General features: G+C 38.1%; 6 protein-coding genes and 1 long non-coding RNA gene across 64 annotated transcripts; 3 read left to right on the top strand and 4 right to left on the bottom strand.

Moving 5' to 3' along the window:
• The first annotated feature begins 1,244 nt into the window (after positions 1–1,244).
• On the top strand, positions 1,245–8,143 carry LOC123769933 (four-domain proteases inhibitor). The gene is made up of 5 exons (XM_045761395.2): positions 1,245–3,865; positions 4,778–4,881; positions 6,229–6,393; positions 6,540–6,683; positions 7,426–8,143. The coding sequence occupies exons 2-5, from the start codon at positions 4,794–4,796 to the stop codon at positions 7,428–7,430; spliced, it is 402 nt and encodes a 133-aa protein (XP_045617351.1). The 5' UTR covers positions 1,245–3,865; positions 4,778–4,793; the 3' UTR covers positions 7,431–8,143.
• A 1,844-nt stretch (positions 8,144–9,987) lies between these two features.
• On the top strand, positions 9,988–14,028 carry LOC123769935 (four-domain proteases inhibitor). The gene is made up of 5 exons (XM_045761398.2): positions 9,988–10,130; positions 12,155–12,240; positions 12,616–12,759; positions 12,871–13,014; positions 13,550–14,028. Exons 2-5 carry the CDS (start codon positions 12,171–12,173, stop codon positions 13,552–13,554), a joined length of 363 nt encoding a protein of 120 aa, XP_045617354.1. The 5' UTR covers positions 9,988–10,130; positions 12,155–12,170; the 3' UTR covers positions 13,555–14,028.
• Positions 14,029–14,174: 146 nt separating this feature from the next.
• LOC123769932 (uncharacterized) lies at positions 14,175–18,845 on the bottom strand. The gene is made up of 5 exons (XM_045761394.2): positions 18,670–18,845; positions 18,168–18,250; positions 16,011–16,137; positions 15,499–15,657; positions 14,175–14,376 (listed from the first exon to the last, which is right to left on the bottom strand). Exons 1-5 carry the CDS (start codon positions 18,673–18,675, stop codon positions 14,269–14,271), a joined length of 483 nt encoding a protein of 160 aa, XP_045617350.2. The 5' UTR covers positions 18,676–18,845; the 3' UTR covers positions 14,175–14,268.
• A 1,852-nt stretch (positions 18,846–20,697) lies between these two features.
• On the bottom strand, positions 20,698–39,677 carry LOC123769926 (serine protease inhibitor dipetalogastin). 50 transcript variants are annotated; one of them, XM_045761371.2, is made up of 13 exons: positions 38,909–39,677; positions 35,205–35,297; positions 33,334–33,471; positions 31,588–31,740; positions 30,085–30,231; positions 29,715–29,858; positions 28,856–28,999; positions 28,549–28,707; positions 27,300–27,449; positions 26,594–26,752; positions 23,582–23,746; positions 21,393–21,560; positions 20,698–21,194 (listed from the first exon to the last, which is right to left on the bottom strand). In XM_045761371.2, the coding sequence occupies exons 1-13, from the start codon at positions 39,018–39,020 to the stop codon at positions 21,187–21,189; spliced, it is 1,740 nt and encodes a 579-aa protein (XP_045617327.2). In that variant the 5' UTR covers positions 39,021–39,677; the 3' UTR covers positions 20,698–21,186. The 50 variants fall into 50 exon arrangements, with proteins under 50 accessions (XP_045617327.2, XP_045617328.2, XP_045617325.2 ...); XM_045761372.2 differs by having other exon boundaries at positions 28,549–28,710; positions 33,334–33,468; positions 38,909–39,348; XM_045761369.2 differs by having other exon boundaries at positions 28,549–28,710; positions 38,909–39,345.
• Positions 39,678–49,459: 9,782 nt separating this feature from the next.
• On the bottom strand, positions 49,460–82,126 carry LOC123769929 (cytochrome b5 reductase 4). 7 transcript variants are annotated; one of them, XM_069301094.1, is made up of 14 exons: positions 77,410–77,447; positions 67,435–67,696; positions 64,990–65,055; positions 62,869–63,039; positions 62,410–62,510; positions 61,210–61,342; positions 60,190–60,416; positions 58,775–58,987; positions 57,453–57,591; positions 56,762–56,850; positions 54,840–55,042; positions 53,492–53,588; positions 52,915–53,072; positions 49,460–52,396 (listed from the first exon to the last, which is right to left on the bottom strand). In XM_069301094.1, exons 2-14 carry the CDS (start codon positions 67,508–67,510, stop codon positions 52,342–52,344), a joined length of 1,728 nt encoding a protein of 575 aa, XP_069157195.1. In that variant the 5' UTR covers positions 67,511–67,696; positions 77,410–77,447; the 3' UTR covers positions 49,460–52,341. The 7 variants fall into 7 exon arrangements, with proteins under 7 accessions (XP_069157195.1, XP_069157193.1, XP_069157197.1 ...); XM_069301092.1 differs by having other exon boundaries at positions 67,435–68,115; positions 77,410–77,440; XM_069301096.1 differs by having other exon boundaries at positions 77,374–77,432.
• A 3,077-nt stretch (positions 82,127–85,203) lies between these two features.
• LOC123769934 (uncharacterized) lies at positions 85,204–88,765 on the top strand. Its single transcript, XR_011222079.1, has 2 exons — positions 85,204–85,875; positions 87,949–88,765. It is a non-coding gene; the product is annotated as an uncharacterized lncRNA (long non-coding RNA).
• A 14,234-nt stretch (positions 88,766–102,999) lies between these two features.
• On the bottom strand, positions 103,000–113,378 carry LOC123769924 (uncharacterized). Of its 3 annotated transcripts, none has more exons than XM_045761359.2 (4): positions 113,227–113,378; positions 109,717–110,464; positions 108,055–108,130; positions 103,000–106,521 (listed from the first exon to the last, which is right to left on the bottom strand). In XM_045761359.2, exons 1-4 carry the CDS (start codon positions 113,242–113,244, stop codon positions 103,191–103,193), a joined length of 4,173 nt encoding a protein of 1,390 aa, XP_045617315.2. In that variant the 5' UTR covers positions 113,245–113,378; the 3' UTR covers positions 103,000–103,190. The 3 variants fall into 3 exon arrangements, with proteins under 3 accessions (XP_045617315.2, XP_045617316.2, XP_069157192.1); XM_045761360.2 differs by having other exon boundaries at positions 103,000–106,518; XM_069301091.1 differs by lacking the exon at positions 113,227–113,378 and adding an exon at positions 112,114–112,902.
• Positions 113,379–114,257: the final 879 nt, after the last annotated feature.

Below are 114,257 nucleotides of genomic sequence, written 5' to 3'. Positions count from 1 at the left end.
CATGAAAGAAGTTTAAGAATGTATATAAATGAACAGAGTATCAAGTGATATATATACACCGAGAAATGTTCCCCCATTTCTCGGTATAAATACACTTGAAGTCAGAGTTTACTCTGAGTTCAGGACTAAAAATGTATTATCTAGTTGATCAGTAAACTATTGGGCCCTTAATAACCTTCCAATGGTTAATAGGCTTTAAGCCCAACATCAAACCCATCACGAAAAGTTGTCTGCTTCCCGACTGTCCCTCGCGGTTCTTTATCCTTCAATAGAATCCTTGGTGGATCAGATACCTTTGATATCGCTCGCCTTATGCGCTTTTGTTTTTATCTTATTTGGAATCCTTAGTGATATTTAGCGCCTTTTGAATACCTTCGATGGTGTTAAATAGCCTCCCCGGCTTGGTGCCTTCTTTTGATATTTACTTACTTTCTTACTTAAGAAAAGTTAAGTGAGATTGTGAAAACCTTAACCGGAAATTGTACTCGAGTCACTCTAGTGTCAAATCAATCAAATCAAATCAAAAGCTTTATTCTTAAATGTAAATCAAAAGGTTTATTCATAAATGGTTGTGCATTTATAATTGGGAAAGATTTTGTGACTGTTTACCAATCAGCTTGACGTCAGTTGTTGGTAAAACAATGGAAATTTTGTGCAATATTTAGTTTCCTTCCAGATCAGGGGTTCTTAACCTCATAACGATTTCAGAACCTCCCAATGGATTATTCAATGTGCACATGCACCAACACTACTTAAGGACACTTGCGTGGCATGAAAGAAGTCCCTCAGACTGACCTGTATCAAAGTGCCATAATGAAACTTGCATACAATTAACATCACACCCGGCTGCCTTTATTTAAATACCTCAGTCACCCATTAAATAATTTTATTTTAATTTCTTATTAGATTCGATAAAGTATTTAAAGACTGAAAATACTAATACTAATAATTAGAATAATTATAGCAACAAACCTGAGCATTAAAGTCTTGTGAATATTTATCAAAAAATTTAATATTTGAACTTTTTGTTTTTATTAATTTAAAAATATTTGACATGAAGTTGGCAGTAATTACTAACTAGACTCAGAGTATAATTATAATTTTAACTTTCTTATTTGAAAGACTAAATATTTGTAATCCGTAATATGGGATAATATAATGCCATAAGTTAAATTTAATGCTGACTTTTTTAAACATGGAAAATAAAACTTAAATTTTTAGTTAAATTTAAATTTTCAGAGCATCGAACCACCGACCACAAACGCGATAGCCAGCAACTCAAGCCACCACAATACTGAACACCCACTATAAAGAAGGATCTCAAATATACGCAACTGGTATCCAATTGAGACGTTAGACCTTCCCAGGGTTATTGGTTAGCAATCTGGGGGCGTGGATCACCTAACCCCAATGGATTAATCAATAGTTTCTCATTCTTCCTACGGATTACCCAGTTTGTCGCCGTGTTCTCTATGGATTATCTAATGTGTACTAACACCCAATTCGCGAGAATGTCGAAATCATCACTACTAGTCCTATTATTTTTTTACCTTTTGCTTTAAAATTGCACTGTATCTATTGCTACCCAATCTGAACATCTTTATCATTGTGATCATTGCTGTCTTCTTATATGTGCTTTCAATCTGCTGTATGGTGTCTATTAATCTTGTTTAAATTACCAATGAAGCTTTCAGTGTAATCAATCAGAGCTTTAATATACCAATGTGCTTTAATATACTTACTAATCTCTCTCATCTCTTTTTTTTCTTGTAATGTATTTGTTATCATTTTATTAATTCTGATAGAATTTACCTACTTAAAATTATCTGTTAGATTAAGGACCTGCCCGAAACGCTGCGCGTACTAGTGGTTTAACAAGAGTGTAAATACTGTACTATGCTATGTATTCTCACAAACCCAATGTACCTTCTTGTATATAAATAAATTAGGCATCAGTATGACTTCACAAGATATCAATAGCTTTGTTTTATTTTATATATGAATAACTGAAAGAAAATCATATGGATTTTATCATATTTATTAAAAAAAAGGCAAATCACAAATGCAAGTGATGGGATTTTTTTGTGCACTCAAAACATTGGAAATCGAGTTACATTTACTGTCAGTGATAGTTAATTTTAATCTAACAACTATTTAAAAATTGCTCGAAGATCGAATATCCATGCCCGGGGTATGAATCCCTGATCAAGTCGAAGATAATTAACATATTTTTAGAGATATTGTTCCTATTCAACAAATGTTATTGATTTAGTTGAATACATTCTATTTAATATAGATGACGAGAGCAAGATAACATACATAGATTTATCAGAAACGATGTAATAACTTTTAAAAAAAATTTAAAACTGAATGAACATGGTATAGTTGGATGTGTATCAAAAGAAATCAAAAATTGTATAAACGCAACCACTGTTTACTTCAAAACACAACAATAGGAATGGCTAGGTAAAACAAGTCGTGTGCGACAAGGACACTTTTATGATTTTCTTGATTTACGTTATAGGCAGATATTTAACTTTGCAATATTGATAAATGAAGTTGAAAATTAGGAGGTAAATAGATTGTTTTAATTCATATCATCACTTGGTTTCTCAACGTTGTGTTGAAGGCCAGTCACCTGCGGGAGGGCATTGAGAACATCGCAAGAGCGTAATGTCTAAAGAGCCAATATACTTTAGTCCTGATTATTCTATAATGTTCGGGACTTGAGTAAATTCTCGGTGTATATACACAGAAAAAACTAGAGACATGAATTAGAATGTATGAATGAATATTTTGTTTGCGAGGTCATCTTTTTTTTCAAAATACTTCGTAGCTATGACCACCGTATCCTTATGAAATCCTTTGCTCCGAGCAATTATGATAATAACAAGACAATCATAAACATTGTGAAACTTGTGATATACCTGAAATCATTGTCTCGAAAAGAGACAAAGAAAGAGGCAATATAATATAACTTTTAAGATTATCAAAAGATATGACAAACTTTACCGACGAAAAAAATGTATTTTAATATTATATAAAAATAATAATCAGTATTATCTTGAAAATTGCTGGTAAAGTATTTAATTTCAAAGACCATAATTATTTTTTATAAAGTCCATAAGATATAAAAAGGATTAGAATATTGGAAACATTTTCGTAATGATTTGCAATGTCTATAGAAACTGACGTTCCTCTCAAAAGTTGGGCCCACAATAGTTCTGATATTCAGTTGAACATTTTATCTGTTAACATGTATATTGGCTTATGTAACAGACTTAAGTAACTGACACAATTTACATCTGAACAATTAGAATAATAATTATTAAAATTATTAAATAGGCAATTTCATCTTGTAAATTAAGACGAACCATATCTTAATTCTCACAATTCAATCGATATTATGAATGGAAAGTGATCTACTACTTTTAGAGTTGCTTATCTTCCCTGCTATCTGATTCAAATCAGTTAAGCTTGCACAACGATATGAAATTAACGCGTTTAACGTGTTCTCTCTCTCTCTCTGTACAAACATGAAATTATCTAGTTTATATTACGCTTATCTTCTGAGCGTAAAAACCTCCTCCTAACAGTGACATACATTGCACCTGCTAGATGCCAACTCAACAACAAAGCTGGCTGGGAATCCCAGCTCAGTGTCGCTAACCAGCGAATACTCGGTACTGTTTACAGTAATAATACACGAGTGTGTCACTTAGATGGGCGTGACGTCACCATTAACGTTATCAGGGCTCCATATAAACATGTGATCGTCTCGTTCCTCTTCACTTTCGCTTCAAACTTCACTCCCTACAGTTGAGCCGCTGCTGCTCTTCATTTCACCCGTCTACGCCTTATTCAGGTTTGTGTTTAATGTCTATTGTCCAAAGGGTATGCGAGAGGTGTACACCGCTTTTCACTGCATATATATATATTATATATAATATAATATATATAAATATAATATAATATATATAATATAATTATATATATATATATATATATATATATATATATATATATATATAATATATATATATATATATATATTATATATATATATATATATATATTATTTTATCTCATTTGTTGTTTTATACGAATACTCTCTTTTATTTCATTTATGTAACTGGATAAAGTAACTATTGGGCCACGAGAGCACTAAGCAATTGTGACCATATAGAATTTGTAAGAAATACGAAGACAAGGAGCTGGGAAGTTCACTACGGACTTACAATAGCCCGTGCTACTTGGAACTTTTGTTCCGAGTAACTGAATCTATAACGATAACAACTATATGATAAGCTGAGATATGAGGTGGTGCTGGGATGTGAGAAGGAGCTGGCAGGGATATGAGGGAGGAGTAATAGAACGGTCCTCCATCAAACAGGAGAATGGGTACAACGCTTGAAACAGGTTTAGTGTTCTTACTTCAGGTACACTAACTGTACGAGGGGCCTCGTAGCCTGGTGGATAGCGCGCAGGACTCGTAATTCTGTGGCGCGGGTTCGATTCCCGCACGAGGCAGAAACAAATGGGCAAAGTTTCTTTCACCCTAAGTGCCCCTGTTACCTAGCAGTAAATAGGTACCTGGGAGTTAGTCAGCTGTCACGGGCTGCTTCCTGGGGTGTGTGTGTGTGTGGTGTGGAAAAAAAAAAGTAGTTAGTAAACAGTTGATTGACAGTTGAGAGGCGGGCCGAAAGAGCAAAGCTCAACCCCCGTAAAAACACAACTAGTAAACACAACTAGTAAACTAACTGTGGTTGCGTTACAGATTGTGTGGAGACAAGATGGCGCCCCGTGCTACTCTCCTGCTGGCGGTGATGCTGGTGGTGCTCGTTGCCCTCGCCCAGGGTACAAGTCCTACGCGTCCAGTGGGTGGGTTCCATGATACTTGTTAGCTGACCTGATCTCATTCTACCTATTAACACGCTTTCTCGTATTCCATTTTCATTCCTATTCCCTGTGCCAAGTTAACCTATCTTGTCCTCCACACATTTACCACATGTGAGCCGACACCCATTAACCACCAGTGGCTATCCACCCATATACCATCCCTGGCCCTCAACCCATATACCATCCCTGGCCCTCCACTCATTTACCATCTCGGGCAATTTTCAGAATTAATCCTAAATTCGTCCTTGACTACTTTACGGATTAGTATCGTCTACAACAAAAACAATATCCAGTATCACTTGTTATAATTATATTAGACCAAGGAAGAGGATGAAAGGAGTTTATAATGCAATTTACTTTGTGGATTTGTGATACTTCGGGTCTGTAGGACTACACCTAACACTGCACTGTCGGTCATATCCCCACACGCCCTGTTTCCTTCCATACACGCCATGTTTCCTCCCCCACACGCCATGTTTCCTCCCCCACACGCCATGTTTCCTCCCCCACACGCCATGTTTCCTTCCCCACACGCCCTGTTTCCTTCCCCACACGCCATGTTTCCTTCCCCACACGCCCTGTTTCCTTCCCCACACGCCATGTTTCCTTCCCCACACGCCCTGTTTCCTTCCCCACACGCCATGTTTCCTTCCCCACACGCCCTGTTTCCTTCCCCACACGCCATGTTTCCTTCCCCACACGCCCTGTTTCCTTCCCCACACGCCCTGTTTCCTTCCCCACACGCCCTGTTTCCTTCCCCACACGCCCTGTTTCCTTCCCCACACGCCCTGCTTCCTTCCCCACACGCCCTGTTTCCTTCCCCACACGCCCTGTTTCCTTCCCCACACGCCCTGTTTCCTTCCTCACACGCCCTGTTTCCTTCCCCACACGCCCTGTTTCCTTCCCCGCACGCCCTGTTTCCTTCACTGATAGTGCCACTTAGCAGCCTATCCTTTTTCGCTCCAATTTCATTAACTTATAATTTTTAAAGTTAAATATTAAATAATGTTATCTATCATCTATATATATTTTTTTGCGTTGTTTTCTATTTGTTCTATAATAGGTTTGAACTTATTTTAACATTCTTGTTAACTTTCTCTCGGTTAATGCCTCTCCATTCCATAAAGGAGTAAAACTATGTAATGATAAATAATTATAATGTGAAACTAACAAAATAAATATTACATGGTACCACCGTAGGTTTTGGCGAGGGGCCAATAGCCTTGGAGAAGAAAATAAGAAGCATTCAGAGAGAATAATTTGAATGTAATTTCATATCAGTATTTACTCTTAGAATAAATATATATTGTATATCATTTGATTCCACAGGAAGGTTATGTGGACGGTACTGCGGCAGGAACTTGAGACCAGTGTGTGGGAGTAATGGGCGGACTTACGGAAATGCTTGTTTATTGGAGAATGCCCGTTGCGCTGACAGCTCCATCAGCCTTCACCACGAAGGAGCATGTACAGAAAGAAGAGAAGGAGGAACAAGTAAGATAAGATTCGTAGTCTTAAAGGATGCAAGATCATTTGAAAAATATTACATATATCCTCTTAAGTTTTATGGTGTGATTGCGTGTATTTAGACTATTGAGCTTTTGCGATGACTTGTTAATTGGAGACTTTGTTCAATGCAGGGAGGTTGTGCGCCCGCTACTGCGGCAGTATTGCTCAACCCGTGTGTGGATCTAATGGGGTGACCTACTACAACCAGTGCATGCTTGAGATTGCTCAGTGCAACGACGACACTCTTGTCCGTGCCTCTGAGGGTGCATGCGCAGGTAAGAAACAATCTGTAGCCAATTAATTCTCTTGAAAAACATTGTTAACGTTTTTACTGCCTACAGTCTGGAAAACTTGGTGCCTTCCTCTGATAAATATATTTTTTCTAAGTAAGCGGTGTGTGAGAAAAGTGTAATAAGAGTTATTTTCTCTTATTTCATTAGCAACTAAAATTTTATTTTTCTTTAATTGCATTTGAGTAAATTAGTTTATTGTCTTTTTATATGTAAGTATAGCTGTACAACATATGAAACAATAGTTTACTATCATTATTATTATTATATTATTTTAATTTTGATTTATTTAGTGCTGTAAACAATAAATTACAAGAAATAATTAAATTTATCTTTTTTTATGTTTAAGGAAAGATGAATATTAATACACTGAAGTGTTCCTAACAACTTTTCAATATAATGTCATCAATGTTATAAAGTTATAATTGAATTTCATGCACGTCTAATGCAGTAAAATGCAGCTGTGATTTTGTTCAGGGTTGGTAACTTGCAGGATTTCATGGTACTATGATCGGCAATAGAAATAAATTTAAATTATTTGGAACTTGATTTGGAAGTTTGTTATTGACAAATTTTAATGTATGCAGCGAATAAATTATTGTGCAGCCTTATGAAAAATTTTGCTAAGTAAATATGATTTTCGTATGACGAAAGATTACCCACTTCTGCCACAGCTTAGTTATATTTGTGTGAAATACACAAACTAAAAATATACTCTTTATTTCAGAATAAACTTGGAGGAGCGAGTGATCGATTGCCCCTATTGACCAGACGCGTTGCATGGACATTCTGGTGATAAATTTAGCGCAGTAGCTGATCTCATTTCATTACAAAACTTGATACTGAAGCATATCTACTTGCAAGTACTAGAGAGTACCGTAATTATTTTTTTGCTTCATAACTGTGGTGTGAAAATATTTGTTAATCTAATTGCATCGCTAGAGAAAGAAATTTGTTTTTAGATTACGAAGTTTCAGACTGTTATCATGACCTAACCAAATCTATATTAGCCTGCCAATAACTAGGCTAAGGTATAGGCAACATCAACCAGTTAGGTATCAGTTAAGGTATAAGGAACATCAGTTAGAGCAAATGCCTCTGGATTATCTCCATGACTGTGCCGATAATTAAGACAGATTTTATATGTCAGGCCTATGTCATAAACAAAACTTTAAGACTTAGCTTTATCTTTCATATTTCATTACTATCTTTCTAGGTCTATGTTTAAGTTGTTACAAATCAGTACTATCGTCTTTTACTAAATGTTTAATTACATATTAAATAAATATATGATATTATAATATAGACCAATTTCTCACTACCACCAGCCACATTTTTAAAATGTAAAATAGTAAAATATTCCAGCTGCTGGAATATTTTACTATAGTATATTATCCATTGGGAAATTTTATTATCCCAAATTATTAAAGTTTTAGTATTTTAAATATATTTTTTATTATTTTCCTTTGTATAAATTGATATTACAGCATATTTTGTGATACTAAAATGCAAAACTCTCAATGTATTATGAAATGAATGCTTAAAGATAGTTTAAACAAAAAAAATTATCTTTATGGGTCGACTGAAGAAAAAATCCTAATTGTAGATTAGGAATGGACGCTGAGGATGAGTGATGGGTTATATGGCCTTTGAGGATGAGTTATGGATACACATGTGGCACCAGGTTGAGTGATGAGTATATATGTGGCCCTTGAGGACGAGTGATGGATATACATGTGTCATTATCCCTTTGTACATGTCTTTAAATAAAAGGAGCTTTTGTACGATTTCAGTTTTATCGCACAAGTGGAATAAAGAGTTGAAACATATTGAAAAGGCGCAACTTTTGAAGGATGTGCTCAAGGGGGAGCGACAGAGCTAAGGGTTCATTAGACTTTTTTCTCTCGGGACCCAATTCAGTAATATCAAATACCGAGACGACCCAAGTCTGACTCCGTGTGTTGGTACTGGAATTTCGACATTTGTTACAAGACAAACAGAAATATGTGGTAATTATTTTATATCATTCATTAGAATCTAATGAATGATCAAACCCCAAGGAAGATTCATTAGAATCTAATGAATGATATAAAATAATTTCCACACATTCTGTTTTTATTGTTGTTTTAGATTCAGCTACTTGGAACAAAAAGTTCCAAGTAGTACGGGCTATGGTGAGCCCGATTCTGCTTTGCACTCTTGATATAAATATTAAGATACCAGTGCCAAAACATAAGGACAATATGTTTAAATTTATAAGCAAATTGATTGTTAGTTTTTTATGCTTTATTTAATTAGATTTTTTCACTTAAGGTCAGCAGTACTCAAGAATTAGGATTTGAGTATTAATATATTATTTAGATGTGTATATTTTTTTTAATTATTATAATAATGAGTTCAATTCTTTAACAGTTAATATCATATAAACTGTCGACGGTAAGTAATATATTGTCGCTGTATTTATCAATTATTTTGGTGGTGTTTGTCAGGATATATCTGGTGATGATCTGGTTGCGTGTAGAGACTATATGGTCCAAGATAGAGCCTTCCTGTTTGTGCACTGCCAGACCCATTGAAAAAGTTTTTGTTTTGTTTTTTGAAAGAGATGTTGATGTGTCGTTTATACTGAGATCGATGGACTGACAGTCCCCAAGTGGGCAAGTGAAAGCATAGACGACATTCGTTCCTTTCAAGGTGTTTTGTTTGGTGTCAGGAAAGTTTTTCATGAGCAAGTTGACAGTCTTCTTGAATTTAAGGAATCTAATTAATTTAATCATTTGGTTGGAGTCCGTAGGGGGTTACATATTTATCAATGATGTCCTTCAGGACTCTTCAGCTTGTCACATGTATAAGCTAGTCACAAGATTGTTACTTTCTTAGCTAAATGAACTATGGGGCTCAGTTCTGAACTCTTTTCACCACCACCCAAAGGATGAGTATGTGGTATAATAAATGACTAACTTAATTAAATGACATTTATTAGTCACGCATGAATGTATTCCTTGTAAATGTATTGAAACACGAAAACATTCAGAATTTTCATTTCATTCTTACTATGTAATAGTGATCACGTACCATGTTACATATTTTTTTATATTTTCATGTATCTGATTACCGATTTGAATAATTTTGACAATCAAAGAATTTATAATGAAATCAAGTAGCCAGTTCGGGTTTTCTCATTACACATTCTACTTATTAATTGTTTTCGTGTTTCTATCGCATATCTTCCAAGCGTAAAACCCTGGAGTCTGGGGAATATTGTGATCTCCCTGGACAATGAGAGTAGTACGGGCATCCCCAGAATAGTGAAGCGTCATCAGAGTTCTATAAAGTCAGTGATTATCACGTAAATCATCACTTATCCTTCGGGCGTCACTACAGCATAGTAACTCCTGCTCAACACCTCTACTCCAGTCTTCATTTACTCACGTTAGTTTTTAATCTATATTGAGAAAATATAACCATACATATATTTGTATTTTATAAATATAAACATTATATTTATATATATATATATATATATATATATATATATATATATATATATATATATATATTTATATATATATATATATATATATATATATATATATATATATATATATATATATATATATATATATATATATAATGAAATAATTTTGATGTAATATAGTATTTCCCAGACGACTGCCCTTACTGATCAACTAGCAAGTTTGTTATTGGACTTGAGCCCCATCAACCTCTGGAGGGTTAGTGGCCGGCCATCAAGTGTCCTTTAGTTATCAACATAGTCCAAGACTAAAGAAAACTAATAATAATAATAATAATAATAATTTATTCACAAGAAGGTACAATGGCTTAGTGCGATTACATAAAATTGGTATTTGTATATACAGTCTGCAACACTAACACACATATAGTTTCGGGCAGTTCCTTACTCTTACATATCTGGTAAGAAGAAAAGGTACATTGAAGCAAGGTTTAATATAAATAAAATAATTACATTATAAATTGGCAGAGGTGACTACACCGGTAAAGATATATATCTTAAGTACTAATATTGTGGAAGTGGGTAGTTCAAGATACAGTGTGAGTATTTTTGGCCAATGTGGATTAGTTACAGGGGGTTGTTGATTTGTGGAATCAATTACCGCGTAACCTGGTGGTGGTGGGGTCTCTCGATTGTTTCAGGCGTGGGTTGGACATGTATATGAGTGGAATTGGGTGGTTATAAATAGGAGCTGCCTCGCATGGGCCAATTGGCCTTCTGCAGTTACTTTTGTTCTTATGTTCTTACTTACTTTGAAGCACAGGGTAAAAGGATAAAATAAGGTACTTTTTTATATTACTTTTACTTTTAAACAGAGCAAAATTTGGATATTTTTTTTAATTTGTCAGGGAGTGAGTTCCACAGACTGGGCCCTTTTATTTAAATTTAGTTTGACTCTGGGGATATCAAAGAGACATTTATTTAAGATGTGGTGCTAATGGGTTCTATTACAGCTATGAAGGAAAAGGTTCAGAGCAAGATTTTGTACATGCAAATAATACATGAGAATGAGTGGAGTGAGTGTGTGTTTAGCATGTTAAGGGACTTAAACAGAGGGGGTATGTGTTTTCTGAAGACAGAGTTTGTTATTATTCTGATAGCAAATTTTTTCTGAGTGATGATGGGCTTGAGGTAATTTATAGTGGTTTAACCCCCATGCACAGATACCGTATGTAAGAAAGGGATAGACTAGCGCGTAATACAATGAAAGGAGAGCAGAGTGGGAAACAATATCTGATTTCAGAAAGTATACTGACCGTTTTTAAGACTTTTTGGTTCTGTGTTGTATGTGGGTGCTGAAGTCCAGTCTCTTGTCAATGTATAGGCCAAGGAGCTGTCCCCCATTTTCATTGCTAATGTTAACTTTGTCTATCTGAAGTTGAATTTGAATTGACGATTTACTAACAAATAAAATGTAGTAAGTCTTTTTGGCTTATTTTTGCCATATACACCAAAATGAAGGGTTTACCTTCCGATAAATGTACTTATATTCCTATGTGAAATTATTTAGTTTATTTATTTACTTTTTATCTCATTATTTAGTTTCTTCTGAAAACCCTGAAAGTATGGAGAATGCATAGGTTAAATTCAATACTGATGTTCTTAATGCTTTTCTGCAATATATTTGTTATTGCAAAATATTTTTAATAAATTGTAATTAAAATTGTGTTTGAAAGTGGTTATCTGTTCAAACGTAACTTTCTTAACTTTTGACTAAGCGCTGGAAGCGCGAATTCGGATTTTGGCTGAATATTTCGAGGTAAACTAGTTTCAAATTTTATTTCCACAGATTGAACGCAATCCATTTTTTTGTGAAACAACCTCTTGGTCTTTATATATTGCCCCCTAAGTACCTTCAACAAGCAGGAGAATCACTCGTGAAGCACGTTTAGTGTACTATAGATGTGTAGTTGTGTTACAGGTTGTGTGGAGACAAGATGGCGCCCCGTGCTACTCAACTGCTGGCGGTGATGCTGGTGGTGCTCGTCGCCCAAGCGCAATCTCAATGTAAGTCCTCCTTATCCCTTATCCCTATAGTATCTATATGCTGACCTATATTATACCAAGTCACTCGTACCTAACACTGCCTTCCATCCTTCCCCCGTCCCTACCGTTACATGCTGCCTTCCTACCCCTACCCTTGTCCTTCCCTAACCTTCCACAATCCTATCCGGCTGCTTTCTAATCGTTCAGTGAAAGCTTGAGTATGAATGTAAGGTGGACTCTTCGACGATCCTAGCTTGACTTCAAGCCTTCATTACCGGCTCAAGTCAAACGGTGCTGCCTAAAATAGTACGAAAAATATATAATATATTATATATTACACAATATATAATATACGTATGTATTTTTATATTCACATAAAGGTGTTTCATTATACAGATACAGGTTGTAAAAAGGGATGCCCAAAGAACATTGATCCAGTGTGTGGCAGCGATGGGGTCACCTACAGCAACCTCTGCTTATTAGAGAATGCTCAATGTGACGATCCAACCCTCAGTCTCCAGTATGACGGCCCTTGTAAAGGTCAGAATCCTGGAATATACTTGAACTTATATTTTGAATCTTTTATGTTAAATTAGGCTATTGGTCTGTGACGACTGAGGTGTTAATTAAACTTACATTTGATTACTTCAGAGGAAAAATGTCCGAATGGTTGTAATAAGAAACTTGACCCTGTGTGTGGTTCTGACGGCAACACCTACGGCAACCTGTGCCTGTTGAAGATCGCTATCTGTGAAGACCCGACCATCTCCCTGGCCTACAAGGGTGAATGCAGAGGTAAGATTCACATGGCGCCAATTAGCCTCCTGAGGCAACAGTTTTGTTATTTTACTTCTCAGCTTTATGCAATGAATGCTCCATAATATTAATAATCCAACTCTCCCATATGGATTGAAAACGACGACGTTTCGAGTCGTTCTGAACCTTTATCAAGCCATGACTAGGAAGAGTGGGAGTCAGTATGAGCCAAGAGGGAAGGTGTGTAGGGAAATCGGTTAAGTAAAGCACAAAAACTGAGCTAACATATGAATAATGGCTGCTTCAGAAGGCTAAATAGCAGCTAAACAAAGTAACTGGAAAAGGGAAGAGAAACTCGAAAATGGTGAAATATATGAGAGAACCAAACTAGATATACAAAGAGATATAAAGATAAAATATGGGAGAGCACAGAGGAGGTAAAGATATTAAGAGCACTTGGATCAGGCTTTCACAAAAATACGATGATATTATCGTATATTATTATTATTATTAATATCTGGCGCTATTATGCTCTTCGGTAATATATATATTAAATATGCATTATTTGTTTCAGATTGATTTTGAAGGAACCACCGGTCTGCTACCACTGTTGACCTGACTTCAATCGTGGATTTTGAAAAATAGATACTACATATGGATTTTTACGAATAGATACTATATCTAGATTTTGAAGAATAGATGCTATATGTAGATTTTGAAGAATATATGTTCTATCTAGATTCTGAAGAATACATATCATATTCAGATTTTAAAGAATAGATTCCATATCTAGATTTGAAAGATCAAATAACATAAATAATTAATTTTTACTATAGGTATGGTATTAATGTTAATCTAGTTTAACCTAAAACTGAGGACAATGAATCTCTAAATACCACTCTCTAAAGACATTAGGCTTTCATATTGCTGAATTTTTGAAGGTCCAAACAGTTTCAATTATTCTGTCTAAACCTAAAATCTTTTAAAACAAAATGTATATTGATAATTACAGTATCTAAGTGATGGACCCAATAATAAAGTTCAATAATCCTTTTTGCTACCTTATCTTTTAAAACATTGAATGCTATTTTTTATTTTAATTTGTTACCGGCTTGGTTCAGCTTATCAGCCTCTAATGGGTTACTAAGCCGTAACTTGCATGATAATTTTTATCATGCAAGCAAAGGTCATTTGGTGGAAGATTATCCTAGAGGGCATCCTGGAAGATTTGTGTGGCTATTTATGAAAATGTTGTCTTAGGTGACTTAAATTGAATTAAGTTTCTTAGAAAATTCACAGGATCTGTGCTGTAGGCTTTACAGTATCTTGGCAGCCAGCATTAGGAATGTAGGTCTGGGTACTTCCGATGTCATACTTCCAGCAGCACAAATTCCCCAAGTACTGCCAGAGAGAGAGAGAAATATTAATTCATTTGCTGTATTACATCAAGAACGCGCAATTTATATTACCATCTAAAACATATTTAAAGTAAAGAAAATATTATTTATAAATATTTTTAAGGGATATAAGTTTATATAAATTGAAATATTTCCTAGTGCTGCTAGAGATAGACCGAGAAATACATTCTCCCGCTACTGATGCAACGATAATGGTGATCTAGTTCGGAATTAGTCATAACCCTTACACTGCTCCAACTGCCAAATGTAATTTTTCCCATTTGATTTGGTAACTTTTTTGTAATCATTCGCACCTCGAATGAGGCGTTAAAAACTGTAAATCGTTTGCCTTATCCAGATTAAACTAAACTCTCAGTATACAAAGAATGAGAAGTAGGCTTCATCTGATAGTGTATATTTAATAGTATAACTGTTGTTTACTGTTATGTTAGTCATATGCAAACTTTACGTCCAAGGTTAGGTTAGGTTATCTACACCTAATTGTAAAAACTGATGTTAAATATCTATATATACAATTCAATGCTAAGCAGGACTGAGGACTGATTTGAAAGTTTCCAGGTAATACAATGGGCACTTTTCCCATACATCGGATACTGCTATTCACTTAGCATTAAATATGTATCTTGGAGTTATAAACTATTGTAGGTTGCATCCTGAGACACAGTCGTTGGCTAATAGAACCTCTATAAGCTTAACAGTTTCTCAACCTCAAGCTGCCAATTCGTTTTAACACATTTTTTTTTTTTTTTTTTTTTTTTTTTTTTTTTTTTTTTTTTTTTTTTAGATATATACAAGAGTTGTTACATTCATGTACAGCCACTAGTACGCGTAGCGTTTCGGGCAAGTCCTTAATTCTATGGTCCCTGGAATACGATCCCCTGCCGCGAAGAATCGTTGTTACAACCAAGTACACATTTTACTGTTGCGTTAAACAGAGGCTACAGTTAAGGAATTGCGCCCAGTAAATCCTCCCCGGCCAGGATACGAACCCATGACATAGCGCTCGCGGAACGCCAGGCGAGTGTCTTACCACTACACCACGGAGACTGTGTATAAACGTGTAAATAGGAAGCTGTCAGGCAGGCGAAGAGCAAGAATTGCGTACCGTTGTACCATTTGTGTTTGGGCACTTGTCAGCAGACCACTGAACAAACACCCGTCCTTGGTTTGCATGTGTGACTTCTTGCTTGAATAATGTACACAATTTCTGGGCCGCGTCTCCGCTGATGGGTGCCAGTGAGCTACCAAGATGCACCATCAGATGCTAGAATAATACCAACTTATGTTTCATCGGATATAATGATGTAAAATTTATTATTTCATACAAAAACAATTGATATAAACAATTTTAAATGAATGATTACTGCTAGTCGTAATTTATATATTATTGAGTGCAAACTTATGCACTTTTACGCATGAAAACCAGTTTACATGTGAAAAATAAAAGTAATAATAAATGTAGGCATATATTGCAGTCTACGGTCATATTATATATTATATGCTAGAAAATATCATACATGTATTGCTGAAATTGTTGCTATCAATAAGTCTAACAACAGCAGCTCTCTAAACAAAAGTTTGAAATGACAATGACTTACATATCCAGCCTTTGCTTACATTTAGGAGATCAAGAGGGCATCTGATAGCCGCCTGTGCACATCTGGCATTCCCAGTGACGATGTAGTCAGGTAAGTTCTGAGTACTGATGCCTGTTGTAGAGTTCAGAATCGCGCTCATGGAACACCTGGTCATATATATCCCATGGTGATAATTCAAGTACTGTGATCAAAAGGTCTGCAGACGGAATTTATATGTAAAATATTTATATAAGACTTGAATATGAAATAACTGAAGTCGCTACTACTAAATATGAACTGAGTTCAAGTATGCCCATAAGAGAAAATTAGAAAACTCATGATGTGGTGTAAATGAGGAGAAAGCAGAAATGTTACAGTGTTGGGAGAGTCTGTCTGAGAAAATCTCGTATCTCATGGAATGTGACAGACAGGGCAAAGGTAGTTTTATTAAATCATGGATGAAAGTAGAGTGAGAATATTATCTTGGAGCGTTAATGGGTTAAAATCTAGTGCGGTGGATGTACACTATTATACTCTTAGATAGTACTATATTAACCTGATATGTTACATGGGATTCTTGTATTTGTACTCACTGAATTTGTGCGCCCCTTGAGGGACTTGAAGTATGGGAAGGGGTAGAAATAGCCTAAGCTAATCTATGATATTTTTTTTTTTTTTTTTTTTTTTTAACTTGTCTCAATAAACCTACTTGAACTTGGAAGACCATTATGTATTAAAGTGTCAAATTATGGATAACCATAGAAATAAGGAAATAAGTAGTGTACCACTTCAAATTGTTTGGATGTGTGATAATGATATGATAGACAGAATACTTAGGAACTACAAGAATTTTGCCCCAATGATTGTAACACTTACTATATTAATATGCAATGTTAAATGTTGTATTGTGATTTGTGTATTTGTACTCACTGAATTTGTGCGCCCCTTGAGGGACTTGAAGTAGAGGGGGGTAGAAATAGCCTAAGCTACTCTATCCCTTTGAGATGTATTTTTTTCTTGTCTCAATAAACATACTTGAACTTGAACTTGAAATGACTGTTAATAATAATTGCAATTAAAAAAAAACACTACAAAACTAGTATTAATTTATAAAAGAATATGTAGAACACGCCAGATCATTTTTCAAATATTCCAAGAGAAAAAGAACAGACAAATAGGGTGAATAATCAAATCATTATTAAACGATAATATTTATACTAACATAATATTGGAACGTGATGAATTCTAATGAGGCGAAATGTAATCAAATGAACACTGCGGAGAGTATATTGTTAACAGAAGATATAATTACATCATACAGAAAATAAGATAAGTAAGCTCGTTATTAGTTAATTCCGTACATATTGTTAGATTATACATTATTACCTAAGAATAGGCTTTTAGGTTATATAGGCTGGCGAGCTGGCTTGTGTACGCTGTAACTTGTCATGGACAGGATGGACTATAAGAGAATGGAAATCCCTACTATAAGTAGCCGGAGCACATCCTATTCTCCGGCGGTCGTCACCTCTAAATGAACAAGTCCCGCTCATATTATATTGTTTGAGTATACTTGCGTTGAAAGTGAGTTGTATGTTTTATTGTTTTAGCATATACTGTGTTTGCATGTTATACGGTGTTTGCATGTTATACTGTGTTTGCATGTTATACGGTGATTGCATGTTATACTGTGTTTGCATATTAAACTGTGATTGCATATTATACGGTGATTGTATGTTATACTGCAGATCAGGGGTGGGAAACCTTTAGTCACGCAGGCAATATTTTACGTAGCGAATATTTCACAAGTTCGCATTGTTTACATTAGGATAATGACATGCAGTAAAATATAATTGTATATTACAGTGGCTTACAGATGAAGCTACAACAAAAAAATCTTATGTAATTAAAACATTCTATTGTGTCAATAAGAGAACAGAGAAACAAGATCAATATTTTCTGAATTTTAGAGTACTTTAGCATACTCTTAGGTTGAAGTTGTGACGCTGTTCAATAGCCTGAACTTGTGTGCTCAACAACAAAAATCTCGAGTATGATATTAAGCTTAAATTAATAAATTGTCTTTTCTGTTTGCACGAACAAATCTTTTATTATTATATACATATTTAGGGAATGATCCAACTTGGCTTTTAAATTAATTAAAACCCAAAGATATTAGCAATTGCATAGCACTTACTTTCTTGTAGCGCAATTGACTCTCCCAGCACTATGAAAAGTGTAGAGTAGGAACGGTAGCATGTACCACACTCCAGCATTGACCTATTGAGAGAACAATTCTACTGAATATGTGACAATTACCATCCTGTACAAAAATATATACTTCAATACGTTCCTGTAAGGAAATAATGTTCTGTACATTTCATCAATACTTTCCAGTAGGAGTAATTGGGGACTTAGGAGCCAGCTTAAAAGTTTACTGTTGTTGGACTGACATGTTTCATCGATTGTATCAGGCAATTTCGTACGATATTAGGAAAATATGTACAACACGCCTTTTGGGCTTTGTTTGAAAGCTCAGCTTTTCTTGCAAATTCAAATAAATTATATTATTATCTGATTTTACAAAAAGCTTCTGTTTCCATAAAGTGCTGATATATAATTATATGATCTAAATCTTTAAATGTTCTAAAACCCAATTAGTGAAGAATAATTTGAAAATACGTTATGTTAGCACTCACCTGCATTATGCTTGTTAATAGAAGTTTACAGTAGTAAGAACAATTTGGGTTTGTGAAGGCAGCAACACAAACAATAACAGACTTTTATACACGCGTGTTGTCGGGAACAATGTGGGAACAGCAAGGCTGTCCCCTCTATATAAATATGCGGCCGCACCCTCAACCCCAATAAGCAACAGGTTACAGTGAGTCAGCAGTAAAATCTCAATTATTACATAATGTTCTTATAGTAGGTTTATGTTAATATTATATTAATTAATATAATGAATATACATCGAGAACTTTATTGGGTCTTGGGGCATTCGTCGAGAACTATTCTTGCTGGTTGGTTTATAATAAGCTATTGTGATGGCCTTTTGTAACCCTCCATAGATTGCGAGGACTGAAATCTACACTAAACTAAACCAATGCTGCTAGTGTTTATTTTTATTATTTAGTTACTGTATTTTTTTATTAACAAGCTTAGGTATTCACAGCTGTGCTGCTACCCTTTTCTAAATGAAAGATTACAGTGTAGATTAAAAACTAGCTATAAGTTCATCTAATATCCCCATCTCACAGGATGGTTAGTCATACATGGAATCAGGAGAGAACATGAAATGTAACGCTGATCTATGAGTCTCCACTAGCAAAATCTGGGTATAGCACAAAAATATCATTCAATATTGATATTGAGTGTATGGAGTAATTACAGAACTCAAAGTACTTCATACCATTTGGTCTGAAATCACGGATAACAGGACAATCACAGATATTGTATCGTATTCCTAGGTATGCGGTGGTTCATGATTGTTATTTTACCAGATGCAACAACTTTACTGATCTTTGAATGCTGTTTTCCTGGCATTCGCGAGAAACGTGTTAATTAATAGGATATAACATATAGCAGGTTCCATCGGATGAAGCAACGAGACAATAACATAGATACAGCAAACAATAGGAAATCTAAGTAAAATTTCAATGGTGATTCCTGAATCCACTCTAGTTCCACATCCATGCAAAATCTTCTTTTCGGACAACCACTTTGAATATACTGGGTTAACAATTAGATTTGTGTTCCATTTTCTAATTTATTTTGTATTTGAGTTACATTTCGTTAATTAAAACCCAAATGAATGCCATTATTTCAGAAAGCACTGCGTACTAGTTGCTTTCTATATTATTTTTATCTTATATTTTTTGCTCTGTTCATTTATTATATTTATTTACAATTGCATTAATAAACTATTTTTATATTATTTTATTATTATTTTTACTACATTATGTAGCATGACAACAAAAATGGTGACCCCATTGAAGTAGATTTCATGCACTCGCACTGGCGCCGCTTTCTATGTTAATGTCTTTATTTTGCGGTGTCAGCAGCAATCACCCAGCATATCATACATCAGCATACATATATGATATATTTAAGTGTGTATCATGCTTCTCGGTTTATATTCAATAAGAGTGTACCATAGGCTTGAATTATGTTCATGAATAAAGTATTCTAGCTAGTTGGTATGTAACTATTTATGGTGGTCTTATTAATCCTCCCCAGGCTGATGGGTCTTAAGCATAATGCCAAACCAGAAGCGAGGCAGGGATATATACACCGATATGTGTAACTCGTTTCTCGTATATTCACTGAGTTTAGTTTAGTCCTGGACTATATTCAGGACTAAAGTATACTTAGTATACTTGCTGGTTGGTCAGTAAGCTATTGTGCTGTCCTTAATAACCCTCGTGAGGTTAATAGAGCTTAAACCCAACACCTATCCAATTCTCAGCTCGAGTGACCTCGTTGATGTAACAATGGGGATTGCAACAAGCATTGTTTTGTTTTCTATTTAATATATATTCTCTTGCTATGGTGTTGCAAGCGACATCATCTGTCTGGGTTCTCCTGTGTTGAAGCTTTTTTTTAGGTTAATGGTACAGTAATTTATTATTATTATGTGCCATTTTTCTGTTGTCATGTATAATAATAGAATGGGCAGGATGGTATAGGGAGGGGGGGGAGGGGAGCGGGTGTAATTGACACAAATGTTACCATATCACAAATTTATTGCTTTGTAATTTAACAATGTTATATATAAAATTACCATTTGTTTCACATTTTTTGTTGCTGTTGGAAGTAACTGCCATCAACCATGGTGTTGCCAGTGTCCAGGTTTGCCAGTGAACAGGGTAGTGACTGAGGCTGCCAGTGTCCGGGGTCGCCAGTGACTGAGACTGCCAATGACCGAGGTTGCCTGTGACCGGGGTTGCCAGCAACCAAGGTTTCCGTTGACTGGCATTGCAAGTAAGCGAGGTTACCATTGACCGGGGTTACTAATTATCGAGGTTGCCAGTGTCCAGGACTGCCAATGACTGAGGGTGTGGGTGAATTAGTTATATGGGAAATAAAACCATGGCGCTGAGTACATCATGAGTATGAGTTTAGTGTTGTGGTGGGTCCTCGTTGGTGAGTCAACCGGGAGTGCCAGAGCATCGTTGACACTGGTGAAACTAGCAGTGGAGTGGAGGAAGTTCCGTTCAGTTTCCTGGAATAGGAAGTATAGGTGGTTAGTACAGGGTGTCATATTGTGATCTGAGAGTTGATATCTTATTGTCCAGTGATCTCTCTCTCTCTCTCTCTCTCTCTCTCTCTCTCTCTCTCTCTCTCTCTCTCTCTCTCTCTCTCTCTCTCTCTCTCTCTCTCTCTCTCTCTCTCTCTCTCTCTCTCCATGGGGACTACTCACTGCATGGTCCATCATAGAGCTTGGTGAGGGAGGTGTCTTTACACACGGCGTTGCCGAAGGTGCAGGCGTTGCTGTAGGTAACTCTATCACTGCCACACACTGGGGCGTAGGTAATGGGGCAGGCTTGCGTACACAAGGAAGATCCTCCAGAGGATCCCCCTGACGAAGCTGAGGTAGATGTGGTGAACAGATACGTTATTATGTAGTTAAGTAACGTGACGTCATTGTTAAGTGCTGGTGTTAATTTATTACTTATTGCTAGTTTTATTTCTTATATTCTTATAATTATTATTATTTGTATTACCAGTAATAAGTATTCTATCATTACTACTGGTATTACTGTCACTACAACTAATTTTCTTCTTATATATTATTTTTAATTTTATTATATTTGACAAATTATAATGTGTGTTGACTTTTATTAGTGATTGAATTGTATATAATTATATAAATGTTATTATTATTAGTATTAATATTACTACTAATGCATTCTAGTTTTATTCATTGTTGCTGTTATTCCTGTTTTTTTTTATTCAGAAAGAAATTTACATTACGCTATTGCCCTTGAGGGTCAAATGACGCTACGTCTGAGTTATGTCAACAATCACACACAGAGATCACAATAACGTGATGCATCAAATGAACAAATCCACAAGGGCCGTGACGAGGATCCTCGTCACTGCCCTTGTGGATTTGTTCGTTTTATGTCAACAATGTCTGATGTAAATAATGAGCTGTATCGGTGGGTCTTGCATAGGGAATGGTCGAGACGCTGTACAAAATTCAATCCATGTTATAATGTAATAATTATCACATATGCCAATAACAAAAACCCAATATAGCAAATTATTGGCATTTTACGCTGTAAACACAATTTGTCACCGCGAAGTTTGACCCCACAGGAAGTAGTGTGACCTACATTCAAGGGATAGACAGGAAAGATATCCGCTAAAACCCCTCTAGAATGACTAAACGATATACATGAGGCCACGTGCTGGGACAGCTTGACCAGTTGGTCATGTGGTCAAAAACCGTGGTCGAGGTCGAGCGGAGGAATTAATTGTGATTATATATATATATATATATGCATATTTACAAAAGTCTCTCCTGTGACTTAAACCGTAGATATTTTCTGTTTTCTTAAACAAAAAATCTGTTAATATCCTTTCCTTTCAATGCTTCAAAATAAATCTTGGAAAGAGTTAAGAGAGTGGATGGAATGAGGAGAAATCACGTCATCGGTGTGTTTGTTGGTGCTGCCTTTTGCATAATTTACACGACCACAGTGCAGTGAATGATTAATTTTAACAAACACAAGAGTTGAAATCAATATTCGTACTTCGAAAACAAAATGTTACCATTTACATGCAAACAGCGACCAATACTTTTGTGGTCGTGTCAAAAACTTTCAGGTCATGACGCGCAAACTCACACCTTATTTAAGGGTGAAGATGATCAAGATTCTGCGTTGCCTTTAAGGGGTTCCTTCAGCACATAAGCATTTTAAAAGTGCGATTTAAACATAGAAAGTGAATAAAGCCCTGTTCGAGAAAAGTTCGAAAATTATCAGTTGTGAGTAGTTACGTGTAAAGTGCTTTTTATACATAAACAGCGGCTTTAGGATAAACGAACATTTAGGTAATGCAGACGATGAGTCACAATAACGTGGCTGAAGATATGATGACCAAACAACATACCAGAAATGATGAGAATTAACACAATACAATTGTTACACAATACACTGCCCTCTGAAACCAAGGAGAATTCACGATGAACAATCAAGTGGCTGTGCTCAAGCGCTGAAAGAAATGAGCTTATCCTGACTAAGCAATAAGTCAGTAAATGATTTTCGTGTGTGTCTGCATATATATACACACATTTTATTTCATTTACTTGGGCCCTAGGAGCCTTGAATCACAACCCAAAGAACGGAAAACGGTAGCTCTATCAACCACGCTACTGAACATCCATAATAAGGTAGGATTCCAAAAGTATCTAATTGCTGCTCAACTAAAACTTTAAGCCTTCCCTGGGCTGCCACTCGAGCATGGAGGAATTAGATGATCTCCGCCCTCATATAAATTGTCAACACAATAAACATGGATAATAACGTTTCATTCACTTGGGCCCTATAGGAGCCTCGAACGACCGATCCCAAGAAAAAAGACGGTAGAGCTACCAATACCTACCACAAGGGCCATCATTCCTCTTTGTGACCAAGGCATCGCGGCACGAGACGCGATCAAGTTGGCACTGGTTATCGTAGGTGACGCCGTCAGTGCCACAAACAGGAACATACTCAGTGCCGCAGGAGGTGGGGCAGGTGGAGGAAGAGGAGCCCGACCCTCTCTCGTCTGTGGCGGCAAACACCACAGTTAATTGAGTTAACTCATTCATCAATTGGGTCAATTTAGTCGTCATATGTATCTTGAGTCATAACCTGGTCCAATATATCAATCAGCATTCTATCTATCTATCAGACTACATCTATTTTTCTCGCCTGCAGTCACAGGTTAAGAAAACATTATCACTATCATATGTTTGTCCATCTTTCTCTTTGGTGGCTATAACATAGTACGCATCATTAAGAACACCGTAAAATACGTTATATTTTTATATAATAACCATTAAAATATATGTATACTACAAGATAGGGTAATAGTTTAATTACAGCAAACTAATGTTTGGTAGTTTCAGGTAACGAAGTGTATTATCCACATCCAAACTAGCCTCGTCCAAGCTGCCACCGTACTCAAGAGTACCTTTGTAATTTTGTATATTTGATTAAAATCGTTACTTTCTTAAATATATATTAATATTTGTTTGTATTATACTTTTGTGTATGGCTAGGCATAGGGTAGATAAGGTATTAAGGTTCTGTTGGTAATTATTTATATTTGGAATACGATGATGAAGATTTAGAATTGTAATTCGAACATAGAAAGTGAGCAAATTTCGATAAAACTTCGAACATAATCAGACGTGATTAATGTTTAAAATGTTTTACAATCATGAACAAAGATGCTTGACCACTTAGCTACTGTTCATCACGATAGGATATTCTCTCTATTTATAAATGTACAAAACGTTTAAAACGAAATGATTAACTTATTATGTGTGTCTGAACACTGCTTTGCTTACTTCAAGTGTTCAAAGCGCACATACAATAAACTCATTTATTTGTCAATGTAAATAAACCATTTAATCTATCTAATACTAATCTATGCATAACCTATAATATTTAAGTTTATATTTGAAAAATATATACATTTTTATCAATTGAATTAATTTATGAGCAAAATTTGTAAGCAGGCACAATTGGGTTCGAGTGGGCATGAACGAGCTCTGGTGAATGAGTGGCCGTCACCAGCCCGAGGGAGGATCGTTCTTGGGTGGACGAGCCGCGACCTGAGTCACTGTGAATATAAACACCTGTGTTATCAACCCGTGTGATTAGTCACCTGTGCTATCAACCCGAGTGATTAGTCACCTGTGACATCATGTTAATGAGTGAGTAATCCCCATTAGTTATTATAGTGAATATTCTCCAGTTAACATATTAGTGAATATTCTCCAGTTATCATATTAGTGAGTAATCACCATTATCTTAGTGAATAGTGCCTTAGTCATCATCACAAAGACGCCAGACGTACGCCAGATGAGTGGGATTGGGTGGTTATAAATGAGTGGGATTGGGTGGTTATAAATAGGAGCTGCCTGGTATGGGCGAATAGGCCTCCTGAAGTTACCTTTGTTCTTATGTACAATCATGTGACACTAATGACATGCTTATCAACTTAACAGTGACGTAACTATTACACATTCCTTGAAATCATTCAAAATCGTCGGTCATCACTTACCACAGCGACCCTCGCTGGCAACAGAGATGGGAGAGCCGTTCCTACAGGCAGCTAAGTTGAGTAGACAGAGGTTATAGTACGTGAGCCCGTCACTTCCGCAGACGGGCATGTATATCCTGCCGCAGGTGTTAGGGCAGCGGTCTTCAGCAGGAAGTTGTCCTGAGACGCATCAATTGACCGATCATTAAGTAGACTGTTTATACTGCTGACCTATAGCTAAAGTTTATCCCGAGTTGAGGGCGGTGAAGTATGTTTAATGTCGTGCAGAAACCATGCATAGTTGAAATGGCGTTCAGTGTGGCTGAACAAAATGAATCTTGAAATTTAATAGAAAAGGCTAATGAATATTAAATTTGCACTTTGATTCTGGTCAAAATATTGGTGCTATGTCAACTTCCGTGGTTGTCCTGTTGCACAATAATCAGCGCAGTAAGCTCAAAGTTGAATGGCCATGAGTTCGATTCCCGCAACAGGACAGAAGCGTTTGGGTCACGTTTTTTTTATTTTTACCTGATGCCTTTGTTCGCCTAACAGTAAATAGATACCCGGGAGTTAGTAAACTGTTGTGGGGGGTGCATCCTGGAGAGGGTCAGTAGGTCGACCTCTGGAGAAGTCTCGAGATATATATACAAGCCTGATGTATATATACAAGCTGCCTGTCACCAACAAAACGAATGATTAAATGAAGTCCGCCAATTTGCAGGCGATGAGTCACAATAACATGGCTAAAGTAAGTTGACCAGACCACACACAATCGACTTGAGAATGGTCCAGGACGGACCGAAACGTCGTGGTCCGCCAATTTGTTTAGTCAGTTTCTCAATTACCGCTGGGATGTCATGGCAAGAGTGCAATCAACTACCTATATGATCATATATGATCACAATACAGTATTATGCCCGAAACGCTTTGCGTAATAGTGGCTTTAGGCATTGTATGTACTAGCTATACCTATAAGTTAAACAATCCTTGTAAATATTTATTGTATGTATGTACCTTACCTAAATAAAATTGTATTGTATTGTATTGTATTATAATTAAGTACCCATCTCGTATGGGTACGAGATGGTACATTCCGTATTCACGGCCAAATCTGTTATAATAGATGTGGGATCGCAGGATTGTTTCAAGCGTAGGTTAAACATGTTTAGTTTTTGACTGGATATAAATAGGAGCTGCCTCTTGCGGGGTAATAGGCCTTTTCGATATGTGTTTTCTCCTCTCATCCTTCTAATATATTTTTAAGAAACCTTAATCAGAATGATCCTAAATACCGTATTGCTTTCTCAAAGCGCGTGAGAACAGAGGTGCTCTATACAGCAGTCAGGATCAGTGACTCACAACATTCTCCGTTGTAGCGCTTGGTGATGGCGGGGTTGAGGCAGGCGGCGGCGTCGAGGGAGCACATGTTGCTGTAGGTGGTGCCGTCATTACCACACACTGGGTCGTATCTGGTGGAGCAGGAGGTGGGCCTCGGGCATGGCCGCTGCTCGAGTTGATCTGTAGTGGTGGTGGCTGCTTTACTTGGAACTAGTTTTCGTTAACTTTAAATTTTAAGTGCAATATGATGGACTTTAAATTGCCGAATTGCATTGCTAGCCTGGGCTCAAGTGGGCCTGATTGTAGAGAAAGGTACTAATGATAAATGTTTGATTTGTATGTGACGTTTTTGCCGAAGAGGGATTTATTAATTCTAATAATGCCATTATGCAACTTAACGATATTACATAGACTTCTCTTGACTCATTATTTCTTTACTGGAACTGATTTCTGAGCTACATTTGACTTCTTCGCTGAGAGCTGTATGGACATTATTTTTAAATTTTAAATACCTGCTCAATTATTGATTATTATTGCTACAACTGGAATGATATTTTCTAGGTTTATATAAGAGTGCTGAGCACGTTTACTTTAATGATCGGTGAGGGGAGATACTAACTTTGAAATTTATTTATTTTTTGCTCAATATTATTATACTGATTTTAGTTTTTTGTTTGAAGTCACTCGGCAAACTGGCTAGAGCCTAAGAGTTGGTGAAGTGACTCACCACATTGTCCAGGGTAGCTGAGAGTAAGTGAGGAGTTACGACAACTTGCTGCCTTGAGGACACACTCGTTGGTGTATGTGTTACCGTCGCTGCCGCACACGGGGGAATACGAAGCAGGACAGGCGTCCGGACATGGCTGCTGCCGTGTACCTGGAATTGAGCGTAGTGATGTACTCTTCTATTTCATTCCAGAAATCCGCGGGCGCTTGGAGCAGCTCAAACGAAATTGGTAACATAGTTCAAGTTATTTCACCGTTGCTGGTGGAGGGGGTGCTTAGGACGGACATTGGGAATGGTTTCGATATCATTCGCTGCCGGGGATAGGTTATTTCCTGGTTCCCTAAACTGTCCGTTTTATTTCAAATGGTGAAGGTGAGGCGCTTAACGTACAATGGTTCAGTTTATTGTACGATCCGTTAAGTACTGATTATAGTAATATTCATTTCTAAAATAAGTAGTTTATCCTTGGTTTGGTGGTAGGTTTAAGGGATATCTACCTTATGGAGGGTTATCAAGGCCACCGCAATAGTTTATTAGCCAACGAGCTTGGCATAAAAAAAAAGTCCCAGTCTAAGCTGTATCGAATATAGTGCCATAATTATGTAATCCTTATTATAAGGATAAATAAATTGGTAAATGATAACTTATTTTATGTCAGAATAGCGTCATGTTCTGCTATATATGCACATACACTGTACATATATATACTTTCGGGTTGTATCGAGGTCTTTCCCCTCCCCAAAGTCTTAAGGTCGAACTACTAACCCCCCCCCCCCCCTTAGGATGCAGCCCACAACAGTTGCCTAACTCCCGAGTACCTAATTACTGCTAGGTGAACAGAGGCATTAGGTGAGAGGAAACGTGGCGAAGGGACTGTGTTCTCGACTACAACCATGTACAACAGCGTGACCCAGTGTGGGTTTCTTAAGGTAAACTCTGATTAAATCATGCGTATTTAACACATAAAAAAAGACTTTTATGAGACAGAAACTTTGTAGTCGTGATAAGTGTTACATGAGAAAGGATCTCCCGGGGAGAGTGAAGGTTACTGATTCATGCATTCACCAAGAACCTATATCAAGTGATGATTTCTGATTCATGCGCTCACCAAGAACATTTATCAAGTGGAATTTCATGATATATGCACTCAAAAGAACATTTATTTCTCAAACTAATTGATCATGAATGGTGATATTCATACAGGTGTATACATATATACACACAAGTACGTGTTACAAAGGTGCCTTACCACATTCACCGTTGCTGATCTTGGTGATGGTAGGGTTCCTGCAGGAGGCTGCCCGCAGAGCACATTCGTTGCCGTAGGTCTTGCCATCATTGCCACACACGGGGGCGTAGTTGACGGGGCAGGCGATGTTGCAGGGTTGCTGTGGCTGCTGCCCCAGATCTGCTGGTTAGGTATTGGGTTCCATAAGTGCTGCTGGCAGCCATATGCATAGCAAGTTAAAATGAATATCTATGTGTAAGAATTGTGAAATATGAATTCTTAAAATTTCTCACATGTTAATGAGGAAGTACAAGGAGTATTGACTTACTGCAGCGGCCGTCATAGGCTTTGGTGACCCGTGGGCCGGTGCAAGCCTTGCTCTCCATCACGCACTGGTTAGAGTACGTCAAGCCGTCACTCCCACACACCGGCACGTACTCCCTTGTACATATTTGACGACACACGGATGGATCTTGACACGGGATTTGCGGAAACATGATACAATGTTATTGATGAACACGTATTGCATAGTTATGAAAATGTGTACAATGAAACCACAATATTGAAGGGGGATAATAGAAGTAGGATCCCTTGATTGTTTTTAATGTAGGTTAGACATATTTCTGAATGAGATTGGGTGGTTATAAATAGGAGCTGCCTCGTATCGGCCAATAGGCCTTCTGTAGTTACCTTCATTTTTATGTTCTTAATTGCTTATCCATGAAACAGTTTTTGAAACAATGCGGTGGAATCTTTCTCCCATCTTAAGGTTTAATGTGCGCGTCTCGGGTGACCCTGGACGAGAGTTCAATCCCACCGCATTGTTACAGTATATTTTTTCAATTAATGTTGTTTGTGCTAGTGATTGGCGTTCAACGACACGTGGTACATGGCTAGGGCTAATGCTGCTTGGTTAGTTTTACGGACTATTCATTATAAATGTCGAAGATTTTTGGTTCGTTGGTTTAAGGTTCAGGTTAAGGCCCGTCGACCTCAGAAGGGGTTTCAGGACACAATAGCTTACTGACCAACCAGCAATAATACTTTAGTCATGAATATGATACAGGTCTAAAGTAAACTAAATGCATATCCACCGATAAGCAAATTACACTTCTCGGTGAATATATCCTTGTTGTGTGGAGTTAACAAAAAATGTATGCAGCAGTACAAATGAATAAGATACTTACTGCAGATACCATCATAGGACTTGGTAATTTGTAGACCTTCGCATATCTTGCTGTCCAGGACGCACTGGTTGGGGTACGTCAGCCCGTTGGAGCCACACACAGGCACATACTCTCTGGTGCATATTTGTGGACAAGCAGCTGAAGCTGGAAACATGTTTAGTGAACATTGATAATGGTCCGAGACGTGATTCATAGGGCTAATAATACATTGTTGGGGTTGATCATACATGGTTAGAACTGACGAATCATGTCTATAATTTATGCGTTTCTCATTTAAATGGCAATGACGACTGACCTTCCACAGGATGCAACCCATAAGGTAGCTCTATTCACAGTAAAGTCTCGCCCTTCCTACAGGGACTCTACTTACTGCAGGGACCTTCCTTGGCCAGGGTGACACTCCGACCAGCACACGCTTCCCGGGTGAGGAAGCACTGGTTGGTGTAGGTCCTGCCGTCAGACCCACACACGGGCGCCTTGGTCCCAGGGCAGGTGGTAGGGCAAGGGCGCTCCACCCCTACCAAGAGAGGATCATAACAAAACTTATTGGTGTTTCTTTGTCAATAATACATATTGATCAAGTTTTTATTATTCAAATAAATCGTCATGCATGAAACAAAAAGGAAATTATTCATGAAAAGGAATTATTATTATTGACGTTCTTCATTTATATGGACAATACCGCCATAGTCGCTTTGGTACTACACATTTCGAAAGCTGGGTGACTGCTTCATATTCAACATTCATATTTATTATATTGCTCGCTTAATCGTCATGTATTATTTCAATTCATACATGAAAAATCCCATTAAGTTTACGTTTATGGTTCTATTTTGAATCTTACTCCACATATCTGGAACCTTGATTCTAAATTATTATTTGGCCAATTTCTTTTCTATTTTGAAATCGTTGTTTTGGGTTCTATTATCATATAACCCTACTTGTATCCCTATTATTAAGCTTATTTTTACATCAGGGATATACTCAGAGGTGTACCCAGCTTCTCTGTGTATATACACACTGACAGTTTATTTTAGTTCTGAACTATGTTTAGGGCTAAAGTATACCTGTTGGTTGATCAATAAGCTGTTGTGATGCCTTAATAACCCTCCACAGGTTGATGGGCCTTAAGCCCAACACCAAACTTGCTGGTTGGTCAGTAATTATATCCCAATTATTGAATCTTTTTTACAACCATCCATGTTTCCCCATCACTAAAAGTTTCACCACAATTTCCAAAAATTTTACATTTACAAACTGAGTTCGGTCCATCCTGGAATTATCAACGTAAAGATAGTTATCTACTTAAAATTATTTGTTAGTTTCTTGTATATAAATAAATACATAAATAAATAACAGCTGATAGAAAGGGAGAGACCGTGGAATGAACGCTAGAGTAAGTATGGATTATAGGATAGAACAAATTACCTCAAGAATATAAAGAACGGTAAATAGCGTATAGAGCCCAAGGGATTTAAAGCTCTCCAAAAACCGAGAGAGACTATCAACCTCTGTAGGGTTTTTAAGGCTTGTCAACCTCTGTAGGGTTTTTAAGGCTTGTCAACCTCTGTAGGTTTTTTAAGGCTTATCAACCTCTGCAGGGTTTTTAAGACCTATCAACCTCTGTAGGGTTATTAAGGCCTATCAACCTCTGTAGGGTTATTAAGGCCTGTCAACCTCTTGAGGGTTATTAAGAACACAATAAATTACTTATCAACCAGCAAGTATACTTTAGTCCTGAACATAGTCCAGGACTAAACTAAACACACTGTATATACATCAAGAAGCGGGATACACTATTCTGTAAATATATCCCTTGCGAGGTGGTGTAAATATATATATTCCTTTATTATCAAGGAAGTATTGAACGTACTGCAGGATCCGGCGTGACGCATGACGAGGTTCCTGCCGGTGTAGTAGCAGGAGTAGTAGAGCAAGACACAAGGACTGTTGTAGGTGACGCCGTCCGACCCACACACCGGCTTGGACGAGCGGTCACACAAATAGAAGCAAGGGTCGGGCACAGCTGTCGACAGACGTATATTTGAGATCAGTTGATTAAATCGATCCTGCTATTCAGTATCAGCCATTTAATATTCTCACGCTCAGTCTCGTGAGAAATCCAAGCTGTTTTATCAACTAATGGGTCACGCTTTGTTCGTTATGGTAACCAACGTGGCAAATGCAACTATGAAAAGTAATGGCTCTCAAAGATCTACGTTTTCTGTGCAACGGATTTTTTCTCACAGCTTGTCGCAATATCCCGTTTGTAACGCAAGATATGACTCACACCGTCAAGGAGCTTGTTAAATATTCACATGAAACCATAACCTCATAACTCAAGATTTTGTATATTTTTTCACTGTAAACTTAATTAGGTTTGATTTTAGACTTAATTCATTTTAACCTCTCTAGGCCTATTGAGGATACAACTAATTTACTGACCAATCGGCCAATGTACATTAGTTTTAGACATCATTTAGAGGTAAAGTTAACTATGTATATACACCGAGGTGCGGGGTAGGTCCATACATCCTGTGTTTATTCAACAAATGTTAGTTACAATTATAATCTTGTGTCGAGTACTTCTACCGAATGAAGAACAGTTGCAAGTTAAACTTTGTGACAGAAATTCTATAAAGGTTCACATGATCAGGAGCATCTTAACAGCACTGTTGGCCCTGGACAAAGCAATGCACTGGGCCCATGCCCAAGTGACAGGCCCTAAAGTCCGCTGAGGTACAGGATTACTTTCACAGACTTGCGAACAAATTATTTATATTATAAACATAATTTAAAGAGGATTTAAATCGGAGGTCTTTTCAACGAGAGGTCGCGTAATTATCCACTCTAACAAGAGAACTCTCATGAACAAAATGGCAGCATAGGGCCTAGAGAATCGTGGGGACACAATGGGCAATTTCCCCTTGAGCCCATGCGTTAAGCCGGCACTACACAAGAGTCGTATGAACGTGGGATAAGCTAAACACGGTCACTGAAGGGATACGCACCACGATTGGTCAAGGGTGAATCAACTTAGGATATATAATTTATAGTTATATGAAAGATAATGTTTGCCCGAGGTTGGGGCCCGACGTTTGGCGCTAGCCTCGCCCAACTTTCCAATATGAAACGTCGGGGTTATGGAAGTGCCATAGGCGAGTCGGGGTCGCCTTATGCTCTTTAAAAAATAACGGCATCTATAGTGACACTTGCTATTTTCATGAAGCCTAAAATAAAATCAGGGGTTGTATTTTCCGTAGGGTTTTTATATTAGCGCCGGAAGAATTTATTTGGGTCATCGTATTATTTTCTGAGACAGATATAGAGAGAGGGAGATGGAGGCTACTAGCTGTGGTAACGTGATTCTTCCACATCAGCTCCGGACCTCCCAGGCTACTAGCTGTAGAGGTTACTAGCTACAGGGGTTATCAGCTTAAACCACAGGGGCTACTAACTACGTGGCCTACTAGCTGAAGAGGCTACTAACATCAGTCTACTAACTGAAGAGGCTATAATAACAAGGGCTACACAAACTATAAGGGGTGGTACCAATGCTCATAAGGATTTACAACAGTGTAATACACATCAGTTGGCTACACATCACAGCTGCACTTACTACAGGGACCGAATTTGGCTAGCCTTAGGGAGGCGTTCTGGCAGCTAGCCCGCTGGAGGAAGCAGAGGTTGGGGTATGAGAAGCCGTCGTTGCCACACACCGGGTTGTATATGTACTCGCACTCCTCATTACACGCTGCTGGAATACACATTGGGTATGTACTGGTTACATTCTGTTAGGAGACACGGTGTACATGTATTCATTGTATTAATTACAAGCTGATTTAATGTTAGGTCATAGGCTATCAATCACTAGTGGGATCTTAAGGGCCACCACATACGGTTATTGCTCAAGTAGCAAGTTCAAAGCATAGTTTAGGACTGGTATTAAACTCAGTGTATATGCATTGACAAACGGGGCTGACAGCTTAGGATTCTGTAAGCGTTTGGTGTTGGGCTCCATGGCTATCAACCTCTGGAGGGTTATTAAGGCAACCACAAGTGCTAACTGACTAACGCGAGAATACTTTACATTTGTGCATAGCCCATAAGTAAAACTCAGTTTATATCCCTGTGCCTTAAACTGCTGAAACATATGTGTGTACACAGCTTACTGATAAGCCAAATGAGCTGTCATATAGGACAATAGTGGGTCCCCAGGAGCAGCACCTTAGATGTGTACTCAGGTATAGGTACATACATTGAAAATGAGTTACAAACATATTGTTGGATTTATAGATATAGCCAGTACATACAATGCCTGAAGCCATTAATATGCACAGCGTTTCGGGCAATTTATCCTTAACTTGTGGATCATGGTACATAGATGTACCATAAGCATGGGAAAGAGTGTCAGAGTAACCGCTGCATTTTCAACGACTCGTAGTTACAATGAAAGAACGCTTATGCAAGATCTTATTGAATAGTATGCTAAGTTGTTAAAGATTCGCTACTTGGAACAAAAAGTTCCAAGTAACACGGGCTATGGTGAGCCCGTAGATAGTTATTAGTATGCTAAGAGCAGCACGTATATATGTTCTCTCAGTACTGATTACATGCTGTTGGAAGAAACGTTATATATATATATATATATATATATATATATATATATATATATATATATATATATATATATATATATATATATATAATATACATATATATAATATACACATTATATAATGTATTCAACTAGTTACACGCTGTTTGGTTTGGTGTTGGGCTTAAGGCCATATTGATCAACCAGCAAATATAATTTAGTCATGAATTATTTAGTCAAAGACTAATGAAAACAGCGCGTATATAATGAACGGAACAGCTCACCTCTCAGTGGTGCATATATTTATCCTTCCTTGTTGCTACGTTTGGACTTGGTAGATTTTGATCCGATACCGACTCCCATTTTTGGTTAGTTAGATAATAACAAGTCTAAAATTTAAATATTTTATGTATAATGCATAATTTGTTAACAATGTTCAGCAAACTTGTTGTAAAATTCTGTGCATCTAATATTTTGTTTAGCATTTATATGTAACAATTTATTTTATTTACGCAAATAATTATATAAAAGGAAAAAATCCTATTTAACTTTAAAAATACATTATTTGTTTAAAGTGTTTTATATATAATAACACAATGGTGTTGAATATTAACAATTAACTCAAAACTGAAAATTGTATATTTTCTATAATCAGAAAACGCATTCCTTCATTTAATGTTAAACTTTGCATTTTTATTTTGTCTGTAATATGTATTTTTTCTTTTTGAACATCGGTATATCAAATACGTCTCTCAAGCTTTAGTTCAATCTTTTATAAAACAAGTTATAAAAACAACAAAGCTAGTTATGGTAATGATATTCCGTATATTGGTTACTAGGAGAGAGTAGTAGTAGTCAAGAAACGTCTCGCTTGATGAAGCTAGTACACTGACCTGTTTGAGGCTGGACAGGTAGAGTGGAGAATGCCAGTATATGAAAGGTCAGTACCACGAATATGGAGAATGCCATCCTTTTCGTTAGCGACTCTGCAAAAGTAAGTTACAATATCTCTAAAAAAAAAAATGATTGTCAAAGGTTGTAAGCCAGACGCTTAGGATAGTGTCATTAAATGTTGTCAGGAGACTAGTTGGGTCTTGGGGACGTTCATAGGGGAACCGGTCCCAACAAGTGGCGATCTGCTCCCATGGCGACACCCATAAAGTCTGAAATTGTGGTGTCTTTTCCTTAGAGTTTTCAGCTGATCATAATATTTTTTTTTATATATATTGACATGCGAAACGCATGTTATTCAACTTATTTCTTTATTATGCATCCCATACTCATCCCGTGAGGTAGATTTACATTCTGGGGAGTCCCAACACTAAAATGGTGTATTTTCCCATTTGGTGCGCGTTCATTCCGTTGTATGTAATGCAGGTAAATGTATTTATTGTTATGCAGTTATGTATCTGTTAAGTGGTAATTTAAATGTATTGATTTATCATTCATTGACTTATTAAGTGTTTATCGATAATCTGTTTTAATTAAATGAACAAATCCACAAGGGCCGTGACGAGGATTCGAACCTGCGTCCGAGAGCATCCCAGACGCTGCCTTAATCAACTGTTTAATCTGTTTTAATTTAAAAGAGCTGAATTATTTGCATGTAAAGTTTCTGGCTGAAGAACTGAGGTATTTCAAACAGTAGTAGTGAGCAAAGCACTGTTCGAACAGAAGGGAGCAAAGCACTGTTCGAACAGAAGTGAGCAAAGCCCTGTTCGATAGGAGTTCCAGCACAATCAGTTGTGGGTTCTGATTAAAGTGTTTTCCATTCATTAACAAGTGGACGTTTGGTTAATAATTGAGCATTTAACCAATGTTAATGAGGCTGGGTTGTACATAGATTGAGGATGGGATGACATCTCAATGTCTTTGTTTCAGTAGCCATTCCTTACAATGTGTTCATCATTGTCATGTGAATCGACTCTTATCAAATTAGAGAATAACATGGCTGACCCTCGCCAGGATTCAGTCCTGACTCTCACAAGATCTATATCTTGTGAGATATGATGATCTTCACACCATCGTGTACCACCAGCCTGTAACACATCACCGTGTACTACCACCAGCCTGTAACACATCACCGTGTACTACCACCAGCCTGTAACATATCACTTTGTAACAAAATAGTTTTTCCTTTATATAACCTAACCTAATCTATAACAATGTCTTCAGTCTTGTCTGTATAAAAATTTAACTTATTTTATAATACTGGCATTTCAGTCTTACCTTTATGCAATGTAAACTAAATAAATAACGTTGGGTGTTCAGTCGGCCTTCACTGCAGTAACTGACGCTCCGCGCTCTGAACCACAATCTTCTCTGGTTCACTCACGTCACCAACATTTCCAAAGAAATCTTTCTTGTGACATTGAAAGCCACCGCCTCCGCCTACTCCCAGGGCGCCTCTGCATCGTTGGTTACATTATTTTTCTCACGGTGTCATTTAATGGGTGATGAGGGTGTGAGCCGGATTCTGGGTTTACCGTGTCGGATTACTTGAGCAGCGGGGCGCCATTATCGTCAGGTCGAGGTTACTTGTGTGTACCCAAGAGACGGGCTCCCTTGGGAATTGCCCGCAGCTGTGCACAGACTCTCTTATTATTTCTTTCTTGTCTCAATAAACATACTTGAACTTGACTCTCTTTGTTTGTTTTTTTATTTACAACTTGCCGATAAGTACCGCGACTATTGCAGCGCACATACATACACACACAGCTGAGTGGATAGCGCTCGGGGGTTGTAGCCCTAATGGCCCGGGTTCGATTCCCGGCGGAAGCGGAAAGAAATGGGTAGTTTCTTTCACCCTGATGCGCCTGTTTACCTAGCAGTAAATGGGTACCTGGGAGTTAGATAGCTATTACAGGTTGGTTCCTGGGGTTGTGTGCATGCGCATGTGTTAGAGATAAATATATGTAGTAGATATAATAGAGGAAAAATAGATTGGTTAGAATTAGGCTGGGTTAATAGCTAATGGCTCGATTCTGTAGACAAATGGTAAATGCGCGCGCGCGCGCACACACACACACTCCTGAGGAACATCTGAACATCGTCACATGTTATAAGAGCACATGTTATCGTGTGAATATCACCTCAGATCAGACGGGGGAGACATCTCCCGTCACGCAGGGTACAGTTGCACCTCCACAGATGACTCCAAAGGGCCACCACTTACGGGCTATTCATGCCCGTGTCACCTTTTGGGTGTCTTAATCTTTAATCTTTATCAATCAACCTCAGATCAATCGACTCATCCTCTCGAATAGTACCTCGCATTTTGACGTATAAATCCCCCAAAGGCCAGAAACAATTTAGTACATTAGTTTCTGTAAGCTAATTTATATTAGTTTATATTATAATTTTTACTAATGCATAAATGTACAGTATATTTTACGGAAAATGGTAAAGTGATATGACTATATTATAATTCCGCATAACCCAAGCATGGAATTCCCACGTACTCTGCCAGGAGTCATCAACCATTTACTTACGAAACCTGTACATCTTCAATCATGGCAGCATTGTTTACATTAAACATTTTATGATTTCCGAGGCACTAAAATGGTTGTTTATAACAATAATAACCTCGGGTTGTCACGTTTTCCGGCCTGTAAACTTTAATAAATGTAAACAAAGCCACCATGATTAACGAAAGATGTGCAGGTTTCGTAAGTGGGTACGTAAAAGGTTATGAGGGGATATGATCACAACATATAAGATTCTTAAAGGCACTGCCAGGGTGGAGAAAAATTTAATGTCTACCATAACCGGAGGCAGAACAGGAAGCTCTTTATTCCGCCTCAACCGGTGGAAACAACTCGACAATTCAACCATTTAACGAACCAAGAACTTAACGACCATATGAGCCAATAGCTTGTTCATCCCTCAATCCATCTAAACGACCCGACAACTTAACGACCGGCCGTCTTAACGACCCGACAGACCAACAACTTAATAACCCTATGAGACAATGACTTGATGATCCAACTTAACGACCCAACAACCAAAACACCTTCCAGTGGAAACACTGCGTCTTCATGCATGTTAATAACTATGAAAACAATGACTTGTATAACCTCTAACAGGAATCTGTCCCGGATACACCATGTATCCTCACCTGCCATGTCCCTCCCTCACTTGGCAAGTCCCTCCCTCACTTGGCAAGTCCCTCCCTCACTAGTCACAGCCACCTCTCGCTTGTCACCTGTCACAACAGTTTCTCACCTGTGACAGCCCTCCGTCAGCTGTTATTGTCCTCTTTTCCGTCCCTATGGTGTCAATGACCTCTTCCTTGCGCCATCAGAGTATCACACACAATTCATCACTTGTCATCTCTACCACCAGGAGCTCAAATGATAGGTTTCGATCGTATGAATAAATAACTACGGGTCATAAGTGTTTCGACCCACACGTGATGTTCCACAACATGTTTCTCCTCGAGACTTGTCTCATATGTCCAGTAAACTGTTTCCACTTTGTGCAATCTAACACGACAGGTTCACATATATTAAATTTAAATAGCTTCACAAATATTTATGTAAGTCTCACCTATAGCAAAACCAAGAGTTATATAAGAACGTAAAGACTGAACACCTACCCGCGGTTAAAGTGAGCGCGATACTGGCTGTGCTCGAAGTCGTCCTCCCCAGCAGGATGTGGAAGGCGGGGCTCTTCCCGCTACTGTGATTCCTACACATGCACACGCACATATATTTAGAGCATGTCTACTGCCGTATCGTGTAGAAGCAACTGATTACAACTCGCCTGGAAAGGCCATGATGTTGTTTATGAAGTTTACCTGACGTTACACTGGTGCGGCTCCTGCAACAGGTTTTACCGACGGGAAATTCCAGCTCGCGCATTATTTATGCTTATGTTTGTAGGCATCTTCCTGTGTAAGCACTGGTTTCACGGGGTCAAGATGTGCGCCGCTAGGCTGTTCCCGGGGCTACAAGTTCCTCTTCCGGTGGCACTAGGCTGCTCCTCCGGGGGGCACTAGGCTGCTCCTCCGGGGGGCACTAGGCTGCTCCTCCGGGGTTACCAGGCTGCTGCTCCTCCGTGGGCACTAGGCTCCTCTTCCGGGGGCACTGGGCTCATCTTCCGGGGGCACTGGGCTCATCTTCCGGGGGCACTGGGTTCCTCTTCCGTGGGCACTGGGCCCCTCCTCTGTGGGCACAAGACTTGAGGAATGTACAGTAATGTCGACGCATTTGTCTGTAATACTAAATGATTCTAGTTTCATGCGGATAGTATATAGAAAATAATGTTTATACGACACAATACAGGTTTTCAGAGGGTTTGTGTGCTTGTGTGTGTGCGTGTGCGCATTCATTCGTAGCTCGCTAGGGGTCAGTGCATTAATGATTGCTTGCCTCACTGCTGACTAATGGTTGGGAAACATGTATTCAATAACACGTAAGACCAAAAAAAACATACATATATGTATGTGTTCAATGACGGGCAGAGACAGGTGAAGAAGCCAATGTTATAGGATATTTAAATACAAGATTTATTGTCATGGGTTTAGGAAATAAACTGCAGTGCACGGAATATATAAGAGGAGAAATCTAACTGATTAAGGTAGAACCAAAACATCCTGGAATGGATTTTTTTTTATTAACAAGCTTAGATATACACAGCAAGGTGCTGCGTTATGTATGAAAGATTACACAGTATCTAGAGAAGACTAGAGAAGAGTTTCTCTAGTCTTTCCTGGCATTAGAGAGGAAAGAGGAATTAGTTTTCACACAAGATTGGACTGAATAAATTTGACTGTTATTTACTGGCGCTTAACTTGACTGACAATGTAACATGCATATCATCCACTGCGCTTCGCCATGGACAACGACCTCAATAGTTCACAAGTGCGTTATATATAAAATGTGTGTGTGTGTGTGTTTTGTAAACACACTAGTGTATCTGGTTGCTTCCGGGTCCTTTCCCCTCCTTTTCCCTCTCTCCTTCCAAAGTACCACATCTCTTTCTCTTCCCATATTCTCTCTCCTCCTCCTCCTCCTCCCTTAACCCTCCTACTCCCTTTAATCCCTTCTTCTTTCCATCCTCTTACGTAATTTCCCCTCTCCTCCCATCTCCATTCCTCCCTCTAACTCTTCTCTCCGTCTTTCCACCTTTCCCAGTCTCCTCCAACATCCTTCACTTCCCTTCTCACCCCTCTCTACCTTTCTACCTCATCTCATCCTTCTCCTCCCCTCTACTTCCCTCTCCCCCCCCCTATCCTTATGTTTCTCTCCTGTCCCACTCTCTAAACACTGAAACTAGTATTAACTCTATGGAAAAAACAATCTCTAATTCAGACTTGGCTTCATAAAAATAGCAGGAGTGGGTTGGTAGTGGCTAGAGATGCAGGTATTTCTTAAGGTAGCACCGGATTGGCCACAATGCCACACTAATAATAATAATAACCAATATTAAGGAATTAATAATAAATTTATAAAATATTTCTGAGGACAGGATTTCAATAATTTCATTGTAGATATTTGTTACTCTTTCTAAAAACAATCACACATTGATGGACAAGAAGAAAAAATAAACATTCTTACATTTTAAACATTAGACTATCAAAGTTTACATACACTGAGAGTTTACTTTAGTCCTGGACTAAAGTATTCTTTCTGGCTGGTCAGTAAACTATTGTGACCTTAATAAACTTCCAGAGGTTGATAGGTCATTAATATACATTAGCCAATACAGATGGATGGAGAGTACTGCATTATCTTATTACTATTTAGTTTACATACAAGAAGGCACAATGAGTTGTGCATAATAATTCATGCCTGTTTATGTCTGTGTTCCCGGTTCCTTGATCTGTTACTCCTTCCACCAGTAGGAAATGGTACAAATGTCAGCTGTTCCTGCGAACCATTGACTGTACTCTACGCTTCCTTGCCGTCACCACCTTGACGCACAAACTCAAGGACGTATTTTACGCAACTGTTGTGGAGGGCGTCGTGTAGTGTACCGAGGGAGTTCGTAGACGTGATGTACCGAGGTAAACTGTCTCTTAGTTGAGAGGACGGGTTGCAATTTAACCTGTTGGCCGGCATGACAGGCAAGACAGCTTAATTGACGTCACAATTGCACTGGAATATACGATGTCAACATACATTCCATCCTCGAGTGATGCTCGTCCAAGCCTCGCCCGACCCCAAAGATGTATTCATAAATTTCAACATAATGTGAATTCAAAATTGTCATTGAGAAAGTTTTATTTAAAATGATTTCCTGGGAAGCTGAATTTAATATTTTTCTCTGTATCATATAATCAATGTGATTTCTAATGGATTGATAGTTCTTCCAGAGGTGGTACTTTAATGTTAGTTTTTTTTTTTACTCTCATTGTCATTCTATTTCTTTTCTAGTCATTTAGTACTTTTCTAATCCTTTTTCGTTTCACTCTCCTTCTTGTCATGTTCGTGTTCATTGATGGAATTAACATTTTGAATTCCTTTTCTGGTCTTAAAGTGGACCTGTAGGTGTCGTTCGAGTGACTTATGCTTGTGATGTCAGTCACCCAATCTATTGTCTCGTGATTAAAGTCCCCCATTATATGGGTTTGAGTTTCCGCTGCTGCATTGATCACATTATGCAGGTCAGTAACTTCCTCTGCTGTTGCTGTTGCTGTAGCATACTTCCACTGTCAAATGGCTACCGATTGATGAAGATTAAGCCACCCTAGAGGTGGCAGGGGCATGAGTAGTCCGTAAAATTAACTACTATTTTCAACTAGTATATATCCTACATGAGGACAGGTGGCTCTGTGATGCTAGTGCGTAGTGACTGGTTCTCCATCATGTCGAGGTTTGGTGGTGCTAGTTTTTTGTGACTCGAATATAAAGTAACATAGTGCCATAGTGAATCCTGAATGTAATTGGTAGTATATTGACTGTATCCAAAAACCTCAGTACCCCATCAAAAATTAGATTTTTTAAATAACTTTTTCCTTATTAGACTCTCTTTTTTAATATTTGAAGGGATAAATATACTACTAAGAATACTTAAAATAACTATAACTGCAAGAATAAACATTAAAATCTAGTGTTTATTTATAAGAGAATTCGGTGATTTTATATTTGTATGTTTATATCAAAAAGCTTTTTACATGTCAGCAGTAATCATAGATTAGGTTCTGTATTAAATTAATTAATTAAGCTTACATGTCCGTCTTCAAATTTTGAAATAATTATTATAAAGTTAAACACAACTCAAAATTTAGAGAATACAGCACTCATGCTGTGCCAGGTAAGTCCACTATAGGCTCACCATAGTCTGTGCTATTTTGGAACTTATTGGCCAGAGTAGCAGAATATAATATATATATAATATATATATATATATATATATATATATATATATATATATATATATATATATATATATGTCGTACCTAGTAGCCAGAACTCACTTCTGAGCCTACTATGCATAGCCCGATTTGCCTAATAAGCCAAGTTTTCATGAATTAATTGCTTTTCGACTACCTAACCTACCTAACCTAACCTAACCTAACTTTTTCGGCTACCTAACCAAACCTAACCTATAAAGATAGGTTAGGTTAGGTTAGGTAGGGTTGGTTAGGTTCGGTCATATATCTACGTTAATTTTAACTCCAATAAAAAAAATTGACCTCTTACATAATGATATGGGTTGCTTTATCATTTCATAAGAAAAAAAATAGAGAAAGTATATTATTTCATGAAAACTTGGCTTATTAGGCAAATCGGGCCTTGCATTGTAGGCTGAAAAGTGAGTTCTGGCTACTAGGTACGACATATATATATATATATATATATATATATATATAGTTTAAAAAATAATAATATATAATATACATATAATATATATAATTGTATATATAAATATATTTGTATATAGTATATTAGGCAGTGATGTGGTGGAGGCTGATTCCGTACACAGTTTCAGATGTAGATATGATAGAGCCCAGTAGGTTCAGGAATCTGTACAGCAGTTGACTGACAGTTGAGAGGCGGGACCAAAGAGCCAGAAACCCCCCCCCCCCCTTCAGCACAACTAGGCGAGTACACACACACACACTTTCGTAATCACAGGGTTTGGGTTTTCCACATATATCATAATATGGCGACAACACAGCCCCTCAGTGTTCAGAACTGTCTGTATTGTGTATGTTCACCCCCGTATCGTTCATGTTCAACCCGTACGTTCACCGCTATGTTAGGTTCATTTCATTGTAGCATTTCCTTGTAACTCATGCCTCATAGTTCTGGGACTAGCCTAGTGGCAAACCTTTGGTCTTTTTCCAGCTTAGTTCTGTGCTTCACAAGGTACGGGCTCCATGCTGGGGCCGCATACTCCAGAATTGGTCTTACATATGTGGTATACAAGGTTCTGAATGATTCCTTACACAGGTTCCTGAAGGCAGTTCTAATGTTAGCCAGCCTCGCATACGCCGCCGATGCTATTCTTTTTATGTGGGCTTCGGGAGACAGGTTTGGTGTGATATCAACTAGATCGTTCTCAGTCCGTTTCATGGAGGACTTCATCTCCCAATCGGTATCCTGTTTCTGGCATCTAGTACATGGTAAACATCTTCAGTAATGTGATAGTATGTTCTCTGGAAGTGTTCCAGCAGCATGGAGGGGTGCCAACGTTGTGTCAATTTCTAAAGTGGGACAGAGATAGCTACACTTTAATAATTATCAAATTAGCTAAACATCACTTGTGAAGAATGTACTTAAAAAATTAATAGCAAATTCAATTTATCATACTGAAAATAATAAGCCTTAGTTCATTAGATTTGTATTATCAGTCATTAAAGAGAGAACATTCATATTTTAGCAAAATGTCATAAAGTAATATTTTGTGAGGAACAATGTCAAGGTTTTGGTCACTTTGTGTCATGTAATATAGCCATCTGGCGAGTTCTTGGAAATGTTGTGAAACTTAGTTATGTACCTAGGTGGAAATGCCCATTGTATCAAAGCTTGCCATCATGGGAGAGGGAGAGGTGCTTCCTTTCCTACATTCTGCTGCAGTACCTGGAACACAAAACCTCTTGAAAGCGACTTCCTGACCTGCCTTCTGTCCTAATACTGGGAACAACGCAAGAGGTTCAGATATACTTCGTGGCCCACCTGTCCCGGTACAGGTGTCTCACGAAGTACGGCGGCTCATATTGATATCCATTCAAAATGACTCATGTGTCTAACTTTCACTGGAAATAGTCCATCTATCCCGCGTCGATTTTGTTTCTGTAATTTGTTCCATGAATTTCCAAACCAGTATTTACACTGGTCATGGAATATGCTTGATATCTGGAACGTCTCTCTCTCTCTCTCTCTCTCTCTCTCTCTCTCTCTCTCTCTCTCTCTCTCTCTCTCTCTCTCTCTCTCTCTCTCTCTCTCTCTCTCTCTCTCTCTCGCCCAGCCATGCGTCGCTGAGACTGGTGCACCTTTTCTGACGTTCCCCGCTCGTCAAAGGCGAGAGGAACGTACAGACGTTGTACTGTTTGACCTTCACAAGTGGGTTACATTTCCGCATCTGGTGTCCTCAAGATACTGTCCTGTAAAATGCTACAGATGGGATCAGCGATCTTGTTAATGAACATGTTAATAGTTATCGTGGGTGTACTCCTTGATAATAAGCAGTAAATGTGGATACAGTTTGTTATCTTGGATCTTCGGCTGGCCGCAGAGGACGATTCTTAGAGAGTTTGCTTTGGACTTGGATTTAACGCCTATCAACCTGTGAAAGGTTATTAAGGCCACTACAATAGTTTACTAACTAAACAGCAAGTATACTTTAGTCCTGGACTGTCTAGGACCGAAGTAAACTCTCGGTGTTTATAAAACGATAAGAGGGGTACACTTCTCGGTGTATACCTCCTTCCTGAAGTGTCTTCATATAAAGGAGTACAGGTTATAAGAAAATGTATTGAATGGGGTTGTTTGAAAATGTTTTTTATGTCGTACATAATAAAATACAGGTTAAAATTTTAAAAAATAAGGGAGAGATAAACTTTAAACTTTCTCTTATTTAAATAGAGTGTAGTTCTTCGGTGAACCTATACAAAATGCTTACATAAACCTGTTGTGAATTGGTATCTTTAAAAGCCTAACGTGTTTGTTTTGTTTTTTTCTACAGGTACAGTATACGGAGGAACCAGCAAAGCTCTCTATCACACACCGGTAAGTAAGGCAGCCTTGTCGTCCTAGCTTGCATCAGTTGTATCTCTGCATGGCATATGAATTAGGTGGAAACATGTCTTTATTTTAGTCAGCCAAGCATTCCAATGCTAGGGTTCACAGCAACATAGGTACAAGTCACATGTGCATACGGTTTCCCTCAACCCAACCTATGCCCAAAGATTTTGACAATCTAAAAATGAGCTTTTATGTTACCGTTTGTGCATGCTTTGGCATTACCCCTTTAACATACGTGTGGGGTTTGCGGAGGCGTGCCTGCGTCCATCTCATGTGTCTTCCGTGGTGAACTTTGTGTGTATATATATATGGTGAAAGATGTTGATCACACAGCACCGCTCCTGTGCCAGGTAAGTCCACTACGGCTCACCATAGCCCGTGCTACTTGCCCCGCTCCTGTGCCAGGTAAGTTATGGGCTCACCATAGCCCGTGCTACATAGAACTTGTTCCGAGTAGCTGAATCTATAACAACAACAACGTTAATCACAGCTGTCGTAGTTTGGCGGCCCTTTAACGGTGAGTGGCAGGTATTGACCACAGAGGCTTTGCACTACACAATACATAACACCATTGTCCGTCTGTGGAAAATGTATTGGAAGTTTACTTTCTATATTTCCGGAGGACATAATGTTGATGGACCGCGAAGCGCTCAACGTTTCCGTCCGAGGATGTGTGGGTTGTAAGTGGGACCATAGTGCGTTGAGGACAGTCGCCAGCGAGGAAACTACGCCTCATTTGATATCTAGTTCAGTGCCAGGATTCACGAGGCATTTACTAATGGGTAAATAGTGGTTTGAAAATAGGGTTGTTAATTTGTGGAACAAATTACCGTGTAAAATAGACGTGAGATCGCTAGATTACTTTAAGGCGGTCCCCAGCCTTTTTTGGAGCGGCTCTATTATCTAATTCTAAAGAGACTCCCCATTCTAATTAAGGGTGTCGCGACCCACGATTGGGAACCACAAGTATATGAATGAGTTTGAATGGATATCAATAAGAGCTGCCTCGTATGGGCCAAGAGAACTTTAACAATTAACTAATTTATTCCTACGTTCTTGTGTCATCCGCAACACTTATATCGTCCATGATGGTATTTACTAAACAGTTTAAGAGCTTCAAAGTTCTAAGAGATCGGCTTCAACTGCAAGTTATTGTGTGGACGACCTTGTAGTGCTTCAGAGCTCCTAGACTGCTTGGTAAGCAATCTGTCCTCGACTCATGTCCATTAATTACATCCAGCGGTCGACCCCACAGACGCATTCATAAATTTTTACATGCTGTTCATTCAAAACGGGAATGTTCTCAAATATAAATTAATATTATAATAAATTAGCATATTGTTCATATATAGGCATAGGTTAGGTTAGGTCAGGTGTTTAGGTTCTGTTGGCGATTATTTGCATATGTAGTAAGTGGGTGAAGCATTTACACCGTTGTGGTTCGAACAAAATTCGTCAGTGAAGCACTTGTTCCGGAACTGTTCGAACGAAATCAGTTGAGTCGTGTGTAAACCGTTTTCCATTCATAAACGAGGGGTTTGGCGGGTGCATGGAATCATTTTTGGGTCATTGTTTGGAGGACGAGCTGTTGATAAACACGTATTAGGCTGCCATGAGCAACAGGGTCAGACGTAAGTACTTCATGGCCTCTAGCATGTCTGTGTCAGGGCTTCCATAGATCACTCGTTTACTCAAACATCAACTGGATCCTTTGGTCAGATTTAATCAGTAAAATTATCTGGTTTATAGAGTATATAAAGTTCAATGAATGCCAATAAGCGTTTATATATTGGTTCATTAACCGGTGCCTCAGCCTGAGTGTGGGGGCGGGGAAAAATACGTTAATTTATCCCCCCATTTTTAGCCGTCTCAAAGCTAAGATCGAGCGTTTTGCCTCATTCAGCTTTTATTATTATTATTGTTTGCACACAGAAAAGACCTCTGCTCGGCCCCTTTTCCTCTGGCTGGCCCGCTTAGTGTTCCTCATTTCTGTCTAACTTAGGCAGTGGCCGAGTATTTATGAATCGTAAGATGACTTATGACTCCTGTCAGAAGGCTTAGTTTTCCCTTCCATTTGCTCATGATAAGCCTTTCCTAACTAATATCCCATGAAATACCACGTAACGACTCGCAAATCGGTTTACAACCAGATCTCCAATTACTGCTGGGTGATTTTGGGTGAACAGGGGCGAACTTACGGATCGGTGGCCAGTTGACCATGTCTGGTGCTCGAACCTGGCTGAAATCTATGGCGAGGTATGAGACAAATGTCCTACCACTGCGCCACCGAGACTACAAAAGTATAATATATATATATATATATATATATATATATATATATATATATATATATATATATATATATATATATATATATATATAAAGTTGTATCTGGGATCGGAATACCTCGTGGATTTATTATGTAACGTATAAATAAAAAAATATTAACTCGACAGGAATCGAACTTCGACCTTGAAGGTTAGACTAGTGGTTTTACCACTTAGGTCATAATTTCATTATATATACTGAGAAATGGATATTAGAGCTGCACAGGCTTTAGCAAGGGTCAGGTTGTGTGCATGTATGGGGGCAGGGGATGGGAGGGACAGAAGGGGTGAGAGTAAGATAAGGAAGGTATAGAGAAAGAGAGAGAGAGTGGTGTGGGAAGAAGAGGAGAGAGGGAAGGGCGATAAGCTAGGGAGAGGGACACAGGAACTACGCACTGGTGTGTTCGTGACACTACAGCTTCGCTTCCCTACCTGCCTTCCTCACCTCACCTCCCATAGTTCAGGCTGCACTTCTCTTCCTCTTCTCTTCCTCTTCTCTTTTCTCTCTCTCTCTCTCTCTCTCTCTCTCTCTTTTTCGTGAATGTGTACTCACCTAGTTGTGCTTGCAGGGGTTGAGCTTTGGCTATTTGGTCCCACCTCTCAACTGTCAATCAACTGGTGTACAGGTTCCTGAGCCTACTGGGCTCTATCATATCTACATTTAAAACTGTGTATGGAGTCAGCCTCCATCACATCACTTCCTAGTGTATTCGATTTACTAACTACTCTGACACTGAAAAAGTTCTTTCTAATGTGTCTGTGGCTCATTTGAGTACTCAGCTTTCACCTGTGTCCCCTTGTGCATGTACCACCCGTGTTTAATAATCCATCCTTGTCCACCTTGTCAATTCCCCTGGGAATTTTGTATGTGATGATCATGTCTCCCTGAGCTATTCTGTCTTCCAGCGACGTGAGGCGCAATTCACTCAGCCTTTCCTCGTAACTCATGCCTCTTAGTTCTAGGACTAGCCTAGACTAGTGGCATACCTCTGAACTTTTTCCAGTTTTGTCTTGTGCTTGACAAGGTACGGGCTCCATGCTGGGGCCGCATACTCCAGGAATGGCTTTACATATATGGGATACAAGGTTCTGAAAGATTCCTTACACAGGCTTCTGAAGACAATTCTGATGTTAGCCAGCTTCGCATACACCACCGATGTCATTCTTTTCATGTGGGCTTCAGGAGACAGGTTTGGCGTATTACCAACTCCTTGATCTTTCTCGCTGTCCGTGTTGTGAAGGACTTCATCTCCCATTTGGTATCCAGTGTCTGGTCTCCTGTTTCCTCCACCTAGTTTCATTACCTTACATTTACTTGGGTTGAACTTTAGTACCCACTTGTTGAACCATTCCTTTAGTTTGTTTAAGTCATCTTGTAGCCTCATACTATCTTCCTCTGCCCTAATGCTCCTCATAATTTTTGCATCATCAGCAAACATTCAGAGGAACGAGTCTATTTCCTCTGGGAGATCATTTACATATATCAAGAACAGTATAGGTCCAAGAACTGATCCCTGAGGGACTCGACTGGTGACACCTCGCCACTCGCCAGTGATATGACATATTTTAAGATAATTTAGACAATCGAAAATTTTCAGAAATTTCAGTGAATAAATGAAACAAATAAGCTAGTATTCTTTTAATTACAAACATTCTCTAAACAACCATTTTATGTTGTGACTTGTGATAGATTGTAACATACACTACTTCTCAAAATATGTTTAAATTCATTGCACTAAAACATCCACAGATTCTCTAAAATTTGGATTTGATATTACAACACAAAGGTGGCATTTTAATATACAGAACTACAATAAAAATATAAAGCTTTCCATTTGTCGTGGACAAATCTCGTAAAAATATTTTCCGTAACTATTCATCTAGGTGCTTTACTCAAAGTGCTGTATTGTACTTGAATATGGTATCCAGGACGACCAGGAGCACATGTTCAAATAGTACTCAAAAGCATTATGAAATTTTTAAACCTTGAAAATATTTTTTAACGTATTCTTTCAAGATAGGAAAATTAAGTTGCTTGTATGATGAATAGAATAGCTGCTGGAGAACATGCAATGGAATGAATCTGAAATGGGGACATATTTTCCATTCTGCATGAAGTGATTAAGCTCTCAAAATATTACTGCATGAAAAAGTAGACTGCAACAGAGTTTTCCATAACAAACCTCAGACGTACTAAGTCTTGCAACTTTCCGTAACAAACTTCAAGCATGCTGTCTTAGAACATCATGATAAAATGTCTAAAAACCTTCGAGGTCCCAAATTATGATAGTTGAACACCAAAAATAATTAACCATGGTGACTTGTAAAACTATTTTCAGTATCTTAGATTCAGTGTACATATTGGTGAAGTCCTTAAACATGACATTGGTAAGACACAGTGTGATCATCATAATGTACAATATATGGTATAAGAAAGTGAATACTCTATAAATCTCTTATCTGAAAGAAAGAAATTTGAGTTAAAACAACAGCTTGTATGCAGAAAATAAGTCACAATTACGTGACAGAAACAAATAATCAAACACATAGGAAATGAAAGTACGACATTGTGGTTCCTCTTGCCTTACATTGATATGCTCTCCCTCTCCTGTCATGACTTAATAAAGGTTCGAGACAAACGGAAACTTCTTCACTCTCATTTAATTTCATGTGTGTATTTTGGGTTATTAGTACAGTAACAGCTTGTATCTTTACTTTAATTACTTTTTCTTGACTTTTTAAAGTGTTTACTTTAGCCTTGATAACACAGCAATATCAATATTCTTGATATATCAATATATATCAATATCCTTATCAATAGCCTTGATAATTTAGCTCAGTCTATCACTGAGCTAAAAAAAATTCATAGGAATAATTACTGGTATAGTACTGTGTATGAAATTATTTTATCAAATTTATTTATTTTATAGCTTTTTATATGAAATTTCATCTAACAAATTTAACTGAAAGTACACATCAAAGTAATACTGTATAGGATTTAAAATATCTGCTATGTAATTTGACCACACATCTTATTACACTGATTTTATTTAAGAATATGGTTACATAGTCTTCCCAGCTTGGTGCTTTCTTTTGATAATTACTTAAGAATATGGTTCTTAATTTACTAAGAAAAATATACCCCACAATATATTTAAACACTTAATTTGAATTCTACAATACATTCATCAGATAGCTTCATTAAGTGTAAATTTAATTGGCAGGTTGAAATATAGTAATTTTTACTGAAGACAATGTTCATTACTATAATACTCTATATAAATAACGTGCATAAACTCTTATATTTGAGGACAAACCAGAAATCATTTCCGTCCGCCCTGGGACCATTGTCACAGGTGGTGGCTTGATAATGGTCCTGGACAGAATGAAACGTTACCCAATTTTAGCCTAAATTCACAGTTTACTGGGCATGTATTTTGGTCACAGTACTATACCTTTTGTTCCTCAATTATATACATATTTTAGCACAACATAAATAATCTAACATGCTCACAAATTACAAAATAATCTGTTGCATATGTATACCAAACACTTACATGCAGTTTATACATGTAGCAACCTCCTAATTTTCAAGTTTGTCACTCCTGGGAAAGTACTACAGGAGCCGTCATTGGTGGCACAGAGTCATTCACTGACACTGTGGCACTTCTCACTGGTAGCATTTGTTGATTGCATTATACCACTCATTGACAGTACAGTACTATATTATCCCCATTTATTTCTCCGAGTGGGTGTCTGCCCACTCCATGAAAGTGGGGGGAAAATGAAGTAATGGATCATTGTATTGGTTTTTGGAACACAAATTTCAACGGAATATTTTTGTTAGCACACTGCAAATATCAAGTCATTTGACCAAAAATTACTTGAAAAGGCTGTCCCAGTCATGTATTAAACATTTTTTACATTCTAAAGTACAGTACATTATTATACCTCAAAATAATACACAAAAAATAATTATAATATAATTTGTAATAATTTTCCATTACACACATGATGCACATGCACACACAAAATGAAATAATAATCAAATACTGTGTGTTATAGCAGAGAGTGTTTGATTGTACAAAAAATCCTCACATACATGATAATACGAGTGAACACGAGGGACAAGGAACTTAATTGACATACATGTGCTACCAATTTTTGGACAGTCAAACTTGTGGGGATGACATGTGAAGCAGACTTATAATCTTTAAATGAGAGGAAATGTGTAAATAAATATTTCAGAAAGTTGAACAATTAAACATTATTGACTGGATACGACAGATGAAGATAAGATAGGAATTTCAATTACAGTACTCAATATAAAATATATAATATTCTTATTTCTGATTGTCACTGGTTACCAAACACAAAAAAAAAAATATATAATACTGTATTAGTTCTGATCCATAGTCACCAACACCAACAATCACTTTATGCAAGCTAAGAATTTCCTGAGGTTGTACAGAATCACGTTCCTGATGGAAACTTAACCCTTCTAGCTTTTAACCAAGGAATGCATGGAAGCTGTCACTGCTGTAGCCAAGCTCCTTAAACAAACTGCAAAAGTAAAAAAAATATTAGAAATTAGCATGAACATTAGAAATAATAAGGGTACATGATGAACCAAGATGTCATCACTTTCATTTTTTTTTCCAAGTATGTGGGTTGGATGTCTAAAACATTCTTGACCCCTTTTGGGAGGAGGGGGGGGGGGGAGGGAATATAGGCTGATGTTTTTGTAAAGTATTTAACTTAGGCTGGTTGTGGCCAGCCTATGTCCATCCCGTACTGCAGACCATTTCCCCTACAAAGGTGAATGAGGCTAGCCCCATGTGTCTCACCTCCAACTTTGGGCAGACAGACAGATATTCTCTCTCATAGTTTAGGTTCTAACAATAATTCCTAAATCTAACACATACTCTCTTTCAAAAGAGTAAATTAATCTAACCTTACAATTTATTGACATCTTTATTACCCATTAACATTACAGTATTAGTAAAGAGAAGTCAAAATCTCTTTCATATATAGTAAACAGGTTAAACATAGTCATTTTATTACTATGTAATGTGACTTACTTGATGCCAAGTTTTGTAAACTCGGAAGGCCCGCAGATGCACAAGTATATAGTCTGCTCGTGATTACCCACAGGCAGTAGCTTCTCTAACAATTCCTGCCGTATATGTCCTTGAAGACCTGACCAGGAATCATTAGCCTTCGATAAAACATGTGTCACCTAAAAAATATAAACAACTTCAATAAGATGGAATTATATATATAGAGTTTTATATACTACCCCTTTTCTCATCAGTGTCATAAAGCAAGGACACACACGTATTATAATATATCAAGAAAATATTGAAGCCGAATGGTTAGACAGAACCCACATACCAGAGTGCCTCAGGCGCACATACCACGAACGGGACCATGAGGGGCTTAACAGTAGAGTAACTAGTTGGTGGTAATAGGGTCTAAGACCTCATAAAATGTTCACCACTCTGTCATCACTACTCTTTAAGTAAACCCAACCTAGCCCAACCAAAATAAGAGATAAAATTTGGTGTTTTATATACTGTATGGTATGCACAAGGTGTGTGTGATATCACCGTGATGGTTAGTCCAATATTTTCTCATAGAAACATCACATAAACTTGCCTTCAATAAACTGGAATGATCTTCCATTAAATTATCTAATTCTTCTTTCCATGGTATATCTTCCTCAGTTTTATTAAAAAGAATAAGATGAACTTTCCTGAAAGAAAAGATTTATTACTGCTTTATTACAATACACTGCTTGTTGGCATTTGAATTAGATTTTAGGTTTCTAAGGTGAATTTGATATACAGTACTAAAGCTTCTAAACTGTAGCTCACAAACATCTAAAGTACATTTATAAAGAAGAGCTCCTAGATACATGTATCTAAGGCCAAATTAATATACAGTACAGAACCTCTAAGTTGTATATTAAGATAATGTGATGTAGTTCCCAGATACAAGATACATTTGATAGAGATTTTTAGCTGTGTAAAGTTCACTTGGTATAGTTTCTGGCCAATAGGGTAGGGTAGAGTAAGGAAGATTCTGATAATTTTCAGTAGGGAAGATTCTGATAATTTTCAGAAAATAGTTGTGTAAAATAGGACACTAAAGGTACAGTAGTTTCATTTCAACTTTGAAATATGATAGATATACAGTACATCTAGGCTACATTTCTTTACCTGCAGCTTTGAAAGGTCTAAATTAGATACCTTTCGAGGTAGACAATTTCAAATATAGTAATCAAGTATAAACTCGGACGTTTCACCATACTGCAAAAACCTTCAGACACAAGAACCATAACTTTTGGACACAATAATACAATAATTGCTTATGAATTCAAAGACTAAATATGTGTAGTAGTATTTATATATAGAAATAAACATTCTGTATAAAAAATGCATCTACTGTATACTATACTGTACTTCCAAAAGTATTAAATATTATACAAGAGTACAGTAATATAAAAATTAATATTGGGTTTCAAACCAAACAATAAAAATAAATAGTTGTTTTGAAGGAAATAATGTATCTATAGTATAATCCTGTGTTTCACCTGTTTCCCGAAATATGTCATATCCCAAAGACTTTGCTCGACTCCAATCACAGACAACATAACACAGGTTCTTGGGGTTGAGCAGACAGTGCACATGAGTCATAGTCCAAAGGGCCAGGGTTCGATTCCCAACTGAGGCAGAAACAAATGTCATGGTTTCTTTGACCTGTTGTCTCCATTCCCTTAGCAGTAAATAGGCCACTAGGAGTTAGGAAATTTTTGTGGGTTGCATCCTGGGAAAGGTCATTAGTTAACCTGGGGAAGGGAGGGAGGGAGGAGTGGCTCGATAAGCTCAAGTACTGTACAGGCTCTGTCTCCAACAGCAGGAATTAAAATCTTCTTCATTCAGGGTAAAGTCATTCTATGGAGATTAAATGACTGTATTATCTGGTATTACTTGAGACTACTTACTTCTCATTCTTGATGGCTTCCAACATCACCCTGATCATAGGTGTAATACCAGTGCCAGCACCCAACAGTGCAACATCTGTGGCTGTAGTCGTGGCTGTTGTCAGTTTATCATGTGTAAATGTTCCTTCTGGTAGACTCACTTCTATTTCTGAACCTAAGGCAAGTTCATCCAGAGCTGGGGTAAAAGCTCCTTCATCATATATCTGAAATGATTCCTATAAAAATTATCCTAAAATTCCATTGATAACTTTCATTCCAGTGTCATTCTATTAGCTATACCACTCAACAAAATAATTGCCAAAACTAAAGAGAAATCCGTAACCAGTATCGGTAACCATTCTAAGTTTCACTCTACAAGAATTGATTCTTAAGAGCCAGAATTGATCCTTCTTCATGACAAAGCCTAAAGCAAAAGTACTGTAAAAAAAAAAGTATTCTGTGACTGTATAGATAACTCTCATGTTTGTCATTTTTTATGATAAATATTCGTTAAATACAGTACGTGTATTCACTCGCTCACTTACTTCATATGCCCAAGCCGCACTGTCACCAAATACATTAAATTTTTTATTTGGGGGGTTAATAAACCAATCCATTTGAAATGCGACGTATTAGTAAAAATTACAGAGCCATAAGATTGATGATTTCTATACATTGGTTTTAATAAGTTAGGTGGGCTAGTTTGGTTTGAATGTTTCATATGCTAGATAAAATGGCTGTAATTTTTTTATGGAGTGTAGCCTGGTGTAAAGCTGTATATTCTCTTTCAAAGCTCATACCCTTTCGATGAAAGACAAATAGGAGGACCTTAGACAAGCCACTGACTTCCTGTTCTCACTAGTGGCCACTAGTGAGTGTGTGTGGCCCTCAGGTAAATTCAGGATTCTTCCAGTGCCATGTTCCTGTAGTGAAGTAAAGTTACACACAAAAGATAAAAAAAAAAAAAAAAAAAAAAAAAAAATATATGACAACCTTCCCAAGAGCAGACGAGGAGTCACAATAATGTGGCTGAAATATGTTGACCAAACCACACACTAGAAAGTGAAGGGACGACGACGTTTTGGTCCGTCCTGAACCATTCTCAAGTTGATTGCGAATGGTCGATTCTCGATTCTCGAAAGTAGATTCTCTTCCCACGAAGGAGAGCAAAGATGATGGAAACCACACCAGAATGGGACTGGAGAGATCAACCCAGAGGCCCAGACTTGCAGACAAGGGAATTCACTTACCTGGTGGGAAATCTGAGCATGGTAAACAATGGGGTAAGGTAAACCAAACCTAGCCATCAAACCAAATGAAATCAGATTTGTAAATAAAAAGCCAGTGGATGGAAATGATTCCCACACTGCACCAACCCAGAGATACCAGCCTTTCAAAGATTATAAAATACCTCAGGCCCAACACGAAAACATAATCACCATACAAACCAACAGCTAAAAGCCCAGGAACTCTGTCATAGTAAGGAGTTAAGTGCCAGTGTCCTATTGCTAGAGCAAAGCAAGAACCCAAAGAGGATTGCTCAAAGGAAAATACCCAAAACAAGGTGTGAAATATTGACCACAAAAAAAAAAAAAAAATTCTGTGCTGAACTAGAAGACAGTATATTTGATATCAATTATTGTGTGTAATAGGTTTTGAAGTGTAGAGGAATATATTTCCTGATTGTTATTCATGGCTGGAGTGAGATTTTTCTAGTCTTCCTTCTTGCAGGTGAGTTTAAAGAAGACTTCTGCTGCAATGATGGTAGAAAATCGCATTGGCCTAGGGTGTTTTCAATGGCATGTATGTAGCGAGATACTGAATATAGAAGTGACCAAGTGGCCATTGCTCAGAAACACTAAACACAATTCTGAAGAGATTGAATAAAAATCCATTAATACTGTATTCAAAAGACATAATACAAATCAAAGGTCATGACTTGCCTTAATAAAAAGATGTATTTGTCTCCCAGATTCATCTGGGTCTGCTGTACTCAAGGATGCGGCTACTGGAGTGTATGGCTTTACTGTGTCTGTAGAAAATGAAACATGGCAAATTTCATGTCACTTAAGTGTCCACGTGAAAAATAAATTGCAATTTCCCAACGATTCGATGCAAGTCTGTGACTCGCATCGAATCTTGGGTCTTGTAACAGTGTGTTGCAAGACTGATACTGTGCAGTAACTCCTTAGAACCAATTGTGACCCTGCAGGCACTGCTTGAAAATTCTCCTATGGGCAAACGAGGAGTCACAATAATGTGGCTGAAATATGTTGACCAACCCACACACTAGAAAGTGAAAGGACGACAATGTTTTGGTCCGTCCTGGACCATTCTAAAGTCGATTGTGAGATATTCTCACATTCGACCTGAGAATGGTCCAGGACAGACCAAAACGTCATCGTCGCTTTACTTTCTAGTGTGTGGTTTGGTCAAGTCTCCTATGGCACCAGTGCCAGAATGTCATCCTGGCTTACTGTGCATCATCCTGTCCTGTTAACCCTGATCTTATCTTAGGAGACAGCCAAATGTGACAGCTTAGAAAATATACATAATTTTTATGCTGTATGGAGATCTTCAGCAAAATAATCAGATACAGCAAATGTAAAACGAAAAAAATTGTACAGTACTCACCTTTCCCAGGTAACCGAATGTAAACATGATATCCAATAGGCACAGGTAGGTATGTGTATTTAGGCACTTGTATAACAAATAATCGAGAATCTTGAGTTATTGATTCTTTAGCAGCCAAAGAACAGGTAACATATTCAATCTGGAAAAGAATGTCATAACTCTAGTATTATAATCACAAATTTGCCTTATTTAGTTTTCATTGTAATCAAATCACACTATAAAAAAGACAATACTGTACTGTATTCTTGAAAAAGACAAACATTTCAACTGCTTCTGTAGCTTGTAAAATGAATCATGAGGTAACTTTATAAGCAATTTATCATTCAAATACTCCAGATCTTCAAAGGAATAACACATAGCACTTCTCCATTCACACTAATTTCTGACAATGAATTCCATTCTGCTCAACAATCCTTGGTGGCACAGTGGTGGCACATTCGCCCTTTGCCTCGCGAGTGATTTTTGGTCTAAGTTTGAGTCTTGGCCAGTTAAAATTGTCTGGGCATCAATCCATAACTGTTTACCTCCTGTTCCCCCATTCCGTTAGCTAAGTTTACCTCCTGTTTACCTCCTGTTCCCATTCCGTTAGCTAAGTGGGATCTCAATAAGCCTAACAGGCTTCCTGTCCTTAATAATAGGAAACCAGAAAAACTCTTCATGAACATCAAATACATACAAGTATATAATTCCTATAATCAGGGACAGGAAGCTTATACAGTACTTAGGCTTATAGAGATCCCCAAGATCAATCACTGATTTTCCCCAGGATGAAACCCATAACATTTGCCTAACTCCAGGGTACCCATTTTACTGCTATGTGAACAGAAGTATTAGATGAAAAGAGATGTGACCAAGCATTTGTCCTGCCTGGGGACTGAACACCGGTGCATATTTAAGAGAGAGTTTTTTTAGTTCCATTCCCCAAGCCCAGCCTGGGGCCAGGCTTGACTTCTGATAACTTGGTCCAACAGGTTATTGCTTGGAGTGGCCCGCAGGCCCACATATCTACTACAACACGGTTTATCCAGCACTTCTTGCAGGAACCTATCTAATTGCTTTTTGAAGTAGTCCACCTTTTTTCCAGCAATATTTCTAATGCTTGCTGGGAGAGTATTGAACAGCCATGGACTTCTGATGTTCATGCAGTGCTCTCAGATTGTGTGTATGGCACCTCTATTTGTCGTTGGTTCTATTCTGCATTTCCTTCCGTATCTTTTATATTTTTCCAGGTCCCTCAATTGAGTCAAGAGCATAGACACAAAGATAATGAAAATTCTCAACTGGTTGGAATAAAATTGACAGACCAACAAGTAATACACTACCTCTCTATCCTTTGACTTGACGTGAATGCCATGTCCCTCTAAAGTCTTTCCGACAACACTCCACCGCACTCCTGGCTCCATCTTATTCAGGAGTATATCCACTTTACCCGAATTACTTCCCGTTTTCAATTCAAAATCTTCAGCAACGTGTTTATGGAGATCAATGTGTACTGTGTAGACCATGTCTTGGATGTAGCACACTACCTTCATCACCTGGTAAGAAATTATGAATTAACATTTAAACTTTTATTTACACAGTTGTATTAACAGAAAATTATTATTAATAATCTGATATGAATAAATATATTTTTTTACAGTTCACTGATATGTACAGTATTATAATATAGTCTTATGGAATCCATGTACTGCATAATGTACAATACAGTATCTACACTGTAAATGTAATCAGCAGCAGGAAAGTATACTTGGTGCTTATTGTCAATCATGGCCAAGTTATTAAGAAATCCACTGGGAAAATTTGGGAAAAAGTTGTTAATGTAACAATGAATCGACACTGAAAACATTGATCCGACATTGATAAATGTCATTCACGTATGTTTTGCTCGAAAGGCATTATCACTGCAAGAAGCGTTTTAAAAATCACTACACAAACTGACTCCCAAGTTTATTTGCTTGTTGTAAGCTTAATTGTTTATATATATTAAGTGAGTTGTATTAGGAAACTGTGGCATAGCCCTTCTTTGGTGAAGCATCATGGTCTGGTATAAGGTAAAGATACCTGCATGTAATTCCTGTTATCAGGGATAGGAAGTCTGTACCCAGGCCAACATCAAGGTCTCCCTAGGTCAAAATACTGATCTTTCCCAGGATACAATCCACAAGTTGCCTAACTCCTGGACACCTATTTACTGCAAGGTAAACATAAGAGATCAGGTGAAAGGAAATGTGCCTAACCATTTCTGTCCTGCCCGGGGGATCAAACCTGGGATCCTCACGATTCCAGGTTTGGGGTCAGGAACATAGACCACTATACTGTATATACTTCAGTGCCCCTAATGCTTACAACTCGTACATTCTTCCTCACAGTACCATATAATTACCTCATCTTTTATCACCATTATTCCTCAATTTGGCACATAACTGACTTGTTTGAGAAATACCCAATAAACAGTCTTTATATAGATGAAATTACTGAATTCATAACATTCATAGTAAAATACTTGTCTTCAAATTGAATAGAACCATGCAGATCTCAAGTAATAAAAATGTAACCCTCTGCCATAAATTCTCATCCCTCGAAAAACACAAAATGACACTCCAGGACTCCCGGGAGTGTATACATGGGGAAGCCAGGTACGTGGGTTAAATCCTATTGTACTGCGTCAATATTTTCTCACTGTACAGTATCTATATGTCCCTGACACTGGCACATCTAATCATATGTATCTACTAACCTTTTCTTTTTTAATTACAACAACATGGTCCTTCGTAATGTGTTTCCATTTTGTATAGATGGCAATATTAATCAATGTGTTTGTTTGAAACCAGTCAAATTTTGGATTAGGTAGAGTTGATGGAGTGAGGGGAGATACTAATGGAGATATTGCATTTCTAGTCATAGGTGGTTCTAATGTTGAGGCTGACAGCAAGTTCTTATTAGGCAGGGGATTTTGGGCAGCATCTGAAAAATTTATAGCCCTGTATTTAACACAATTAAGTAAAAATTATCACAAGCAAATGAGAAATTGAATGACTAATAATTAATATATTTTAAAAGAATAGAGTATTGCATTACATGTACAATATAGAATTAATATTAATTTGTTTCAATATACCCAGTTCTTGCCTGAGCTGCTGACTTGATTATCTCGTCCATATTTGTTGGTGGTGTGTAAAGTTAGGGTTAACCCTGGGGTCCACACCATGGTTCCCAGAGAAATATTACAATGAATAAATTACAGTTGAGGGATTCCTACTCCCCAGAACAATGGTAACCTTTAATATTGTATATAAGATGCAGCAACAGTCCATTTTTATTCATCATGCTATTCTAAAAAATACAATTCTTTCTTTCACCTCTTCCCATTGCTTCAAATTTCCATACAAACAACTTTCTCTATATGCTTACATGCTGATGCAACTCGTCAACAATTTAACACAAGCATTGTATTTTAATATATAGGCCTATGTAATAACTGGCAGATCTAGAATTTGATGTAATATCTTTAAAGATCACACCTTAGGCAATGATATTTGAAGTACCGTAATTAAGAAAAAGTGCACAATCTAAAAATGAGTTTTGGATTACCAAGAGGAATACTAAGTGCTGTAAATGCAAAGGCATAATTTACAGTAGAAGAGACCATTATTAGTTCAAAGTGAAGTATCCACATACAATACTGAAAAACTGTAACAAAATAACCTAATAATGACTTTCAATATTAACTGAAAAAATAGAGCATTCTTAAACATACCTGATTTAATAGAGCCTTTTATTCCTTTAAGAAGGGGCAAAAAATTTGGTTTGAGGAAAAAGGGGCGACTCTCAACTAAGCGCCCAACAAGACACTTCTGAAGCATTGTCTCAAAGTTAACCCATTTGTGAATCTGAAAAAAATAAAAATAACAACAACTCGTACAAAATGTCTAAATTTGTTTTGTTTCCTAAAAGTAAGATTCAGTACCGCGAACAAGAGTTGGGTACATTCCAAATGGGTAAAAACATGCTTGACTAGCATTTAATCAACACTGGATCAATGTTTTCAACATTGGTTCTTAGCAGTCCCCATGCTGCAGTGGTAAGACACTTGCCCGGCGTTTTGCAAGCGATTTGGCCTGGGTTTGTATCCTGGCCGGGGAGGATTGACTAGTCGCCAATCCTTAACTGCACGCCTCTGTTCGATAATATTCGTGAATGGGTACCTGGCTTATTCACTGGACAATACTTAATAATACTTAATAATAACAATTCTTAATAATAAATACATACCCATTCACTGGACAAGCAGTGAATGGGTACCTGGTTACATCCAACCCATACACGTGAAATGAAAATTAAGTACTGTAATGACATTTCAGCCCATCCTGGAACCCTTATAAAGTTGTCTTTATAAGTGTCGTCATTAATAAGTCTGTCTACTATGAGCTGAAAGAATAAACAAATCCCTCTACACCCCATATAAGCAATCTGGCGTACAATGGGAATGAACTCATGTCCCTGAACCTCCACCCTTCCCAATGGAATACTGGTTTGAACCCAATATACATCCTCAATATTTTTTATAACATTTGTTTCTCACAGCAAACAACCTCATGTGGCAGAATGAGATAAACTTCCCACTGTCTCCCTGCCCATAAACAATGAAGCAAAACCATTTATTTTATTTGTAAAGTGCTATGTTACGGTGGAGTTAAAACTCGACTAGAACCTGGCATATTGACAGCATCCTGGGTGAATTCTAGCTTTTGATAGGGAACCAGCTGAGAGCCCCTAACAAAGGATTCTTAGATTCTTAGCCTTTTGTTAGGGAACCAGCCGAGAGTCCGCCCAGAAAGTTATGTTTCGTTCAACGCGATCCCCAATTTCTTTTAACTGAAAATAAATGTCAAACACAATGCCTGAGAAAATTCTTGCGGAATACTTAATCCAATTAAAATTTTATTTAGATGCTCACCTCATTGAAAAGATCAGTGGCATCAGTGCCAACTCCTCGCATGAGCTCTTGTTCTCCTCCTGGGTGAAATTCCATATATGAAGTGACATTATATACTTTACCTGAAATAACAATAATAATTATGATAGTACTTTAATGTAATAATAATAATAATAATAATAGTACTGTAATACAATAATACTAATACCTGTACAGTACAATAATAATACTGTACTGTAGCACAGTACAGTATTGATTCACTGATAATTGTACAACTAGAAGTGGTTACAATATTGGGTTGCTGGTCTCTAATATCAGAAATCGTCCCCCCTGAAGACCTCTCAGTCACACATTAACGTGCCCAACTGTTTCTGTCCTGTCCGGGATTGAATCCAGGTCCCTGGATTGGGAGCCGAGGACATAAACCTCTGTGCTACAGGATCCTACCCTACTTCCTATTATTTATAACACACAACTCACCCCTGAGTGCCATCCAGCAGTCATTTTGTTTGTTGTGTTTAGCGAGATCTTGTGGAGTTATATCCAAAATTCGTCCACCTGTGCCTGCTAGGTCAGTTCCAGAGTGACCCAGCTTAACCCAGTCCATCAAACTACGACCTGGCTTCAGAGCTGTCTTGTTCCGAGGATTTCCTGCAACAGCACATCTACTGTATTAGCTTTCCTGACAATTTAGTGATTGTTATTATAGTTGGCTTTATTTATTTATTCATTTTATTTTTATTTATTCTTAATTTCAGAACTAAGTGTTTACCCCATAAAACTATAAGTGATTTAGCTGAATTGTTTTAATTTGTTAAGTTTATTTTAAGCTTTCAGAAACGCTTTACATATTGGCTTTATTAATATATATTTTTTATACCTACTGTACTGATAAACCACTGTATCATTATATTATGTATACTGTTTAAGTAAAATTATTATTATTAAAATTATTATTATTATTATTATAAATAAAACTTTACAAACTTATAGCTAACAACTAGTGGTGAGGCATTAACCGGCAAAACATCTTGAATAAAAACAGAATGATGAGATTTGCACAGGGTAAATATAACAAGTTTACATTAATTTAATAATAATTAAGGAAACTCTTATTACAGTATTTTAAACAATAAAGTTTATTGTTGAAAGTATTGAAACATCTAATTCTGGTGGGTCCACTTAGTGGTTCCCTGGATCTTGCTGCTTGATAACTCAAGGAGCCAACAACACGAATCCTCCCAGAAATCCAGAATTGAAGGCAATAAAACTCTTCATTCTGGTGCGTCCTCTCAGTGGCTTCGTGGAGTTAACCAGGCAGCTAACTCCAGGGATCCACCATGAGGAGTCCTTCCAGAAACAGCAAATGGTACAGTGGAACATTTTATAAACAATGTCATACAAGCATTGTCAAGATGTTGAAAGGCTCCACACTGAATGGTAAACGTGTATTAAAGCAGGGATTACAAATTCAGCAGAAAAGAAGTCTCACAAGTTCAATTTGTGATGACATGAGGCACCTACCTGTAATGCCGAGACGAAATCACACAACAAATTTTTACTTCTACTACCTTATAGGTGTGATGCCTTGTTACCATTGGAAAACTCTGTAAGGGAGTGGCTGACAGAAAAGTCTGCAGGCACTATAATCTCAACATGATCTTTGGGCCTGTCAATATTCCCATTGCCAGGAACCGGAAGCCTGTACTTAGGCTTATCGAGGTCCATTTAGGCCAACTACTGTATTGACATTTCTTAGGATGCAACCCACAATAAATGCCTAACTGCAGGGTAACTATTTACTGCTAGATGAATAGACACATCAAGTGAAAGGAAAAATTCCCAATCATTCATCTTGCTTGGAGATTAATCTCTGGTGGCAAAGAATTAATTCTCTTGCCCATGCCTCGTGAGCAATTTGGTACAGGTATGAGTCTCAGCCAGGGAGGATTGAATGGGTGCCAATTCATAACTCTTCGCCCGTTTACCCTGCATTAATTGTGGACTGGTTGTTAATCGATTGGTGGGGGTTCGTGTTCCATGGAAAAATTAGTGGGTAAAGCATAACATGAACTATGGGAAAGAAAAGTTATCAGTCTGCTAACAGGAGTCGTAAGTAGTCTGCTTCTGTACTCACCTGCGTGTAAAAAAAAAAAAAAAAGTTGTGATAGTGGTCAAATGGTAAAAATATTGAGATGTGGTCAGAGGTTGGGGAAGAAGAAGGGGATGAGATAGGAGATAATGAGGTTTCCATGAATGAGGTTACTGTGCTAGTGACTGCACTGTGGTTGGTGGAAGATGCTATCAGATGGATGTTTAGACTGATTGGTAGAAGATACTACTGGAAGGATGACAATAGACTCTGACTGATGGAAGACACAACAGGAAATATGACAGTGGACTGTAATTGGTGGAAGATACAATGGAAAATGTGATGGAATGGATAACAATGGACTATGATTGATGGAATCATACGGCAAGAGTTCATGCAAATGTACTGTATGTGGGAAGTGCAGACCTAACTTAAAAAACAATCATAATGAGTGTTCAAAATAATGAGGTGCTGTTACAGTGCAAAGGAATTTGTTCAGTGTAACTCACTATTCAGGGATATAGAAATCACACGAGTGTGACGAGGACCTCTTTTGCGCTTCATCCAACCTGTTCCTTTAGATTACAGAGAAGCAAATACATTAGCTGTCTCAAAGGGATGTACTGTACCATTAAAAAAATCTGTATTTAACTTCTATTTCTCAGCGACAGGAACCCTGTATAGCGGAACCTCTATATTTGTTGGATTTGATATTCGTCATGTTTCGATAACCAAAAAATGCTTCCGTATTTGTCATCATTTTCCATATTTGTCACCATCCTTACTGTTGGCATTAAGGAAATGCTGACCAGTTGGGTCAAAATCCAGAATATGGTCGGAAAGCAGCACCCAAACATTGCTGTAGTCAATCTTTGCTCGGTAGTGAGCTGGTGAATCATCAGCAAAGGGAATAAAACAACAATGATCACCAGAATTGGAGTTACCTGATGTTTTAATGGAAGGAGACCCCTCCTTCTAAATACTGTAGTAATTTCTTTCCTCCTCATGTGCTTCTACCATTATCTCTCCTCAGTTCAGTAAAGATAAATTTTCAGCTAAATTTATATTTACTGTATGTACTTTTTGGGAGACTGGGAACAGATTGAATTTCAATTATTTTTATGGGAAAAGTGGTTTCCGTATTCATCAGTTTCCATATTTGTCAAGCCCTCAGGAACAGAGTAATGACAAATATAGAGGTTCCACTGTAATTAGGGTTATCGAGGTCTCCCTAGGCCTAAACCAACTACTGACCTTCCCCAGGATGCAACCCATAACAATTATCTAACTCTGAGATAGCTATATTTACTGGTAGGTGAACACAGGCATAAGGTGAAAAGAAGTGTGTAAAACCATTCATTTACCTGGGGATTGAATCCAGGTCTCTCGAATGCAAGTCAAAGACACAGACCACTGTGCTGCTAAAATTTCACAGCCAGGAAAAGCATCTAAGTTTACCCGAGTTTACCTGAAAGTCAATAACAGAGCCAATAACACTAGTGGCCTCAACGAGAAAAGGAAGCTAGCTGCTTGTTGAAAGTCCCCCATTCCCCAAGGTAAGTACAAGCAAACATTAGAGTAAAGGAAACTGCAGAAAGTCAAATAATCCTTTGGCATGTAGTGTGTGGATAAGTGAGTAGATGAATATAAGATGGATGAGTGAGTAGGTTGTTAGGGAAAAGGATGAGTGAGGTGGTTAGTGGATGAATGAAGTCCAAGTGGAACTCCATTGTAAATGGAGTGCTCCAAGGCTTTGTCCTGTGATATTTGTTATATACTATACATATAAATTATTTAAACACAGGATTAAACAGCAGCTTTTGCAAACAAAACAAAAAAGTAATGGACATACTGTACATATGAAAGTCCAAAATCACTTCAAGATAATTTAATTAGGCATTTAAAATGTACAAAAAGGCAGCAGATGCAGTCTAACCGCACAGCTATTTAAAAGTACTACATAGAAGTGCATAAAATTAAAAATAGTTAAATCAAATGGGGAAAAAATCGCATATGGCAATTGTAGCAGTGTAAGAGTTAATGGTGACAAGTGTATACCGGGTAATTCTGAGCCAGGATAATAACAACACAGTTACCAGATATCAGTTGGGCAATGTTAAATTTTTAAAATCTGAATGTGGAAAAAACTCTGTATTATTAGGGATTTATTAGTCAAGAAATTAATGTACAGTATAAATATGTGAAATAAGATAAATAGGATACTTGGATGCATATCTGGAAGCATTAGTGATAAGACAAATAATGTAGTTGTTCAGTTTAACTTTCACATGTTAGGTCTCATTTAGATTACACAGATCAGTTTGGTTACTGTACTATAGAATAGACATTCACTGGACCGTGTACAGAGAAGGACAACAAAGTTAATCCCAAAATTAGAAATCTTCCTTATGAAGAGAGATTAAGAAAGCATAATTTAAATTCTCTAGAAAAGCAAAGAGTAGAGGGTGATATCATTAAAGTATACAGATGAATAAAACGAGTCTAACAATGTGAATATTAATAAAATGCTAAATATATCATCACAAAATAGAACACAGAGCATTAGATACAAATTGGATAAGATTATACTGACTTGTAAATAGTAATTGATTTACTGTACAGAATAAATTACCAAGCAGTGAAATAGACATGGCATCACTACTGTACATTGTTTAAAATGTGGTTTGACATACTGTATATGAGTTTGGTTAGATATAAATAAAAACTGTCTCTAATTGGCTAATAGACCCGGAGAAAATACTGAGGGCATACAATGGGATCAAGTGCATCCCTGGATGTCACAGGCACAGTCTGTATGCTTCATGTGCCTGGGGAGTCCATGGGTGCAGGTTTGATCCCATTGTAGGGGCCCTCAATATTTTCTTGCATTCTTGTGCTTTTATTGTGAGCCTTTTGCAGTTTTCTCAATTTATATGTTAGTGTTGATCCCTCACCTTCTGGAGCATCAGCAGCAAGAGGCCCAGGGGTGGCCCCACTGTTTTCTGCCTGGCAGCCTAGTACTGTCCCCATGGCTAGCTGGTTAGTGGCTCATCGTTCCGTCACGTGATCTCATTATATTGGTCTTCCCTCAAAAGTCGGTTGCACTTATTTTATCAACATTCACAAGTTTGTGTTTACACTTATCCAACCCATCCTCAGGCTATATTTATTCCATCCAGCGGCCGGCCCCAAAGACCCATTCATAAATTTTACATGCTGTTCATTCAAAATAAGAATATTCTCAAAGTTAATTTTACTTTGTATTAGCATATTGTGCATATTTAGGCATAGGTTGGGTTAGATGTTTAAGTTCTGTTGACAATTATTTGCATTTGTAGTATGTGTGTGAAGCATTTACAGAGTTGTGATTTGAAAAAGAGGTCACCAGCAAAGCATTGTTTAAGAAATGTTTGAATGTTACTAGTTGTGAGTCGTGTAACACATTTTTCATTAATAAACAGAGAGGCTTGACGATTGTATGGAATGAATATTTGGCCTTTGATGATGAGGAGGGGCTGACTTATCAGAGCTCAATTCACACATTTTGGCTCCACTTATTACTGTTTGTTGGTCGTAAGGAAATTGTCTATCTCTGCTCAGCACATTTTCTTTCTCTACTTATTATCTTCTGTACTCTGTTGTAGGAAGTTGCTGCTTTATTATTATTATTATCATTATTGTTATTATTATTATTATTATTATTATTATTATGTGATTATTATATCAATAAAGTAATAGGCCCCATTGCACTGAAGTTATGTATTTGATTACATGTGGATTTGAGTGATTGCTTACATGTGGATTTGAGTGTTTACATGTGAATTTAAGTCAGCACCAGTATTTTTACTGGTACATATCTACATCAACCATCCGCAACAATTTCATGACAATTACACCTGCTTTGGCTCTCAATTTTGTTGTCATCGATTTGACACGTTGACGGACTCTTCCCATTAGTGCTATACTTGCTGAATTATTTAGGAAACCCCTCGAAACAATAACAATTCAGTAGCATCATTCAAAGTGCTATGAAACGGCTTTAAGTTGTCTTAACCCTCCTGCTGCTATGATAATTCTTGGCTCCCTTTTATAGTTTGATTATGTTACAGATACTTTCCTGAATTCAGGGAACATAAGCAAATAATTCAAGGTGCTATAACGTGCATTTTGGCTTCGGAGAAGGGTATAAAGGACACAAAATAAGCCTGTACTTAGGCTTATCAAAGTCTTCCTAGGCCAGCTACTGACCTTCTCCGGGATGCAACCCACAAGAGTGTCGGGGGGACAGATGATTGATTGATGAAGATTAAGCCACCCAAAAGGTGGCACGGGCATGAATAGCCCGTAAATGGTGGCCCATTTGAGCCATTACCAGTATCAAAAGCTGATACTGGAGATCTGTGGAGGTGCGACTGCACCCTGCGTGACGGGAGATGTCTCCCGTTGGGGGGGACAGAAAGCCAGTGTATGCATACACGTTTGGCTTTTATCGAGGTCCCCCCCCCCCCACCAAGGCCGAATTACAGACCCCGCTGAGGATGAAACCCCACAACAAGCTAACTAACTCCCTGAGTACCTACTCACTGCTAGGTGAACAGAGCTATTAGGTGAAAGGAAATGTGCCCAACCATTTCTGTCCCGTCCAGGATTCGACCCCGGAATTCTCGATTGTGCATCGAGAACGAACCCGACTGTACTACTTATAGCAGGCAATTACACTACTCAGTGGGCACAATATCCAAGAACAGTGCCAATTCAACGTCGACACTGTTGAATTAACGTCGAACCAACGCCACTCTTGGATATTTATCCCAATGGGTTGTTGGAACTATGGGAAAGACTATCTAATCCAATGCATTAAAAATATAATGGATATGGAAAATCAAAGACAAAATAATAGTAACAGCATCGCATGTTGTCGGCCCGTGACTATTATAGCGACCAATTTCAGTAATCACACTCATTAGAAGATGTTTTTGTCCTCATTTGTCTTGGAGATTGTCCACCGTCCGTATTATCGACTCGTATTTCATAACTAGACAGTAACAACCCCGTATTCATTAGACGGATTGTGGTGGCAGGGACAAGATTACACAAAATCATCTTTCCCCCACAGCATATTTTCCCCACAGAATCTTTCTCCCACAGCATATTTCTCCCACGGCATTTTGATCTTACATCCTCGAAAATTTGTATTGACTTCACCTTATTGGAAATCGTTACTGGCTTGTAGCAGTGCCTGCTGCTGCTGCTGCCATCTCTTCCTTCACCACCCACCTCGCTTCCTTCACCACCCACTTCACTTCCTTCACCACCCACCTCACTTCCTTCACCACCCACTTTACTTCCTTCACCACCCACCTCACTTCCTTCGCCACCCACCTCACTTCCTCCACCACCCACCTCACTTCCTCCACCACCCACCTCACTTCCTTCACCACCCACCTCACTTCCTTCACCACCCACCTCACTTCCTTCACCACCCACCTCGCTTCCTCTTGCCTCCTCAACCGGAGATACAAGTAGAGCTGTCAGGGAGGGGGGGGGGAGAAGAGGGGGACGGACACACACTTGCGGGACCAAAGAACCAAAGCTCAACCCTCGCAAGCACAAGGTGATTACACACACAAGGACATTACGGGCTATTCATGCCCGTGCCACGTCTTGGGTGGCTTAATCTTTATCACTCATCACAAGGATAGACAGCACAGACAATGCCGTGGTCACAGACAGGTCATTGAGAGACTAACCAAAACCAATCAGCTAGGCTACTTATAACCACACCAATTTACCCCAAGCATTGTTAATTTACTTTGGGGTGGTCCCAAGGATCAGTGTTCCCGCGACCCGGTCTCTGACCAGACCTCCTTGTCTGGTCAGGAGGTCAGGTTGAACACACACACACACTGGGTGGTGTGTTGAACCTGACAGTCAGACGCCGTTGCTCGCAGTCCGACGCATAAATCAAGTTAATTAGTTATCTTCTCAGATGGGAAAGATGGCGGCCGAGTTAAATTACTTCCCTGATAACTCATTTTCTATTTAGTTAAGAATCATGTTCGAAATTAGCAACTCTTGCTGCCGTACGACGGAATCGAACCTTCGAGTTTTCGATTCCCCCCTCCCCCCCTTTCTACGTAAACGCACTTGTATACATGAGTACACACACACACACACACACACACACACACACACACACACACACACACACACACACACACACACACACACACACACACACACACACACGAAAATAGGTCGGGACTCGGCACTTTAGACGATAAGGTAATGAAGATGGGTAACGGAGAAAACCAGGAGGCATCTACACCATAAGGGGAATGCAACTACAACACTGTGAAAGATAGAAGGATTTGGGAGTGGATATGATTGCAAAATTAACACAAGAGGCACACATAAACAGGGTACCATCGGCAGCATAGAGGACGCTGGCAAACACATTAAAACATCGTCTAGAAACCTAAAACTCTTTCAAGGCAGTCTACACAACCTTTATTTCGACCAATACTGGAACATGCAGCACTGGCATGTGATCTGCATCTTATGAAACATAAAAACCAAAACTGAAAATGTATAATGGTTTGCAACAAAATAAGTGCCAGAGCTAAGAGGGTTAGGCTATGAGGAAAGGCTACTGGAATTATGAGCTCACACCCCAAGAGAAGAGAAGAAACAGAAGAGAAAATATGATCACAACATAAAATATAATGAATGGAATTGACAAGATGGGCAAGGACAGGCACTGTCCTTGAAGAAAGATTCTTCAAGACTGTGATTGAGAGAAAGTAGGACGAGAAGACATATTTGCGTTTGCAGTTTCCGCGTATTAATTGAAAACAAAATGTAAGCTAATACTTGTTTCCAGTACGAGTGGGCAACAAGTGGAATACAGTAAATAAAGGTGTAGAAACCTCCTCCATCCACAACTTTAAGGCCAGATTCGACGAAGAATTCGAACATTAGAATAGTTCGATTATAACGCAAGAGGTATGCTAGTATGCAGGCGATGAGTCACAACGTGGCTGAAGTATGTTGACCAGACCATACACTAGAAAGTGAAAGGACGACGACGTTTCGGTCCGTCCTGGACCATTCTGAAGTCGATGTTAGTAGGCAGGGCACTCGTGGTCACTGATAGGTAAGTACTACGCCACACTTCGTGAGTACAATAAGAGGCTTGAGGCATTTCTTGAGCAGAGTGAGAGAAGACATGGTCTACCACGCCTCACATCCCGCCATAATACCGTCACCAACACGTCAAATAACACCGCCAGGAGGATGTGTCAAGCACAACTGCTGTGATAAAGGTTTATTACATGTTGCCAGTTACCGATTCTCGAAGTAAACAATTCTCCATTTGACAGCCAACACTTAATAATAAATCCGGTAGCCAACGGAAGTGTGAAGTGCTGAATTAATATAACAATAGATGCCTTAAACGTTTCCAGCCTTCTATAATCGTCTCTATCACTAACAACAACACAACTGAAATTAAGCACAAATTGCTTAGCTTAAAGTGTGTTGTGATCCAATTCTTGGACACTATGCTATATGTTTTCTAGAATGTTTATTCAACATTCTAGAAAACCAGAGATTGAACTGTGTTTTATCAACTGTATAAATTTGCATATACATACACACTTAACACCATTACTTGCGTACTATAACTTATATTAACTATATTACTATTTATAAATATACAGTATATGATATTTGAGAGCATGGGGGTGCCAGATACCACAGGCTGGTGAGTCCCCTCCCCCCAACCTCCTTCCTGTCGATACATAATGACTTAATACATTGAATTACGTTATGGATGTCCTAATGCGTTAGGGCTCAATTTCTGGTTGTCACGCCTAGTAAGTGCAGCCTAATGTCTCTCACGAGTGATGTTAGTGATGGGCTTCAATAGCCTCACCGGGGCGAAATTTGCGGTGCACTTTAATACATGTTCTCAGCTCGATGTTAAGTGATAGGCTTCTGGGTCACTGGTTCCATATAGGCGATATACGCTTCAATACACGTCTCCGGCTCGACGCCCTTCAATACAAGTCACTGGTTCGATACCCTTCAATGCACATCAAAACAAGGGTGAAGAGGACTGAGTGAACTGAAGGCCAGAAGTGAGTATTGAGTGGAAGCGAGTCCGGAAGTGTAGGATGTGGTTGAAGATTGGTAGTGGGAGATGAATATCAGTTGGGTGATGAGAAGATTGGGAGTAGGGCATGGGAGGAGGCAGGTGAAGAGGGAGAATGGGGAAGGGAATTCGCCTGTACATCAAGTGGAGAACCACTTTTGATATCCCCCCCCCCTATCCCAAATCCTTATTCTGGCCCCTTCCCAGTGCTGGCTTGGCGCTTTGGCTCATAGTTCCCTTCCCTTCAATGGGAAGAGGGTAAATTTTTAATTACTTTAATTATTTTATTTTGTGCCCTATACCCCCATCCTGTGGGATGCAATGGAAAAGGTTACAAACGCATACAATTATGGGCTCGGAAACTGAACCCCCAAACTCATTTAGCTAAGCAAGTTAGTGTTGATAAGCTAGTTACATAGTTCAATGTATATTTTATCAACAATGGACTTGAGAACGACCACAAGTTCAGTCTCTTAAGTAGGTTCATAATTTGATTTGCTTACGATGAGTCACAATAACGTGGCTGAAGATATGACCAAACCTCACACCAGAAGATGAGGAGACGACGTCGACGTTTCGGTCTGTCCTGGACCATTATCAAGTCGATTGTGATGATGGTCCAGGATGGACCGAAACGTCGTCGTCTCCTTCTGGTGTATAGTTTGGTCATCGTAATTAGATTCACTTATCGTGCGCACCACACACACCTTATCCAGTCAGCGGCGGTGAAAATCACCCACATTTATTACCAACAATTAACAAACTGGAGATATTTGGCCCCAAAAAAATTCTGGTAGCAGATTATTTTGAATTAAATATTAATACATTTTTTGAATATTTGCAATACAGCTTTCTCTAGAAAGCTGAAGATACTTGAGAAGAAAGAGAATTCAAGTATCTTTCGCACTCCATCACTGAGTGACGCAGTGTGTACAAATTCACATTTGGTCAGGTCGACAGCAGCAGGTAAAGTAAATCCCAGAGAGACTTACTAGTCCTAGATGTTACTAGTTGTAACATCTAGGCGTCTGATATTATTGGATGACCCATAGATGTGTTGCTGCTCTTTTTGCATGATGATAATGATGACAGCTGGAATTGTTATTGTAGATTTTACGTTGCTTCAGATCTATAAGGTTTTGTTGAGGTTTTTGGTGTGTTGTCAGAGGCAAGCCAAGGTTATTATCAACTCCTCTGAAGGCAGAGACTCTGGCAAAGAGTGTGGTTAAGAGAACAGGAAGTGTGGCGCGCCAGACTAGGGGTGTGGCGCGCCAGACTAGGGGTGTGGCGCGCCAGACTAGGGGTGTGGCGCGCCAGACTAGGGATCTGGCTGGCTGGGATCTGGTTACTGTCTACACCATGCCGATATAAAGGACTCTTTTTCTTCACATATGTATATACATTCATGTGATCAGTGGTACACCTATATGTTCTTGTAGGATAAGCTTTAGCTCTTGGGCCCCCGTCTACCTCTTAATGCAACGGTTAACAATCCTCCTGCATCTAATCATGATAAATCATATCATCCTACTCTTGATAAACTATGGAAATTTTACCTAACCTTCAATTTCATCCTCTTAGCTCACTGTACATTGGAAATGTGTATCCTTGCATACATATTACCTATTTCTTAACTGGGTACTGTACGTGCGTCGAGTTTGGGAGGGGGGGGGGAGGAAATGGATTCACTTCATTCAAATCTTTCCTATTTCCACCCAGCCACCCATTCCCATTATCACCCTGCCACCCATTTCCAACATTTTGTTCCAATATTACTCAAAGATAAAATGTAAACACAAAATTCAGGAAACAACTCAGTATCTCACACGGTTAATGATACTGGGGAGAGACGCTGGTGGGAAAGGAATAGTGACGCAGATGGCAGAACTAGGTGAGCACAATGTATAGACACACACACAATGCACAGAGAAGCACACACACACACACACACACACACACACACACACACACACACACACACACACACACACACACACACACACACACACACACACACCCGTCCTCGCTATCTTCCCAAGTATCATGTTCATTTGACTTGCCACATTTTTAACCTTTCCTGTTAATTAAGGGAATATTCCCGCACCCATTATCGTCGCTTCCTACTCATTTACCCTTCATTAACGATCCTCTCTCGTCAAACTGGCGTTTTGAATATATAATTTTTGTCTCGTGTTAGGCCCATTCCCCCCCCCCCCCCCAAACTCACACACACACACACACTAGGCATCAAGAAATATTATTAATGAAAATTGAATAGGAAATAGAAAATTTAATAGGAGAGAGAGAGAGAGGGAGAAAGGGAGGGAGGGAGCAGTGTGATAAATTATTACTAATGGGTGACCTTCCATGGCAGAGGTCCCAACTGCACTCGCCTGGAGCATTACCTCCAGATGCTCCACGTCAGCCTGGAGCATTACCTCCAGACTCGCCACCATCAACACGCTCCCTTCTGTCCATTGACCACTCCGTAAAAAACACAGCTGTTCTCCGTAACCAACAACGTACCAACCCAAGCAACCCACCTATACCATCGAGGCCGATGCATAGAAAACGTCAGTATTTCGGTGTTTTATCTTACCAATACATCCAATTTTAACGAACTGTTCGATTCTGTAAATAATTGGGACGCATTAGGTGAGAGGGCGGGACGAGCCTAAAAAAAAATATTTCAAATCTAGACATATATTATATGAATATATAACTTGTAGAAGGCCTATTGGCTCATACGAGGCAGCTCCTATTTATATCCACCCACACTCGTGTGTACTGTATGTCTAACCTACGCTTGAAACAATCCAGTGATCACGTGACTGTTATACTGCCATTTCTGCAATATGACCCGAATGTATTTATGTGTCTGTTCACCAAGCAGTAAATAGGCACCCGAGGGTAACGCACCTGTTGTGGGTTGCATCCTGGGGAAGCTCAGTAGCTGGTCTTGGCCTTAGGGGGTACCGTACACCCTGATGCCTCTGTTCACCTTGCGGTAAACAGGTAACCCACATCAGTTAGGCAACCGATGTGGGTTCCATCCTGGTGGAGGTCAATAGTTCGCTTAAAACGACCTTACACCTCATGCCTCTGCTCACCTAGCAGTAAACAGTCACTCTGTAGGGAATGCATACTTATCAACGGATAATCAAATGATTGGGGGAACATACGGTCCTGTGCTGTAGCTGCCCCTAACCCAATAACAACCATAATCAGTGCTGTAGCTGCCCCTAACCCAATAACAACAATAATCAGTGCTGTAGCTGCCCCTAACCCAATAACAATAATAATCAGTGCTGTAGCTGCCCCTAACCCAATAACAACAATTATCAGTGCTGTAGCTGCCCCTAACCCAATAACAATAATAATCAGTGCTGTAGCTGCCCCTAACCCAATAACAACAATAATCAGGGACTCTTGGTTCAACGTTGACGACGAGCGGAGTATGTCGGCCGCCTGCTCAGTCTGGCGCATATATCACCTGGGGTCAACAGGAGAGTTGATAGATTTTGAGCGTCTTCTGACTGAATCATCGTGTGTCCGGCGCCGGTTTGGCGGAGAGGTGCCGGATCTTGGTGAGCGCCTGGTGTGCCGTCAGACGTGCTGGCTATCTGGCTTCCCCTCTGCCGGGGACCGCTGGATGACGTTTTGCATTTTAGAAGGGGGCAGAGTTTTTGCGTTGCTACCCAGTGCACTCTGTGTGGGGTGGGGCCGGTGCTTAATTGTCATCCTGAGGGACTCCTGGGGGGCTCCCCAATCATCTATCAATGTGTTTATTCACTGCAAGACACATTTGTTTCCGCCAACCGGCGACGTTCATTTAACCATTATAATTTGCGATTTACCCTTTAAGGGCACCCCTGGGTACATCTGGGCCCTAAACCAACAATAATAATAATCAGCAAGGTGCTGTAGCTTCCTCTAACCCAATAACAACAACTCTTAATTAACTGGCAGCTCAGGCTATCGAAATGGTGACCACGGTCATTAATACGATAACTATTAGTATTTTAATAATAATTATGTCGGGGGACAGACAGCCATAGTGAATTCTTACACGTTAGGCTAATATCGAGGTCTACCCCCCAAGGTCGAATACCCCCCCCCCCCCAAGGTCGAATTATTGACCCCGCCCAGGATGCAACCTTACAACAAGCCGACTAACTCCTGAGTACCTACTTACTGCTAGGTGAACAGCGCATTAGGTGAAAGGAAATGTGTCCTGTTCCACCCGGGATTCGAACCCGGGATTCTCGATTGTGAGTCGAGAACGAACCCGACTGCACTACCGGGACCTTAAGTGCTAACTACTTAAAACAATCGTCATGTACTATTAAATGGGTTTACAATAATCTAATAATAATAACAATAATTATTGCGAAGACTTTGCAAGGAGTTGTATGTAATATTGTTAATTATTCACTTTTAATTCAGCATATCATTATTCACTATGATGAATTACTGCAGGAAGTATTTTGTATTTTAAGTATTTTTAAACCCCCCGTCTATCTTCACTGACAGGGTAGGACCCCGTGTACCTTCACTGACGGGTACAAGAAACCAATATCCTGGCACAGTGTCAATCTCTTGTCACAGTGCCAATATCTTGTAACAGTGCCAATATCTTGTCACAGTGTTAGTATCCGGTCACTGCGCCACATAGGTCAGGTGGCCCACTGTAAGGATGAGCGGGACGCCAGGTAATAAAGTAACCATATATCAGTACGAAAGGTCACGCTCAGGAGACGCGAGTGGCGGGTACCGAGGAGCGAGCGACAGTGAACCTCTTACGCCCGCGGCTGGGTGCTTACTGGCTAACATCCCTTTAGTTTCCTTCTTCCATTCCACAAGCCTCCCACACACGCACCACCTCCCAGGCCCACACCCACGCCCAGCACCATCTCCCAGGCCTGCCTTACCGTGTGGTTAGGTTAGCAGGGGGTTAGGCTTCCTCAAGGCCACTAGAGAAATAGTGGCTCTCAGGTATATTCTGGTAAATTTGGCTTCAGTCACAAGTATGTTACTGTTATATCTCAGAGTTCAGAACAATGTGGCATAATGCTGTCATTATAATTAATGGGGTAATAGAATTTGGTGACATAGTATGAATGGGTTGGTACATGAAGGCGGTATTTCAGAATTGTGGGCAGGTCAGTCGTTACTATTTGTGTCTGCAGAATCGAGCTATTAGCTCTTGAACCCTGCCTTTCTAACCAATCAATTTTTCCTCTATTATATCTACTGCAGTACATATACTTCTGACACACGCGCACACACACATCCTTGGGAAGCAGAGCAGCCCGTAGCAGCTGTCTAACTCCCAGGTATTTATTTACTGCTAGGTGAACAGGAGCATCACGGTGACAAACTCTGCCCATTTGTTTACGACTCGGCCGGAAATCGAACCTGGGCCCCTAGGACTACAACCCCCAAGCGCTGTCCACTCAGCTGCAAGGCCCCTTCACCCAGAGAGGGTATGAAGGTGCAACCCGTTCTCGCAAATTCGTAAAGTCAATATTGACTTATTAACTACGTGCATAGGTGATATACTAAACATAATAGATACCCTTAAAAAGATTCATAGAAAACACCAACCTTACCTAACCTTCTTAGTATCTTAAGATAAGCATCTAATTGCTTCGTAATTACAATTATTACTTAACCTATACCTATTATAGGTTAGGTAATAATTGTAATTGCGAAGCAATAAGATGCTTATCTTAACATACTAAGTAGGTTAGGTAAGGTCGGTGTTTTCTATGAATCTTTTTAAGGGTATCTATTATGTTAAGTATGTCACCTATGCACATATTTAATAAGTCAATATTGACTTATTAAATTTGCGAGAACGGGTTGGAAGGTCAGTATACCAGAAGTGGGGGTATGAAGGTCAGTATACCAGAAGTGGGGGTATGAAGGTCAGTATACCAGAAGTGAGGGTATGAAGGTCAGTATACCAGAAGTGGGGGTATGAAGGTCAGTATACCAGAAGTGAGGGTATGAAGGTCAGTTTACCAGAAGTGTGGGGGGTATGAAGGCCAGTACAGTATATCAGAAGTAGGGTATCATCAGTATATCATTGGTGGGGGTATGAAAGTCTACAACGGGGGTGGGTGGGGGGTATGAAGGTCAATGTCAAAGGTCAATAATGTGAAGGTCGGTAACAAGTCCAAGAACAGCCCAATTACCTGTGGCTGAACCAGCGACGGGAGCGGCTGATGCCAGAGGAGTGGCTTCGTTGTTGTTCATTTTGCTCTCTCGCTCACTTTCCCCAACTGCAAATGTAAAAGTCTAGTTGGTATTACCATATCAAACTATAAACACAGTATACACATCCTGGAAGTAATGTGGGTGGTATACCTTCATTGCTCACAATGCCAGTTTACTAATCAATTTATCCCACCACTGAATTCATTTCAGTCATCAGTCATTTTGGACTTCCCACTACTTTTTTTGTCATATGATGCTTAGAAACTACTGATGGTTTTGGTATCCATCACATTCTCAGTTGTTCCAACCATCTACATACCACCCTGAAAAAGTGAACTTTATTATAATTTTTACACTTTTTTTTAAATCTACTGTACTGTGATTGTCATAATATAGCCAAAATAAATTTACATTTTTATACAAGAATATATTAGTTTATGTAAGATCCAACATTTGCAAACAGATAGGTCTATGTTCCTACAGATGCTATTACACAATTTAACCAGATAAAATAGTGTGAGGAACCTTATGGGAGAAACAGTATGCATTCTGTAAAATTTTAAATGTTATACAAGGAAATACAAATACATAGTTTGTAGTCTACAGTTTGTAGTCTGTAGTCTGAAACTACTGACAATTTTGGCCTCCTCCACCACCTCGCTTAGCTTGTTCCAACCATCTACTACTGTGTTTGCAAAAGTGAACTTTCTAAATTTTGGGGGGCAGCTTTGTTTCCTTAGAATGAACCTATGTCCTTTTGTTCTTGAAGTTGCAAGTTGAAGAAAAAATTCTTCTTTTGTCTATTTTGTTGATTCCTGTTACTAATTTGAACATAATGATTATATCATCTATTTTTATTCTTTCTTCCAGCTTTGGTATATTTAATGCCTCTAACCTCACTTCATAGCTTTTGTTTTTCAGCTTTGGCAGCCATTTAGTTGCATGTCTGTACCTTTAATAGTTTATTGATGTGTGTTTGTGTGGATGGTGTAACCAGGTATGTGTAAAAATAATGTTAGTGATAAAAATACAGAACCTTTTGAGTACAGTATATGGATGCTGGTATTCTGATGCATCCCAAATAATGAATCTGCAGCCATGTCTGAAGACCAGCATATGACTCGCTCCATGTGCAGTGCCATATATCATGGGAAACAACTTTTCTTTTACTGCAGCTCCCACTTGTTGTGCAACTTTCAGTAAATGATGGATTCTGATTCAAGTTTTTTTCTTCATCAATCTACTGTTAGATAATGTTGTTTATTTGGTAGTTGTGACATGCATTGTTATGGTCCTCAAGCAAGGTCTTATATTTTTCAAAATTAATAAGCATTTGTCAGTCTTCTGACCATTTGTGGTGTTCACGTAGATCCCTTCGTAATGTGTCAATATTATTTTCAATTCCCACCTAACCTTTTATATCTTCATGTTATCTGTAAATTTGATTATGAGGTTTTTAATATTCTCATCTGGCATTGATGTATTATGTCCTATATGTTGTCTATACAAACTGTTTGAGTATCCAGGCTTTTGTGATTTAAGCCCGGATCCCTAAAAAATTGTTCCAGCATGATCATACCCTCATACGGAAAATAATATAACACAGGCAACATATATTAAAAATGAGGTCACCTTGTGGATCAGCTAGAAAATGTTGCCAGGTTAATTCTGGTGACCAAATATATTGTTTTTGTTCTGCAATACTATGGATATGATAAATAATACGATACAGATGCAATTTACATGTTTATACCCATGTAACTATGTGAGAAATTGTTTATATACAACTTGGCTTTTAAATATTGGTACACACCAAAATTTTAGATGCCAGTTTTTTGCCAAAATATCTGTGGGTTTTGAATTTACAGTGCTCATTAGTCATATCTTGACTGTTGCAAAAAAAAAAAAAATACTTGACCTTTACTAGGAATGTAAACAACTTTCTGAAGTGTCCAACTAAATGTGACTTTACACAAAGTTTTCTTAGTACAGCATTGTACCAATGTCTGGAGACCAGCAACCATCCAGAGATAGGCACCTTAACCCATGAATTTGATTTAGTAGAGCACAGGAGGCAGATTCCTCACCACCAATTTCCCTTATGACAAAACCCCCAATTTCTCTATCAGTATAATACTGAGGTTATCAAGGCATTTAATCCTAGGATTATCACTTTGGTATCAATATATACATGTGTAATGCATATTTCTTTTCTCACAGTTTCTTTGCATTACCAATTTGGCTGTCATTTTTGTACAGTGACTTGACAAGCTTACCAGTCAAGAGTATTAAAAATATAATTATATAGATGCCTAAACTGTCATACCTCCAGTTAGGTACACCATGTTATTTAATACTTTTGTATTATCAAAATACATTAGTGCAATGCCCTTGAGGCTGCTTTCAAATGGTGTATCAGTACTCACAAAAACTGGCACCAGACTACTGAAACTGTTCAACGGCTTTATCATCAATCTACTATAAAGCACAGATAATGTGTTAGTTTTTTATCTTGGAAAGATGTTAGCAAATAATATATGTACTGTCTCCAGGTTCCATAGGCGATCTTTCTCATTAGTCTCCTGATGGGTACTTACATAGCTGGCTCGTGAAGTTGTGATAAGCAAAGAGATCTTCTTGTGAAGTCCTCCAGCAATGCTGCTAATTAATCCCAAAGTGATAGTGTTTGTTAGAGGCAGATGTTTGGGTCTTTGAGAAGCTGCTACCAAGGGTTTGTGAGAAGCAGATACCAAAGAGCTGTGAGAAGCTGCTACCGAAGATCTGTGAGAAGTAGATGCCGAGGATCTGTGAGAAAGCGGCTGCTGATGATCTGTAAGCAGCACCTTCCAGGGGATCTACGAGGCAGTCGGTGGCAGTCTGCAAGCGATAATTGCTCGTAGTCTAAGAGAAGCAGCTGCCTGAGGACCAGTGAGAGGCAGCCACTGTAGGCTGCAAAAAGATCAGAGGGTCTGTAAGAGGCCTACAGCAAAGCCTCACAGCCGTAAAGAAAGAAGTTCACCAGCAAAATTATGAATTGATAATATCCATAGTCTCTATAAAGGATTTTCCAAACTCGCTCTCAAATGTTCTTATGAAAGCACAAGTTTTCTATATGGTACGTGCAGTTTGCATCAAGGTTTTCTCTTGGTAAATGCACAAATCACAAGTCTTATTCCAGGAGGTGGAGAGCAGTGACCGAACATCGTCTGTTTGTTTACAAAATGCAGGCCTAAGGATCGCTATTACAAAGACATGTCACTCCTTGACCCGTTCTCCCTTGCACGAATGAATCAAGGGATATTTCCATATCGTACGCATCAGTCATGAAGAACATTAACAAATTAACGCAATCTAAAGCCCCAGGTGTGGATAGAATGTTGATGTTGTTGTTTAAGATTCGCTACCTGGAACAAAAAGTTCCAATAGCACGGGCTATGGTGAGCCCGTAGTTGTGGATAGAATTCAGTCCAAAATCGTAAAGTAACTGGCTGAGGACCTGTCTCGTGCTCCCACTGAAATTCATATTCATAAAACTTAATTTTAAACCGAGGGAAAGTCCCACTTGATTGGAAATATGCAAATATCACCTGCCTATCTCAAAAAAAGGCAGAAAGAGCTCAGCAGAAAACTATACTGAACAATCAGCCTAAATTCATTTAGGCTAATTGAAGCCACTAACACACATAGCGTTACAGGTGTCTTAAAGTTTATGGAGACAAACCAAGGAAATTACAAGCGCATAGAATAAATGGTAACATACTAAAATGGTTAAAACAAAGAAAGCAAGGTTCGTCCTAAATGCAAATGAATGACTGGAATTGTGTGGTTCCATCTTGGAGTTGAAGCCACTTTTTTTTTCATATACGTCAATACTGAGAGGTGAAGAGAGTTCAAGTTCAATAAGCTACAATACAGGACAGAAAACAGATGTTTTTTTTCAACTATATAAGGTTATAAACCCATGGAACTCCCTACCCGCCTAAGTCGTTACTGTCAAAACACTGATGAATATAAAAATCCAGCTCGATAAAAAAATTAGGACAAATGTGGAAACTTTGACAACCCGCCGGCTTCCAGTTCTTGCCAAGGCCACTAGAGAGAGTGAGGACCTCAGGTAAACTCTGGTAAACTTTGAATTTGAAATAAGGATAATTGTGAATGCGAAAATGATTTAGTTTAAATCTAAATTATTTCATTTTATTTTATTTCATTTTATTGTATTTTTATTATGTAATTTTAAGACAAAGACAAATTGACATTATTCGCAATATTTATTAAATAATACCATAAAGAGTTTAAGTATTTATATTTGGTTTTAAAATTTTTAATTTGGTTCTTATCAACCATAATATTTTCTTATTCATAAATGTTTGTACATAACTTTTTGAATTGTCATATGACAATAATTTAAGTCATGTAGTTACATTCCAAATTTTAGCATGATAATTATTTTTCGGGCATTCGGTGACACCATTAGGCGATATAACTTTATTAATTTTAAATAGCAAGTTACATGAAATTTTGCAACTGAAGCTGCTGGATTTTTTTCAGCTTCGCGGTTGCTAGTAAGTTGCAGCCTATGATGTGTATGTGCAGATACATGTTAAGTAACCTTAACTTGTATACCTAGTGTACTTGTGTAACCTGACTTGTATACCTATATCACGTTATTGTGATTTGTGTGTGTATTGTATACCAATTCTCCGTAAGTAAGGGCGCATGCACCCGAACACAGTAGTACGTACATAAAGTATACAAGGTTAGAGAATTCATCCCAGAATTATAAATGGTGCACTTAACAATAATAACGAAGGATACATATCGCTTATGCACAAGTAACCCTAAATAATTAACATTACTGATTACCTATAATTACCCACTTGTAAATGATGAGGGAAGCAACATGGATACAGAAACATTGAGAGAGTATGTATGATGAATGTGTATACATGCGTATAAAGATCCAAATTATAGGAAGTGGTGACAAACATATATGAATTGAAACATAAAATAAAGTTGTTCCGGATTATAGGGGAGGGAGGGGGGACGTATCGCTCCCCCCAAACGCCAGAAACTCTTTCAATGTTTATACATGTAGCTTGTCTCATCATTTACACATGTAAAGTAATGTTAGACACATATGTGAGTAATTAGTAATGTTAATTATTTAGGATTACTTGTGCATAGGCAATTCGTTATTATTGTTAAGTGCAATTTTATAATGCTCTTTCTCTCTGGGATTAGTAATGGAACGCGTTATATCATGTATATTCTGTTCAAGTTCACTCCCACTCATGCACTGCCCCATAACTTTCCTCCCCCCATCCCCCAGAGCCCCTCATTTACCCTCCCTCCTCTCCCACCTCCCTCTCTCCCATCCATCCTCTCCCATCCCCCCCCCCTCTCCCACGTCAAGGCGCTCAGTTCAGCAAAGATTATTGTTGACATTCTTGGATAAAGGTCTGAATCTCTTGATGTGCTCAAGGTAACCAAGGTGAACACACTATCTCTACATCCCAGCTCTATACATCTGTTCTCCACCCCTAATATTTACACACCTGTTATTCATCCTGCTTTACACACCTGTTCTACACCCATACTTTATACATTTATATACCCTGCTATATACATCTATTCTACACCCCTGCTATACTCTCTTGTTTGACACCCCTGCTATATATATATATATAATATATATATATATATATATATATCTGTTCTGTCACCAGCTATATAGATTTGTGCAATACCCTGTTTTATTCTACATTTACTTTATATACCGTCTCAATGCATCTGCTTTACTCATCTGCTCTGCACACATGTTCATATTATCAATTCTTTACACCTGGTCTATTCCTGCTTCATATACCTGGACTAATCACCTGGTATATATATTTGTTAAATACATTTTGAACATACTACTCTCCACACCTGCTTTACATATGTGTTCTTCGCCGTCTTAAACATTCTACACACTTCTTTTGCATACCTGTTCTATACCTTCTTTTTATTTTTTTTATTTATATATACAAGAGTTCTTGCCATCTTGTAAAGCCACTAGCAGGCATAGCGTTTGGGCAGGTGCTCAATCCTAATTTCCCTCGGAATACGACCTACCAAAATCGTTTAAATTAACAACCAGGTATCCATTCACTGCTGGGTGAACAGAGGCTACAGTTAAGGATTGGCGCCTAGTCAATCCTTCCCGGCCAGGATACGAACTCAGGCCAAAGCCAAAATAACATAAATAAATATGTAATAAATATAAATTATTTCACATAAATAAATGTGTAATAAATATAAATTATTTCACATAAGTAAAATATAAGATATAACCTTCTTCTCGATGTATATAAACTAGATCATATATTATTTCAAGGCTAAAGTATACTTTCTGCTGTGTCAGTACAGTAAACAGTTGTACAGTCTTAATACCTTCCAGAGTAGAGAAGCGTTAAGCTAACACTACGAAACTATTTGTCCCATCAACGGCCGTTATCGGTAATCATCACGATATTAAGTATATGTTAAAAAACTTGCAGAATTAATTATACAAGAGAGAGAACTAACAAGCGAGTCGGGTTTTTTAATTTTCGCGGGCAAGTGGACCAAGGGAAGATGTAAGAAAATAATAAATTGCTGACACTGTCAGCTGGAGATTCTGGCTGGATGGCCTTGCGAGTAGCCTAGCTAGGTGAGTGGCCTCCATGGCTGGCTCAGTTGACGAAGGCACGCCTCGGTTATTGGTCCTCCAGCTCCTACCTGCTAATATTCGACCGCACCTCCCGGAGACCTCGGCCCCCGCAGTCTCCAACAACTTCATCGTCAACAGTTTCCCCTTCATCATACCGACCAACACCAGAATCACTAACATCACTATCAGGACGACCATCAACGACAAACCAAGATGAAAATCATGGCAGCGCTGGTTATGGCATGGCTCTTCAGTACGGCGTCAGCCGCCCCTGCACAGAAGTGCTCCACTGTCACCTACACTCTCTCCTTCACCTGCACTATTGTAAGTAATGATTAATACTTACTGCGGACCCGTCTGTAGCTAGATCTCTAATACCCATCACATTACCACAAACCGGAGAAATGACCCAGTACAGACCTTTCATTTCTGTCTAGGATGCCAGCCCACGCTTCCAGTACACCTCAGTTATGTCCAGGATGCCAGCCCACACTTCCAGTACACCTCAGTTATGTCCAGGATGCCAGCCCACACTTCCAGTACACCTCAGTTATGTCCAGGATGCCAGCCCACACTTCCAGTACACCTCAGTTATGTCCAGGATGCCAGCCCACACTTCCAGTACACCTCAGTTATGTCCAGGATGCCAGCCCACACTTCCAGTACACATCAGGTATAATAATAATAATAATAATAATAATAATTACCAAGAAGATTCAGTGGGTTGGTGATAATTAAGACGTATTTTAACATTCATGCAAAGCCGCTAACACGCATAGCGTTTCGGGTAGGCCCTTAATCTAACATATCAGGCAAGATGAAAAGGTACATTGTAGCAAGGTTGTATTGTATCAACAAATAACTACAATGTAAGTTACCAGAGATGATTACACTGGTAAGGATATATGTCTTAAGTTCTAATATTGGGGAAGTTGGTAGTACAAAATACAGTGTGAGTTTGAAGCACAATGTAGGAAACTATGAGGATGAAAATAGGTACTTTTTGGTTTTACTTTTGAACAGGGGATGGGTTGTACCATTTGTAATTCATCAGGGAGTGAGTTCCAAAGACTGGGGACCTTTTAGTTATGTCCAGGATAACATCCCACACTTCCAGTGCACATCAAATCAAATCAAATGTTTATTCAGGTAAAAGTACATACATAGATGAGTTACAAACATAATGTTGGATTTATAGATAAAGTATATACAATACTAAAGCCTAATATTACTTATTAAAATACTAATATTAAAATACTAAATACTAACACATACAAATACTAATACGCACAGCGTTTCGGACAAAAACATCAGTTATGTCCAGGATGCCAGTACACAATTCCAGCAGCAACACAAATTCTGTTCAGGTTTTGCAGACGACGTAATGGTTGTGAGATAGTGACTGCTGGGGTGACAGTGGTTCATTGTTATTGTAGTGGCTCTGCTGTTAGTACTTTCAATGGCCGTCTGGTTGTTATGATTGCATGGCGTTGGTGGTAGTTATGGTCTTGGTGGTGGTTTTGTGGGAAATATGGTGATCGTTAGATGGCGTTGATGGTCGTTTAGGGGTGGTAATCGAGGTTGTGTAGCCGGGGTGTTAACTGCATTTCTCACACGGTTTAATAATTAAGTTTACACGGTTTACATGGCTTATACGGTTTGTATACTTATAGTTAACTACACATTTCCACAAACCCATAAGCACAATCCCGCAAGTAGCCTAATATCCTAATTTACACAAACCCACAAGCACACTCGTTTCACAATTCCATAAACAATATCGAGCACCCCCCCCCCCCCTCCAACCTCCTTCCCCCGCTTCCCACCTGCCTGAAAATTAAAAAAAAAAGTTTGTTCGTTTACTTTATTTGTTTAAACTAAAACTAGTGTTCATTAGGAACTGTGGTAAACTTCGTAATGAGCTTTTGTAGGGTAAGAGCTGTTAACCTGCATCAGCTCATCTGAAGCCTGAATAGAAACTCCTCTCTGGTGAGCTATTTTATTTATTAACCATGATAAACAGGGGGGGGGGTAGAAATAGCCTAAGCTACTCTATCCCTTTGAGATGTATTTATTGCTTATCTCAATAAACATACTTGAACTTGAACTTGAACCATGATAAATAACTACAGTGTGATGCTAAGTAAATATACAATAGGGAACAGGATTAATCAGGAGCCAACTGTGTGATAAAATCTTCATATGGGGGTCTCTCTCTCTCTCTCTCTCTCTCTCTCTCTCTCTCTCTCTCTCTCTCTCTCTCTCTCTCTCTCTCTCTCTCTCTCTCTCTCTCTCTCTCTCTCTCTCTCTCTCTCTCTCTATAGTGCTCAGAACCTTCCTCTCATTATCATAGTTACCTGTGCGGCCATATAAGACATATATTCCTTCTCACTGCAGACTGTTCACCACCTGGGTTGGCTGCCACGTATCCCGGAGCTGGTTAAGATGAGCGAGGAGCAGCTTCAGGGATACCTGTGTCCTTGTCCACCTTCTCACATAACTACTGGCTGCCCCTCGCAAGTCTTTGAGGTCGCACGCAAGTTCTCCCATCTCAATATGTGTCCTTTAAGCCCTCTGATCTTTCCGTAGTGGTTATATTGGACTCTACATGTATCATTTCAGTATATTCTTGTAATTGGAGATATATAATTTCTTTGTCTGTTATATACATAAGAGAGAGATTGTTTCTGAAGCATATATGTTCATCAGTGTTTCTGAAGCATATATGTTCATCAGTGTTTCTGAAGCATATATGTTAATCAGTGCTTCTGGAGCATATATGTTCATCAGTGTGCAGCAAAAGTTCAGTGAGAGGTTGGTAAACCCCACAGACACTCCTCAGTTCACAACCCCACAAACACGCTCAATACACAACCCCACAAACACGCTCAATACACAACCCCACAAACACGCTCAATACACAACCCCACAAACACGCTCAATACACAACCCCACAAACACGCTCAATACACAAACCCACATACACGCTCAATACACAACCCCACAAACACGCTCAATACACAAACCCACATACACCATCAGTACACAAACCCTCAAGCACTTTCAGTACACAAACCGGTAAACACAGTACATAAACCCACAACACAGTACACAAACCCAGAAACTCTGGAGGAGGAAGCCATTGGATTCTATTTTACATAAAGTGTGTACTGGTATATTACTGTATTCCTTTGAATAGTAAATGTAACGCTCATTCAAGTGTTTCATTTTGCAACAAAATCAAATTACACAATGTTTACTATACTATTATTGTGTTTGTGTAACGTATGTTTGATCTTGTGGTGAGAATGTGTAGTGTGTGTGTGTGTGTGTGTGTGTGTGTGTGTGTGTGTGTGTGTGTGTGTGTGTGTGTGTGTGTGTGTGTGTGTGTGTGTGTGTGTGCAAGAATAATCACAAAAACTCTTAATTTTATTATGCTTTAGGAGAAAAAATATGATTTAGGAAAAATAAAACAAAAATAATCGAGCGCTTCAGTGATTAAACATATTATCTAGAAATACTGAAGACAGATAAGACATTGGTATGAACAGAAACATTAGGTGAGAGGTAACGTGCCCAACCATTTTTGACCCAGAGCTCCAACCCAGGATTCCAGATTGTGAATCGAGAACGAACTTATTTAACTGTGCTACTGAGACCCTCTGTAAAATTCTGCAATCTTTCACGCTACCGCCCACAGGATGGGTTCGGGGTGAGGGGAATAAACAAGTCCCCCACTCAGTGAGCGTTTTCTTCCAACCGCAGAAATGAACTAAACTAAACTATGTGGGGGTGTAGTTGGAGCCAAGCGGGTGGTGGGTATTATAGTGTGGGGGCGGGACGATGGTGTGGGAGATGCTGGAGGTGGTGAGGGGGGTCTCCATCACCTGGCGTTATCAACATGGTTGCTGGGCCATGTAAATATTACCTTTGTTTACAATAACAACGTCACGTGGTGCTGCGCAGGTTTAGCAAGTACTGCTGGTATATATTATGTGCAGGCGCGCCTGTGTGTGTCTGTGTGCGGGTGTACTTGTGTATATGTGAATGCCTGTGTGAATGTGCACTTCAGTCCGTGCTTTCCTGTGCATGCTGACCGAATTGTGTGCATGCATCAGCACACATCGACTCCTGTGCTCCCCTCTTACTCCTTTCGTCGCTAAACGCCTTATGTTCCCACCTTCGGCGTCGTTGAACACCTCTTCCGCCTTCATCAGATTGATGAAGATTAAGCCACCCAAAAGGTGGCACGGGCATGAATAGCCCGTAAGGCCTTCATCACATCTACTTGCAACTATGTATGGAGTTATTCTCAAGCACCTAACCTTGTTATTCTCACTTATTCAATTCAAAGGCAGCGCGCCACTCCGCTGTGTTAGTGCGCGCGCTCTCCTATGTTTCCAAGTTCGCTCACTTACAGTTGTGTTTGTGAGTGCTTGCACTCATAATTGTGGGAATGCCATGCAGCTATTGAGCCCCGTTATAAGAGCGTTGTCTTACCTACGACATTTGCAGCTCTGAATGGAGTAATTCACAACCTCCACCACAAGCATATTTTCCTTGCTCATTGCCAGTAGACCTACTTCCATTTTCACCGGGTAACTTCCCCGCCCACTAGGGAAACTTCCCCGGCCCCCAGGGTAATTTCTCCGCCCTCTAGGGTAACTTTCTCACGCGTTGTCTTCCCCACTCCCGTTGTCCACTGACAGTGGTGCCACGTCCCCCGTTGTCCACCTACAGTGGTGTCACGTCTCTCCTGTTGTCCAACCACAGTGGTGCCACGTCTCTCCTGTTGTCCAACCACAGTGGTGCACCTCAATCCCGCTCTGGTGATGCACCAATCTCAGTAGCTTCTGTTGTCGTTATTCCTGTCGATTAGTTCAGTGTTGCTTGTTAAGATTTATCTGGTTATGGTCTGGTTGTGTGAGGATCGAGATTATATGTTCCTTGATGGAGCCCTGTTGCTTGTGTATTGTTACTCGCTTAGAGAGAGATAGAGACGTTGTTGTCTATATACTGAGAGCTTTAGGGCTGACAGTCCTCAAGTGGGCATGTGAAGGCCTAGACGACGTTGGTCTCTTTTAAGGCGTTCTGTTTGATGTCTGGAGAGTTCTTCATAAGCAGGTTGGCTGTTTTCTTGTTTTTGTAGTAAGTTGTTAGTTGTATCTTCTGTTTTGTGTCTGTGGGGATAACGTTCCTATCAATAATATCTTTCAGGACACTTTCCTCTGTTTTATGAGTAATATATATATATATATAATATATATATAAACTAATTATATGATGATGCATACGTTCTTTTCCTTTAGTTAGCCTTAAAATAAAATAAAAGAAATAGACAAATGTTATTAATAACTTAGATTTTTTTCAAAACAGCACATGTATATATGTAATTTTTTACTTAATGTTAAGAAAAAGCTCTTATACAATGTAATTAAATATTTAAATCTAAAAATGACGGTGTTACATAAATAAATTTTATTTGAAATATTTATAAATATTACATAATGAACCGTAATTTTTCATTTTAATTTTATCATTTTCAATGCCACTTACTTGACCTTTAATCATTGCATATCTCAGGATACAATACTTAACAGAGTGTTGTAAAGTTTTTGGATTGTCTCTCTCTATTTGAGAGGCAACAATGGGATTAAAAGTTTAATCTACATTTAATCAACTATAAATTCAAAAAAATATTAACATTATATATATTAAATAATCCTAGGCACTTAGCAAAATATAAGCGGACCTAATTTAATAGGCAACACAAATATATTGTCATATCTAGAAGGAATACGGGACATTATGTAAATATCAAGAGATTTATGTGGTAATATTACCAGTATTATAGGTCTCGCATATTAGCCTGTTCGATAGGAAATTTATTTATGTATTTATATATATACAAGAAGGTACATTGGGTTTATGAGATTACATAGCATTGATGTTTTTGCATTCTTGTAAAGCCACTAACACGCATATCGTTTTGGGCAGGTCTTTAATCCACCAGATAATTTTAAGTAGGTAATTTGTAGCAAAATTGAGAAATGTTAACAGGTACATAGTAAGAAAATTTGACAAAGATTAGTCGGTACATTTGAAGTAAAATTTGAGGGTTATCAACAGGTACATTGTAGCATAATTTGAGGACTAATAAGAGGTATAATGTAGTAAAATATGAGTACAATATAACAACCATGATATAAGATGATAGCAATGATTACAATGGTAAAGTTGTTTGGTTTAGGTACATATAATGGGGAATTGGGTAGCACGAGATACAGTGTGAGGTTTAAATCACTAGGTAGGAAACTATGAGGATGAAATTAGGTACTTTTTGGTTTTATTTTTGAATAAGGTAAAAATTGGACAACTTTTCTTTTCGTTAGGGAGTGACTTCCATAGACTGTGTCTCTTTATTTGCATAGTGTTTACACAGATTAAGTTTATTTACATTGATTAAGAAAATGACAAGGTTGCACAGTCAGTTGATTAATGCGTGTCTGAGCAGGGAAATTAACCATTTCCCCTGTGCTCTGATTTCCAACATTATGTGATACAAATACGGCATACATAGACGCGATAAAGCATCTAAATTATTGGGATTGTCTCAAAGCGCTCCAAATGTACTCACTAGGTGCACTAGACAGGAGACGAGAGAGATATCAAATAATATATACGTGGAAAATACTGGAAGGCCACGTCCCAAATCTGCACAGTAAAATAACAACATACTGGAGTGAACGATATGGAAGCAAATAGGCACAATCAGAGAACACTATTAACATCAGAGGTCCACAGTTGTTCAACATCCTCCCAGCGAATATAAGAAATATTGCCGGAACAACCGTTATGGACACGTTGTACTGAACAGGGTGAGAAAAATTTGAGTTACCTCTTCCATGAAAGGTTTTATTATATGTATAATGCTTTCAAGTCTCATTTATTATGAGACTTTCTAAAAAGTATTTATCATTTTACAAGAAAAAATAGTTAAATTTTAGAAAAATTCTTCGGACTAACTGCATTTGATTCACAAAAACGTATTTTCCTGAAATTTATATGTAAAGTTTTACTTTATATTTAATATTTTAATTATTTTTTCTTATTTAAATGTATAATTTATAATTGCCAAAATATATTGTTTATATATTTTTATTTAATACTTATTCAAAAATAATATATCAATAGCTGTCTTCATATAGATATGAACCATACCGAGCTCGTTTTCTAATTTTTGAGCTCAATAATAATAATAATAATAAAAGAAGAAATCCAAATCCAATAGATCAATTGCTTAAATAGACGAGGGTAGAAATAACCTGATGATGGTTTGAACCTATGAGATGAGTGTTCCCAGGCCCGCTCTAGTCAACTGTACCGCGACATGGTAAAAAGAATTGTAACATTGTAGAAGTGATTGTAACCTAACCACCGCTGCCCACTGGATGGGGAATGGTTGGGGGGGGGGGGAGCAGGATAACCATATAGATTGTGAAACTAGTTGTCCACATATGTCAGTTGCATAAATAGACGAAGGTAGAAATAATCTAAGCTACTCCATTCTTTTGAGATGTATTTCAGTATCTTAATAAACTTACTTGATCTTGAATTGAACCTGTCTTGGTCGCCTGAAGATACCATAGTGCAGGTATTATGTAGAATGCTTGTGGGAATATATATATATATATATATATACTGAATATATATACTATATATATATATATATATATATATATATATATATATATATATATATATATATATATATATATATATATATAGTATGAACTCTGTTGTCCTGATTGGGGTGTGCGAATAACTTGAGCCGGTGGCTGAGCGGACAGAACACTGGACGCGTGATCCTGTGGTCCCAGGTTCGATCCCGGGCGCCGGTGAGAAACAATGGGCAGAGTTTCTTTCACCCTGATGCTTCTGTTACCTAGCAGTAAATAGGTACCTGGGAGTTAGTCAGTTGTCACGGGCTGCTTCCTGGGGGGCTGGAGGCCTGGTCGAAGACGGGCCGCGGGGACACTAAGCTCCGAAATCATCTCAAGATATACCTTTATCATCTCAAGATATACCTTTAATTTAACCTTATCCCTATATAGTTAAATATCCTAATTTGAATTATATTAATAATAGTCTCAACACTTTTGAGACTTTACAAAAAATAAATTAACAGATTTAATAAGAATAATAACCTATACGGTCACTTCTTCGGACTAATTACTTTTGACTCAGGTAAAAGTATTTTTCTGAAGTTTATATGTAAAAATTTTCTTAATCTTTAATAAGTTTATGTTTCTTATAAATTTAAGTTATAATTTTAAATTATCAAAATATTTCTATTTATTATTTATGCAAAAATAATACATTTATATTTGTAATTATATGTGTGTAAATCACGACAAATAAACACGTGATTAAAAATGTGACAGACCACGGAGGAAGAACTGAAACAGGAATTTCCTTAAGTACTTTCGTATATTAATACAAATTCAGAAGGAGTCAATAAATGAACTAAACTAATCAGTTAGTTTAGTTCATTTATTATGCACCCCATACCCATCCTTTGGGAGGTAGTGGAAAGGGTTACAGAGGCACATAATGGGCTCAGGGACTGAACCCCACAGTTCATTTAGCTAAACAAGTTACAATCTTGATGAACTAGTTACAAAATTCAGTATAAGTCGTCACATGAACAATGGGTTCGAGATCGACCACAAGTACAGGTTCTAATTTAAGTAACTGACATATGTGGAGAGCTAGTGTCACAATTGATATGTTTATCCTGCACACCGCCCCCCATCCAGTGGGCAGCGGTGGATAGGTTACAATCACTCAGTTACTACCTACAGTTATCAAACTGGGGATATTTGGCTAAAATTTCTGGTAGCAGATCATTTTGAATTAAATATTTATACATCGTTGGAACATTGGTTATAGAATTGTCTCTAAATTCACGTATCTTTTCGCACTCCATCACATAGTGACGGAGGGTGTGCGAATAATTTTGTTGACACAGTTTACATTTGGTCAGGTCTACATCAGCAGATAATGAGAATTCTCAGAGATACTTGTAATCGAGTTTAAGCCGAGCAGTAGTAACATCTAGAAGTCTGCTGATTTTATTGGATGAACCATAGATGTGTGGCTCCTCTTGCATGATAGTATGATGATAGATGGAATTACTGGTGTCAATTTCACTTTGCCTCAGATCTACAAGATCTTGTTGATGTTCTCAGTGTACTGCTGCTCTCAGATTGCTCATTGACAATCCAAGGTTACACTCAACGGCTCCTTAAAAGGCAGACTCTTTGGCTAACTCATCAGTTTATCATGCATTCGGAGGCCAACATGAGATGGAGACCACATGAAATAGACTCTGTTACCATCATTAGTATTTTTTGTGTTTGTGTCTAGCTTCGGACACGAGCATGTTACAGTCTTAAAGAGTTGAGAGCAATTAAGGATGATAAAGAGTCACTTACAATTAATGTATCAAGTTTGGAGACTTGTACACATTTCAGTGCAAGAAGCAAGGCAAATAGTTCGGTCTGAAGGGTAGAGGCCCAGTTGTTTATACGGACTCCCCACTCAAAATATAAGCCATCGCCCATTGTCAGGACAACTGCACTTCCAGCTGCACCCGTGGGGCGGTGTAGGGAATCATCAGTGTATATGATTTGAGAGAGAGAATGCTCTGTGGAGAGAGCAACAATATGGCTTAAGGCGCTGAGCTTTGCCTCAAGACGAAGCTTGGGCTGATCTCTAATTTGCTTCTTGGGTGGAAAGGGAGGGATTAAAATTTAAAAAGGTGTAATCTCCTACGGTGCAGGAAAGAGCCGTTGTTGTTTCTCGTGGTACAAATTATAAATCTGATAAATTTTGAGTTCAGTTCCAGTGTTGGTTATCCATTTGAACAATGCTGACCTTCAATAAAGCAATTCTGGAGGGCTTCTGTGCAAGGATTAGGATGAGTTAGCCTAAGCATTTTTATACCAATTTGACAGTTAATTTCAGTAACACGATCAACAACGCTCGGAATATTAAGATCCTTTGTCATGTTAAGTATCTTTGTGGTACGAGGGCACCCAAGGATTATCCTCAAGGCTTCGTTCTGCAATTTTTCAAGCCCTCCAAGCTTTTTTTCAGGCATCCAAGCAAGCAGAAGTACAGCATAATCCACTAAAGATCTGATGTATGCAAAGTACATCATTTTGACAATTCTGACATTGGCACCATAGCCTGAGTGATAACCTGCAACAGCCTTGAGAGCTCGGAGCCTCTCTTTATACTGACGACAGAGTCTGAATACAACAGGACCATACAGTGGCACCTCAAGGCCAAGGTATTTGAATCTGTTTACATAGTCAAGCTGGGAGCCATCAGACAGTTGCATCTCGCGAACAGCTCCTCCCAGCCTGGGTGGGCGCCGATTTAGTATCTTTGTTTTCTCTGCTGAGATAACTAAACCTAGGTCCTGACATGAGTCTAATACAGAGTTAAGAGTGTTCTGCGTGTTAGCATACCCAGTGGTGTGTATCATTATACCATCAGCATAGCTAATGATGTGGACGTTGGGTTTGCTCGGTATAGAGTTTAACAGCGTGTTTATTAAGATATTAAATAAGGTAGGACTGAGGACACCTCCCTGCGGGGTGCCTAGTTCAAAGTCTCTTGTTACACTCCTATGCCCCTGGAAAAAATACAGATGACCTCCTGTTGGATAAGTAACCCCTGATCCAACAAAGAAGCGGACCACCAATAATCATTCTTGCAAGCTCACTCAAGATAACATGCCGATTTGCAATACCAAAGGCAGACTTGAGATCTAGGAAGGTGGTATATGACTTTTCAGTGTGCAGGGTAAGAAAGGTGGTGATGCAATGTTCCCAGGCGCGCTCTAGTCAACTGTACCGCGGCACGGTAAAAAGATTTGTACTAGAAGGTGAAGGGACGACGACGTTTCGGTCCGTCCTGGACCATTCTCAAGTCGATTGTGATGAGGGAGTTGTTGTTGTTGTTATAGATTCAGCCACTCGGAACAAGTTCCAAGCAGCACGGGCTATGGTGAGCCCGTAACTTACCTGGCACAGGAGCGGGGAAAGTAACACGGGCTATAGTAGGCCCGTAGTGGATGGGGACTATTCAGGCTTGTTCGCATATATATTTATATATGAACACTTGTCCTGAACGAGGTGAGAATAATTTGAGCTACCTTATCTCTTATATGGTTAAATAAACTTACTTGAATTAAAATAATTATTAGCCTCAACGCTTTTGAGACTATATAAAAATAAATAAAGAGATTAATAAGAAAATTTTTAGATAAATGGATCACTTCTTCTGACTAATTACATATGACTCAGATGAAAGTATTTTTCTGAAATTTATATGTAAAACTTTTCCTAATCTTTAATAAATTTTATTTTTCTTATAAATTTACATTATAATTTATAATTGTCAAAATAATTTTATTTATAATAACGTCACTGCATCAATGAGAAGATCCGTAGGAGCCTTCATGAGAGATCGAACCTCTTTTATTATTATTATTATTATACACGAGAAATCACATTATGTACGGTTGACTAGAGCGCGTCTGGGAACACTCAGTCCGTAGGTTCGAACCCTCATCAAGGCTCCTGTGTATTTGTTCGTGTATTACTATTAGCAGAGTTCAAAAATTAGAAAACGAGCTCGGTATGGCTCATATTTATATGATGACTGTTATAAATGAATGTGTGTGGGGCTTCTATGGGGGACTGGTACTATTAAGGGGTAAGGGTAGTTAGAAGACAGAGTATCAAATATGGGAGAGCTAAAAGTCCCGGCCCCCAAAATAAACTATCCACAGTAGTAATAACTTGCTACTAGACCATATATGTTAGTCTAAGGGTTGATCAATGCGCTCCCACACAGGAAGAAGGGATACTCTGTAATTCATGTACTTATTTATTAACCCCTTAACAACCCCCCATATACACTCACACCAATAACAATAATAATAATAACTTTACCACACTATCTTACGTTAAAAGCCTTGGTCCACATAGACAGGATACAAGGTTTACACTAATAACAAGAAAGGGTAAAGTACTACTGGATAAGCACTGAAGCTGGATGCAGCTTAGGGTAGTGAGACCATGTGGTGCCCTAATACAAAACACAACACTTAGGGTTACCCAAAACACTGGCAACTACTACCCCCAGGTCTCACCAATCGTTACTACCAGAGTAGGTACACTTAGAAATCATACAATACTTAACTTAATGGTACAGGAACTTAGGGTAAGGGAAATAAGTAAGAGGAGAAGGGAGGAGATTAGGGGTGCAGCCACGGAGTAGGTCTCGTCCGCACGAACGCCAGCCAGAGAAGAACCTCCTAGCGACCAGCTAGGCCTCCCATGTCGTGGTGCCGGAAGGAGCCTAATTGATCGTGCAGCTAAGCACATTAAAGATCTTCCCCTATGCAACATATTGTTACTTTACAAATGATTAGAAAGTATTAGTAAGCAAAGTTGGTGCCTATGTTATTATTTAATAATCAACCCCCAGCTCCAGTCTTTAAATGCTCTTTGAGAAACAATAATAGTCTTACGTCTGGCAGGGAAGATACAAACAATTGCCGCTCGAGATGCACTCAACTGTACTACCAGAAAGTTTAATAGCTCAATTTTGACCTCTGGTTTCCACTGGAGAACCCAGGGTCGTAACAATGACAAATAAAATGTATTCTTTCTGTATAAAAAATAAATACACAAATACGACAAAATATTTTGACAATTATAAATTATAATGTAAAACTACAAGCAAATTAAATTTATTAAAGATAAAGAAAAACTTTACATATAAATTTCAGGAAAATACTTTCCTCTGAGTCAAATGTAATTAATCCAAACAATTGTTGTGTAATATTTATTTCGTCTTATTAAAGTGTTTAAAAATTTTTATAAAGTCTCAAGGCGTTGAGACTTGCTATTAAATAATTCTTATTAGTATAATTAAAGGAATAAGGAAGCTCTAAGTTAGTCTCACCCCTGTTCAGGACAACCGTGTTCAAATATATACTGAATACACATATTTACCAGGTGAGTATACATCACAAGCATTCAACATAATACCCGCAATATGGTGTCTTCAGCCGACCAAGCTAGACAGGTACAATTCAAAATCAAGTAAGTTTATTGATACGGAACGGAACTATCAGGAGAAAGCCATATCAAGCCATTACGACTATATAACACTTGGAAGGGGTTAGGATAAGGATTTAGGATGGGACGGGAGGGAAGGAATGGTGCCCAACCACTTGGACGGTCGGGGATTGAACGCCGACCTGCATGAAGCGAGACTGTCGCTCTACCGTTCAGTCCAAGTGGTTGGGCTTATTGATACTGAATTACATCTCAAAATGATAGAGCAGCTTAGGTTATTTCTACCCTCGTCTATTTATGCAACTGACATGTGGAGAGCTAGTGTCACAATTGATATGTTTATCCTGCACACTGCCCCCATCCAGTGGGCAGTACGTATACGTGGTGGATAGTTGGGTTAAACAGAGGCTACAGTTAAGGATTTGCGCCCTGAGGATACGAACCCAGAACAAAGCGTTCATGGAACGCCAGGCGAGCGTCTTACCACTACGCCACGGAGACTGTAAAGACGGAGACGGAGACTTGATAACGTGGAACGACCTTCCCAGTCACGTTAAAGACTGCACCTCTCTCAACCACTGTAAGAGAAAAACCAAGTACTGTACTTCCGAACCACTTGGGCTAGACGGTAGAGCAACGGTCTCCCTTCATGCAGGCTGGCGTTCAATCTCTGACTGTCCAAGTGGTTACCCCCGTCCTCCGTCCCATCCCAAATCCTTATCCTGATCCCTTCCAAGGGCTATTTAGTCGTAATGGCTTGGCGCCATTGTTAGTCAAGAACTGTACCACCGAGATCCTCCATAATATATTTCTAACCTTTTTCATTACAACTCACAGGATGGGTTTGGGATTCATAATAAATACACTTGACTAATAATAATTTTAAGTTATAAATAATAGTTTTATAATATATATGAATATTATACTTACTATATAACCTCTGTTAGTTGATGCTTGATTATTACATATATATTGCATGGAGTCTTGAAAATTAGAAAACGAGCTCGTTTTGGCTTATATTTCAGAAACGACAAATAAATATATTATTTTATATAATACGTAATTAATAAATATATTTAAACTTTATGTAAATTATAAATTACAATTTATATTTTTAAGAAAAGTTAATGTTATTAAATAACAATAAAAAATTTACATATAACTTTCAAAAATATACTTTCGTCTGTATCAAATGTAATTAGTCTTGAGAATACAATGTCGCCTAAAATTTTTCTTCTAATATTGTTAAAAACTTTTTTGAGTGTCTCAAAACGCGTTGAGACACGTATAAATTCATAATCTAAAAATATAGAGCACCTCACAACGTTACAGTGGGTTGGGACAGTCTTAACATCTTATAATGTTAAGAATTTCATTTAGTTTCTATGCGTGTTAATGGCTTTGTATGAAAGTAAAAAAAAAAAATTCTTATGTAATCTCACCAACCCATTGTATCTTTTGTAATACAAATTGTGACTAAATCTGTCTTACCAGCCTCATGGTTCACTTCGCTTTGTTATTCCAATATAAATAATTCCAGCTCCAATAAAAGTTTATTCCAATTAACCTAATAGAGTAACTCCTGTCCCTACGATGGATATGGGGTTCTGATTTGTTGAAATTGTTACAAATACAGATTCATAATCTATTTTTTTTATAACTATTCCTAAATACAGTTTATATTCATGTTCACTTGCTATGCATTTTTAAGGGAACACTGCAAACATTATTGTCTCTAGTCGGAAGAGACATGTCAAAAATTGTGTTAATAAACCTTAAAATTTGAAAAGTTTGAGTGTCATTATGAATACTAATTTTAAAATTGAAATAAATATTATTGTAATCCAAATTTTTATGTAAATATTTTGCTAATTTTGTTTTTAATTAAGGTACTTATTATAATTTAAATTTGTATTATAAAATATAACATTTTGTAACAATCTTAATTTGAAAGTCAATATAATTTATATTTACTATTTCAATTTATATAGTTACCCATAATCTGTTGACCAAACAAAAATTTAAGTATTTTGAGGGCGACTATAACATAAGACGGCTGCCGTGCATGATAGAATTTTGCTGCAATTTACCTGAGGAACACCACCTTTAGTGGCCTCGACGGGGACACTAAGCCTGCGACCTAAAATGTTATTTTGCCCTTAGGGGCGAGTTTATTGAGCAGCGCTACAATTCAATTTCTTTCTTTATTATGCACCCCATACCCATCCCGTGGGCGGTGGTGTAAAGGATTACAGAGGCACATAATCGGTTCAGGATACATGTATATTGTGATGGGTCAGTAGCTAGGGATGGGAAGGCAGGATGTGGAGTCTTGATCAGGGAGTACACTGACATCGGCACTGTAGACACTGTTATTGGACGCCGCTTAACTGACAATGTCTCTTCAACGCAGGCTGAACTCCAAGGTGTATTAGCAGGATTACAGGAAGTAGTCAAATGTGGTAAAAATGCTTGCTTCTTTATTGACAGCAGAGGAGCATTAGAGTCTTTAAATAGCAGACGCCCAGTATATCAGAATATTGTGATAGAGTGTAGAGAGAATGTTAAGAGACTAGAAAAAACTGGGTATAAAGTAAGATTCATGTGGATCCCTTCACATGTGGGAATACTGTTGAATGAGGTAGTTGATGACATAGCGAAGAGAGCCACTGAAAAAACTCTTGTTGATGTTGTATGTCAGTTAACCTTGAAACAAATAAAAACAAGACTCAAGGTGATTCAGGAGGGTGAAGAAATGATAAAGAGAATGGCAATGGTGGACAGTAGTAACACACTTAAGAATTATTCAATAATAAATACAAATTCGTCCTTCACTTATGGTAAAGGAAAGTCTACTTGGAAGGATTCAATTTACATGAGAATACGATTAGGATATAAATATATCTGGCAATACGGTGTTGATGTCAGTGAAAAAGATAAGGAGTGTAAATTATGTAGTATGCCGCACGCCCACACCTTAGAACATTATGTATTAGAGTGTCACCTTATTGAAAAATATAGAAATAAGGAAATAAATAGTGTACCACATCAAATTGTTTGGATGTGTGATAATGGTATAATAGACAGTATACTTAGGAGCTACAAGAATTTTGCCCCAAGAATGTAACAATTATATGCTGTACTTGCTGTATGCACTTTTAAATGGGATTCTTGTACTGTTATATGTCTATTTGTACTCACTGAATTTGTGCGCCCCTTGAGGGACTTGAAGTAGAGGGGGGTAGAAATAGCCTAAGCTACTCTATCCCTTTGAGATGTATTTATTGCTTATCTCAATAAACATACTTGAACTTGAACTTGAATCGGTTCAGGAACTGAACCCTCTAGTTCGTTTAGCTAAGTAAATAACAATTTTGACGCTAGTTACAAAATTATTATTAATATATACAGTATATATATATATATATATATATATATATATATATATATATATATATATATATATATATATATATATATATATATATATATATATATATATATATATATATATATATATATATATATATATATATATATATATATATATATATATATATATATATATATACACATGTACACATTCTCATACATACATGTACATATATATATATATACTTATACATATATACATACACATACATATTTAATCACCCACAGCAACCCCACCCAATAAACCTGCAACCTTTTCCTGAGGATTAATAATGTTTAAAAAAAAAGTAATGTTTTATTTAAACAAGTGAACATTCATATGTGTGCTCCAAATCATCTTTCCCTGAAAATCCGAGCATCTAGAGACAACATTTTATTTTGACACGGCAGCTTTTTGTAATTGCAAATTTAGTAGTTAATGTTCACAATAACAACCAATACAGGTTGATAAGTGGTGATTTTAAATTGTTTGAAAGAAGTATAGTCTTGAATCTCATTAGGGAGGTCATTCCACAATTCAAGACCCCTGATTTGCAGAACTTTTCTGCTTTAAGTTAAGATGCCCTCTAGGAACTTAAGGACAGGATTAGCATTAGCCCTGAAAATTAGCTAGCCAACACAAGATGGTAATTCCCCTAATAACTATTGTTTCTGGTAATATGCAAATATTTTAGTGTGATTGGCCTAATGTTTTTTTTCTTGGTGTTTTTATATATTATGTTATCGTTTTTCAATCAGTATGAAGTGCAATTTTGTTAATAAATTAAAAGAATTCCATTCTAACAAGATAACCATTTAGTGAATTCCATTCAAAAATATGTTAAATATGGGTTTAATCAGGTTAGAAAACAAATTTTATAATAAATCTTTACTAAGAGAATACATTTTGAGTGGGAATGCCATTATCAAAAACATCTTATGGCTGGTTTTAATATATAATAAAAAGTTTAATAAGCCAATCTGGCAATATAGTTTAACCAGCAATCTGGCTGGTTAAATAATGAACAGTAGTGACAATGAAACATTCTTACAAATAGTACTCTTTCAAGGCATTAGCTTATCATTGACAAAAATCTGACCTGCTATAGATTTCTTTATACGATGGCATCGACCACTACAACAACACCAAAAGTTAAACTGTGCCAAGCAATCTTCATTTCTTAAATAATTTAGAAAGCTACTATTTTCAACTTCATCATCAGATTCTGGATGATAGTCAGACTTTATTGTGAGAGAAAATGGCTCTACATTCTCAATGTTGCAATACTTGCTCTTCCCTTGTTTCAACTGTTTAACTACTGCCATTGCTCCCTCATATGTGAGATTAGTGTGCTCTAAGCAAATGCACTGTGCAAGTGTCAGTGTTTGAAATATGTAATTCAAAGGCGATTTGTCACTGTTCAGATCATGCATATTATCATCATTCACCAAATTATAAACAATGCCATCAGTGAGCTTTGTCAGAGGGCAATGTACCCTTAAATCTCCACACATATCCTTCCTCACCGTAACAATTTCGCTAGTAAAGCTAAAATTCAAAATATCACTGGTGTATACATCCTCAATAAGATCAACAAGATCCTTAAGGGTTTCCTTGCAGTCCTCCCAATCCTTGTGTGGGCAGGTGCATGGGAATTCTCTACATTCATTACACAAAGCAAACTGACTCGTGATTATTAGCTCCTTTCCGGGAGGTTTATTTTGACGTCTCTTTTGGCGCTCTTCTTTCTCAAGACGTGGTTTTTTCCTCAACCACTCCCTTAACTGTAATGAAGATCTTCTATCTATTGTACAGTGTCTTTTCAGGGCCTGCTCTATATTCCTATTATCTGAATCATTATGATCTTTTAATATATTTCTAACTCCAGTTATGGAGAGAAATGAATCCTCAATAATCAGTCTTTGAATATTGGAATTCTTCCAGTATGTGAGTAACAAAAAGCTATTTGAATTGTTACAGTATTCCATGTTCCTTAGTAACAATCTTTCCAACCTTTCAGGAAGAATAAGGTTAATTGAGAGATGGCATATCCACTCTTTTGGAGAGACTAATATAATTCTTTCTCTCTTCCTTTCTAATTCCACTGCTGGTCTCTCTTTCTTCTGTTCTATTTCTAATGTTCTGCTCTCTTTCTTTTGTTCTATTTCCATTGTTTTGCTCTCTCTCTCCTCTTCTATGTCCATTGTTCTGTTCTCCTTCATCTCTTCTGTTTCCATTCCTCTGCTCTCTCTCTCCTCTCTTCTTTTCATTATCATTCTGCCCTCTTTCTTTTCTACTTCCATTATTGTTCTGCTCTCTCTCTCCTCTTCTACCTCCATTGACTTTCGATGTGCTGGAATTTCCGGAGCAATATAGGCAGCCTTTGTTCCAGGAATAAATCTTATATACAGACGTGTCAGATCTTTGAAATGCGATAAATCTAGCTTGAAGCTTTTATGTATATAAACATCATATATGCTCAGAGATTCAACATAATGTGGTGACTCAAATTTATTTAATAGCTTTTGCAGTCTATCAAAATATTTAATTGTCATAGTTAATGGGACTGATTTTGGTATAGGTAACTTGGGTGTGTCTTCAAGGATCTGCTCATCAGATTTAAGATCAACTCTTACAATAACCTCTCTAAGACACGATAATCCTGTACATGACAGAATCTCTTTAAATGTAGCAATATCATACACACAAACATTTAACACTTCCACTCTCCTCATGCACAAACATTTCAAAAATTGGGGAATTCCTGAACAAAATAAAGGTCCTACATACTTTGTTATGTTCAATGGGGTATCACAGTATTTTGTTATTGCATAGGACAGTTCCTTTAACATTTTATTGTGTGGTATTGGTAGAGTTTCCTTGTGAACAATCATTATTTTAACTGAAGTATGATGATGCAACTCCGTTAAAGTATTCAGCATGTTCCATATATTGTTTAGAATTTTTGTATTTGGACCACTCTCTAATGTAATTGTTAAAGGATTTGTTACTCTTATGTACTTCAATATGTTACCTATTTTCTCTATGACACTTTCATCTAGGCATTTGCACTTAAATAGCCATGAGCTCTTAGAAACCAAGATTTTGGCTAGCACTTTCATAACTTCTTGATGATAATGACAATCATCAGCAAGTTTAACAATGTAAGGCCACTTTGTAAATTTACTTGCATTGCCAAACTTCTCCATATTGTCAATAGGGCAACAATTAGCTGTGGAAACAGCATCTGGAGGAATGTCAACGTCCATTGGTTCTACAGTATTAATTTTTTTGTCCGATTTCTTAGGGACAATATATTTATTTTTCAATTTTCTATTTGTCTTTTTGTCTGACTTTTCATTACCTAACAACTTTAAAAGATATGACTTGATGAAAGGCAAAAAGGTCTGAATATTATTCCCATTCTCAAGCCACATAGAACAAACAAACCTAAATACTCGTTTAAATAACGGAACCTGATTTAACCACTTGCTGCATGCCTCCTCTGGGTTAACAATAACATATTTGGCAGCCATAAAATCTTCTATGACTCGGTACCTAAAGGAAGCATATTTATCGTGATATTCAACAAATTGATCTTTCACTTCCTGTCTGATTTCGCAGAGATCCTTTTCTGCATAAAACTTTCCGTTCTTTAAGATTGAGTTAAATGCAACTCTTCCTAGTTTGGTCAATTCTTTTTCACTATAAGCAAAGTTACCAACCTTCTTGTTTACAAAATACTCCAACATTTTATCAAATGGAACACTAGTTCCAATTGTGCAAAATATGCTTACTATATCTGGGCTGTTGAGGAGACCCTTATAACTGCACTCTTCATATAGTTTGAGGATATGCCTTACTTCATCAGCATTAGGACTGATGCAATGCAAAATTTGTTCCACCCGAGTTTCACATAATGGCAAGACTCTAAGGACATGACAGTATGAAGGAACCTCAGGGAAACCCTGACAAGAGATAACCCACGTCCCCCTTTCCACATCAAGCAATATATCTCCCTGATACTGGATGTTCCAGTCGACAAGAAAAAGAATATTATCAGCATGCATTTTAATCACATGATTCACTAATTCTTTTCCAAATTTGCTAACAGTTTCAGGACAAAGATTTATTATACTTTCACATACTTCCTTCCAAAATATAGATCTATACATCCTGCAACTAGCACCCAAGTACAAAATTAGTGAGAAGTATTTATCAGAATCTTTACAAAATGCTTCTGTAAGATTTTCCAGAAGTGATGTTTTACCAGACCCTGGAGCTCCACAGATCATGATTGGCCGTGCTTTTTGCAATTCATCACTTCTGCAGTCTTGTATGAATTTCTTAAACTCTTCAAGACTTTCAACTGCTGTTCTAGGTTGTGAACCCCTACTGGAAAGAAGGTAGATTATTAAACAAATTAACACGAAAACACACACAAGCATTTACTAACATACATATATACTTACATACATACAGACATACTCTCTCATACCTTCATCATCACTCACAATTACACTGTACTGTACTCTCAAATTCACAAACAACTCTTTACATACTTCTAAAAGAAATTCTTTGCATTCATAAAGAGCCTCAAACCACCACACCAGTCTCTTGCTTGCTCACCACACCAGTCTCTTGCTTGCTCACCACACCAGTCTCTTGCTTGCTCACCACACCAGTCTCTTGCTTGCTCACCACACCAGTCTCTTGCTTGCTCACCACACCAGTCTCTCGCTTGCTCACCATCCAGTTACTCTTTATGACCATCCTTACTAGAGCACAACTCACTCTCGGATATCTAAACCAACTCACAACCTCCAACTTTTTTCACACACACAATGAAATCACAAAAGTGTGATGAATCTATGAATAAATACTAAGGCCCTACAATTGGCAATAGTACATGTCCCTGAGGAGTTCAGGGTTGTGGGTTTGAATTCACACACAAACCAAGCAGGTAATCCAGCATCTTTACTGGATTTTCCATCTGAAGGAAAAACAAATATATTAAAGAGGTTTAATTTGATCCATGCTGTATCCTCACCATTAGTACAGTATGTCACTCCAACATGTACTGTAATACACAAGTACAGTACTGTACTGTATAATAATATTAGTAGTAGTAGTAGTACTAGTATTATATTAATTTATTATTAGTAATTACACTATTAAACTAATTAACCTAACTTTCCCCATGACACTTTTTGCAATTATTGGAACATTACAGTTGGGAACCAACGGTTAGACACATTTCCTTTCACCTGATGCCTCTATTCACTTTGCAGCAGTTACCCAGTGGTTATGCAGGTGTTGTGGGTTGTATCCTGGGATAAGTCAGTAGCTCGCCTCGGGGGGACTTCAATAAGCCTAAGTACAGGCTTCCTGTCCCTGACAGTGGGAATTTTATAGGGGATAGGTAGACAAGAGTTCTTACATTCTTGTAAAGCCACTAGCACGCATAGCATTTCAGACAAGTCCTTAATCATACCTTTCAAACACACACACACACACACACATATCCCCAGGAAGCAGCCCATAGCAGCTGTCTATCTCCCAGTTACCTATTTACTACTAGGTGAACAGGCACATGAGGGTAAAAGAAACTCTGCCCAATTGTTTCCGTCTTTGCCAGGGATCAAATCCGGTCCCCTTAGGATTATGAACCCTGAGCGCTGTCCATTCAGCCATCAGGCCCCTCTTTGCATTTCAACTGTGCATAAAACTGTCAAGTTTAAATCAGTCTGAAAATACATTCTCAAGAAATCCTGGAAATATCCAGCATTGAATGTAATGAAATGCATCTTCCTGGTAGGTCACTAGCTCTCTCAAATATAAAAATAGAAACAACAAATACAAAAAAAAATCCTGATATAAGAACCAATAAGAATTATGCAACCAATTTGGTACCACACTCAGTCTTACCGAAAATGTTCGATGTCCGGTAAAACGTGATGCTTTGGTGATCTATAATTTGTGTGAATCTCTTGCTTTAGTGTACCTGTAGGAAAACAATTAATAAATATGAGAGGACTATCAAATACAAATACAAAAGGCAACGACATATACCGTATCCTAGAATATATATTTCCTTTTGACAAGAATATTCAACAAATGATCTGTTTGTTACTCATAAACTGATACCCAGTTCATCTCATTTGCGTCAATATCATTAATGAGTAACGGGCTTGTGCTGGAGTGAGTGCGACTAACATGTGCTGGAGTAAATGTATCGTAACTAACTTATGCTGGAGTGAACATTAGTGGCATTAATGGTATAATCATACTTTAGTTGTGAAGCAATTAATTTGTTGTAGCAATTAAAGCATAATTGTTGGTAGCATCCAAAAACAAATAATGATACACTCAAGAGTATGCAAACAACATACAGTATACAGATTGATGTTACCTCCAAAATCTGAATCGCTTTATGGCAGCTTATCTGGATCGCAAGTAATCAAATTCCCAGTTAATCTGGAGGAAATAAAATCTAGGAATGTAAATCATGTACTTAAGATTCAATCTGGACATATGAGAAATGATCCGAGTGGTTTCCCTTATGTTCGAATTGTCTTGTCTGCGACCCTCGCTCTTCTAGAAAAAAAAAAAGCATTTTGCTCCCCTAAAATTAAAAATTGACGATCAAATCACACGCCAGAAGATGAAGAGATGACGATGTTTCGGTCCATCCTGGACCATTATCAAGTCAAATGTGATGAGAGCGAGGTTGTTGTTGTTATAGATTCAGCTACTCGGAACAAGTTCCAAGTAGCACGGGCTATGGTGAGCCCATAACTTACCTGGCACAGGAGCGGGGCAAGTAGCACGGGCTATGGTGAGCCTGTAGTGGATTTACCTGGCACAGGAGCGGTGCTGAATGTGTGGAGAGCGAGGGAGGCACGGGCATTAAGTAAAGCAAGAGTGAGGAGCAGGTAAGAGAAGAAGGTAATTCCTAGAAGGAGGTAAGAGTAAGGCAAAAGTTAAGAACAAGAACAGGATGAATACTCAAATAGTACATTAATTATATTTATATTTTTCACTAGGAAATTTTATTGTTATTTTAATGATATAGAATACTGATGGAAAGAGCATGCTTTTTATTAGTAAAATGTAAAACAAAAAATAATAATAATAATTGTTTTACCAGCTTTTCTACCCCTTGGAACAAAATGCTCCAGAGGATGCCACCACAAAAGAGTTAAGTGCACTGCTAAAGTATTATGTGAAAATTCTTGTGAACACCATACTACACATACAGCAATGTTCAACATTTGCATTTTACTACCACTATTTTACTACCACTGTGTACCCAAGATCAGCCCTGTACTATGAAAAAGGAATTTAACAAAATCTTTTTTCTTTTTTTTTTGGAACAGTATATAATAATTAATATGTCACTGTGTAGGGGGACAGGAAGACGGAGTGTATTCATACACATTAGGCTTTTATCAGGTCTCCCCCCCCCCCCAGGTCAAACAGACAAAGAATGCAAAATATACCAAAAGCTGGATTTCTCATATATTCAGAATACTATAATCCAGATTTTGGAGGTGTCAATGCTCTGCAAATTGATTACTGTCAACTTACCTAGAATTGGGCCAGAAAATTTATCTACACTCGCCTTAATTTGCTTCAAAGAGTCTTGCTTTATTCTTTCAATGATGTCCAAGGGTTTATTCAAATATCTGAATAATACTTTGGCAGAGTTGAACAGCATCTTTAACTTCTTACGCATATCAATATATTTTAAATTACATGTAGAGCCAAAATGATAGACATCATTTCTGATATCTTTTATGTCATTAATAGCTCTGCACAGTTCAACATTCAATGGAAATTTTATAATATCATTGATAAGAAGATAGCAGAGAAAGGTTACATCCAACTCTACAATGTAACCAAGCGCTTCATGACAGAGTGACGTATCCAAGAGTTGAGAAATAAGCACACTGCTTAATACATTCTTGTTTTCCTCCAGATTATTGAGCAGCTGCGTCCCACACGTGTCTGGTGCCGCTTCTCTTCTCTCGGTAACCTCTACGTTATCCGCCATCGTCTTTCCCTCTGCCTTTTTTTTCTTTTGTTCTTCCCTCTTGCCTATCTTATGGACTATTTTCAGATATTCATACAAAGTCATATTTTCAACTTGTCGATGATTATTGACCTGGGGATGAAAATTCTGAGGTTCTTGACTCTGCTTTAGGGAATTTTCAACAAAATACTTGACATGTTTGGCATTTTTGAATTCCTGAACAATAATAGAGGAGAGAGCTGGAACACAACCATTTCTGAAGAAGTATATGATAGGGGCATCAATATAAACTCCACAGTCAACCTGTTGAGAAAAAATATATTTACTGTATAAATATATATAGCAGATATATTTGCACTCTGTACTTAAAATTAATATACACATACCTCTAATTAAAAAATAATTAAGAAAAATCTTCTTAATTGAAGAAGATTTTGCAAAGAAATCATACTACACACTATCTTAGCTTAATATAGTATATATATGTGCTTACTAAGACTAGGAATGTTTAAGTTTGGGTTTTAGCATATCTTTTCTTGAACGTTTTTTTTAAATTAGTATTGCATTACAAAACGTGAATGTTTTGGGGGTCCAACAGTACATATTCGACCAAATACTGTAGTTACTATAGGTTTTATAATTTTAGGAGGACGGGTTGATTAGCTGACAAGCGAGCTCTATGCATCCAAAGACTAGAAGTTAGACACCCATATCCAGTGACTCATTCCTTGGGAATCATTGCCTATTAAAGGTTTGATATTAATATGCATGGTAGCATGGTGTGCTTGGCATTCACATGGCATTTTCTATTGGTTGGAGATACACTGATCTCTCACTAATTTAGACCTCATTAGCTTGAATCTCAGAGTAACTTATCCAAAATAATAAGCAAGTTTGACCATCGCTTGATTCAGATGAAATTTAGAATTATCCTCCAAAGGATACATGATCAACCAGGCTGTGACTCATACGTCAGGCTGCGAGCAGCCGCGTCCAACAGCCTGGTTGATCAGTCCGGCAATCAGGAGGCCTGGTCGACGACCGGGCCGCGGGGACGTTAAGCCCCAGAAGCACCTCAAGATACTCAAGAAGATGGGGCTTAGCTGTCGGGTTACTGAACAACACACAGCAACCTATGTTTACAAATACATAAATACATTACAAAACTGCATTAATAATACAACATTTATGAAAATTAAAAAGAAATCCCTGCTAAAATAACTGCACCTGTTCTGACCTTATGAACTAGCCAAGTGTTTCTGATCTCTCATGTAATACAACATAAGTCACACTATCCCAAGGATTTTTTTCACTAAATTTGTTTCTTTGAGCATGTTAAATATACCTTTTTTTTTTAATTATAAGTGTACTTTATTACTATAAAACTCTGAACACTAATACTAATCCTGACCTCAAACACTTCCCTTAGGGCTGTAACAGAACCCTGGGCAGTATGCACCTTATGAAACACAAATATCCATTTGAAATTCCTAAAGTACAACTCAACCAAAGCGGAAATGCTGTGCAAATCGTGGGTCCCATTAGTGGAATAATTTCTAAAATGAGATTAAAGCTTGACTTCTCTCAACCAGTTTAAAAGAGAAACAAAGAAATATCAAACTAATATCATGTTAGTTACATTTATCATGTAATATGATAAATATAACAATGTAATATGTTACATTTATCATGTAACATATTTCACTCACATTTCCTCACCCAAAATAGAACATTTTTGTTTTGTTGTTATTGTAAATATTTAATACTAAATAGTGTATGCCTTTCATCATTGTTACAATATCATCTGCTAAATTTCTTGAACAATTCACATGTTACCTTACTTTTTGTTTATTACTAAGTGTGTTTGCCCATCAAACCTATCAATAAATTAAGAAAATTGTCTTGAGTTATGCCTGAAAAGCTTTGCATAATAGTGGCTATATTAAATTTACCTGAATTTACTAAAGGCCCACGATCTCTCTAGTGGCCTATATATGACAGGAAGCCAGCAGCTTGTCAGTGCCTCCCTCCCTCCTCCCCCCATTGGCCTGATGCCCCTTTATGTAACAAATAAGCAACCACTATTATGTTCATCTTCTGTATATTCTTTAAATATAAATTATATTATAACAGTTACAAGTTAACAAGGGTTTAGGATGGACCAAAACATTACTTTCATTTCCTTTGTGTATGGGTTGACTTTATAAGTAGCAATTTGATTAGAAAATGCTATAAATATACAGACCTAGTTGGTTTGTATATAATTATAGCATTACATCTTAGTCTTAAGATGCTATATTGCCAAGAGCCAGTAGAGCATCCAAAATGCTCTAGAGTTAAGACGAAGCTACACACCCCACACACTGGGGCATAACTGGCTGACCCCTCACAGTGTTCAAGAGAGAACTGGATAAGCACCTCCAAAGGATACCTGATCAACCAGGCTGTGACTCGTACGTCAGGCTGCGAGCAGCCGCGTCCAACAGCCTGGTTGATCAGTCCGGCAACCAGGAGGCCTGGTCGACGACCGGGCCGCGGGGACGCTAAGCCCCGGAAGCACCTCAAGGTAACCTCAAGGTAACACACTTTATATGTAACAGATTTGATGATTGATGAAGATTAAGCCACCCAAAAGGTGGCACGGGCATGAATAACCCGTAAGTGGTGGCCCTTTTGAGCCATTACCAGTATCAAGAGCTGATACTGGAGATCTGTGGAGGTGCGTTATATGTAGCACAATTGTTGTTACATATAACAGTGTGGAACAGGTCTGGTACAGATCGGCTTAACTATTGAACCCTCGTTTTGAACCCTCTTGGACAAATAGGGGGAGATCTTTGACTAGCCGCCGACTTCCTGTCTTCGTCGAGGCCCTTACAGAGGTGTTGGCCCACAGGGAAATTCAGGTAAAACATCAGAGTATATCAGGTCGTTACACCATGTTATGTCACCTCTGCTGATACGCCTATTGTACCCACTTGTTTATTTACACCTGTTGTTCCTGACAAGATATATAATATATATTATTTATATAATACATATAAAACACGTAAAAGCCCACATACCTCCTCCTGCTGTGCCATAATTCCTATCACTGGCACAGGAAAACCATTGAACAACACAAGATACGTTTCGGGCCCTACTGCGTCTCTTCTGACTTAGGGACCCCTGCGCTAACCTTAATAATAACAATAACTATTATTATTATTATTTACAAGAAGGTACAATGCATATGTGAGATTACATAAAATTGGTATTTTTTTTTTACATTCTTTCAAAACCACAAACACGCATTGCGTTTCAGGTACCCTTACTCTTGGCTACTTGAGTTTGGTTATTGGGCTTAAATTTTCAGTATATAGGCAAGACAACAACGTCCCTCTCTAGGTGATTAACACAGCACAAACAACAGGGCTCCATCAAGGAACATATACTCGTCACACGCAACGAGGTGATCACCAGGAATATTTTGTCGAGCAACACCGAAATAATTGATAGATACAATGACAATAGAAGATTAGATATCAGTGATGCGCTACATATCAAGAAATCTAGACCAGCAATTAATAACCAGCTAATACACAATTACACTCTACCCACTTCAAGACCCCCCGGGCCAGTACAGAAGTTGGACCGAATGACCCAGCAACAGGAACGGAAGCAGCCATGTGAACATAAGCTGCCAACATGTCACACTCTATGTTGATACATTTAAAACCTTATTAATATCCTCTATGTAATGTCATTCATCATTATACATATTATATAATATATATAATATATATTTTAATTTTCATGAGGCCGAATAGAGTTTCGGTCTCACATGAGGGGTCGACGGTTCGAGTCTCCTAGAGCCAAGGTGAATGAAAGGTAAACTATTATTTACGTGAGGCCCCTAACATTCTACTGACCTCGATGAGGACAAGAAGACGATTTTTGAGAGACGATGAGACGATGAGAGACAAGAAGACGAAGACGAAGGAGATTTTTTTCACCCACGTGGGGCATAACAGTGCACAACTACCAAATCATCAACATTATCTTGGAGTCAGAATCCACCAATCACTGATAGTTGTACAACAAGTGGAAGCTGCAG

The sequence above is a fragment of the Procambarus clarkii genome, chromosome 45, assembly GCF_040958095.1.
Source record: "Procambarus clarkii isolate CNS0578487 chromosome 45, FALCON_Pclarkii_2.0, whole genome shotgun sequence".
NCBI lineage: Eukaryota > Metazoa > Arthropoda > Malacostraca > Decapoda > Cambaridae > Procambarus > Procambarus clarkii.
Note: the sequence above shows the minus strand (reverse complement) of the source record. Positions and strands in the feature narration are given on the sequence as shown.

Coding starts and splice junctions, on each gene's coding strand:
- LOC123769933 (XM_045761395.2), top strand. CDS start 4,794: ATGGCGCCCCGTGCTACTCTCCTGCTGGCGGTGATGCTGGTGGTGCTC. Junction 4,882..6,228: donor AAGTCCTACGCGTCCAGTGG/GTGGGTTCCATG, acceptor TTGATTCCACAG/GAAGGTTATGTGGACGGTAC. Junction 6,394..6,539: donor AAGAAGAGAAGGAGGAACAA/GTAAGATAAGAT, acceptor TGTTCAATGCAG/GGAGGTTGTGCGCCCGCTAC.
- LOC123769935 (XM_045761398.2), top strand. CDS start 12,171: ATGGCGCCCCGTGCTACTCAACTGCTGGCGGTGATGCTGGTGGTGCTC. Junction 12,241..12,615: donor CGCCCAAGCGCAATCTCAAT/GTAAGTCCTCCT, acceptor TTCATTATACAG/ATACAGGTTGTAAAAAGGGA. Junction 12,760..12,870: donor GTATGACGGCCCTTGTAAAG/GTCAGAATCCTG, acceptor TGATTACTTCAG/AGGAAAAATGTCCGAATGGT.
- LOC123769932 (XM_045761394.2), bottom strand. Junction 16,138..18,167: donor GTCAATTGCGCTACAAGAAA/GTAAGTGCTATG, acceptor ATATATGACCAG/GTGTTCCATGAGCGCGATTC. Junction 14,377..15,498: donor CAAACACAAATGGTACAACG/GTACGCAATTCT, acceptor TCTCTCTGGCAG/TACTTGGGGAATTTGTGCTG.
- LOC123769926 (XM_045761369.2), bottom strand. CDS start 39,020: ATGTGCGTGTGCATGTGTAGGAATCACAGTAGCGGGAAGAGCCCCGCC. Junction 35,298..38,908: donor CGCGCTCACTTTAACCGCGG/GTAGGTGTTCAG, acceptor TTACTTTTGCAG/AGTCGCTAACGAAAAGGATG. Junction 29,859..30,084: donor GGCCAAGGAAGGTCCCTGCA/GTAAGTAGAGTC, acceptor ACATGTTTCCAG/CTTCAGCTGCTTGTCCACAA.
- LOC123769929 (XM_069301094.1), bottom strand. CDS start 67,510: ATGGGGACAGTACTAGGCTGCCAGGCAGAAAACAGTGGGGCCACCCCT. Junction 58,988..60,189: donor TTGTAATTAAAAAAGAAAAG/GTTAGTAGATAC, acceptor ATTTCTTACCAG/GTGATGAAGGTAGTGTGCTA. Junction 57,592..58,774: donor TCAAGTCAAAGGATAGAGAG/GTAGTGTATTAC, acceptor ATTCTTTTCCAG/ATTGAATATGTTACCTGTTC.
- LOC123769924 (XM_045761359.2), bottom strand. Junction 108,131..109,716: donor ATTTTCTGGCCCAATTCTAG/GTAAGTTGACAG, acceptor GTTTTCCTACAG/GTACACTAAAGCAAGAGATT. Junction 106,522..108,054: donor CCGGACATCGAACATTTTCG/GTAAGACTGAGT, acceptor CCTTCTTTCCAG/TAGGGGTTCACAACCTAGAA.